Below are 112062 nucleotides of genomic sequence, written 5' to 3' on the forward strand. Positions count from 1 at the left end.
TGGTGAAATGCTGTCTCTACTAAAAACACAAAAATTAGCTGGGCATGGTGATGGGTGCCTATAATTCCAGCTACTCAGGAGGCTGAGGCAGGAGAATCACTTGTACCCGGGAGGCTGAAATTGCAGTGAGCTGAGATTGCACCACTGCACTCCATCCTGGGTGACAGAGAGAGACTCTGTCACACACAAAAAAAAAGACTGGAATTATGGTGCCACAAGCCAAAGAATGCCAAAGATTGCTGGCAAACCACCAGAAGCTGGGAGTAAGGCCTGGAACAGTCTCCTTGGTGGCTCTCAGAAGGAATCAATCCTACTAACACATGTGACGTGCAGCCTGCAGACACATATTTCTGCTGTTCTGAGCCACCCGGCTTGTGGTGCTTTGTTACAGCAGCCCCAGGAAGATAGAGTGCTTGGCTAAGGTCTCAGAGCCACGAGGTGGGGAAGCACAAAAGCAGACCCCAGCAGTGTGGCATGAGAGCCGGTGCTCTTCCCCGCACTGCACAGGCTGGAGAGAAGCAGGAGGAGGAAGGAGGTTGCAGAAGTACCTCACATCCCCTGGGAGGGTGGCCAGTACCTAGAACCAGGGGGAAGGGATTTTATACAGAATCCCCACACTGCAGAAGCAGTCACTGTGTGTGTCGCAGTCTCCCGTTTGTACTTCTTATCACCCAGGATTCTGGGTAGTCATACTGATATGATATTGAGCAACATACCATCTGCAGCGACAACGGGGCAAGGTGAATGGGTGCCCATGCCTCCTTTGACCTTTCCATGAGCCCTGTCTACCAGCTGTCACACACCCACAACAATAAACAGCGTGCTCCAAAAAGGTTAGTGAGGTTTTTTAAGGTTCATTATTTTAGTGGCATTTAATTGCTGTGTTAGTATATTTGCATTGCTCTAAAGGAATACCCGAGGCTGGGTAATTTACAAAGAAAAAAAGATTTATTCGGTTCACAGTTCTGCAGGCTATACAAGCATGGCACCAGTATCTGCTCCTGGTGAGGCCTCGGGGAGGTTCCAATCATTGCAGAAGGCAAAGGGGGAGCATGCATGTCACATGGCAAGAGGGGCAGGAGGAGAGACAGGGAGGAGGTGCCAGGCTGTTTTTAAACAACCAGATCTCATGTGAACTCATAGAGAACAGACACATCACCATGAGGATAGCACCAAGCCACTCATGAGCGATCCACCCCCATGATCCAAATGCCTCCCACCAGGCCCCACTTCCAACATCAGGGATCACATTTCAACATGAGAGGCAAAACATTCGGAGGAGGAAAGCATCCAAATTACATTCGTTGCCATAAAACAAATGGTACATAATTACAGTGCACAATTTGATAAGTTATGACATCGGTACACATCCATGAAACCATCACCACAACTAAGATACTGAATGTATCCATCATCCACAGAAGTGTCACCACACCCCTGTATATTCTGTCCCACCTCGCCATCCTACCCACCTCTCTGTCCACAGGCAATCCTTCACTTGTCTGCTCTCTTTCACTATGGATAGCTTGCATTTTATAGAATCTCATATCAAGAGCATCACATAGTATATTCTACTTTTGTCTGGCTCCTTTGATTTGGCATAAATTCATCCATGTGTTGTGTGATATCAGTAGTTCATTCCTTTTTATTTCTGAGTAGAATGCCACCATATGAGTGTATCACAATGTGTTTATCCATTCACCTGTTGATATGTACTTGGATTGTTTCCACTTCAGAGATATTACAAATAGTCTCGTCCATACAATGTGACAGAGTCTTTGTATGGACGGATGCTTTTATTTTTCTTGGGTAAATACTTAGGAGTGAAAGGCTGGGACCTATGCTAAGTGTATTTTCACTTTTTAAGCAACTGTCAAATGATTTTCTGTCGTGATCGTACTGTTGTACGTTCCAACCAAGAGTATGACAGCGTTCTGGTTGCTCCATCTCCTCTTCACCAATATTTGATATTGTCCATTTTTTTTGGATTTGTGCCACTGTAATAGAGGTGTATCTCATTGTGGTTTTAATCTCCATCACCCTAATGACTAATGGTATTCATGGAGCATCTTTCGGCTTGCCTATTTGCTATATCTTCTTCAGTATATATAACTCTGTCATCTATGAGACGTTTAATTTTGGTGACTCTCTGAACATTTCTTCTTAGTTTTTGCTCTGCCCCACCCCCAATTCTCGACTTCTATGCAGATTTAAGCTCTACTTATTACCTTGATGTTTTCCATCCTATATAATATTGAGATGAAGATGCCTCCTTGGTGGAGGTAGTGAGACCAGGAGAGACATTTGAGGTTCTTTCTTGCTTTCCCCACATTGTCCTATGACAATCCCTGCCTGGCCTAGAGTCCAGGGGTGTCTTAGTCTGTTTGGGCAGCCATAACAAAGTACTACAAACTGCTTATAAACAACAGCAATTTATTTCTCCAAGTTCTAGAGGCCAGGAAATTCAAGATCAAGGCATTGGCAGATTCAGTATGTGGTGAACACCCTCTTCCTGGTTCACAGATGGCACCTTCTTGCTATGTCTTCACATAGCAGAAGGGGGAGGGAGCTTTCTGGGGTCCCTTTTATAAGGACACTAATCTCATTCATAAGGACTTCACCCTCATATCTCATCACCCCCTCAAAAGGCCCTGTCTCCTAATGTCATCACACTGGTGACTAGGTTTAAACATGTGAATTTGGGGGTGCCACAAACAAACATTCATTCCATAGCAAAGAGTTTCCATGTGAACAGCACAAAAGTATAGCTCAGGTGAAAAGTTGATGAAAACAGTTGCAGACTGCTCCCCTGTCTAAACCACAAGGTTGCTGAGGAGTCCGGAGGAGCTTGTCTCCCTCCAAGGTACCTGCCCACTAAGGGTTAGAGATGGAGACCTGGCCTGGCCTAGAGCCACCTGGTACACAGGCAACAGTTGGGAGTGGACCACACTGTGCCCTTCTGCCTGAGCATGAGGCCTCCTGCATCTCATCTGGTCCCTTCTCCTTAAACTCACAAGGTGCCCACCCTAGGCCTGGCTTTTTACCCTTCCCCAATCCACAGCATCAAATCATGATTCAAAATTTTAGGGAGCACTCTAGAATAAAAGAAGAAAGGTATTTATAGGAAGCCAAAAAAAAATGAGTAAATAACTTTTTCAAAAGAAATTTCCATCACTGACATTAATGGGAACTGCTTCTTGGGTCCTCGAGATGTTTACTTTTGCAAGGTATCAGAACTCTTGGCCGCCCTCTAGCCCTTTCATTACCTGATTGGTCAATTTAGGAAGACTAACGAGGCATTCTCAGCTCTGCTTGGCCTTTCCTCCTCTTGGGAGTGAGCCAGCCTGAGGGTGCAGGAGCTCTCCTCAGCTTTTCTGGAGCAGGGGTCTGTCTGCCGCAGGCCAGTGTTGTTTGGGCAGAGTGAGTAAATGGGCCCAGCTGCCAGTCAGAGAGTAAGCCCCTTTCACTCTCATGCTAAGCTGCATCCTCTACCTCAGACTCCCGTTAGTAATAAAGGTGAGACTTTAGCTTCAATATTTACCTTTTTCTTTCATTTTTCAACTAGTTTAGAACTTATGCAAAAAAAAAAAAAAAAAAAGCGGGGGAGGTGGCATTCTCTCTTGAAGACCTCAGCAACTGGCAGCCAGAATACAATTTTCAGTCAGTCAGCAGAGGCTCAAAAAACCCTTTTTCTCCTGCTAACTGTTGCATAGCCTCCACTGGCTACTCAAAATCCTTTTTTTCCTGCTAACTGTTGCATAGCCTCCACTGGCTACTCAAAATCCTTTTTTTCCCTGCTAACTGTTGCACAGCCTCCACCTGCTACTCAAAGTGTGGTGCGCAGAAGAGCAGCGTGAGTATTACCTGGGTGCTTGGGAGAAATGCATAGTATCAGGCCCCACCTCACATAACAATGGAATCTGCATTCAAACTACATGCCAAGGGGATTCATATGCACAAGAGAACTAGCAGCAAACATTAACAAGAAGGTAAGTGTTGCTCTCTCAGCTCACTCTTAACAGTTATTTTATTAAACATTTATCATTTTATTTAACTTTTTATTTTTAGATAGTATTTTACAACAAATTTCTTCACAAACTTGTGCAATAGTGATAAAATGTATCAATATAAAACCAATTTTGCAAATGCATAGCACAACTTATATTTTTGAAAAGAAGGTAAAATAAATACTTTTTAAATAAAAATTGTAGTTTATATAATAGAAAAATAGATAAGGTATATTGAGCACCTTTGTGCTCATTTCTTTCTTTCTATTTTCTTTTTCTTTTTTTTTTTTTTCTGAGATAAAGTCTTGCTTTTTTTCCCAGTCTGGAGTGCAGTGGCATGATCTTGGATCAGCTCACTTCAACGTCCACTTCCCAGGCTCAAGCAATCCTCCCACCTCAGCCTCCTCAGTAGCTGGGACTACAGGCATGCACCACCATGCCCAGCTAATTTTTGTTCTGTTTTGTTTTGTTTTGTTGAGATGGGGTTTCGCTATGTTGCCCAAGCTGGTCTCAAACTCTTGACCTCAAGCAATCTATCTGCCTTGGCCTCTCAAAGTGCTGGGATTACAAGCATGAGCCACCATACCCAGCCTCATGTTAGTTTCTATAGTAGTTGAGTTCAGTATATTGGTTTCCAGTCAATACCTTCAGAGTTTATTTAAGTAGAATAAAACTTTCATATGAGCCTTTCTGACAACTTTGTTTTCATTTTTGGTCAATGATTCACTGCTTTTGACAGAAAAGGGTGAGAGGCAAAGGAAGATGTGACTCATTTATTTCTTCTTTTCAACAGAATGTCAGCCTGAGTCTTACTGCACACATTTCAAGATCATATTGTTGTGAGATAATAATACCTTAGGCTTATGTGGTATGCTGCCATTAGCAAAGCTCCTTCCCAGGTATTATCTTGTCTATCCTCCCACTAACTGGCAAGGTGGGTGACATTAAGCTTTGCCTACTGATGAAAAGAGTCAGGCATACTGAGGTTGACTTACCTGAGAATACATGGTGGGAAATGGCGAATCAAAGATAGACAAACTGTTCCGCCAACTCCAAGCCCAGGGTCAGCTCTAGACTCAGCCTAGATGGCATTAGTCTAAATGCGCTGTGTTTCATAGAACTGGAGTGTGGATATGGAAATAATAGAACCTAATATTGGCACTGCTTTAAATGCTTTACCTTTGAAAATTTACATCTCTTAACACACTTAATTCTCATAATGACCCAATAATCTAGTTACTTTTATTATTCTCCTTATATAGATCACATATAACTATATATGCCCTCAGTTTCAGCTTCTAAGAAAATTTATCAATTATCAGGTAAAAAAATGGCTTTTATTAAATTTCAAAACACAAGTCTCCTTATTGCTAGGATAAATACATGAGTCTGGGTTATAAATGACTTCAGACATCAAATGACATACATTTAGTAGCATAATGGTAAACATCTCAAAACCAGATTTCTGAGGAGAAAAGTCCCCAGTTTGTAGATTTTGCCAATTTCTGAAGTATAAATATTTATATTTTGGTTGATTCCAAGCTATCCACTTGACATCACTGCACCTGGAGATGGGAAGAGATGTGTACATTCCGCTCTCACAAGCTGGTACTGACACATCACTGGCACAGAGCCACGGACAGTCTACTTTCAGTTGGTATTCTTCAGACTCTTCAGTAAAGCCAAACAGTTTCCCCTTTGCCTTTTAAAATATTTTTGCAAGAATTTTGAACACTTTTTTGAGTTACTGGTAATTTTTCCAAATGTTTTTCTAGACTGGATTATGCTAATAGTCCCTACACAGCAGGAAGACCTGTATGTAAGCCTGCAAGCCAAGGGTTGGCAAACTCTTATAACGTGCCACACACAAATATTTCAGACTTTGCGGGCCACATGCTGTCTCTGTCACATATTCTTTGTTTTATAATCCTGTTAAAATACAAGATTTGTTCTTAAGCCAGGGGCTGTTGAAACCCAGTTGGGTTTGTCCCACAGGCTGTAGTTTGCTGATCCCTGATCTAAGCCCTGGGAACACAGATCAGGGAGACAAATGAGACTGGTCATGTGGTCAGACACTCCTGATTTTACTGTTTATGTGATATTGGCAGGTCAAATCCTTCTACCTTATAGGACTATAAGGGTTACAGTAATTAATTCCTATGAAAGTTCTTTCTAAAGTATAATGTTTCAAGGACCATGGGGTATCATTGTTAGCATTATCCTGAATTGCTCACTAACTACTGCAGTTACAATCCCAGTTTAATTAAAACCTTTACTCAGAGCAGAAAGTACCAGCTCTTTAAATATCTGGAAGCCCCAACAGCAGGGGAGAACTGCAACAAACTCAGATCATTATTATAAATCCCTCTATCTGTTCTGAGCCACTCCTGGGAAATATCCAGGCCTTCTGGCAACGGATAACAATTTCAACCTTAGCTCTATTTCACGTTGTTTAGGTCTCTGACCCTGCAAATATATTGTCTGACATAGAGTAGGTGCTCAAACTATACTGAATGAATGATTATTTTCAATTACCTAAGTGCTCACCTTCTATGAACCATAGCTCCCCGAAGCCATAGTCCCAAACCATATGCTCAGTCAGCCACCCGCCCAACCCAACACCAAGAGGACACCCTCTCCACCTATGGAGATGTTTTCCTCACTTAGGGGACAGGAAAGAAATGAAGAGAACACTATGTGGGTACCTAATCTACCCCTCCATAATTATTGAATAGATGTCTGAATTTCTTTACATCTGAAAAATCAATATATTGGGATCAGAATTACATCCTAATGAAATTTAAAAAGAAAAGGAAGAAATTCCACTTTTGAAATGACTGAGAAACCTAATTTGACAATTAAAGGAGTATTCCAAGAGCTAGGCTGATAGGAAGACACCCCAGGAAGAGGTGATCCTAAGCTTCACTTCCATCCCATTCTTATAATATGTAATGTTTAGACAAGGCCTCCTTACTTACAAATGCTTTACAATAATTTATTAATCTGGTAGACCTTATGACCTAGCATTTTAGAGTACTTTAAAAACAAAGATTAATTGCGCTAGGGCTTAGCAAAAAGGTGGAGGCACAATAAATGATTCATCAAACTTTGTGGGGTTGAGGAAGGCTCTATCCATTTCACAGAAAGAATATTTCCTATGTCTGGGCAGCACAGAGGCACCCAGGAAAGGTCACATAAGAATTCAAAAGCAGAACTGAATTAGAACAAATGCATTTTCGTTTCTTTATAAAAATATTGTAATGTGAAGTTCCCTTTTACTCTTATAGCTTTTAAACATGATTTCTATTTGAACACACTTGGTAGAATTTTGAATTCTAATGTCAAAATCAAAACCCATTTCTCTCAATTCTACTTACTCATTCATCTCTCACCTTCAATCTGCAATATGAGCTGGGACCCCCTTTTTAACTTCAAGTGGGGACAGTTCCATCTATCTGAAATGTGTTTATACTTTGTGTTTTAAGTAAATTTTCTAACTATAAGGCCAATGTGTTAAAGGATGATAAAGAAAGGTAGATTTAAGAATCTAGTTTCAGAAAGAGAATGCAAACTTTATTTTCAGATGCCAGAGAGGAAAACAGTACAACTACACCTTTTACTTCTATCAGTACATTAGGAAAAAGAACTTGGCAATGAATTACAACATTTGTTAGAATCCAAAGAGACATCATAAAGTCCCACTGAACATAGAAGTGAGAGTAATTAGGAAAGCTGGTATCGAAACAAACAGAAAGAGATCTTCATAGAGCAATTCAAATTGGTCGATATGTTTTTACAGAGTTATGAAATCATGCAGCATTTAGTTGTATTTCACTTTTATTCATCTCTAGTGAGGCCATATCCTAACCAGGACATTCACTTCCAGTAAAGGAAGGATGGAAATACTACAAATTTGTGATATTTAAACCAAATGAGTGAAAAAAGAATTTTTAAAAAATCAACTCTGGTGGATTAAAAGAATTAATCCAAAATGATTCTAACTTTACATAACGGGTCCTAAAGAACTAGCAATGAATTGCTATCACCAAATCTCACAGTATATATAAAAACTACACTGGTGCGCATCTTCACCATGCCATTGTGAAATCAAATGATAGTAACATCAACTCTTTCAATGACTTTGTTCCCTGTGAATTAGCCATTTTGTGGATTATCTGTAACAACACTTTCATCGCAGACCCATTTTCTTCCCGGCTGTGCTACATGTTATGAAGCATCTTCCCTGACATCCGTTGCTATCTTCAATAGAATAAATTTATTTAGAAAGTAATCTAAGCCTAATGTTTTCCAAACTTCATTGCACGCAATGCTAGTCCTAGGAGATGTTCTATAAAAAAGAGGGTCATCATCAAATAGATTTGAGCATAACTGCTTAGGATTCCTCTCTTGATGATTCACAATGCATTTTGGATTTGAAATTTTCTGAAAAGTCTTGCAGTAAAGAAACTCACTGGAGCTTAGCCTGGGGGCCCGCGCCTGTAGGCCCAGCTATCTGAGACTGAACTGGGAGGATTGCTCCAGCCCTGGCAGCATGGGCAGGACCCCATCTTAAAAAAAGGAAAGGAAACTTATTTGACCATAGATAATTTTATTTTTTCTTTTTTTCATCTAACACTTGTTAACATTCCACAGAATTACTGTTCCCAGGCATATTTTGGAAGACCTTCTATAATTAAACAAAGAGGAAGTGAAGCCGGCTGAAAAAAAATTAATAGCTATACCTACTTTCAAAGACTTACTATGAAAAAATAATGCAAAATATCTCATTAACATTTTTTATTTTGCTTACATATTGAAATGATAATGTTTTTTGATATATTGGATTAAATAAAATATTAAAATTTTTTAAAAAGGTTATAGCCACATTTCAAAGCCAAAACTCTGAGTACCAGAATCACCCACACAATGCTAGGCCCTGGGATTTGCACCAGCTCATTCTCTGCTTTCCCATGCCTTGTCCCCGCACCAGAATGCCTGAATCCCTCTTCATTTCCTCCCTGTGGCCTGCCCTAGTTACCCGCTAAGATCAGCATTGTTTTTTAGGATAAAACTCTTTGAAATTCTTTCAGCTTAGGTGGAAATTAGACTTCTGTCTTTAGTTGAAAGCTAGCAGTATTTGAAAAATACATGCACCTAAACAAGACAATATTAGGAGTGTGTCTAAGAAAAATAGAATAAAAACATAAAAACTAATTTTTAAAATGTCAGCTTCGGGGGATCAGGGTGCATAGTGGTTTTTAGACTAAGTAAAGGCATTGGAACTCTAACTATTTCCCCATAAAATTGCATTTGCTCAAAACACCCACAGGCAATTGCTGAGAATGACCAAGAAGTCGAGAGGAAAGTAGAAAAGAAAGCCATGAGAAATGGCCTGTTGAATTCTGTAATGTTTCTTTCTGACAACAAAATAACAAGAAAAATAATCTCACTTAAGGAAATGCTAGTTATTCTTCCTCATTTCCTCTCCATTGTTCTCACAGCATCCAGAAATTTTCAAACATAGCAAGCACAACAAGTGTACTCCCAAGGTTCTCAGCGAAATTATGTTTCATGTCTGTCTCACCCACTAGAGTGTGATGCTTATAAGGGCAAGTGCTGTGACTGCTTGTTCGCTTCTGGGTCCTGCAGACTAGCACAGTGCCAGCACTTAACAGCTGTCAATACAATATCTGTGGAGAAGGAAGGGAGGGAAGGAGGAAGGAAAGGAGAGAGGGAGGGAGGAAGGGATAGATTGGTTGTTTTTTTGAGACAGAGTCTCACTCTGTTGCTCAGGCTGGAGTGTAGTGGCATGATTATGGCTGACTGCAACCTTGACCTCATGGGCTCGAGCAATCCTCCCACCTCAGCCTCCCAAGAAGCTGGGACTACAGGTGCATGCCACCATGTCCAGCTAATTTTTTAGTTCTTTGTTATGACAGGTTATCAGTATGTTGTCCAGGCTGTCTCAAACTCCTAGGCTCAAGCAATCCTCCCGCCTCAGCCTCTCAAAGTGTTGCAATTACAGGTGGGAGCCACCGTATCTGGCTTTTTTTATTTTGTGAGGTTTGATTGCTTTCCCAGAGTAATGATGAATTTACACTCTCTTGCCTGGTCTTCCAGTAGCCCAGGTCTTAAGGGTATATCTATGGCCATCAAATAGATAACTAACCAAATAAGCCTTAAATTGTGACATTATCTTCATTTATAACCAGTCTTTACAATAAAACACTTATATTTTCAGAGAAGAAAAAAAAAACAGTAGTTTTTGTACTGTGGAATCTATTTGGGTTTTATACCTGGATAAAGTCAATATAGTCAAATGAAGTCATGTGAAGAATGCAATGGGATGAGAAAAGGTTAAGTGTGGTATTTTTATATTGTTTACATGCAGCTAAGAAATTCATATTCCATTATCAGGAGAGGAGGAACATTATGGGAATCTGGTCATTCTGCCTCACACTTTCCCTTACTTTTTCCATTAAAACCCTGACCAGATGACCTACCAGAGCTGCTGTATATTTTTCACTGTGATTTTGCTAAATCTGCAAAGTGAAATTAAGTAGAAGCCGTGACAGGATACAAGGCAGCAAGTATTTAAATACCACTAACTGACTTGCATGCTGCATGAGATGACCAATATATTCTCATGGAACAACAAGAGCAAAAAGTACACAACTAAGTATTTTCCTATTCTGATTAATTTGAAGCAAGAAAAGTCACAAATTAACACATTTTTCATTATTATGCTGAGCAGGGTGTAAAAAAATAGTGCTGCTTCGACAAAACAGAAAAGGACTCAGGTATTCTCATATTTCTTTTCTGAGCCTAGGTTTGAGCAGAGCCATTACATGTGATTGTAATTCCTGTAGGTAAGCAGATGGTCAGGCAGCACACCAAGAATTATAATAATCTATCTGGGATGTTTCTAAGACATGAGTTAATGCTTTCAAACTCATAAAGCTTGGGATTTTATGGAGATGAACCACATTATAGACCCACATGCAAGCATGTGCTCATCAAAATGATCTCAACTGAATCAACAGCTCAGCTCATTTGCACCTCCCGACCTTCTGGAACTGACCTGAAAGATGCATCCTCAAACCCATTTCTTCTTACTAAGGCTTGCAATTAGACGTAGAAAAATACATGTAACTAGCAGTGCTGGCATGTATTTGAGGGTTCAGATCCCTTGATCCAGAACAAATATGGGCAACAAGGTAAACTGTGCTGCTATAAGCAAGAATTCTTAAATTACAATCCACTGCCTCTCTAAGATTTCAAGGAACATAACAGAGGTGATTTTGAAAGCAATGGGAGGGGGCGTAAATGGAAAGATTCCCAAGAGTAAACTGATTTCCACTGATTATCCACAATTAATTGAGAGTCACTTTTGGTGCAGTGGAAAGAAGGCAAGACTCGGAATCCAAAGAGCTAGATGTGAATTGGGACTCAGACACTATTACCAATCAATGGCATCAAGTAGTTATTGAGCCTCTCTCGGCCTCAGCATTCTCATCCATAAAATGGGGATAAACAATACCTGCCTCGCAGCATGGCTGTGAAATAACCTGTGTAAAGTGCCTGCAACACAGGCCACTGCCAGTGAACAGATTTTACTTTTCTTTCTTCTTATATTTTTCTATTTTAGTAATAATACTTTCATTTTTTACAACATCTTGCTGTTTTCAAAGCTCTTCTCCATAGTTTTTCTTAACTGATCTCACTGTAACATATGATATGAATATCAATTCTGTTTCACATGTGAGAAAACCAAGGCTCATTCTAAAACCCAGGCTATTTTACTTCTAGTACTGTGCTAATTCCACTAGACTGAATATTGAAATACCTAAAACCATATGAGGAAATAGATCAAAACAGTGAGCAGATTCTAAGATAAAAATATAATAACCCAAGTTTTTAAAAAATGATATTAGGTCACATAGACAAAATGATATGGCAATCCAGGTGATATCATTTCATTTTTACTACCTGGTTGGGGCAACAAAAGACTAGAAATAAATATCTCATTAAGAATTATAGAGTGCATGATACAGGATTTAGTAGGCTTATGAAGAGCTGTGAAATGATTCATTTAAAAATTTATTCTTGGCCGGGCATGGTGGCTCAAGCCTGTAATCCCAGCACTTTGGGAGGCCAAGACTGGCGGATCACGAGGTCAGGAGATCGAGACCATCCTGGCTAACACAGTGAAACCCTGTCTCTACTAAAAAATACAAAAAACTAGCCGGGCGAGGTGGTGGGCGCCTGTAGTCCCAGCTACTTGAGAGGCTGAGGCGGAAGAATGGCGTAAACCCGGGAGGCGGAGCTTGCAGTGAGCTGAGATCCAGCCACTGCACTGCAGCCTGGGCGACAGAGCCAGACTCCGTCTCAAAAAAAAAAAAAAAAATTTATTCTTATTGCAATTATTGTTTGCAGAAATCTAATAATATACACATATATAAATATATGACCTTTATTAACAGTTCTTGCCATTGCAAAGTTACAGTTAAATAGGAAGTATGTATCGATTTTAGTAACTTAATAAAATAATGAAGCAATTCATAATATGGTTAATTGCTATTGAGGAAATATCTTTTTGGTTCTTTTCTATTTTCATTTCATTCCTGAAATGAGTGTACATGCGATCACCAGATGTCTTCATTTAAAAATGAAGCTTAGAACAATTATATGAAATAAAATCTCAGAAATAAAAAGATGATGGAACAGAGGTAAAATAAAGAGTTTTAACAAATTTTGGAAGACAAAAGGAATAAATGTTAGTATTTGGAAAGAGGGCATATGTGAAGTTCCCAGCATACTGCCTGCTAGATAGTAGACATTTTAGTCCAATTTTTCTTTTCTGCCAGGTGAAGATATTCAGAAGAATAAAAGGTAGAGATGATGAGTCAACAAAGATTAAATCTGAGAGCAGAGACAGAAGCAAAGAAGGGTCAAGATAGTGAGAAAGCCACGTGGGAGCGGGTCCCTGGAAAAACTCCAGCTGGCCTACGCACTGGGAGGAATGTGCACTGGGGTGGAGCCAATCAGGTTCCATCTGTTTGCAGCAGGGAGGATCCTGGCCCCTCCTCTTCCTGTGTGGAACCTGGGGTTCAAACAGCGGGGTGGGAAGCTCCCCAGTAGGAACTCTGGCCTTGAGGAAAGTCCCTGTTCCCTCCTTTTTTTCCTTTTTGCCCAATAAATTCCATAATTCTCACCCTTCAATCGTCTGTGAGCCTACAGACATCCTGGCGGTATGATAAGGACCCCTGTCTTTAGCTGAACTAGGGAAAAGTCCCGCAATAGTAACAGGTTCATGTTTTATAGAACTAAAAGAACCCAGCAATAATTTCTTGAAAACCCACTGTGTGAAGTCTGGCAGGATTTCTGTAGTGGGGGTTCAGCTGTACCACCAAGATCCCAACCTCAGACTGAAGTATTGGCTTCCCAGCAGCCAAAGGTGTTGGCTGCTCACAGTTGTGTCTCTCTGATGGAACTGCCCTTGGCTGAAAAAAGCTGCTTTACTCAAAGTATACTGCCCTCTTCAGAAGCAACCAGCACCCAGGGGCTAATGGCTGCAGGTTCCAAGGCCCAGTAGTCCCTTGCTATAAATGGAACAACTCTGAAGAGCCATCCCAGCTCCAGGGCCCCTTCTGGGCTTGGCCAAAGCTTCTGTTGAAACTATATCGCAGTTCTACCTCTCTAGGAATATCACTTCCCTTGCACCTTCCCCGTGTTGATCCTCGGTGCACTCAGCAATAAACTGCTGCCCATACATCTCCATGTCAGAGCTGTTTTCAGGGGACCCAACCGAAGACAGTTGGTTACAGAGCACAAAAATTCTGGAAGATAACATCGGAAAAACCCGGAAAAACCCTTCTAGACCTTGGCTTAGGCAAAGATTTCAGAAACCCAAAAGCAAATGTAACAAAAACAAAGATCAATAGATGGGGCTGAAACCAAAAAGCTGCTGCACAGCAAAAGAAATAATCATCAGAGTTAACAGACAACACACAGAGTGGGAGAAAATCTTCCCAGTCTATACATCCAACAAAGGACTAATATCCAGAATCTACAAGGAACTCAAACAAATCAGCAAGAAAAAAATAAACAGTCCCATCAAAAAGTGGACTAAGGGCATGAATAGACAATTCTCAAAAGAAAACATGCAAATGAACAAGGATGAAAAAATGCTCAACATCACTAATGATCAGGGAAATACAAATCAAAACCACTAAGTGATACCACCTCACTCCTGCAAGAATGGCCATAATCAAAAAATCAAAAAATAATAGATGTTGGCATGGATGTGGTAAAAAGGGAAGACTTTTACACTGCTGGTGGGAATGTAAACCAGTACAAACACTCTGGAAAATAGTGTGGAGATCCACAAGGAACTAAAAGTAGATCTACCATTTGATCCAGCAATCCCACTCCTGGGTATCTACCCAGAGGAAAAGAAGTCATTACACAAAAAAGATACTTACACACACGTTTATAGCAGCACAATTCGCAAGTGCAAAAATATGGAATCAGTCCAAATGCCCATCAATCAATGACTGGATAAAGAAATTATGAGATATATATATATAATTATGAGATTATATATATAATTATATATCTCATATTTATATATATATATCTCATAATTATATATATATATCTCATAATTTTATACACACACACACACACACACAAAACATGGAATACTACTCGACCATAAAAAGGAATGAAATAATGGCATTCACAGCAACGTGGATGAAATTGGAGACCATTATTCTAAGTGAAGTAACTCAGGAATGGAAAGCCAAACATCATGTGTCCTCATTCATAAGTGGGAGCTAAGCTATGAGGATGCAAAGGCATAAGAATGATACAATGGACTTTGAGGACTCCGGGGAAAGTGTAGGAGGTGGGTAAGGGATAAAAGATTATACATTGGGTACAGAGTACACTGCTCGGGTGATGGGTGCACCAAAATCTCAGAAATCACCACTAAAGAACTTAACCAAACACCACCTGTTCCCCCAAAACCAATAGATAGATAGATAGATAGATAGATAGATAGACAGACAGACAGACAGACAGACAGACAGACAGACGGTTACAGAAGTGGTCCCGGGAGGCAGACTCCATTATGAGATTTGGGAAACAGATTACCCATTTGGCCAGCTTGCGATAAGGACCCCCCCACCCGAAGCGTGGCAGGTACAGAACCGATACCTTGACACATTGTAGAGGTCAATTGCCAAACTGTTCAGCGACTGGAATGAGATAGCACTGGGAAACAATGTGCTGGCTCAGGTGTTTGAGAGGGTATGATGGGCATCAATGTTAGAAGGGCTATGGACTTTGGGAGGCCAAGGTGGGTGGATCACGAGGTCAGGAGATCGAGACCATCCTGGCTTACACAGTGAAACTCCGGCTCTACTAAAAATACAGGAAAAAAAAATTAGCTGGGCGTGGTGGCAGGCGCCTGTAGTTCCAGCTACTAGGGAGCTGAGGCAGGAGAATGGCGTGAACCCGGGAGGCGGAGCTTGCAGTCAGCCGAGATTGCGCCGCTGCACTCCAGCCTGGGCGACAGAGCGAGATTCCGTCTCGAAACAAAAAAAAAAAAAAAAAAAAAAAAAAAAAAGAAGGGCTATGGAACTAGGGAAACCTGATTGACCTAGGAGGACTGGCTTCCCTGCAGAAGTGGCTGCAGTTCAAGCTGACACTAAAGGGTGAGTTTGCATGTGAGGGGAGGGAGGGATGATGGGAAAAGAGCTTTCCAGTCAAAGGAAACAGCATATACAGAAGTTCTGATGCAGAAAAGTGCCTGGCAATTAGAGGAAGGGCAAAATGGCCAGTGAATCTCTACAGTGGAAGCATGACTGTCAGCGAAGGCTGGGGAAATAGGCAGGTGCCAACTCACAGCCATTGCAGGAATTGTCTTGTCATTTTAGAAGGAGTGATAAACCATTGAAGGACTTGAAGCAAAGAAGCTACAAAATGAGATTTGATTTTAAAGAATCTCTTTGGCTATTTGTGAACTGACTGGAGGGAGCAAAAATGAAAATGAAGAAAACGGCTGCTCAAGGCTGTTGCTGTTCCTATACTGGGATGTGATGGCTCTCACTAAAGCCTTATCTACTCATTGAGCTACTAAACCACCTTCTTGGTGATGGAAGGCCAGATCTGCCTCCTGACACCTACAGAAATGATCTGGGCAGTTTTCCTTTAGTTTAATCTCTATCAAACACTAGAATGTGGGCTCCGCAGTAATAGAGACTTTGTTTGTTGTATCATGGCTGTATCTCCAGCCCCTAAAACAGTGCGTGGGGCTTAGAGATGACACTCAACAAATGTCTGGTAAGTCACTGAATAAATACATTTTATTTCATTTTATTTATATATATATATTTAATAATATATAGAGAGAGACAGGGTCTCACCCTGTGGCCCAGGCTGGAGTGCAGTGGTAAAATCACGACTCCTTGCAGCCTCAAACTCCTGGACTCAATCAATCATTATGAGCCATAGGGTATGAGCCATAGGGTCTGGCCTGAATAAATGAATGTTAAAGGAAATACTCCTAATGGGAGTGGAGCAAGTTTCTAAGGATTATTCATGCCTTGAAATCAATAAATGTGAGCAAAGTCTCCAACAGGAGATAGCAGGCCACAATTAAGCAATCCATAGCAACTCGTCTATTTATTATATTTATATGGTGGGTAAGTAATGGAGACAAACAGGTGTTGCCTGCAGGTTGGGAGATCTTAATGAGACTGGCTGAAGATAAACTTCCCAGGTGAGCTGTAACCTTGTGTTGCAAATAACTTCATTCAAAGTAAGAGCAGCTGACATGTTTCAACACAAACTAGTCACTGACCCTTGTTCTTCAATTCCTATTTTTTTGTTTTGTTCTTTAATGGAAGAATTTTGGTGTTATTTTTGAATATCATCTAAACCAGCTGTGAAACCCAAATGATTTCCAGTCCTTGCCTGTAGGTCTCAACCTGAAGAAAAGCCTATCAGCTCTTGAGTGACAGGGAACTGTTCTGGCAGCTGTGTTCCTACTCCTGAGCGCTGTTTTAGGGCTGAGACTAAAGCTGAGAGCCGCACTTGAGACCACTCATGTCTTCAAACCTTTCTGTGTTGCTCAGAACTGGAAATCAATTTTATGTAGGAACAGTATGTGATTCCATACTGAGAAGGCCTGTACAGGTGAGTCTGTGCCCTCTGTCACGGCTGTAAACCAGGACATTGCATATTCATGCATAAAGAGACCTGACAGGACACCCAGACTGAGGAGCGTGAGAGAACAGTGACATCCAGTGGTTAGCAGGCTGCATCTCCAATGTGCTGGGCACAGAGATGGCTGAAGGTGGAGCCCACTCTGCTCCAGATCCCAACTTCTGCTTTTTGCCCTTTCAAGCTGGAGAACCCTGTGAAACTCCAGGAAAATTCCAATTGCACACCAGGTCCTACCAATAATATTTATCCTTCCATATTCTCTGCTACACTTTTTACTTTCAGGATAAGCACCTATCTCTTGCTAGAGTTACTATGTTTTAAATTGCACCATAAAATTTAATAAATATTCATGTTCAACAGTTGATAAAATGTAAAATTCCAAAATTACATTTTTTTCTAGTTTTTCAAAATAAGGTTTGTTATTCAGTCAACAAATGTTTATTGTGTACCTGCTAGGTGCCAAGCAGATAATAAAACAGAAATTCTTTTTTTAATTATCATACTTTAAGTTCTGGGGTACATGTGCAGAACGTGCAGGTTACAAAGGTATACACATGCCATAGTGGTTTGCTGCACTTATCAACCCGTCATCTACATTAGGTATTTCTCCTAATGCTATCCTTCCTCTAGTCCCCCAACCCCAACAGGCCCCAGTGTGTGATGTTCCCCTCCTTGTGTCTATGTGTTCTCATTGTTCAACTCCCACTTATGAGTGAGAACATACAGTGTTTGGTTCTCTGTTCCTTTGTTAGTTTGCTGAAAATGATGGTTTCCAGCTTCATCCATGTCCCTGCAAAGGACATTAACTCATCCTTTTTTATGGCTGCATAGTATTCCATGGCATATATGTGCCACATTTTCTTTATCCAGTCTGTCATTGATGGGCATTTGGGTTGGTTCCAAGTCTTTGCTATTGTGAACAGTGCTGCAGTAAACATACATGTGCATGTGTCTTTATAGTAGAATGATTTATAATCCTTTGGGTATATATCCAGTAATGGGATTGCTGGGTCAAATGGTATTTCTGGTTCTAGATCCTCGAGGAATCACCACACTGTCTTCCACAATGGTTGAACTAATTTACACTCCCACCAACAGCGTAAAAGTGTTCCTATTTCTCCACATCCTCTCCAGCATCTGTTGTTTCCTGACTTTTTAATGATCCCCATTCTAACTGGCATGAGATGGTATCTCATTGTGGTTTTGATTTGCATTTCTCTAATGACCGGTGATGATGAGGTTTTTTTCATATTTCTTGGCCATATAAATGTCTTCTTTTGAGAAGTGCCTGTTCATATCCTTTGCCCACTTTTTGATTGGGTTGTTTTTTTCTTGTAAATTTGTTTAAGTTCCTTGTTGATTCTGGATATCAGCCCTTTGTGAGATGGATAGAGTGCAAAAATTTTCTCCCATTCTGTATGTTGCCTGTTCACTCTGATGATAGTTTGTTTTGCTGTACAGAAGCTCTTTAGTTTAATTAGATCCCATTTGTCAATTTTGGCTTTTGTTGCCATTGCTTTTGGTGTTTTAGTCATGAAGTCTTTGCCCACGCCTATGTTCTGAATGGTATTAGCTAGGTTTTCTTCTAGGATTTTTGTGGCTTTAGGTCTTATGTTCAAGTCTTTAATCCATCTTGAGTTAATTTTTGTATAAAGTGTAAGGAAGGAGTCCAGTTTCAGTTTTCTGCATATGGCTAGCCAGTTTTCCCAACATTTATTAAATTGGGAATCCTTTCCCCATTACTCATTTTTGTCAGGTTTGTCAAAGATCAGATGGTTGTAGATATGTGGCGTTATTTCTGAGGCCTCTGTTCTGCTCCATTGGTCTATATATCTGTTTTGGTACCAGTACCATGCTGTTTTGGTACCAGTACCATGCTGTTTTGGTTACTGTAGCCTTGTAGTATAAAGTCAGGTAGTGTGATGCCTCCAGCTTTGTTCTTTTTGCTTAGGATTGTCTTGGCTATAGGGGCTCTTTTTTGGTTCCATATGAAATTTAAAGTAGTTTTTTCTAATCCTGTGAAGAAAGTCAATGGTAGCTTGATGGGGATAGCATTGAATCTATAAATTACTTTGGGCAGTATGGCCATTTTCATGATATTGATTCTTCCTATCCATGAGCATGGAATGTTTTTCCATTTGTTTGTGTTCTCTCTTATTTCCTTGAGCAGTGGTTTGTAGTTCTCCTTGAAGAGGTCTTTCACATCCCTTGTAAGTTGATTCCTAGGTATTTTATTCTTTTTGTAGCAGTTGTGAATGGGAGTTCACTCATGATTTGGCTCTCTGTTTTTTTTTATTATTGGTGTATAGGAATGCTTGTGATTTTTGCACATTGCTTTTGTATCCTGAGACTTTGCTGAAGTTGCTTATCAGCTTATGGAGATTTTGGGCTGAGATGATGGGGTTTTCTAAATATGCAATTATGTCATCTGGAAACAGAGACAGTTTGACTTCCTGTCTTCCTATTTGAATGCCTGTTATTTCTTTCTCTTGCCTGATTTCCCTGGACAGAACTTCCAATACTATGTTGAATAGGAGTGGTGAGAGAGGGCATCCTTGTCTTGTGCCAGTTTTCAAAGGGAATGCTTCCAGCTTTTGCCCATTCAGTATGATATTGGCTGTGGGTTTGTCATAAATAGCTCTTATTATTTTGAGATACATTCCATCAATACCTAGTTTATTGAGAATGTTTAGTATGAAGGGGTGTTGAATTTTATCGAAGGCCTTTTCTGAATCTATTAGATAATCATGTGGTTTTTGTTATTGGTTCTGTTTATGTGATGGACTACCTTTATTGATTTGTGTATGTTGAACCAGCCTTGCATCCCAGGGATGAAGCTGACTGGATCGTGATGGATAAGCTTTTGGATGTGCTGCTTGATTCAGTTTACTAGTATTTTATTAAGGATTTTCGCATCGATGTTCATCAGGGATATTGGCCTGACATTTTCCTTTTTTGTTGTGTCTCTGTCAGGTTTTGGTATCAGGATGATGCTGGCCTCATAAAATGAGTTAGGAAGGATCCTCTATTTTTCTATTGTTTGGAATAGTTTCAGATGGAATGGTACCAACTCCTCTTTGTACCTCTGGTAGAATTTGGCTGTGAATCCATCTGGTCCTAGGCTTTTTTTGGTTTGTAGGCTGTTAATTGCTGCCTCACTTTCAGAACTTGTTATTGATCTATTCAGGGATTCTACTTCTTCCTGGTTTAGTCTTGGGAGGCTGTATGTGTCCAGGAATTTATCCATTTCTTCTAAATTTTCTAGTTTATTTGTGTAGAGGTGTTTATAGTATTCTCTGATGGAAATTTGTATTTCTGTTGGATCAGCAGTGATATCTCCTTTATAATTTTTTATTGTGTCTATTTGTTTCTTCTCTCTTTTCTCCTTTATTAGTCTGACTAGCATTCCATCTATTTTGTTAGTCTTTTCAAAAAAGCAGCTCCTGGATTTACTGATTTTTTGAAGGGTTTTTCATGTCTCTATATCCTTCAGTTCTGTGCTAATCTTAGTTATTTCTTGTCTTCTGCTCGTGGTTGAATATGTTTGCTCTTGCTTCTCTAGTTCTTTTCATTGTGATGTTAGGGTGTCAATCTTAGATCTTTCCCGCTTTCTCCTGTGGGCATTTAGTGCTATAAATTTCCCTCTAAATACTGCTGTAGCTGTGTCCCAGAGATTCTGTAGGCTGTGTCTTTGTTCTCATTGGTTTCAAAGAACTTACTTATTTCTGTCTTAATTTTGTTATTTACTCAGTAGTCATTCAGGAGTAGGTTGTTCAGTTTCCGTGTAGTTGTGTGGTTTTGAATGAGTTTCTTAATCCTGAGTTCTAATTTGATTGCACTGTGGATGACAGATTCCATTCTTTTGCATTTGCTAATGAGTGTTTGACTTCCAATTATGTGGTTGATTTTTTTTTTTTTTTTTTTTTTTTTGAGATGGAGTCTCGCTCTGTCACCCAGGCTGGAGTGCAGTGGCTCAATTTTGGCTCACTGAAAGCTCTGCCTCCTGGGTTCAAGCCATTCTCCTTCCTCAGCCTCCCAAGTAGTTGGGACTACAGATGCCCGCCACCATGCCTGGCTAATTTTTTTGTATTTTTAGTAGAGACGGTGTTTCACCATGTTAGCCAGGATGGTCTCGATCTCCTGACCTCACGATCTGCCCACCTTGGCCTCCCAAAGTGCTGGGATTACACGCGTGAGCCACCACGCCCAGCCTATGTGGTTGATTTTAGAATAAGTGTGATGTGGTGCCGAGAAGAATGTATATTCTGTTGATTTGGAGTAGAGAGTTCTGTAGATGTCTATTAGATCTGCTTGGTCCAGAGCTCAGTTCAAGTCCTGAATATCCCTGTTAATTTTCAGTCTCATTGATCTGTCTACTATTGACAATGGGGTGTTAAAGTCTCCCACTATTATTGTGTGGGAGTCTAAGTCTCTTTGTAGGTCTCTAAGAACTTGCTTTGTGAATTTTGGTGCTATGTGTTGGGTACATATATACTTAGAATAGTTAGCTCTTCTTGTTGCATTGATCCCTTTACCATTATGTAATGCCCTTCTGTGTTTTCTTTGATCTTTGTTGGTTTAAAGTCTGTTTTATGAGAGACTAGGATTGCAACCCCTGCTCTTTCTGTTTATTTTTTATTTTTTATTTTCTTTGCTTTCCATTTGCTGGTAAATATTCCTCCATCCCTTTATTTTGAGCCTATGTGTGTCTTTGCATGTTTGATGAGTTTCCTGAATACAGCACACCGATGGGTCTTGCCTCTTCATCCAATTTGCCACTCTGTGTCTTTTAATTCTGGCATTTACATTTTTTTCTGGCCCATTTACATTTAAGGTTAATACTGTTATGTGTGAATTTGATCTTGTCATTATGATGCTAGCTGGTTATTTTGCCCATTAGCTGATGCAGTTTCTTCATAGTGTCAATGGTCTTTACAATTTGGTATGTTTTTGCAGTGGCTGGTACTGGTTTTTCCTTCCCATAGTTAGTGCTTCCTTCAGGCTCTCGTAAGGCAGACCTGGTGGTGACAAAATCTCTCAGCACTTGCTTGCCTATAAAAGATTTTATTTCTCCTTCGCTTATGTAGCTTAGTTTGGCTGGATATGAAATTCTAGATTGAAAATTATTTTCTTTAAGAATGTTAAATATTGGCCCCCACTGTCTTCTGGCTTGTGGGGTTTCTGCACAGAGATCTGCTGTTAGTCTGATGGGCTTCCCTTTGTGGTTACCTGACCTTTCTCTTTGGCTGCCCTTAACACTTTTTCCTTCATTTCAATCTTGATGAATCTGAGGATTATGTGTCTTGGGGTTGCTCTTCTTGCAGAGTATCTTTGTGATGTTCTTTGTATTTCTTGAATTTCAGTATTGGCCTATCTTGCTAGGTTGGGGAAGTTCTCCTGGATAATATCTGGAAGAGTGTTTTCCAACTTGGTTCCATTCTCCCCGTCACTTTCAGGTACACCAATCAAACATAGGTTTGGTCTTTTCACATAGTCCCATATTTCTTGGAGGCTTTGCTCCTTCCTGTTTATTCTTTTTTCTCTAATCTTGTCTTCACACTTCATTTCATTAAGTTGATCTTCAATCTCTGATATCCTTTCTTCTGCTTGATTGATTCGGCTTTTGATACTTGTGTATGCTTCACAAAGTTCTCATGCTGTGTTTTTCAGCTCCATCAGGTCATTTATATTCTTCTCTAAACTGGTTATTCTAGTTTGCAATTCCTGTAACCTTTATTCAAGGTTCTTAGCTTCCTTGCATTGTGTTAGAACATGCTCCTTTAGCTCAGAGGAGTTTGTTATTACCCACCTTCTGAATCCTACTTCTGTCAGTTCTTCAAACTCATTCTCCATCTAGCTTTGTTCCCTTGCTGGCAAGGAGTTGTGATCCTTTGGAGGAGAGGAGGCATTCTGGTTTTTGGAATTTTCAACCTTTTTGCACTGCTTTTTTCCTCATCTTTGTGGATTTATCTACCTTTGGTCTTTGATGTTGATGACTTCAGATGGGGTTTTTGTGTGAACATCCTTTTTGTTGATGTTGATGCTATTCCTTTCTGTTTGTTAGTTTTCCTTCTAACAGTTAGGCCCCTCTGCTGCAGGTCTGCTGGAGCTTGTTGGAGGTCCACTCCAGACCTGTTTGCCTGGGTATCACCAGCAGAAGCTGCAGAAGAGCAAAGATTGCTGACTGTTCCTTCCTCTGGAAGATTTGTCCCAGAGGGGCACCTGCCAGATGCCAGCCAGAGCTCTCCTGTATGAGGGGTCTGTTGACCCCTGCTGGGAGGTGTCTCCCAGTCAGGAGGCACAGGGTCAGGGACCCACTTGAGGAGGCAGTCTGTCCCTTAGCAGAGCTCAAACACCATGCTGGGAGATCCACTGCTCTCTTCAGAGCTGGCAGGCAGGAATATTTAAGTCTCCTGAAGCTGCACCCACAGCCACCCCTTCCCTCAGGTGCTCTGTCCCAGGAGATGGGAATTTTATCTATAAGCCCCTTACTGGGGCTGCTGCCTTTCTTTTAGAGATGTCCTGCCCAGAGAGAAGGAATCTAAAGAGGCAGTCTGGCTACAGAGGCTTTGCCAAGCTGAGCTCTGCCCAGTTCAAATTTCCTGGTGGCTTTGTTTACACTGTGAGGGGAAAACCGCATACTCAAGCCTCAGTAATGGTGGACACCCCTCCCCTCACCAAGCTGGAGCATCCCAGGTTGACTTCAGACTGCTTTGCTGGCAGTGAGAATTTCAAGCCAGTGGATTTTAGCTTGCTGGGCTCTGTGGGGGTGGGATCCACTGAGTCAGACCACTTGGCTCCCTGGCTTAAGCCTCTTTTCCAGGGGAGTGAACAGTTCTGTCTCACTGGAGTTCCAGGCGTCACTGGGGTATGAGAAAAAACTCCTGCAGCTAACTAGGTGTCTACCCAAACAGCTGCCCAGTTTTGTCCTTGAAACCCAGGGCCCTAGTGCTATAGGCACCCAAGGGAATCTCCTGGTCTGCAGGTTGCAAAGACCACGGGAAAAGCATAGTATCTGGGTTGGATAGCACCGTCCCTCACAACACAGTCCCTCATGGCTTCCCTTGGCTAGGAGAGGGAGTTCCCCAACTCCCTGTGCTTCCCAGGTGAGGCAACACCCCACCCTGCTTTTGCTCGCCCTCCGTGAGCCGTGCACACTGTCTAACCAGTCCCAATGAGATGAGCCAGGTACCTCAGCTGGAAATGCAGAAATCACCTGCCTTCTGCATTGATCTCACTAGGAGCTGCAGACCGGAGCTGTTCCTATTTGGCCATCTTGCCAGTTACTAAAACAGAAATTCTTACTCTCTTAGAAGTTGTATTCTTATTGGGGAAGACAGACAATAACATATGCAAATATATACACACATGCACACATGCATACACAGACATACCATAATGGCAGGTCAAGGTAAAGGCTAAGAAGAAAAATGAAACGAATTAAGGCTAGAATTTGACAGTGGGATTGGTGTTATTTTGGAGGGTGGTCATACAAAGTCTCTCTGAAAACATTTGAGCAGAAACTGGAATTAAGCAAAAGATCAGATCATAATCATATCAGGGAAGAACTTCCACACAACTAGAAAGGCAAATGATTAAGATAACTTTCATGCAGAACCAAAGTTCTAGAGAAAATTTTAAATTGAGATCATCAGTGTTAAAAGGAAAATAATTATGCCTGAAAGCAATTTTAATTCTATTTTTAGTTAAAGAAGAAAAGAAGCTCTGAGCCTAAGCTTAACTTTCATATTTTAGACAGAAGGCACAAAGGTTAATTATGGTCAATCTAGCTGGGCTCAGTGGCTCACGCCTGTAATCCCAACACTTTGGGAGGCTGAGATGGGTAGATTGTTCGAGCTCATGAGTTTGAGACCAGCCTGGGCAACACAATGAGACTTCCATCTCTACAAAAAAAATCCCCAAAAAACTAGCCAGGCATGATGACACGTATCTGTAGTCCCAGCTGCTTGGGAAGCTGAGGTGGGAGAATCAATTGCTTGAGTCTGGCAGGCAGAGGTTGCAGTGAGCCAAGATTGTGCCACTGCACTCCAGCCTAAGCGACAAAGTGAGACCCTGTCTCAAAAAAAATAAATAAATAAAGTTAATTGTGGTCAATCTTTGAATCAGAAACATAGATTCAAAATAGTGTAGTAAAATAACAAAACGCCACTATTTATAAACAATTTATTTTCATGAAAAGGCAAAGAGACCATTAGTCAGGGCCCCACTCTAAGAACATTCAACAGGAACAATGCAACTACAAGCATCCCATTGGTGGTAAGGACATTTTACACACATGCACACACACACAGACACACACACACAATTAGAAAGTTTTACATTCATTAAAGTGTTTGATAATAGAAAAGGGAAAGATATGCCTTTTTTCCTTGCATTTCCTCCTTATTGAAGTATAGCTTACATTCTTATTTCTGCTCATCAAGAAGCATCAAAAGACTAAAAGAAAAAAGAACTCTGGGGTTGCCCTGTCTTTCCTTTTCCATCTCTATTGCCATTTCTAGTACATGTGGCTGATTAACACAGGAAAGAAACAGGAGTAAGAAAGGCTATGATAACTGACATGCAATAATGTACACATCTCTTAAGAGTATGCTTGTTTTAATTTCTAACATGTATATGTTTAACCACCACCCAGATCAAGATATAGAAAATCCATCCCCAGCTTCTCAGAAGTCTCCTTCATTCCCCCATCTACCTAAATTTAACCGCTATTCTGACTTCTATCAGGATACATTTATTTAGCCTGTGTATTGGACTTCTTACAAATGAAATCACAATAGTATATGTTCTTTTTGTGTCTGAGTTATTTTGCTCAGTGGTCTGTCTGTGAAATTCATTCATCTTGCTCTATGTAGCAGTAATCATTTATTAACATAGCTGTTTAGTATTCCATTACATGAATATACTACAGTTTATACTTTTGATGAACTTTTGGGTTATTTCTTGTTTGGGGTTACTATGAATCAGTCTTGGGGTTATTAACATTTTCGTGCATGTCTTTTGGTGAAAATAAGCATTTATTTTTGTTAAGTGCATATCTACGATTAAAATTACTGATTCATAAACTGGACCAATTATCTAATTTGCAAAGCTCAGTGCAAAATGAAAATGTAAGGTCACTCATTTAAAAAGTGGGGGGGAAGTGTTATTAAAGGTATGAAAACGTAAAGCTTTTTCCTTTTTTCCACTTTCTTTCTGTCTCAACTTGTCATGATATTCTTTTATCTGCAATTTAAAGTCATTCTAAGTAGAAAAAAATTAAAATGTTTAAACATTAGCTTGAATTTTACCATTCATTTTGTATTGTACCCAGTGGCAGTTTTAAATGCAGATATGAGAGGATTTAACCTGTATGCAGAATCACTAAATTATGTAATTTGTATTTATTAGTTTGTACATGCATCGGCATTTCATTCTTAAAAATGCTACACAGAACTAAGTTAAATATCTTTCTTTCACTTCTTTAAACATGCACATTATGCTAATACTTTCTACATTCAGTTTATTAGTGAACAAGAAAAACTGAAAGAAAAAAGAACTCTAGGTTGCCCTATCTTTCCTTTTCCATCTCTATCACCATTTCTAGCCATGTGGCTAATACAGGAAGGTAACGGGAGTAACAAAGGCTGTGATAGGATTGTTTGTGTGTGTGTGTGTGTGTGTTTCTTAAAATGGCATTGCCCTCTCTCTGCATTCAAAGCAAATTCTGCTTCAAATGGAAATGAGGCCTCTTCTGGTTTTCAGAGTCCCCCACTTACCATGTACTCCTTTGAGTCTTATTGAACTCCCAGATACTTGGCTCCAGCTAAAAATCTAGGCTCATGGAGCATGGTGAATGCTAGACCTGAATGTAGCAAGGAACAGCAGCAGACACGCAAATTGACCTTACCTCCTCTGGGCATGCTCCACATTCTCATAATACTTCACTTACAAAAACAAGTTTAAAAACAAAATTATTAAGAGTTTTAAGACATGGATAGGCAAGCACTAAACCGCACACAAAGCTCTTTGGAGTTTGGGACCCTGAGCGACTGACTACACAGATTGCCTGTCCATGATGCTGGCTCCATCTGGAAAATCATTTGTTTTCTGATTTAACCAGTTTAACCAATTTAACACCAGCAATGTAAGAATGTTCTAGATGTTCCAATGTCTCACCAGCACTTGGTATTGTTTAACCATCAAAACAGGAGTGTACTAGTATCTCCCTGTGGTTTTACTTTACATTTCCCTGATGACCAGTGATGTGGAGAGGACTGTTTTCTATTTTGATATCTTCTTTTGTAAAGTATCTGTTCAAAGTTTTACCCATTTTTATACTGGGTTGGTCTATCTTTTTCCTGCTGATTTGTAAGAGGTATATTATCTGCTTTCTTTTGATATACATATGTATTTCAAGTATCTTCTGATCTCTACTTTTTCACTCTCTTAATGGTGTATTTTGGTAATCAATAGTTGTTACTTCTAATGAAATCTAATTTACTAATGTGTAGCTTTATAGTAAATTTTGATATCTTGATGTAAGTTGCCCAATCTTATTTTTCTTTCTTTTTTTTTTTTTTTTTTTTGATACGGGGTCTCGCTCTGTCACCCAGGCTGGAGTGCAGTGGCACGATCTTGGCTCACTGCAACCTCTACCTCCTGGGATCAGGTGATTCTCCCACCTCAGCCTCCTGAGTAGCTGAGATTACAGGCACACGCCAGCACGCCCAGGTAATTTTTATATTTTTAGTAGAGACAGGTTTCTGCCGTCTTGCCCAGGCTGGTCCAAACTTACTTTTCTTCATCAAGATTATCTTGGTTCTTCTAGGCCCTATTTTAAAATTAAAAGCCCCCAAATAATCCGTGTGCTAACCTAGCATTTTCAAAACTCTTCAGATATTAACTCCCTAAATTACCCAGAAAAGAGAACTATGCTACATCTGAGGTGAAACCAGACTACCTCTGGATTAGAATTAAAGCAAACTATTAATATTGTGCTTTGTTTTTCCATGCCACAAAAAAGGAATCTTTAGCTTCTTTTCACATACTCTAGCTAATTAGCATCCCTGGCAGGTACAACCATCAGCTGAATTCTTATCAACAGTTGTTGCATTGAGAATTTTTTCAGTAATCATGAATGCCAAGGTCATCCAACACTTGCAAGGATTTTCATCTTCTTTATGACCATCATTTTTTATGATACTGACTAAAGTAACTTCTGCAACTATTTATAAACCCTTCTAGAAACTATTGTTTCTGTCATCAGCAGTAATGTTTCCATAGTAGTTCTCAACCTCAAAATAGAAAAGAAATGATGAAACAACATTACAAATCCTTGAGTTAAAAAAACTTCTTTGAAATTAAGTGAAAATTACCTAATATCCAGAACATATGTATATATAAAACACAGTGTTCTGCATAATATGTTATATATGATGCATATATATTCTTCCAGTTTGCAGTTTGTCTCTTGACTCCCTTTTAGTGTCTTTTCATGGCAGAAATTCTTTATGTTAATGTAGTCAGACCATCAATCTTCTGATTTATGGCTAGTCTTTTTATGTCTAAGAAACGCTCTCTGACCCCAGGGTCATACAGATGTTCTACTATCTGGTCTTCAAAAATCTTCCTTCACATTTAGCTCTTATATTGGCTTGTTAGGGCTGCAATAACGAAGTACCACAAACTGAGTGACTTAAATAACAGAAAGTGTCTGACATTTTGAGGGACTAGAAGTCTGAAATCAAGGTGTTGGCAGGATTGGTTCCTTCTGAGGCCTATGAGGAAAAATCTGTTCCACGTCTCTCTCGCTCCTGGCTTCTGGTGGTTTACCAGGAGTCTCTGGTGTTCCTTAGCTTACAGACACATCACCCCATCTCTGCTTTTATGTTCATATGACATTGTCCCTGTGCATGTGTCTGTGTCCAAATTTCTCCTGATTATAAGGACACAGTCATTTGGATGAAGGGCCCACCCTACTCCAGTATGACCTCATCCTAACTTAACTGATTACATCTGCAATAACCTTATTTTTGAATAAGGTCATATTCTGAGGTACTGGGGGTTAGGACTTCAACATCTGAATATGCAGGGACATCATTCAACCCATAACAGCTCTTTAATTTACCTAAATTATTTTGTAGATGATGTAAAATAAAGTACATACCCAGTTTTCCCAGAGCCACTCCCTGAAAATCCCATCCTTTCCCCACTGATCTGAAATGTCCCTTTCACTTATCAAATGTCACGAAATGTGGGACTCTATATACTGTTTCACAGATCTTTGTGTCTACCACAATGTCTGAAGGTAATTTTATGAGTCTTGTTATGTGTAAGGGAAAGTCTCCCTCTCTAAACTTTTTCAAAAATGTCTTGATTATTTTTAGACCTTTGCAATTCCACTCAAATTTTATAATCACTTTGTCAAGTTTCATAAAAATCTGTTACAATGTTGTTGGAATTGTATTACATCTGTAACCCAATTTTGAGAGATAGTGAGTCCTCAGTCCATAACCACAGCCATATCCCTCCATTTAAAAAGGTCTTCTTCAAAGTCACTCAATGAAATTTCATACATTTTCCTATAAAGATCTTGTATGTCTTAGATATTTTTCATGTTATTACAAAATAGCACTTTCATTTCATTTTAAATATGTATTATTGGCGCACAATTGCTTTGAGGATATTGAATGCATGAATAGAAACCTATAAACTCTCACATTCATATTTGTAAATTACCCAGAGATACTTTTCCACTGTCTGTGCATATGATCATATTATCTATGAAAAACAACAGTTTTATCATCATTTCTAATTCTTGTAACTTTCCTTCTTTTTCTGCCCTGCCATAACAGCTAGGCCATCCAGCATAATATTGAATTCAGAAGGAATGACAGAAGACATACTTGCTTTATTCCTGATCTTAAAGGATACTTTCAGTATGTCATCATTAAGTATATGCTCATGAAGCACTAACATCTTCATTATTAGATGAAGGAAGTTGACTTCTATTCAGAAGTTGCCAGATTTTGTTTTGTTTTGTCCTATTTAAATAGACATCTGATTTTTCTCCTTTATTTGTATTTGTAGTGAATTACAACTACTGATTTTTATGATATTAAAACAACTTTACATTTTTTGAATAAGTGCTGCTTTGTTATGATGGATCCTCATGCATTTTCTCAGTGTGATTTTTTGGCAATAGCTTTATGGAACTGTAATTCACATTCCATGCAGTGTATTCATGTGAAGTGTGTAACTCAATGGTTTTTAGCATGTTTGCAAAATTCAGCTACCATCATCACAATCAATTTGGGAATATTTTCATTACCCCAGAAAAAAAAATCTGTACTGTTTAGCCATCACCCCCAAACCACTCTCAACCACCACCTGCCCCAGCACCTAAAACAACTAATCTATTTTCTGTCTCTATAAATTTGCCTATTATGGACATTCCATATGAATAGAATTTATTCCATATAAATAGAATGTGTGGCCTTTTGTGACTGGCCTCTTTCACTTGGCATATGTTTTCAAGGCTAATCCATCCATGTATCCATACTCCATTCTTTTTGACAAATAATGTTTTATTGTGTGGATATGCCTCATTTTATTTATCCACTCATCAGTTTATGGACATTTGGGTTGTTTCCAATTTGGGGCTATTATAAATAATGTTGCTATGAATATTTGTGTACAAGTGTTTGTGTGGACATATATTTTCATTTCTCTTTGTTAGATACCTAGGATTGGAAGTGCTGGGTCATATCATAGCTCTTTGTTTAACCATTTGAGTAACTGACACAGTGTTTTCCAAAGTGGCTGACTCATTTTATAGGCTCACGAGCAGTGTATGAAGGCTTTTATTTCTCTACATCCTTGACAATATTGTTGTCTTTGTTATTATAATATGGCACTTATACCCTAGTGGGTATGAAGTGTGGGTTTCACTGTGGTTTTAAACTGCATTTTCCTGAAGAGTAATGATGCCAAGGGTCTTCTCCTGTGCTTATTAGCCATTTGTAGATCCTCTTTGGAGAAATCTCTTGTCAAGCCCTATGCCCTTTTTTTACTTGAGTTGTCTTTTTATTATCAAGCTATAAGGGTTATTTATATATTTTAGAATCAAGTCTTATTAGACATACAATTTCCAAATATTTTCTGTCATTCATTTGGTGTCTTTTCACTGTTTTAGTGGTGTTCTTTGAAGTGTGAAAATTTTTAATTTTGATAAGTATAATTTACCTATCTTTTAAATTTTGATAAGTACAATTTACCTATGTTTTCTTTAGTTGCTTGTGTTTTTTTTCTGTCATGTTTAAGAAACCATTTTCTCACTCAAGGTCATGAAGTTTACCTTATATTTTCTTCTAGGGGTTTTATAACTTCAGCTCTTACACCAGATCTTTGATCTATTTTGAGTTAATTTTTGCATATAGTATGAGACAAGGTTCAAAGAATTTTATTCTTTGGCTATGGATATACAGTGTTCTGCATCATTTGTTGAAAAGACTACTCTTTTTCCATTGAATTGTGTTGGCACCCTTGTCAAAAGTCAATTGACCATATATTATTATTATTTTGAAACTCTCATTATATTTTATTGATGTATATGCCTGTCCTTATGTCACTGCAACATTAGCTTTGTAGTAAATTTTGAATCAGGAAATTTGAGTCCTCCAACTTTGCTTTTTAAGATTATTTTGACTATTCTGGCTCCCTTAAATTTCTATATGAACTTTAAGATTAACTTGTCAATATCTGCAAAGAAACCAGCTGGTATTTTATTAATGATTGCATTGAATCTGTAGATCAGTTTGGGGAGTATTACCATATTATCAATATTAAATCTTCCAACTTATAAGCATTGAATTATTTCCATTTATTTAGATCTTTAATTTCCTTCAGCAATGTTTTTTAGTTTTTGTAGTATAAGTTTGTACTTCTTTTACTAAATTTATTCCTCAGCATTTTATAGTTTTTTATACTATATTTTAAGTGGAATTGCATTCATTTTCTGATTGTTTGTTGCAACCAAGTAAAATAACACAATTGATTTTTGTATAATGATCTTGTATCTTTCAACTTTGCTGAACTCATTCATTAGTTCTAATAGTTTTTTAATGGGTCCCTCCGGATTTTCCATATATGCTGATCTATATCTAAGGGTACGTCATCTGTAAATAGAGATAGTTTTACTTCTTCTTTTCCATGTCTTTTATTTCTTTCTTGCTGAATTGCCCTGTCTGAAACTTCCAGTTCAATACTAAACAGAAGAGGTGAGTGTGGACATCTCATCTTGATCCTCATTTTATAGGGAAAACATTCAGTCTTTCACCATTAATTGTGATCTTAGCTGTTTATTCATACATGCCATTTATCAGGTTGAAGAATCCATTTTATTTTTAGTTCTTGAGTATTATGAAGGGGTGCTAGACTTTTTCAGATGCTTTTACTGACTCTATGGAGACAATCATGTCAGTGGTTTTTGTCCTTTGTTCTGTTGATATGGTATATTACATTAATTGATTTTTGGATATTAAACTAACTTTGCATTCCTCAGCTAAATCCCACTTAGTCAGGATATATAATCTTTTCTATATGTTGGTGGATTCAGTTTGCTAGTATTTTGTTGAGGATGTTTGTGTCTATATTCATAAGGAATACTGACGTGTAGTTTCATTTTATTATTATATCTGTGTCTGATTTTGGTATTAGAGTAACACTGGCCACTTAGAGTAAGTTAAGAAGTGTTCTCTTCATTTTTGGAAGTGTCTATGAGAGACCGATAGTCATTCCTCTTTAAATGTTTGGCAGAATTCACCAGTGAAGCCATCTGGGCCCAAGACATTTTTAAGATGCCTTTCCACATACATTTTATGAATAAATTCATCTATATCTAAAAGATAATCTTGCTAGGATTTTGATAGGAATGGAATTAAACCTATTCTTTCTTTGGAAAGAATTGACAGCCTCACAAAACTTTTTTTAAAAATTAAAAAGAGGCCAGGCGCGGTGGCTCAAGCCTGTAATCCCAGTACTTTGGGAGGCCGAGACGGGCGGATCACGAGGTCAGGAGATCAAGACCATCCTGGCTAACACGGTGAAACCCCGTCTCTACTAAAAATACAAAAAACTAGCCGGGCGAGGTGGCGGGCGCCTGTAGTCCCAGCTACTCTGGAGGCTGAGGCAGGAGAATGGCGTAAACCCGGGAGGCGGAGCTTGCAGTGAGCTGAGATCCGGCCACTGCACTCCAGCCTGGGTGACAGAGCAAGACTCCGTCTCAAAAAAAAAAAAAAAAAAAAAATTAAAAAGAAAACAAAGAATTTACAGCCTTGATTTTTAAATGTATTAGTTCATTGAGTACTTACATTACTGTGCAGTGGTATACATGATTGATATATTTGAATACATATAAGATTGATATATTTGAATATTTGAATAACCATGTCTTGGTATACTAAGTAAATAAAGAAGTACTTAACTGAATTATCAAAACTAACACCAAAACTTTACATTCCACTTTAAATGTATAAATCCTTTCTGTGCAAATCTCTCTTAGGTTTACCTCATATTAATTCAATACACAGAATAAGAAAACAACTGATGAAAGAAGAAAAAATGTCAGAATATATGGATGATAAACAAGATATGATTCTGACTTTCAAATAATAGCTAATTTGTCCAAATTACTTCATATCCTGTACAGAATAGTTGAACACTGAAATGGAGATGTGAGGATTTCAGAAAGGGAGTGTGTCTGCACATAGACATGTGTGTATTTTCTGTGTGGGTGCATATACATGCTGGTTAAGAAATAGACCCTTTGGATTTGCAGCTTAAAATACTTAGAGAAAAACTTCAGAGAAGTTTTATTTGTTTTAACAGAATTCATTAGGAATGTACTACATTCCCAGCATTATACTAGACACTAGAAATATAAAAGAGAACAAGACTGGGTGCCATGGCTCATGCCTGTAATCCCAGCACTTTGGGAGGCTGAGAAGGACAGATCACCTAAGATCAGGAGTTCAAGACCAGCCTGGCCAACATGGTGAAACCCTGTTTCTACTAAAAATACAAAACAATTGGCCAGGTGTAGGCGCGGGCACCTGTAATCCCAGTTACTCTGGAGGCTGAGTCAGGAGAATCACTTGAACCCGGGAGGTGAAGGTTGCAGTGAGCCAATATCATGCCATCGCACTCCAGCCTGGGCAACAACAGCAAGACTCCATCTCAAATAAAAATAAAAATAAAAAAGAAGAAAGAACAAGGTACAGTTCTTGCCCTCAAGAAGTTCACAGTCTAATAGCCATATATGTAACCACTTCAATGTACTGTTATAAATACATATATAATTGATACGTATTTTTGACATTATCAGAACTGTGTGATATATATGGAATACATATAACAGTGGCACAAAGGAGCCATAAGAAACACTGGAAATAATGCAAGAAATATACTGAAGATGAAGATGGAAGGATATCATGATTGAATAGAGCCACAGAAGTCTAAGAGAACTCTCAGACTTCTCACTTGGGTAACAGAAAATACAGACACTGTACAGATGAGTTCAGCTTGGGACAAGTTGAAATTGAGATACATGGGACTTAAAGTAGAGATGGGGAATTAAGAGAGGGATTTCTAGAGCTCAGCAAAGAGGTCTAGATTGGAGATTGAAAATTGAAATTGGTCTGCTGCAGTGCCTCACACCTGTAATCCCAACACTTCGGGAACCGAGGCAGGAGGACCACTTGAGGCCAGGAGTTCAAGACCAGCCTGGGCAACATGGCAAAACTCATCTCTACAAACATAAAAATAAAATTTAAAAGTTAACCAGGCATGGTGGCACGGATCTGTAGTCCTGGCTACTTGGGAGGTTGAGGTGGGAGGACTGCACGAGCCCAGGAATTCAACACTGCAGTGAGATATAATTGTGCCACTGCACTCCAGCCTATGCCACAGACATTGTCCTCCCCGCCAAAAAAAAAGGAAATCGCCCATGGAAATATTGTAGAGTGAGAAGAAAAGTGAATAAAAAGACAAAACTGAAGAACTCTAGTGTGTAGGGGATTGTTAAAGAAAGAGGAACATAGGGAGAAAATCCAGATGCCACTGATTGTATATTATAAAGGTAGCCTGTGGTTGCCTGGGAACATGGCTGGGGGTAGGGGTGGATGTCAGTGAAATTCACAGAGGCCATCACAGGTGTATTCCCCAGGAAGCAGACTCCAAGGTAGACTTTAGTATGTACGGTGTTACTGGGGAGGGCCCTTGTGATAAACACCTGCTGGAGGGAGGAAAAGGATGCAAGAGTGGACACAGGTGAGCTGTGAGGAAGGTTCAGCAAGAGCCTTGGCCAAAGGAGCTCTGAACTTAGAATGGACATAATCACCCCAAGTTGGACCAAGATGACTAGGTACTAGGTCTTCATTGCCCCACATCTGATTAGTGATTGGAACTGAGCCTTGGAAAGGGACCTGACCTTGGGTGAGTCAGTTCTTAGCCACTGAGGGAGTCCTTGAAAAGGCTGACAGCTGGAGGCTTCTAATATTAGCACTCCAGGAGCATGGACAACAAATCCTTCTTTGAAGTGGAGTCTGGGTGGTGCATCATAGTGTCTAACACAGAGACCAAGGCCACACTGTTTGGATAGAGTGGAATTGAGAATTAATCCATATATGACACCAGAGCCGTGCAGTTTCCTCAATATTAGGCCATCAGTTGGCCCATAACCCATCCTCCATTTGTTCATTAAAGGATGGAGATATGAAGAGTCATGTCACTCTTTGAACTCTCACTTGGGGGCCAGATAAATGCTTATTTGGAATTTCGGTAAACTGAAGGGGCCATTTCTGTAGTTATTCGACTCTTCCTCTATTCTGTAGGCATCAAGAAATGAGTAAGTTTATTTGCTTTCAGCCATATATATATATCTGTCTATATAAAAATGACCCATCTTTTAAGAAATTGTTTCTCCTTGGTTTCCTCCAGATTAAAGTGCACACAAACTTTCTCTCTTTCCTTCTCTCTCTCTCTCTCTCTCTCTCTCTCTCTCTCTCACACACACACACACACACACACACAGAGTACCTTTATATTCTGCAATTTCCAAACAATGGAATATCATTCTCCAATAAAATAAACCAGGGTTCCATGGAAAAATAGCTGGTTTTAGGGCTAGCAGAGATAAATCCAAGACAAGGCTGGAGTCTCTTACATTACCAGAAAGTAAGGAAGTGCTCAGGACAAATCAAAACAGTATGGGGGTATATCAAGACGACACAGGAGTCAACTGCAAGAGCTCACAATGGCAAAAGCTGGAACAATTTGAGCAAGAAAATAAAGAGGCCGGGCGCGGTGGCTCAAGCCTGTAATCCTAGCACTTTGGGAGGCCGAGACGGGCGGATCACGAGGTCAGGAGATCGAGACCATCCTGACTAACACGGTGAAACCCCGTCTCTACTAAAAACTACAAAAAACTAGCCGGGCGAGGTGGCGGCGCCTGTAGTCCCAGCTACTCGGGAGGCTGAGGCAGGAGAATGGCGTGAACCCGGGAGGCGGAGCTTGCAGTGAGCTGAGATCCGGCCACAGCACTCCAGCCTGGGTGACAGCGCGAGACTCCGTCTCAAAAAAAAAAAAAAAAAAGAAAATAAAGAATGTAGCATTGGACTATAACCCAAAGTATAAAATAAATACATCTGAATCCATATTAATTTAAATAAGTGATTTAAATAAATCAATAAGTAAATAGGGAGAAGGGACAGATCTTCCTTGCAGAAGATTTCCAAATAACATACAAAGATACTTCCTCCCGTCAGAAGTGGGAGCTTAATTTTGGCCACCACCACTGTCCCTCCCCAAGGGTAGGTTAGACTTAATGACTGTCTTCTAAAATATAGAGTAGGAAAACATAAAACAGTACCTTTACAGTAGAGAAACCTGGCAAACACTTCTTTAAGCAAGTGATGAAGGTTAACATCATTATCAATGTCATGTAATGTCGTATACTCTTGATATGATATGATAAAAAGAGCTCTTCACCTCTGTGGTACTTTTTCAAGAAACCATTAACTCCAGTCTAATCATGAAATAAATAAATAAATAAATAAACCCAGACTGGGACACATTCTATAGGATACCTGGCCAATATTCCTTAAGACGGTCAAAAAAAAAAAAAAAAGGAAAAACTGAGAAACTATCAGACTAAAGTCTGAGGAGACATGCGGACTAAATGTAGCATGATACCCTGGATTGGATCCTGGAACAGAAATAGAAAAGCTAGAGAAATCCTGGCCATGTGTGGTGGTTCACACCTGTAATCCCAGAACTTTGGGAGGCCGGGGCAGGTGGATCACTTGAGGTCAGGAGTTCAAGACCAGCCTGGCCAACATGGTGAAACCCCATCTCTACTAAAATACAAAAATTAGCTGGGCATGGTAGTGGGTGCCTGTAATCCCAGCTACTCGGAAGGCTGAGGCAAGAGAATCACTTGAACTCTGGAGACAGAGGTTGCAGTGAGCAAGAGATCATGTCACTACGCTCTAGCCTGGGTGACAGAGTGAGACAAAAAGACAAAAAAAAAAGGAAAGAAAGAAAGAGAGAGAGAGAGAGAGAAAGAAAGAAAGAAAGAAAGACAGACAGACTAGAGAAATCCAAATAAAATCTAAGTTTGCTTAATAGTAATGTGCCAATGGAAATGGAAGTTTCTTAGTTTTAGAAATGAACCATGGTGATGCAACTGTGTGAGGAGTGTACAGAAACTCTGCACTACTGCCTTTGAAACTTTTCAGTATACAAGTACAAAAATAAAAACTAAAAAGTTCCTTTTGTTAAAACATGGTATTGGTGCAAAATGGACAAAGAGACCAAAGAGTAGACATCTAAAAATGACCCAATACATATATCTTCAATTGACTTTCAACAATAATGGCTAAAGCAATTTAATGTGGAATGAAAGTCTTTTTAACAAATAGTACAAAAACAGTAAGACATCTATTTGGAAAAAAAAATCTCTAATCTTTTCTCACACTATATACAAAAATTAGCTCAATGTATTGGAGACCTAATTATAAAAGCTAAAACTACAGCATTTCTAGGAAAAACCATCTTTCAACCTTCGGATACACAAAGACTTCTTACGTGAGACCCCACAATCATAAAGAAAAAAACGAAAAACTTGACTATATCAATATTAAAAACTTTTGCTCTTACAGACATCATTGTAAAAATGAAAAGGCAAGTGATGAAGTGGGCAAAAATATTCGCAACACACATATCTGACAAAGAACTTGTACCCAGAATATGTAAAGGACATCTACAACTCAATAATGAAACAACCCAAATGTCTATCAGCTGGAGAATGGGCAATTAAATGGAGTATATTCCAATAATGAGACGGCAGGGAAACATGGATATGTTCACGTTTCTGGATGGTTTATGCCATAGACTGTCTCCTCTTCCACAGGGTCATTTGCTCCTCACGTTGCAAGGGTGTTAGACCTGGAGCCATCTGGTCTCATTGAAAGAGTCTCTAAGGGGCCCTCTGACCCAGATTCCTCCTCTGTTTCTAAGTCTTTCAGGGAGGAGAAAGTAGCATATTTAGGCAACTCAGAAAATCCTGCCCCATCCTCTATCTCCTTATTCCCTCTTTACCAAAAAAGATCTTTTTTTAATACTGAAGACCCCCTTTTTTAAAAAAAAAAAAAAGAAAAGAAAAGAAAAGAAAAAGAAAACAATAGTTGCTCTAATTGGAGTATCATTTCCCTTTATTGGAGCATTTGAAAACAGGCATTTAAGGGCAAAAGAGATGGAACACATCTGAGGTAAATTGTGTATCTCTCTACAGGCTGTGCCCAACCTTTAGAACCACCTAGAAAGGTACAAAGCTGCGAGCCTCTCTCGGATTTTTCATATAGTACTTCAAGACTTACCTCTTAATTGCACTCTTCCCCGCTCCCATTATGAAGAGCATGGAACCTAGAACACACTGCCTTGTGTGGAAGTCCACACACCACTGGTCACAGGCCACTCACAGGTTTGGGGGACTTCACGCTGATTCCTAGACTTTCTGAGTTTCCCTTGCCTCATCTGAAAACTGGGCCAGGACCTAATTGCAGGTTGTGAGAGTTGAATGAAATCAAATTTGGTCAATGACAGACTGCATATACAAAGGTGGTCCCATAAGATTATAATGGAGCCGAAACATTCCTATTGTCTCTAAAGACCTTCCAGGAAGACAGGATGTGGAGGTGGCATCAGTGGCACTGACAGTCCTGACCCTGTGCTAGGCTAATGTGTGTGGTTGTGCCTTAGTTTATAACAAAAAATAAAAGAAAAAGAAAAATAGAAAAAGCTTATAGAAAGAACACAAAGAAAAAATATTTTCATACTGCTGCACAATGTGTTTGTGTTTTAAGTTAAACGTTATTACAAGTCAAAAAGTTTAGGTCGGGTGTGGTGGTTCACGCCTGTAATGCCAGCACTTTGGGAGGCCAAGTTGGGTAGATCACCTGAGGTCAGGAGCTCGAGACCAGCCTGGCCAACATGGCAAAACTCAGTCTCTACTAAAAATACAAACAAACAAACAAACAAATAGCCGGGCGTGGAGGCACCCACATGTAATCCCAGCTACTCTGGAGGCTGAGGCAGGAGAATCATCAGAATCGGAAGGTAGAGATTGCAGTGAGCCAAGATTGCGGCACTGCACTCCAGCCTGGGCTACAGAGCAAGGCTCCGTCTCAAAAATAAATAAATAAAGTTTAAAAGATTTAAAAGTAGAAAGTAAAAAATCATAGTAAGCGAAGGTTAATTTATTATTATTGAAGAAATAATTTTTAATAAATTTAGCATAGCCTAAGTGTAATACAGTGTTTATACAGCCTATAGTAGTACACAGCGATGTCCTAGGCATTCACATTCACTCACCACTCACCAACTTAGCCAGAACGACTTCCAGTCCTGCAAGCTCCATTCATGGAAAGTGCCCTATACTGTACTTTCGCTGTACCTTTTCTACGTTCAGACATGTTTAGATACACAAATATTTACCATTGTGTTACAACTGCCTGCAGTATTCAGCATGGTCACTTGCTGTACAGGTTTGTAGCCTAGGTGCAACAACAGCCTATACTATAGAGCCTAGGCGTGTAAGAGGCTATACCATATAGGTGTGTGTAAGTACACTCTAAGATGTTCACACAAGAAACTCGCCTAAGACGCATTTCTCAGGAGGTAATCCTGTCATCTTAAATGATGCATGACTGTAAGATCTGCGGCTGAGTGCCTAACTGTATATTGAGAAATAACTCTCCATTTCATCCGTCTTCCGGTATTGAACTTTAAGTGACCATCAGACCGGCCTAAATACCAGAATCTCTTTGCAATGCGCTCACCTCGCTCATTACCAGAAGGTTTTACCTGCCTAGTGACTCGGTTGGTCTGGGCATGAGCCCGGAGAGGTGGAAACTTTCAGCGTCTCAGGATTGACAGTCGAGTGGCTGGGAACTATAAATCCGCGAGAACTGCCCTCGCGCTGCCATCCAGCTGGGTAGTCGGGGGCGCGCGCGTGGGGGCTGCGCGAGTCGCTCGCACCTAGTTCCTGGGGAAGCCAGGGAGACGCGGCCGCGGCGCCTCGGTCCTGGGCCTCGGGTCGCCTGAAGCGCCGCGCGCAGAGCGTCGGGAGAGAAGGAGGCGCCGCGCCGACGCGCTTGGCTCCAGCGGGCACGGGACGGAGCAGTCTGCTGCCCCCCGACATGTGACCCAGCCCCGACGCCCATGCGGGCTCCCAGCAGCCCGGCCCTGCGGCCGCTGCTGCTGCTGCTTCTGGCGGCGTCGTGGGGACGGGCAGGTAGGTGGGTCGCGCCGCCAGTGCGGGTCGGGGATGTCTCCGGGCCGGGGCCCCGCCGGGCAGAGCGCGCGGCCGAGTTCTCCCTTTCCGCTCGCCGGCCGGGTTTCGCTTTTGTGCAGGCGGAGTACGAGGTGCGCGGGGGCCGGCGCTTCCAGCCCAGGTAGCCGGCGCGTCCCAGGCTCCCGCCACCGCCGCCGCGGCCGCGCCGAGGCGCCCCTGTAGATTCCGCGTCTGGGCCGCCGGGCCCCGCAGTCCTGCAAGCCGCGCGTCGCGAGATCCGCGCTTTAAAAACCAAACTCCCTGAGAGGGTCAGCCCCGAAGGAACGGGATCCAGAAAGACGCAGCTTCTTCAAGTAAGCTCCCCCTGCCCTGGGTACGCCGTTGTTTCCTTTGCAGTTATGACCATGTCCAGACAGTGCTCTTTGATTTTTCAGAAATAACAAAAGATTTAACTCGTTTACGACGTAAGGTAACTGAAGAGCTCTTTCGTTTTGTTTGGTTTTTAAGTTTAAACTCTCTACCAGTTGGAATCCAGTAAACCAGAATGATTCACCTGATTGCTTTTTTTCCTGTGTTTCTCGTATATGAGAAAAAAGATTTTTTTAAAAAAACAGAAAAACAAAAAACAAGATATCCGGGATCCTTTTTTTAAAAAAATATTTTAAAAAACAACAACAAAGCTTCTCCAAATACTGTGCTTTGTAGACACTTGGTTCAGGCCCCCGCTGTCTTTTAACCCAGAACTGAACAGTAAGAGTGAATGCAGGAAGAAAGTTGACGGTGAATCTGGAGTCCTTGGTAGTTAAAGAAGAAGTTAAGTTCAATATAGTTACAATGGTAAGAAAAGTATGCACACAGATCTTGGAGAGATTTTCAGTGATAGCTATTATACATAAAATATTTTATCTTCTAAATTTATCAGAAGTTATAGTTATTTTGCCTTTTAATATTCGCTGATAAGCTGAATGGGAAGAAACGACTGACCGGCAAATATTGAGCCTTGAACTAACAGACAGAAATTTGTTTTTATTTTTAATCGAAGAGAGAAGGCTGGGCGCCGTGGCTCACACCTGTAATCCTAATACTTTGGGAGACAGAGGCATAGGTGGGAGGATTGCTTGAGGCCAGGAGTTTCAGACCAGCCTGGGCAACATAGGGAGACCCCTGTCTATACTAAAAATTAAAAAAATAAAAACAAAAAACTAGCCAGACATGGTGGCAAACACCTGTAGTCCTAGCTACTCCATGTGCCCAGGAGTTCCAAACTGAAGTGAGTTATGATCACACCGCTACACTCCAGTCTGGGCAAGGGTAAGACCCTGTCTTTGTTGAGGGGAGGGGGAACAAAGAAAGAGAGAAAGAGAAATAAAATTGTTGGGTGCTGACATTACCAGGTAGTAATATTCTTGACTTCAAAACAAAATTCGCAAAAGAAACAATAAGAATGCTTTTCTGACCCAAGAGACCTGGATACTTTCTTAGCTCTTCTTAGAGTGTTCCTGTCCTCTCCTGGGTCTTTGGGCTAAGGTCTAAGGACTGCTGGGAAGACCTCCTTAGGAGCTGTATGTAGTTACCTGGATACTACCTGCTCTTAATTGAAGGTTTATCTACAATGTCTTCTGTACAATATGGGCTTACTAAGAGTTCTATGACTTTGCCACTCTCAGGTAGATTAATGCTTTAATGCTCTCATTTTTTGAACTTTTAAAAAATTTCATCTCGCAGCTCAGTGCCAGATCAGGCTGTAAAATACCAAAACATCCAAAGAGGAAAAAAAAAAAAAAATTTGGCATGTCATGAACCTTGTAGGGAAATCGTGGTATTTCATTTCAAATAAAGTTGTAATGGAATTCAGAATGTCTATGCGGCTCCCTCAAGGCAGGTGCAAGACGCTGTCATTCACTCTTGGACCCCTCCAGGGACAGAATTTCACAGGGAAGTTTATCCTTATGGCTTATCAAACTCTACCCTGTTGGCCTATCCCATATCCTGTCCTCAGGAAAGATAAAGAACCATGGTTAGCATAATATAAACAGGCATTTAAAGTCACTAAGATAGAGTGGGAGACGGCGACTTCTCAGGTCATGTGTCTCCTCTGCTCAAAGCCCTTCAGAGGCTTCTACTGTTCCTGGAATCATTCTCAATTCTTCTACAAGATCCTGTGTGGCCAGTTCCTGTCTGTCTCTCCAGCATTATCTCACACCACCTAGTTCCTGCTATCCTGGCCTTTTTCTACTTTCAGAGCAAGCCAAAGTGTTTCCCGTCTCACTCATACTGGCAGTTCCTCTGGAAGTTCCTACTGGAGATTCATACTGGCAGCCCCTCTGCTAGAATGCCACTGTCCCACTCTATCTGCAGCTAACTCCTGCTCAGACTTTGGCCTTTCACTGCCAATGTGCTTCCCTCAGGAAGGTCTTCCCTAGGGAGTTGAACAGTGAAAACACATGGACACAGGGAAGGGAACATCACCCACCGGGGCCTGTCAGGGGTGGGGGTAGGGGAGGGATCGCATTAGGAGAAATACCCAATGTAGATAACAGATTGATGGGTGCAACAAACCACCATGGCACATGTATACCTATGTAAGAAACCTGCATGTTCTGCACATGTATTCCAGAACTTAAAGTATATATATATCAAACAAACAACCAAAAACAACAGGGTCTTCCCTAAATCCCCAAAGAGGAAAAAAGTACATCTTATGATGTCTATTGACAAATAAACCTAACTTTAGTTTTGGAGCTTTAGATTGCAATCTAAATATTAAAACAACTATGCTTATTAATGGAGTGAGAGTATTTGTCAGAATGTCTCTTCTTTGATACAAACATGGCAACATTCAGTATTTTATTTCACTGAGAAGTTATTCCTGGAAATACTTCACTCACACACATACACAGAAACATAAATGATTCCAGTGAACTAATTAAACTTGCAGAATTATTTTCTTTTTTTAACTTTTAATTTTGAACTAATTTGGGACTTGCAGAAAAGTTTCAGAAACAGCACAAAGAATTCCCATATCCCCCTCACCTAGTTTCCCCCAATTAGAACATCTTATGTAACCATTGTACAATGTTCAGAACCAGGAAATTAACACTGGTATAACACTACTTACTAAACTATAGACCTTGTTGGAGTTTCACCCGTTTTTCCAATAATGCCCTTTTTCTGTTTCAGGATCCAATCCAGGATCTCCCTTTACGTTTAGTGATCATGTCCCCTTAGTCTCCTCCAATTGGGGACAGTTCCTCAGCCGTTCTTTGCTTTCATGATCTTGATCCTTTTGAAAAGTCCCGGTTACCTCTTCCTTAGAATATCCCTCAGTTTGGGTTCATGTAAAGTTTCCTCAAGCTTAGAATGAGGTTATTCCATTTTGGCAAAAATGCCACATAAATTGTCACTTCAAAGGATTTGTAATATCAACATGTCTTCTTAATGGTGATGTTAACCTTGATCGCTTGGTTAAGGTGGTCTCTTCAGAGTTTCTTACTATAAAGTTACCATTTTTCACTGTGACTAATAAATATTTTGCAGAGAGATACTTTGAGATTATGCAAAAATCCTGCTTCTCGCCAAACTCACACCCAACTAGTTTTAGTATCTATCAGTGGATTTTGACTGCAACAACTACTATGTCTAGTAGTGCTTTTTATTTCACTCTTTTCTTCCACATGTATTCATTGGAATTCTGTTGCAAGGAAGGGCCATCTTTTTTGCCTTTTTAGTTATGTATTCAGTTGGTTAAGTATATCAGTGTGGACTTGTGGGTGTGTCTTACTCTTTCATTTATAATCCAATACTATCATTATCAGTTTTATTGCTCATGCTGTTCCAGCTTTGGCCACTAAGAGTTCCTTCAGTTTGGCTTCTGTGTCCCTCGGAGGAAACCCATCTTTTTTGAGCACTTCATTAACTTTCTAGCACCAACAGCATTCCAGACTCATCTGTGTTTTCCCTGCCCCAGGCCTGGAATTAATGACTTCCTTAGGAAGCTCTGGTTCCTTCTATTGGAGAAAGGTGTTTAGAAACTAAGATTTGGGTGTGAGGCATGCTTATTGCTACTGGAATGTTGTTTCTAGGTGCTTTCTCAGAGCTGAGAAATATGTGTGTGTAGACTAACCTAGTTATACACACACATCTAGATTTCTGTATCTGTCTCTGGGTGTGTATATATATTTAAGACCGTGAGTTTATAATGGTGCCACCAATTTCAACCTAACAGTCAAGGTTCATTCTAGCCCTCCTGTTTCATTTATAGCTTCTTTGTCTAACGGTGAGAAACCCAGATGTCATTATCTACAATAGACGTATTTGCCTAATTCTAATATAGTTTCAGGATTGCTAACTCATGCTGCTATGTGAAAAACATGTACTTACTAAATTATAGCCTTTATGTACAGTTTTCTTGTCTTAAGCTTTATAATATCCAGTGAAGATACTATTGACCAAAGTTACCTGGGTTAGTCCTTTTTTTTTCTTTACTCCTTTTGGTGTGGTTATTCTATCCATTTGGGAGAAGTTCAGTTCATTTGTTAAACTGCTTGTATTACAATTTGGGATCCCCCCATGCTAGTTGTTTTGTTTGTGGCGTTTGGGGTATTAGGCAGCTAGGTGAAATAATTACTGTGCTTATAAAAGTCAGAACTATATAAAACGGTTTTCTCAGAGAACTGTGGCTCCCTCCTGAGCCTTACTACTCCCTTTCTATTCCTCACCATACCACCACCTCTTTCCCATTACACTATAAATGTGATTATGATGTTGTACTTACACTGTCATTGTGATATTCTGACAGCATTTCTATTTTGTTCTTGGTCCACATTCCATGCCATCTCCTTCATTTCTTGTTTATTTTTTCTGAATTTCTTTTGCACCAATGAGCAAATATGTGTATGTTTTAAGATCCAGGTCTAAATCTCATATCTGTACTGCAGCTGATGGAGGATTTGTTCGCTCAAGTGTTCTTTTTATCAAAAAAGCATGTCTTCTTTTTCAACCTCTCTCCTATTGCCTTTCAAGCAGATTTGGGGTAACTTCTTATCTATAGATTTGCAGGCCTCGCCATCTATCAGCTCGAGGCCCAGCCCTAGCCTCCCCAAACAGTATCAAGTACCCAACATCCAAGCGTATGGCTATAGGTATATCCAGCCTCACTTCTCACAATGTGTACTCCTCCTGCCTGGAACTACTCAGCTTCCTATAGAATGAATTGTGGAAAGGCAGTATTCGCAACCTGGAGAGCAGTTAAGGAGATTGGTTTCCCATGGGAAGTGGCGTGGAATAGGAACGAGGTAGTAGGCCTGAGGAGGAAGCACCGCTTCCCTGATTATACCTTTTCGTTTAGCTCTGACTCTTAGAACCATGAGGTAAGATGTATATATTTAATTTACTTATAAACTGTGGGTAAAGACAATAGGCAAGTGGGATTACTGCTGTAAAATTAAGATTTCAGTATAAACATTTCAACATAAAACATTTGCTGTTTTTATTTTTTAATACTGCGTGTCTCTATGTTGCCTTTTTTAGTGCTTGGCATAGTATTTTTCACAAAATGGTTATTCAGTAAAGTTGTATGGTTTGCTTAAAAGCAACTTTCATTATATGCGTGACATTTTAAAAATGACTTTCTATTGCACCATTTTCTTCAAAGTACAATTTTACCAGGTGTCATTGACATGTTGACTTCCATACTGATTTAAAAAAAAATGATCATCTGAGGCTTAAGGCAGCATATATTTTATGGAGTAAAACCATGTTATCCATCTTAATTATAACATTATACTTTTGCTATCATCGTGATGTTCTGACAGCATTTTTACATGTTCTTAGTCTACAGTTTATGACTACATGACACAAAATTTGTTATCAGAAGCATGAATTAAATCACTTTAATCAATTCCAAGATCTATCAATTACATATAAAACTGGAGAACAAGGCTGAGGGTAATGGCTCATGCCTGTAATCCCAGACCTTTGGGAGGTTGAGGCAGGAGGGTCACTTGAGGCCAGGAATTTGAGAGCAGCCTGGGAGAGAACCCATCTCTACAAAAAAAAAAAAATTTTTTTTAAATAGCCAGCTTTGGTAATGCCTAGCTACTTGGGAAGCTGAGGCAGGAGGATCACTTGAGCCTAGGAATTTGAGGCTACAGTGAGATATGATCTCACCACTGCAACTCCAGCCTGGGCAACAGAGCAAGATTCTGTCTCAAAAAAAAAAAAAAGGAGAATGAAAGAACTATAGAAAGAAAGCATGCTGGTCAGAGACATTAAAATTAAATACTTCTTCTGCTTTATCTTTCAGAATTCCTTTTGATGTAGAAACCCAGAGTTGACAGGACCTTAAAGGTCACCTCACCCAGCTGCCACTCTCTTGATTGTCCTCTGCAGCATCACTTCCAAGTAATGACCTGTCTGCTATGTGAGCACCTCTCATAGCAGGATACTCACTACCCTGCACCCAGGCAGGCAGGATGTCCTGTCACTGCAGATTTCAACTATTAAAAAGTTCTTTCATAAAATGAGCTGAGACTTGATCCTTCAATTTTCACTTATTGTTAGTCTTCATTCTAAGCTGATGAAGTCATACTGGACAAGTTGTTCAGATCACTGAATGCAACCATCACATTTCCTCTGTGTCTTCTTTCCTCTCCAGAAAACCACTTCCCCAGAAAACTGCCAGGCGCCTTCTCTCTCCCAGTATTTCCAGTGTATGTTCCAGTTTGTTTGCAACCTCTCGGGCTGACTTCCTATAGATCATGATGAGGCTGCTGGTCTACAACATTCTAAACACTGAACCTTGGAAGGTTCATTTACCCTCCAGTGATTCAGCATCGGATTCTTGATGAACGCAGGCCTCTGATGTCTAAAAGGCACCCTCCTTCCTTATCTTTGTTGTCATCTGTGAGACACAGACCCTCATTCAAATGCAGAATTTCATATTGCTCTGGAGGTGATTTTGTTTCTGTTTGCTTCTTACAGTATAGAGAATGAAAGTATGGCATAGTGTTTTATCTAGAACTTATGATGATGGTGTTAACTGCACCTAAGGCTACTCTTTTCTGAAAGGACAATTTTTATTGACTATAAATATCTCTACGAAATTGGGTCTGTTTTTTGAGGGTAGTGATCCCTGCATGACACTTTGCACCACCAAAATGGATACCTCAATTACTATCCACTGTTCAAGCAAATGCCAACTCTACCCACAACACAGAGAAAAGGCATACTTTGTCCTGTACAGACTTGTGGGGAAGCTTTGTTTGTACTTCTTGATTTCAACATATATATCATGTCTACTTTTCACCCAGCTTCCTCTCAGCTGGATAATCCAAAGTTCCATTCCATACAGCTACATTTGCATTTTAATGACGTGGGATATTTTGGCAGCTATATGCTCCTAGTTAAACCATTTGTTTACATTATCAACCCTATGTAAATGTCCTCCTTACCAACTTTGCAGGATTGTCTTTTGTTTTTGTTTTTTTGCTCAATATCAATCCCCTCATCTTCACTTTCAGGAGACTCCAGCAGCTCTTAGAGCATTCATTTTTCTTTTCAATAAACATTGTGCTCATTGTTGAGGAAAGATACAAGCAAGCAACAGACACCTAGTCTATTGGCTTCTCAAGGCTGCCATGGCAAAATGCCACAAACTGGGTGACTTAAAATAACGCAACTTTATTGCCTCACAGTCCTGGAGCCTGGAAGTCTGAAACCAAGGTGTCAGCAGGGTGGATTCTTTCTGAAGGCTGTGAGGGAGAATCCATTCTGTGCCTCTTCGAGCTTCTGGTGGTGCTGGCAATCTTAGGCACCCCTTGACTTGTAGACACAACACCCTGATATCTCCCCGATCTTCACATGGCATTCTTCCTGTTTGCCTTCACATAGTCTTCCAGAAGACTCTGTGCATGTCCGTCTGTGTTCAGATTTACCTTTTTATGAGGACACCAGTCATACTGCATTTCGGCCCACCCTAGTGACCTCATTGTAACTTGCTCATCTCTCTAAAGACCTTATTTCTGAGTGAGATCCCTTTCTAAAGTACTGAAGTTAGGATGTCAACGTATTTCTTTTGGGCAACATAGTCCAACTCATCACATCTACCATACCCTCAAAGACTTACAGAGTAGCAAGCAGGATCTGTGGGCTTGGCATCTATGGTGGAAAAGAATCTGTTTTCTCAGCCACATGCAGTGGTTCCTCCTCTCCAGCATGTTTCGGAGTCTGTGTCCAGTGAAGGAAAACTTTTGCAGAAGGGTCAGAGCTGAAAGCCTCTACTGATAATGTTGAGGGCCCGGTCGAGGTCTCTTCTCTTGTGCTTTCCGTAACTTGACCATAAGGCAGAACTGTCAGTGGTTACTTAATAAAGACTAAAGACCTTTAAATTTATTCAGCAGAGAAGCTCACTCTTCTGAGACCTCTGCCTCCCATCTTGCCTGCTTTAGGGAGCACTTGCCCTGAGAAATCCTCTGCCTTGTTCCAACAAAGACCGTTTTCATATGTAAGGTATAACTACCCATAGTCTTCCAGCCCAGCATCCCTCTCCATTTCCAACGAACCTATCTATGTTGCAGAATGTCTATGGATTATCTACTAAATGCTCAACTTGTTATTTTTTTAAATTAGCTTATCAATTTTAAGTGCAAAGTAGATTATCACATGCAGCCCATAATTTAGGGGAATGAGGTATTTGAATTGATCAGATTTAACAAAATAGGATTACCTTAATACCCCATGCCTCCATTTTGAGTTTTCAAAAAGTTTGACTATATCCCGACTCAATATGATTTCTAAATAATCCTTCGAGTGCTTTTTGTTCACTCATTCATTCAGTGTCATCCTTTTATATATATGAGGAGCTGCTCTAGGCTTCAGGGTAAACAAGAAAACAAGGTCCCTTTCTTCATTTAGTCTTCAGAGAAATATAGACAAGTAAGTGATTGCATTAAAATATAAATGCCAGAATTGAGGACAACAGTTTCTTTAGAGGCATAGGATAACACAGCTGATCTAATAATGGTGTCAGGCAGGTCTTCCTACAGGAAGGTCCTTTCAACCGAGACTTATAAGAGTTGTTGGTTAATTAATATACATGTATGTATATGTATATATCACATCACATTCTTCTTACTCAAGGATAAAAGGTGAATCAGAAAAGAAACTTGATATCCAAGTAAATGCCTTTCTATGAATAAATGCCTTAAATACTGTTAGGAAAAACCATAGTAATGCAATCAGTAGTCATAAATAGGTTGCCATCTGTATTATATAAAATATTTATAATTCAATATAAATTTAGGTCTTTTTAAAAATGTGGTACATATACACCATGGAATACTATGCAGCCATAAAAACGAATGGGATCATGTCCTTTTGCAGGGACATGGATGAAGCTGGAATTCATTATCCTAAGCAAACTAACACAGGAACAGAAAACCAAACGCCACATACTCTCACTCTTTTTTTTTCTTTTTTTGAGACGGAGTCTCGCTCTGTCGCCCAGGCTGGAGTGCAGTGGTGCGATCTCGGCTCACTGCAACCTCCACCTCCCAGGTTCTCGCCATTCTCCTGCCTCAGCCTCCCGAGTAGCTGGGACTACAGGCGCCCCCCACCACGCCCAGCTAATTTTTTTTGTATTTTTAAAATATAAAACAAGTCCCTTGTATTAGTTTCCTATATTTTTAAAATATAACACGGGGTTTCACCATGTTAACCAGGATGATCTCGATCTCCTGACCTTGTGATCCGCCCGCCTCCACCTCCCAAAGTGCTGGGATTACAGGCGTGAGCCACCACGCCCGACCCACATGTTCTTACTCTTAAGTGGGAGCTGAACAATGAGAACACATGGACACAGGGAGGGAAACAATACACACCAGGGCCTGTGAGGGGTGCTGGGGGAGGGAGAGCATCAGGATAAATACCTAATGCATGCGGGGCTTATTACCTAGGTGATGGGTTGATAGGTGCAGCAAACCACCGTGGCACATGTTTACCTAGGTAACAAACCTGCACATTCTGCACATGTATCCTGAAACTTAAAATTAAATATAAAAAATAAAATAAATCCAGGTCTTTTAAATTTAAATATTAGCAAACAAATAAAGCTAAGCCCTGCTATCAGCATATTCCATGTATAAATTACCAAGTAGTTAATATTCCTTTTCACATCCTTTCTTATAACACTAAAAATGAACAAACAAAGAAAAAGCCAGTAATAGCAAAATCCCACGGAAAGGATGATTTTTCTGAGTGGTAGTCATCTAGTGGGTAGGAGTCAGGAGCTTTGTAACTGTAGGACACTGACCTCAAGATCATTGGCAGCCTCAGCAAGCCACTGTGGTCTGCGGCTCTTCGCAGTATTCACTCAAACCACAGTAATCAAAAGGCACACATTATGCTGTGGCTTCTGACATAGGTACTATTTACCACTTCCTGAGTCAACTCAGTCCTTTAAGGACTCTCTTAACTTTCATGAACAAGATCAAAGGGACTGTCTCGCCAGGTCCAGTATCCAAGTTGTTTTGAGAGGTGTTCCAGTGAAACAGTGAATTGAATAGTGTCCTCTCAAAAGTAATTTCCACCCACAACCTCAGAATGTGACCTTATTTGGGAGTAGAATTTTTTCAGATGTAATTAATTCAGAATTTTGTATTGGTCCATTCTCGCCTTGCTACAAAGAAATACCTGTGACTGGGAAATTTATAAAGAAAAGAAGTTTAATTGGCACTTGGTTCTGCAGGCTACACTGGAAGCATGGTGCTGGCATCTGCTTGGCTTTTAGGGAGGCCTTAGGAAACACAATCATGGCAGAAGGCAGAAGGGGAGCAAGCATGTCACATGGCCTGAGCAGAAACAGGAGAGAGCAATGGTACGGAAGTGCTACACACTTGAAACAACCAGATCTTGTGAGAACTTACTCACTCTCAGGAGAACAGCACCAAGTGGGTGGTGCTAAACCACTAATGCCCACTTTGTGGGCATTCCATTCATGAGAAATCCACCCCCATGGTCAAATCACCTCCCACCAGGCCCTACCTCTAACATTGGGAATTTGTAGCACTTCAACATGAGATTTGGGCGAGGACACATGACCAAACTGTATTAGATTTCATGATGAAATCATCCCAGAATTAGGGTGGACTGGTGTCCTTGTAAGAAGAGGATGGGACTCAGAAAAGCCACATGAAGGCTGAGGTGGGCAGAGACTTGAGTGATGTTGCCATGAACACCTGGGGCCACCAGGAGCTGAAAGAGGCAAGGAAGGATTGTTCCCTAGAACCATCTGAGGGAGTGTGGCCTTGCTGACATGTTGATATCAGACATCCAGCTTCCAGAGCTGTGAGATAATGAATGTCCATTGTTTTAAGCCACCTAGTTTGTGGTACTGTTTTGGCAGCCCTAGGAAACTAATACAAAGGACTTGGATTCTTCTTTGTGGACATCTCTTCATTATTGCCCTGCTTTTATCCTGACTACTCTTCTTTTATATCTTGTGGCAAAATAATGCAGGTACCTCAAAGAGTCAATCTACTGCAAGGTCTGTTCAGCGTGTGAAAACTGTTCATTTTACTGCATTTAGTTACATAACTTTATCAAGGCATAATTCAGCCTTGAAGAGGTCTGATCCTAGTCTGGGTCACCCTCAGAACAACTCACCATTCTGATAGTGTTTTTGATGGCTACTGAACACTTCCATCTTCCTGGTGTGTGATTGGAAAGTCTGAGATTCCAGTTGAGATCACACCATCAGTCTCATTTGCCTCCAAATTCCAAGCAACAATCAGCAGAAGTAAATACTATTCATTATTTTCTTGAAAGTTAAAAGAAATGCAGCATTGAAATTACCGTACACAAATGCTTCCACCAAAACAGAAAGTGAGAACTTGCAGCCAGGATCTCGGGGCCACGTGGAAAGAATAGCAATCGGAAAATCAGAGGATGGAAGTTCAGCCCCTCCTCATCCACTGCCCTCTGTGGGCAAGTCACTTACCTTGAATGGGCTTTGGTTTTCTCATCTATGAAAGAGTAGGTTCCATGATTTCTGAGGCCCAGAGATGACCACTGCCTGGGCAGTACCAGGCCATCACTTCACCTGCCTTGTGCCCTCCACCTGCCTGAGGGAACCTGCCCTGTCACTCTGTCCTTGGGGCTGGCCTCTGTACCCTGGTTCCCACTAGCTCTCTCCTGCCACTGAGACTAGCCCCTGCCTAACACTCCACATTTCTTACATTTCCCCCAGGAGGCTCCCCACATTACCACCTATGCAACAACACAACAATCTTTTTTCGGCCGGGCGCGGTGGCTCAAGCCTGTAATCCCAGCACTTTGGGAGGCCGAGACGGGCGGATCAAGAGGTCAGGAGATCGAGACTATCCTGGCTAACACGGTGAAACCCCGTCTCTACTAAAAAATACAAAAAACTAGCCGGGCGAGGTGGCGGGCGCCTGTAGTCCCAGCTACTTGGGAGGCTGAGGCAGGAGAAGGGCGTAAACCCGGGAGGCAGAGCATGCAGTGAGCTGAGATCTGGCCACTGCACTCCAGCCTGGGTGACAGAGCAAGACTCCGTCTCAAAAAAAAAAAAAAAAAAATCTTTTTTCTCTCCACAGAGCTTATTCTAATTCATTCCAAGTGGATACCATACTGGATTTCTTTCCTATTTTTGAGACAGAATCTTGCTCTGTTGCCCAGGCTGGAGTTCAGTGGCACGATCTTGGCTCACTGCAACCTCTGCCTTCCAGGTTCAAGTGATTCTCATGACTCAGCCTCCCAAGTAGCTGGGATTACAGGTGCATGCGCTGCCACGCCCGGATAATTTTTGTATTTTCAGTAGAGGTGGGGTTTTGCCATGTTGGCCAGGCTGGTCTAGAACTCTTGGCCTTAAGTGATCTTCCCACCTCTGCCTCCCAAAATGTTGTGACTACAGGCATGAGCCAACACACCCACCCTCATACTGAATAACCATCCTCTTTCATTTTCTTGATCACAACCTGATACAGGATTATACGAAGGACATAGTTCTAGACAGTGAAGCATCACTTGATGATGGGGATACCTTCTCAGAAGTGTATCCTTATGTGATTTCATCCTTGTGCAAACATCATAGAATGTACTTACCCAAACCTAAATGAAATAGCCTACCACTACACACCTAGGATATATGGCATAGCCAATTGCTCCTAGGTTACCAAGCTGTACTGCATGCTACTGTACTGAATACTGTGGGCATTTGTAACACAATGGTAAGTATTTGTGTATCTAAAAATACATACACATCTTATATATACATCATCTTATGGGACCAGCATCACCGAACGTCGTTATGCAGCACATGACGTATTTCTGAAGTGTGCACCAGTGGTTTAAGTTGATCTTTGAGCTAGCAGTGCAGTTAACCAGCTACACCCAGCTGTACGTTGTATCATCCAGAGCCCCAGCAACAGCACTGTTTGTTAATTTATTGTGGCTGTTATGGGATGAAAGGTAACTTGTGCAGGAAGGGTATCCAGCATAGGCGAGTGAATTGGATGCGCCTGCAGGAAATAGGCTGTTTTAAGTCTTTTGATGTCCACTGCCATTGGCCTGCCATTTGCCTGCTTTCCACAGATAAGTAATTCGTGGCAATGTTTATTACTGATAATAATGGCAGTTATTCATATAATAACAATAGTTATTGTTAATGGTAAAGAACAGTAAATATTTACAATGAATAGTAACTGTTGAGATGCATGGCTGGGAGGAAATAAGTATAAAAGGTGAGAATGGGTACATAATAGTGGAGGAGGTGAAGGGGAGATGATGCTGAAAGCATACTCCAGAGATGTCCAAGGAGTGTTTGAATCATCCCTGTACTCATCCACTGGGCAAACTGAAAAGTTACTACATCTGAGTATTGGGAAACCTTTTTTTTTTTTTTTTTTTTTTTCCCTTTCAAAAAGAAAAAGAACCAACTCTTGGGGTTAATCAATAAACTAACATTATTTTCACCGCCTTTCTCAAATGATTGGTTAAGACTAAATCATTTGAGAAAGGCAACAAAAATAATGTTAGTTGTTGTCTTGTCCCACTGTTCATTTTTCTTTACTCTTTCTGTCCTTCCTAAGGACAATGTCACATGTGAAAGTATAAATTAAATACATAAATATAAAACTTTGGGAAAGCTGATGATAGGGACATTTGGTCTTTATGAGTAAAGGAGGCACCCAGAAGTGTATGTCATGAGGGAAAAGAGTTACACTGTATTTCATCCCATTAATCTTATTTATTCTTTGCCAAATAGCCTTGCTGTTGCTTTTCAGCTTACTGAAGTACTTACTGATACATGCATTGAAAACTGGTGGCTGAGCATGGTGGCTCACGTCTGTCATCCCAACACTTTGGGTGGCTGAGGTAGGAGGATCGCTTGAACCCAAAAGTTTGAGACTAGCTTGGGCAACATTAGTGAGACCCCATCTCTACAAAACAGTGTTTTAAAACTTAGCCAGGCATGGTGGCATGCAGCTGTAGTCCCAGCTACTCAGGAGACTGAGGAGGGAGGATCACTTGAGCCCAGGATTTTGAGGCGGCAGTGAGCTATGATCATGCCACTGCACTCCGGCCTGGGTGATAGAGTCAGACCCTGTCTCAAAAAAAAAAAAAAAAATCACAAACTGCTGACATTTTACACCATAATTCTTTAATGAAAACGAAAGAATCTCTATTTTCCTCCCTTTCTCTAATGTTCTTTTGTCCATCATTTACCATTTAATTATTTCTGCCTCTTTTTTTTACCTTATTTTTTTCTTACACTTTTGTTGACTTTCCTCCTGAAAATTTCAAGTCATGAAGATATTAATGGAAGACTTGCATTGCATCTAAGAGGATAAAAAGAAGTACTAGTGTTGAAAATGAGTTGAGGAATAAAGTGTCGATATTTAAGAAATAGTTATTGATTGAACTTGGAGTTTCCAACAGCTATTCTTTTCAGTACGTTAGTGGTCCTGAACAGTTTGTCTTTGACCTTGTTCTTTCTTTTATATTTTCCCTTCTGAGGCATATTACCAAGTAGTAAAGATTTCAACCCACATTTGAATCTACTTTTCCAGTTACTATGATGATCATTACTACCAATTGAGACGCTTTGGAGATTATAACATGTGAAGAACATTAGGTACTCACTCTCAAAAAGTTTATTTTATTTATTTTATTTATTTTATTTTATTTTATTTTATTTTATTTTGAGACAGATTCTCGCTCTGTTGCCCAGGCAGGAGTGCAGTGGAGTAAACTCAGCTCTCTACAACCTTCGCCTCCCAGGTTCAGGCAATTCTCCTGTCTCAGCCTCTTGAGTAGCTGAGACTACAGTTGCACACCACCATGCCCGGCTAATTTTGTATTATTAGTAGAGACGGAGTTTCACCATATTGGTCAGGCTGATCTCGAACTCCTGACCTCAGATGATCCACCCACCTTGGCCTCCCAAAGTGCTGGGATTACAGGTGCAAGCCACCATGCCTGGCCCAAAAAGTTTATTTTCTAAAAGGTAAGGGAAGAGCTTTATAAAATCTAAGAGATGACATAAAGTAGTGGGACTGGTTTTCTAACAATGGGGCTGGCTTATACAAATTAATAATAGTCATTATGGGAGGCTACACACAAAAATCTCACAACAATGAATTTCATAAGCTCCCTTTTCTCAGTTGCAGGTACAGCCTGGCACATACTGATCAGAATATTCCATTGAGTGGCAAACTTTCAACTTGGGGGAATGAATCTTATTTTTGAAAGCATTCAAAGCCACTTTCCACAAGTTTGGGTGATCAAGCTGGGTAATGCTATATTGAGCAAAAGCAAGATGTAACTATTAAAAAAAAGAGATTGAATTTTTTTGCGTGTTTCTAAGCTACCTCTAAAGATAATTGTAGCTGAAAGGAAGCATCCCTCAAATGCCATGACCTAAGAAGTATCATGAGAATAATCATAAACCCTCCCAAGTAAATGACTTTGAAGGTACACACTCTCTTTAATGGGTAAATTTCAATAGATTTATTTTTTTAAATAGTCTCTATGTTAAAGTCTTACTTGCTGTGAAGCACCAACAGCAAAATACTAAAAAAACATGTTTAAGCACATAGATTTACTTATGGAGGTGTGGCCGTAAAGAAATGACACCAATTTTTCTGTATGACTTATGTATTGCTCATCCATATAAATGTGCAGGTACCTGGCAGAGAAAGTATATATTGATGGTTGTGCCCCAGACTCAGAAAATATCTCCTCCATGAGAGCAAGGCCTTCTGTCAATTTCTTTTTTCTTTTTTTCTTTGAGATGGAGTCTCACTGTCACCCAGGCCAGAATGCAGTGGCGCCATCTCAGCCCACTGCAACCTATGTCTCCCGGGTTCAAGCAATTCGCCTGCCTCAGCCTCCCAAGTAGCTGGGACTACAGGGGCATGCCACCATGCCCAGCTAATTTTTGTAATTTTAATAGGGACGGGGTTTCACCATGTTGGCCAGACTGGTCTTGAACTCCTGACCTCAGGTCATCCAACCACCTCGGCCTCCCAGAGTGCTAGGATTACAGGCGTGAGCCACTGCACCCAGCCCTTCTCTCTATTTCTGTCCTCAACTGTACCCCCGTGCCTATCATAGATTCTACTTCTAGCCCGTAGTAGGTGCCAGTAACTATTTGTCACATGAATATAACTGAACAGTTCCACCAGGAAAAACTTAAAAGAATAATACTTGAGTTTACCTCATTGACTTTCTTATATCTTTCCTTAGAAGCTACAGTCTAATATGCAGAATTGATCATGGTCATATAATCTTTTCTTCCCACAACACTGTACTTGGGAGCATTTCCCACTTACCTGGGATAAAGGTAAGTATTCCAGGGGAGAGCCCTGTCTTGGCCAGCACACTTGGGCCTGAGCATCCACCAAATGGCTGAAAAACCATGGGCAGTCATTCAACCTCCCTGGGCCTCTCTCCATTGAGCTGTAAAATGAGGATAGTAACTTTGGAGGACAATACTGAGCGAGTAATTATTGAGCTCTTTCTTTGTGACAGGCACTGTTCCAGGAACTCTATGTGAGGAATCTTAATCATTGCAACAAGCCTAACAGGCAGATAGTACTGTTCCATTTTCCAAATGGAGAAATAGAGGCACAGAGGTTAAGTAACTGGCTTGAGAGCACGTAGCTGGTAAGATGTAGAGCATGGAGTAGGCTCCAGTGTGACTCTAGAACTTTTGTTCTGGAATCTGTCCCTGAGCTACTCACATAAACAATTACTAGAAACCACTGGGTTAGGGCAGTTGGCAGTACCCTGTAAGAATGGACAGTATTATTACAGAGAAAACTGAGGCAGCGCACTGTTCCAGCAATTAGTCAAAGAAATAATAGTGAGGTGATGGTTAGGGGAAGAAAATCAAGTGCAAAGGAACTAATCGTGCTCTGTCCTGTATAGAAGACAGTTGTGCAGCTTTTTTCTCAGGTAGGTACTCATTGAATCATATTTTAAGTGCTGTTTAGGAGACTTACTTTTCAGCTGGGCACGATGGCTCATGCCTGTAATCCCAGCACTTTGGGAGGCCAAGGCGGGTGGACCACCTGAGATCAGGAGTTTGAGGCCAGCCTGGCCAACATGGTGAAACCTTGTCTATACTAAAAATACAAAAATTAACTGGGCATGGTGGCAGGCGCTTGTAATCCCAGCTACTTAGGAGGCTGAGGCAGGAGAATCACTTGAACCCAGGAGGCGGAGGTTGCAGTGAGCCAAAATCACGCCACTGCACTCCAGCCTGGGCAACAAGAATGACACTCCATCTCAGAAAAAAAAGAAGGCTTACTTTTTGTGGAACTTGATATATAATTAGGAAAAAGAAGGGAGATAATAATATTTCAAGAGAAAGGGTTTGTAACTTGGGACAGAAGAAAACATGCCTTTCCTTTCAGCATGATGAAATTAAAACAATGCTTAAGGTAATCTATGTGAAGGCAGTCATACCTGTTTTGCTCTTTGGTGGTTAGAATGTCATTGTTTACAACATCCACTTCCTGAAATTAGTCAATCATCCTCTGGTGTTTTTGTACTGCCTTTTAACCTTGTTCCCACAGTAGAAAACTCACTTTGGGTGGAAATTTTTTTTTCCCTACAAGCCTATGAAACTATTTTCCTATTTAAAAATACACATAAAATATGTAGCAACCACTTGCCATGCCATGGATTCCTGTGCCTTCATTAAAACGCAGCTGTTAGGTATCTTCTGACTGTGCAGTCCTGTGTGTAATGTAAGCTTACCAAGGTGATTTCAAGCTACACAGATTTGGTGGTTCAAGCTGTTCCACTTCAATTCAATGCTCATGTGAATCTAGGATCTGCCATGATTTGCGTCAGCCCCAAGGGTTCCTGGTCAGTTCATTTCCAAAACATTTATTTGCCAGACACCGAGAATACCAAGACCTTATAAGACCTGGTGTCCAGTGTCCAACAGATCAGAGCCTCTGATTCCTTCACAGCTTCTTCAGCTTTAAAAGGGTAAAGAGGGTAGGACATCTGGGGACCTTCTCTGAGCAAGGTTGAGCAGGGCTTCTGCAATGCTAAGGCTGCCCCAGTTGGTCATAAGCTTCAGAAACTTGAATGGTCACCAAGGGGAGTCTCCAGAAGTGATCACATTTGGCTGTCTGGTCTCTTGCGATTTGTTTGCTTTCTGTACTGGTTAATGAAGGTGATGGCCATAATGGGAAAGTCTAAATGCCTCAGCCACAAAAGAGGGAGGCTGGGTTAACCACAGAGGCTGATTACCCTGGCTCTTTGTGAGTTCGCCCTGAGAGCCTTACCACTTCTAACTGGTGTTCATCAGGCACTCATCTATGCGTAGGCTTTTCCTTGAGTACAACAAAAAAGAAATAACTTTTACTGTGAGACATATAATTAAAACTGTAACATACTTAGATGACAACCCTGGTATTCACTTTGAGGCCATTAGGAAAAGGTCACAAACCATTTTGCTATATTTACAGACCTGTATTCAAGGTAACTCTTAGAACCAATGTAGCAGCCGCATTTTATAAAACTCCACTAATGATAAATTTACCCATTTAGATCTATCTTGTTACTCCATTATCTTCCTACTGGAAGGACCTAAGAGCAAACAGAGGACTTTTTCCCTTGGTGCTAGAGCATAAATGAAGCTGGGCTAGAAGAATTTCCCAAAGGCCAAATGCATTAGTTCATTCCAGATGCTAGAACAGAATGTGATAGATTGAGTGACTTATAAACAACAGTTTATTTCTCACACTTCTGAGGCTGGGAAGTCCAAGATCAAGGCAGATTTGATGGACGCGGAGGGCCCACTTCCTGGTTTATAGATGGTCGTCTTCTCACTATGTCCTCACATGTTGGAAGGGGAGAGGGACCTCTCTGGGGTCTCTTTTATAAGGGCACTAATCCCACTCATGAGGGCTCTGCCCTTATGACCTAATCACCTCCCGAAGGCCCCACCTCCAAACACCATACATGGGGTGTTAGGATTTAACCTGTGAATTTTTTGGTGGGGAGGAGGAACACACACATTCCATTTATGGTGCCAAGGCATAATATAATAAAAGGGAAATAAACACTGAGAGGGGACACAAATCTCGACGTGGCTTACAAGCTACAGGAAATCAATCATTACCTCAAAGTTCGTTAAGTGGATAGTTCCTTGCCGACTCCTCACAGCTTTGTGAAGGCAGAGGCCATCTTTACACCCACAACTCAAAGGGGCATCCTCACATATCCTTCCATCGTTCAAAGCTCAAAGGGAGTCCAGAGTTGATGCCCCTTCCCTCAGTCTTCTGAGTTCTGCTTCCCCTGGAAAGATCAGTCTCCTGCCCAGATGTCTGTAGTCAGGACTGCTCACTTTAGCGGAGACCACACATACCCTACACGTCACAGCACAATCATGTCATTAAAATAGCACAAGCCGATATTTATTCAATGGTGCACACATAGAAGACCAAGGGGTCTCTTATTTCCAGAAGAATACTGGAGGCAGAAGGGACCTAAACTGTAAAGGTGTGAATAAACAGGGTAGGTTCGGGTATTGAAGGTATTTTCATGTGGCTGGTGAACACGGTGCATTTGGCAGAATTGCAAAAAGAGACATTGGACCTGCCCATCTGAAGAATCTGTGTACCAAACCAAAGTCATGACGGTCTGGCACTCCCCAAACATAAAACTATGTGCACCCATCCAGTGGCTTTTTAATTTGGGATGTGAAATCTCAAATATCTCAGAGAATGAGAGCCGTGCTTCCAGACCATAAATCTATTTGTTAAAGTGCATTTGTTACCCATAAATTGGCACACATTTCCTGATAGCGATGTGGGTGTGACATGTTTTCACTTTGGTGTTGATTCAGTGATCTTATCAGTACTAGCAGGTTAGAAAATTGATTTATCTCTATTGAAATGTTTATTCAGGAATGTCTTTCGTCATGCTTTTCAAACTTGAAAAAAACACAGTGCCTAAAAACTTTGCAAATTTTTTTAAACAAAAGAGAATACTAGTTATCAAATTTATTTCTTTTTTAAATGTACTATTTTTTACCTTTAAAAAAAAAAGTGCTAACTCGTTTTGTTTTGTTTTTAGATAGAGTCTCACTCTGTCACCCAAGCTGGAATGCAGTGATGCGATCTTAGCTTACTGCAACCTCCACTTCCTGTGTTCAAGCAGTTCTCCTGCCTCAGCCTCCCAAGTAGCTGGGATTACAGGTGCCTGCCACTGTATCTGGCTCATTTTTGTATTTTTAGTAGAGACAGTGTTTCACCATGTTGGCCAGGCTGGTCTCGAACTCATGGAGTTATAAACATCCATTTCTGAAAATAAGATGTCGACAAGCAGGGAGACAAGATGCGCTTTGCCTGATCTAAGGAAAGGTGACTAACATGGCTTAATTTGGTCTGATTTAAGGGGAAAAAAAGGTTTCAAAACCAGCAGACCATGTCATAACAAGGAATATTTTGTGTCCTGGAGAGATTTAGAGATGGGCTGATATCAAGACATGACCTACTTTTCTCATGATAGGTCTGCCCCTGAATAATAGTTTGATTTATTGGCAAGAGGATGATCCAAAACTGATAACATTTTCTGCCTCTGCCATCAGAAAGATAATGTCAATCCAAAGGAAGAACCTGTAGGACTCAAAGCTGTAGTATTTTTCTCCAGATATAATGTATAAAATATAACATTCATTTTTAAGTGGATTTCTGTTAAAGGTGTTTGTTACTCTGAAACCTTGTCAGTGTATTTGCAATGAGCTTAATTAAGCATTTGGGTTTTTTTAAAAATTTCAAAAAGTTTTTATTGTCATCTTCACTTGCTATTAAAAAGATAGCAAGTTTCTGGTCTTCTCCTTGGGTAGTTTTTAATTTTCTTCATAACATAAAATCAAACTATTAGAAAGAACATTTCTCAAAATTGTTAAGGCAAGAGTCATTTATTAAATTATTGGGAATGGATTGGGGGTTTTTAGTGATTTGTCTGTCTTAGATGCTTTCGCTTTTAGAATCATTGTTGTATTCATTCTCTACTGTTAGGTAACAAATTACCTTACACTTAATAGCTTTAAACAACAAATATTATCTCACATATTTTTTGAGGGTCAGGATTGCAGTAATGGCTTAGCCAAGTGGTTCTGGCTGAAGGTCTTTCACAAGAGTGTAGTCAAGAGGCAAGCTGGGGCTGCAGGCATCTGAAGGCTGGACTGGGGTCAGAGGATCCACTGCTAAGATCACTAAGGTTCCTCTTGGCAGGAGGCTTCACTCAGTTCTTCAGCAGCTTTGGGAAGCCTTAGTTACTTTGCCACATGGGCCTCCACGGGGCCACTCACAACAAGGCAGCTGGTGTTGCCCATGCAAACGATCCAAGGCAAAGGAAACAAGATAGAAGCTACAGTGTCTTTTATCACCTAATCTCAGAAGTGTCTTTTGTCCTGGCTTTTGTCATATTTTATTGGACATACAGACCAACCCAGGCACAATGTGAGAGAGAACAATACAGCCTGTGAATGCTAGGAGGAAGGGATTATTGGAGGCCAGCTACCACAGTCATGGTGATAGATGTGATTTACCCATAATGTAGACGTGCAGAGGAGGCGTACATAGTTCACAGCATTTATAATGAAATATATTCTCAAAGAATAGAATGGCATAAGAACATTTTTTTTAATGTTATTATTGTCACATTATTGATTCTGTTGGTTTAATATCATTACCAGAGTTTGCTAACATTTCAGCAATTGGCATAGCATTTGTGAAGGACCTTTTAGACAATTACAAAGCATTAATCAAAATGTCTACTGAATCAATGAACATTAATTATTGACAGCACATTCCAGAGTATAGTTTATTTCAGAAGAGAAAAATTGCTTTGTTTCCTTATGACAGCAACCAAAAAAACTAAATTAAAATAAAATTGCCTATTCCTTTTACTCCAAGTTATTTCTCAAAACTTTTTTGGGTATGTTTTAGGCATCTTGAGAGTTCTATCATTTGTTCACTCACATTAAAAAACAAATAGGGCGGGGTGCGGTGGCTCGCATCTGTAATCCCAGCACTTTGGGAGGCCGTGATGGCAGGATCACCTGAGGTCAGGAGTTGGAGACCAGCCTGGCCAACATGGCAAAACCCCGACTCTACTATAAATACAAGAAAAAATTAGCCAGGCATGGTGATGGGTGCCTGTAATCCCAACTACTTGGGAGGCTGAGGCAAGAGAATAATTTGAACCTGGGAAGTGGAGGTTGCAGTGAGCTGAGATCATGCCACTGCACTCCAGCATGGGCGACAGAGTGAGACTGTCTCAAAAAAAAAAAAAAGACAAATAGAATACAGTGTTGTAGAAGACAAAGATGTGTATAGATTGAAACTTGAGACGATATGCCTCGACTATACTATCTAAGACAACTTCCGTGTTCTATCTCCAAACTCATGTTGCCACAAACCAAAATATTCTATTTCCTTGTCAGCTCTATAAAGCCATGTTTTGACAATGTCTTTCACCACTGATATGTTAATGCACAGTCTGTTTTATTTATTTATCTTTATCATATCACCACTGATATGATAATGCACAGTCTGTTCCGCATTTTTGAAGAGCTGAGAAGTATTATACTCAGTGTGCTGCCTCCCCATGTTCTGTTTTGTCTTCAAAAATCTGATTAAAATTGAGAACCTGGTAAACCTAGTAGTACCATAAAGCAGTATTAAATCATTGATAAATATTCACTGTATGTAATCTCCAGAAAATACCAACACCACTTGCTACGCAATGGTTCCAAAGAATTACAAGAAGATGTTAGGCTATGTCCTTTTGAGATTCCCCTACCCCTACCACACACACACACACACACACACACACACACACACACACACGGCAGTGGTCAATTGATTGTGCTTCTCTGTGAGTAACTTTTTTCTTAAAAATAAAACTAAAAATTTTTTTTATGAGCAAGGTTAAAAGTAGGAGTCATTACAATTATAGCACAAGCATACCTACACTCAGCCATCTTTACACTAAAGAGCTAATTTTGCTTAGAATCAGGGTGATACTACAAAGTTTAATTCTAAAGTAAATAATTTTTCTTTTCATTTGGCTTGCAAAATAACAGTACACTGTGTAGAACTAATCTTAACCAAGGATTACCTCACACGTAATTCCTTTCTCTGACGTTAGTCCCAGCTACTTTACTCAAGAATTATGATACTTAGCCAAGATTGGACCTGCCATCAGTGACTGAACTAAATTTTATTTCCTAAGTTTGATTTGCAGTGTTAATATTTTGTATTTTTCAAGTTCATTGATTGACTAGAATATGCATATTTGTGACAGGATTAGTTCTTCATAAAACCTGATTGGTTATCACTCTGTGCTTTGTGATCTTTCCAATATTTTGAATTAATATTTTGAATCCTACATATTACCACTGAATTTTTTCATTTACTTTAATTCAAGGATTATCTTTGCTTTATTTTACAAGAAAGTAGCCTCTCCTTTCCTTTTCCAAGTTTTTAGTAATTTCTCAATTCTTTACCATTTCTCCACAAGGATTTCTATAAATTAATCCTTTAGGATACAGTTTTTCTTAGAGTGCACCTATGTGAACATATCAGTGTTTATTTAAATAAACTGTCTTATTTCATTGGTTCTTTTTCTAATTATTGCTTTACTATATTCTTTAGTAAAGGCAGTCCCAATTATAACCTTTGAAACTCTGGCCTCTGAGGGTCACCTACTCTAAATTTTATTTTAACATTTAATTGGCTGGGCGCGGTGGCTCAAGCCTGTAATCCCAGCACTTTGGGAGGCCGAGACGGGCGGATCACGAGGTCAGGAGATCGAGACCATCCTGGCTAACACGGTGAAACCCCGTCTCTACTAAAAAAAAATACAAAAAACTAGCCGGGCAAGGTGACGGGCGCCTGTAGTCCCAGCTACTCGGGAGGCTGAGGCAGGAGAATGTCGTAAACCCGGGAGGTGGAGCTTGCAGTGAGCTGAGATCTGGCCACTGCAACTGCACTCCAGCCTGGGCAACAGAGCTAGACTCCGTCTCAAAAAAAAAAAAAAAAAAATTTAATAAAGAGATTGTTTTAGTTCTCTGCAGTGCATAACAAACTATCCCCAAAACTTAGTGGTTTAAAACAATCATTTTATTATTTCTCAAAATTCTGGGGATTAACTGGGGCTCTGCCAGATGATTCTTCTGCTGGTCTCATGCGAGGTCTCTCATGCAGCTTCAATCTGTGACAGAAGGGGCTAGAATGACCACAGTGACTTCGTTGTGGCCTCTTAATTGGAAGGCTGGGCTCAGCTGGGACACCAGAACAACTGAGCCTGTCTTCGTGCAATCTGTCAGCAAGTTAGCTGTTATTTTACATAGCAACTCGGGAATTTTTTTGAAAAGCAAAAGTCCTGGCTTAGTCCCAGAGCCATCTCTGTCACATTCTCTTTTGCATTTGAGAGATGTTGCACAGGGCATGCATACTGGAAGGCCATATTGGGGGCCATCTCTGGAGACTAGCTACTACAGGAATCATGTTTTCCTTTTCCGCCACTAAGACTTCAATTCCTTTCTGCTCCTTTTTCAGTTCCCTGTGTCTCTGGTGGTTTGCCTAAACCTGCAAACATTACCTTCTTATCCATCAACATGAAGAATGTCCTACAATGGAATCCACCAGAGTGTCTTCAAGGAGTTAAAGTTACTTACACTGTGCAGTATTTCATGTAAGTTTCTTCTTTTCCTTTTGGCTAGCTTACAAACACAAGACTCCGACTCCTGTGAATTGTGCAAAGATAAACTCTCTGCGGTATTAAATGTGTTTGAAAAAGAGAAAAGTTTTAGATATTTCAGGTTAAGTTTTCTTGATGTTTTGTAAGATTAAATTAGAAAACAGTTTCTTCGTGGAGACAGAGGCATTGGGAGGCTCAGGCAAGGCGAGGTTATTTAGACAGAAAAGAAGTTGGTCAAAACATTATTAGGTGGCTGAGCAAACAAGGCAATCCATCATCTCTGAATTTTCTAAGCTGTTTGGAATTACAGGCATCCTTAGACTCCTTGAAACTACATGCACATTTTGTGCGATCAGCTGTTGCACTTAAAGATAGCAGTGAATAGGCATTTCATCTGGCCCTTAAAACTCATTGCAAGCAGGAAAGAATGCAAAACAGGTAGTCAATGTCCATCTTCAGAGAAACAAAGGAAATGGCCACAACCCTAACCACAAACTAAGAACCAAGCCAAATCCTGTGGAATCCGAAGAAAAACAGCTACGGAAACTGAAAGCAAACCTGTACCTTCCCATCTCCAATCACAGGAAATGATTTCACAAAATAAGTGTCACAGTACTAAGAGGCCCACCTAACAATCTGAGAGCATGGAAATCTAAGGATCGCCACCACCAGAAATTAAGGAAATGTCCCCGTGGAGCCCCAGTTGGGTGCCACAGAATGTCACAGGTGTAGGAGCTAAAATAGAAATCAGGCACATAGGACATGTCCATTGTGGAGGCCCTGTCACAGCCCAGGGACAAGCTGGGAGTGAGCCGGAGGCAGGAGGAAAGGGAGGTAGCACTGGCTGGGAGGCAGCCCAGGAAGGCTACAACGTCAGCCTCCTGCAGCCCAAAACCTGACGGCAGGCAGATTTCCCAGGGAGCAAAGAGAATAATAGATTCGGTGAGAGGGTGTTTGATGGAAACAGAAGTTTAAAATTATGGAGAGCAATTGGCTGGATGCAGTGGTTCTCACCTGTAACCCCAGCACCTTAGGAGGCCGAAAAGGGTGGATCCCATGAGCTCACAAGTTCGAAACCAACCTGGGAAACATGACAAAACCCTGTCTCTACAAAAAATACAAAAACCAGCCGGTCGTGATGGTGCGTGCTTGTAGTCCCATCTACTTGGGAGGCTGGGGTGGCAGGATAGCTTGAGCTGGGAGATGGAGGTTCCAGTGAGCTGAGATCATGCCACTGCTCTCCAGCCTGGGCAATAAAGCCAGGTCTTGTCTCAAACAAACAAACAAAAATTATGGAGAGCAAAAGCTCATTATCTGAGCCCTATTCTTATGTCCATTTGCCTGTTCAACAAACAGCTGGCCCCATTCAAACAGTAATAGTCCCAAAGGAACTAGCATAGCACCTATTCATAATTACTGGAAGAGGGAAAGAGGAAAAAAGAATACAAGTTTCCAGAAAGCTTTGCTATGGAAGTAAGGAAGAATTAAAACACGTAACAGTCCATAATTTTGTTAGAGTGCATAAACAACAGGATCTGTAAAGGTAAAACTCAAAGAAGAGAAAACAGTGAAAGAAGAAATTCGAAGACAACAAGAAGAACATGTCTTTTTAGGAAGTGTGCAGAGCTTAGGAAAATGCTGGAATATAAAAATGCTGTATCAAGATGAAAAACCTGTTAGAGCTAAGTGATAGTAATGGTTGAACAGGTAATAAAGACTGTTTGGAACTGTGTATCATAAATGTGTGGTATGTCTAGAAAAAAATTGGTGAAAACAATAGCAAGACACATCCTGGTGAAGTTATTGGACTTTAAGATAATTAAATGATTCATGGCCATTTTAGCAAAAGCGGAACTCAAGTTGGGAGAAAGGGAGAATTTCAATCTGGCAACACTCAATAGAATACATTTTCTGAGGAAAAGACAAGTGTGACCTAAGACTCTTACTAAGTTCAGTAGACTGGTGTTTGGAAGCAGGTGGGAACCCAGGAGATCACTTTTCTGAGACCTTCCTGGGGGATGAGGTGGAGCACTAACTAAAGATGACCTTCAGCTAACAGAGAGATAAAGACAAACCCAAAAGAAGAACTTAGTGATGACAAAAAAAGACTGGTAGCATGCATTGAATTTATCTAAATATAGAACTAAGACTAAATAGTGATGGAAATGTAATTATAGAAGTTTCTTAGAAATAATCTGAATTTAAACAATAATATAAGATGGAAAGGTGGGGGGATTATAAGTGTACTGATTTTCATAGCCAGAAGCCATTAAATGTGATCTAAAATGACAATATTTTATTATTTTAATAATTAACCTCTCAATATTTTTCACAAACCATTTTCTTAATTTAAAAGCTCTTTTAGGAACAAATATCTCTTGTGGTGACAAACATTTGCACTTCTACAGTTGCTTTAATTTCACGTCAATTTCTTTTTTCTATCAAAGTTCAAGGCACATTGAATTGACTACTTTTATTAAAACCATATGTATGGGCCGGGCGCGGTGGCTCAAGCCTGTAATCCCAGCACTTTGGGAGGCCGAGACGGGTGGATCACGAGATCAGGAGATCGAGACCATCCTGGCTAATACGGTGAAACCCCGTCTCTACTAAAAAATACAAAAAACTAGCCGGGCGAGGTGGCGGGCGCCTGTAGTCCCAGCTACTCGGGAGGCTGAGGCAGGAGAATGGCGTGAACCCGGGGGGCGGAGCTTGCAGTGAGCTGAGATCTGGCCACTGCACTCCAGCCCGGGTGACAGAATGAGACTCCGTCTCAAAAAAAAAAAAAAACCATATGTATGGTATAATCTAATTTTTGTCCATCTATTCTGCTATCATATCGTCTTTCTGTTTATACAGAAGCAAAATGAGATATCCAGAATCACGCACACCAAATGTTCCAGAGTAATGGGTTTTAGGATGATTTGTTTCTCTTATGATTATACTTTCTGAATTGTTTGATTGTTTGAATTTAAAAACATTACCATATTTTCGAAAAAGAATAAAGTCAGTTTTGTCTTTGAAAATAAAATTCATATCACTAAAACCAGTGAAAAGACTTCAGCAGCGACTCACAGTGACCTCAAATCTAGAACCTCATTCTCATTTCCAAGGAGTTTCTCAGGAGCCAGTGTTAGAGGAAAGAAACTGCTTTGCAAAGGGAAAAGACTCACGAACATGTCCTTGCCTCCTTATCCATTAGGTGGAGCAAAGAGCTTACTCTGTCCTTTATGTTTTATGTGATTCAGAAAGGGATTTTTAAAAAAATAGTCATCACTGCTCTGTGTGAGCAGATCACTTAGATTGTGCAACTTTTAAAAATATGTGTTTAAAAAGAAGCTTGCCATGTTGGAGTTCTTACATGCCTGTGCATGTGAAAGAGGGACAGGAATATAGGGCAGCATATTTCGCTGCCAGAGGGCTCCAAGCTCAGCTCTGGAGTCAGACGGTCCCCAGTTCATAGCCAAGCTATGAACCTAGCTGGGAAGGTTACAGATTATACATTTATACTTTTGAGTGAAGTTTGTTTCCAAGATGAAAATTTAACAAAAGTTTAAGTTTTATCCACCAAAACAATTAATGCAAAAAATAGAATGTAGCACTAAAAACAGAAGTTTTGGCATCAGGGACGAATGGTTCAAATCCCAGGTATGCCTTTTACTAGTCATATGAATTTGAGTGGATCCCTTAATCTTCCTGAGCCTCAGCTTCCTCATCTGTAAAACGGGATGAAAATAAGAGTACCTACCCCCTAGGGTTGTTATGATAATTAGATTAGATAAAGCTTGTAAATCAGAGACCACTGAGGGCCCCACATGGCTGTTTGCCATGTGTGAGTGTCATTACTGGAATATTTGCTGAGTAATTCTGGTCATCATTCATTTATTTTGCTGAAAATCTTGTAAAGAGCCTTTTCTCCTGCATCAGTATTGTCATGGGAAGCTGCCTTGCCTTTGGCAGAGTGAGGAAGTTTGAGGAGGGAGGAGGGAGGGGTCACATAGGCAATGGCAATAGTCTTCAAACCACAACTCAAGACTCTTTGATGATTCATGAAATGAATGTTGAGGGACATTATTTTTGATGGAAAGGAATGGAATGGTGTGGAATGGAGTGGAATGAAAAAATAACTGAATGCAAGGCCTGTGGTAAAGTTTAAATCTTTTCTTGCACAATTTTTGTTTTAATATGTTAGTTTTATATTTTGTGAGCTGAATCAAAATGTAAAATTTATTTTTCCCCCGTGGATCATGGTCAAAAAAACATTGAAAGCCCCTAAGTAACAGTGATCACTTGGATGGAGAAGTTGATCAGTAAGATTTGACTATATTTCTGATGTCTTTTGGTAGGTATGGTACTTAGGAAATGGGAAACATCTACTTTCAGAAATCTGTTGCCATATTCTGAAAAGAGAAAATATCCTTAAGCTTTGGCAATACATGGACATATCCTCTTTCTCAAGACACTCTTCCCTTGACCTTTATGATACGTCTTTTTCTCATCCCTCTTTAGTTGCCATTTCCAGGCCTTCTTTCTATCCAGCCTTTAAATCTTGACACTCCTGAAATTTTATCCTAGACTTTGTTTTATCTCCATGGATCATTCATTCATCCTTGTGCCTTCAATGAGCAGTATGATGATATTGACTCCAAAATCCCTACCTCCCACTCACATGTCTCTCCTGAGACCCATTGCCCACTGGGCATCTGCACTGGGATATCTGTTACATACTCAGGCTCAAGGCATCAAAAGTGAACGTGTTTTCTTTCCCTTCTGCTCTGCCTCACCATCCATTTCCCAAATCTGCTCTGTCTCAGTGCTCTTTATCGTAGTAAAGATCACCACCATTCCACCCATCTGCCCTAGACAGAAAGAGACGGCGTCCTTAATACCTTCATTTCCCTAATCTGCCACATGTTTTCTATCACCAAGTCCTGTCTCCTAATATTTCTTGCTTTTGTACTGTCCTTATTCATCCTACTGCCCCCATCCTTGTCCAAGTGACCTACATCTTCCCCTGGACCACTGCAGTGTCCTCTCAGCTGCTCTCTAGGCTGCCACGTGTAACCCATCACCTTTCCCACGCCTCCCCTGTCCCTTTCACTGGCTTATCATATGTTACCTGAACTCTACACTTCAGTCTCTCCCACCTGAAAAGGGCTAAAAATATTGCCACCTCCCTATTGGCTATGGCGGTTGTGTTTTTAATAAAGAAAAGAAAAACCAATATGACCAACCTAGTCAATATTATCGTCCTCACTGTAATTATCAAAAATGCAGATTTCTGTATGCACTCCAGCCTCGTGTATTTTCCCTAGAATCATTGATGCTTAGATTTTTATATGCGCTGAGAACGTCAAAGTAATTTTTCTTACAAGAAAAAAAATGACGAACTGTTCTTCAAACAATCCATCAAACTGACCTTGTGTACACAGTAGACTAAAAACCTACATAAATAATTACTAGAAGAATTGATCACACAATATATAAAAATTTCACTGTAGCCAAAGAATAACAATAAAATATATGCATTCAAAATATACTATCCACATTATAATTCACAGAAAGAAAGGTGATTACAGAAACTCTGACTCATGTTCCTGACAGCTAATGAAAAAAATTGCCCACAGCAAAAGTGGATTCTTTTTTATCTCGATGACAGGCACCTTTGTTTTTCTGAAGAGAAGGTTGTCACTTCCATTCAGTTTTATAAAATGACTACATTTTTTATTGTAAAGCATAGAGGGCACTTCATTATTAATTCAGCTTCTTTCTTAGCAGATATGGGCAAAAGAAATGGCTGAATAAATCAGAATGCAGAAATATCAATAGAACCTACTGTGATCTTTCTGCTGAAACTTCTGACTACGAACACCAGTATTATGCCAAAGTTAAGGCCATTTGGGGAACAAACTGTTCCAAATGGGCTGAAAGTGGACGGTTCTATCCTTTTTTAGAAAGTAAGTAATGCCATTATTGCAATGGTCAGTTAAACATGTATTAATATCAGGTTTAACAGTCTCAGCCTCACAGACAGCCTTGCCCAGAGGAAGGTGCTCTGCTTGACGCTATTCTGGACCAGTGGGTTGAGTGAGCAGTACAAAGTCCTTAACCTTGCTGGCTCTGAGTCTCACCTTTATTGGTTGGTTGGTTGATTGATTGATTGATTGATTGACTGACTGTAGAGACAGGGCCTCATTATGTTGCCAGGCTGGTCTCAAACTCCTGGGCTCATGCTATCTTCCCACCTCAGCTTCTCACTAACCATGTTAGGGTTATAGGCATGGGCCACTGCAGCCAGCCTGAGTCTCATCTTTAGAGTGAAAGGTTTAGCCAAGTGGTCTCTAAGATCTCTCCCAGATCCAAAATTGATACTAAATGACAATGATATTAAATTTTGACTTTGTCTTACTACTTAGTGGAAGTTTGTTTGAGGAACAAAACGACTTTATTTAATGTGGGTTTATGGACTATTAATGTCTCCACAAGATTGATTAAAGATTGTCCTGATTATCCAACTATGCTTCTTCTTGTATGAACTTGGTAGTGTGATGATATAATTTCCAAGTGTAACTCAGAATTAAGGCAACTTCTTCCTGGTATTTACTTTTATAATGTTGCCACCCCCTGACCTATGGCTGACTCAGTCATAAAGGACCCTCAGGGCTGCCATAATGAGCTCTGCAAGCGCTCTGTTAGCGCGGGAGCCCTTCCAGATCAGAGGCCAGAAAACTACCCTTGGGACAAATCCAGCAACCCCCTTTCTGTTTTTCTACAGGCGAAGAGTTAAGAATGGTATTTACATTTTTAAATAGTTTCTAAAAATCCAAGGAATATTTTGTGACATTGGAAAAGTAAAGGAAATTGAAATATTGATGTCTATTCATAAAGTTGTATTGGGACACAACCCACACTCATTTGTTTACATAGTTACCTTAGACTGCTTTTGCATTACAAGAATGGAGTAGTGCAGCAGAGATCATATGGCCTGCAATGCCTGAAATATTTATTGTCCAGACCTTTAGGATAAAAGTCTCCTGGTCTCTGTTCTAGATCATTCTAATCACATCTCTGATTTTCCACTTATCAAATCATGTTGTCATTTATCACCAACTTTTCAAGTCACATAAATGTTACAAAGAGTTTTGATTGTATTAACCATCTACTATTTATGCATGTGATTAAGGAAATAGAACACTTTAATTTGCTGTTCTAACATTGGATCAGGCTTTTGAAATGGTTTCAAGATTTGGCATAACTCAGGCCAACCTTTGTACGTTTTGAGGCATCTCCTGTAAGAAGGTGTCTTTTAAGGCTGAGCATGGTGGCTCACACCTGTAATCCCAACACTTCGGGAGGCCAAGGTGGACAGATCACAAGATCAGGAGTTCGAGACCAGCCTGGCCAACATGATGAAACCCCGTCTCTACTAAAAATATAAAAATTAGCTGGGCCTGGTGGTGGGCACCTGTAATCCCAGCTACTTGGGAGACTGAGGCAGAAGCATCACTTGAACGCAGGAGGCGGAGGTTGCAGTGAGCCAAGATCACACCATTGCACTGCAGCCTGAGTGATAGGGAAAGGACTCCATCTCAAAAAAAAAAAAAGTCTTTTAGGGCCTTGATCCAAGTAGGATTATATCGTAGCTTTATCTAAGGTAATTTTTCATCTGAACATAATACCCTCTTTCTTCCCACTTTAAGCACAAATTGGCCCACCAGAGGTGGCACTGACTACAGATGAGAAGTCCATTTCTGTTGTTCTAACACCTCCAGAGAAGTGGAAGAGAAATCTAGAAGACCTTCCTGTTTCCATGCAACAAATATACTCCAATCTGAAGTATAATGTGTCTGTGTCGAATACTAAATCAAATAGAACGGTAAGCCTGAAATGGAATGGGGCATATGTTCATGAACCACTCTGTAGCTAATGTGGGAACAAACAACCCTGATGCCGTGGTTCTCTGTGTGTGAATCTGGGAAGTCATGATATTCAAAAGATAGGCTGCACAAAATACAGTTGAAACCTTTATACAGAAATTTTACAGAACCAACTTCAGATCTTCTTTACAGAAATTCTGTTGACAGGATATGGTGTTGTTATTGGAGTGTAGAGAGAATGTACACTTGACTTTGATGGAGAGCTTTCACTTGCACAGTCTTTCTCCAAGAAGAAAAAATAATGTGAGCAGGATCCAGGACAAGGAATAAGAACGCTATCCGTGTGTTGTTTAGAATCCTTCCCAGCATTGGTCCAGTTCCTGACCATGCTCTGCTGCGCTAAAGGAAAAGAGTATATTGAAACTGTTGCTGAAAAAAAAAAAAAAACAGCTTATACTGATAGTAAAGGATTAAATGGTGGCATTTTCCTTCTAGAGTTATTTGTCTGGGGTGGTCCCAGAAATGTCTGGCTCTAACCAGTGTTTGCAATTCCCTATCCTAGTGGTCCCAGTGTGTGACCAACCACACGCTAGTGCTCACCTGGCTGGAGCCAAACACTCTTTACTGTGTCCACGTTGAGTCCTTCGTCCCAGGGCCCCCTCGCCGTGCTCAGCCTTCTGAGAAGCAATGTGCCAGGACTTTGAAAGGTAAGCTTTTAAAAATCTTTGCTGGTCTAGGAAGGAGATCTGCTAAAACTAGAAGTCGGTATGATGGTTTAGACAAAGTTTTGAAATATCCGCGTCTAACAGAAACAGGTTGAGGCAAAGGCAGAAGCAACTACCACCAGAAATGCGTGGAGCAGCCTGAGGCTCTGCCACTGAGCTTGGCCAATGTTCAGAAGTGTTCTCACCCCCTCGGAGAACTCAAACGGGTCCCGTGTCCACAGCCAGCAACCTTCCCATGGTCCCTCGCCCACCTGCCTTGTGAAATAACAATGAGGAACTTTTACACATGCCTTGTTTCTTCTTTAAAATCATAATCAGGCTGGGCATGGTGGCCCACACCTGAAATCTCAGCACTTTAGGAGGCCAAGGAGGAAGGATGGCTTGAGCCCAGGAGTTTAAGACCAGCCTGGGCAACATAGTGAGATCTCATCTCTACAAAAAATAAAGTCAACCAGGCATGGTAGTGCATGCCTGTAGTCCTAGCTACTCGGGAGGCTGAGGTGGGAGGATCAGCTGAGCCCAGGAGAGGCTGCAGTGAGCCATGGGTGCACCACTGCACTCCAGCTTGGGCAACAGAGTGAGATCTTGTCTCAAAAAATAAAAAATAAAATCATAACCACTCTGATCAATAGAAGTTCTGTGGTCTTCAAGAACATCAGACAATTTTATTGCTAGAAACAAAGTGTTATTCTGAAACCACTGTAAAGGAGAATGTATTTTTTACTTTCCCTGGGGAATACTAATTATAGGTGCTTCCAGTTGTGTTCAAGTGCCACTAATTGTCTGAGTGAGGGTCTGGGATCTGCAAATCAGTGATCACTTCCTTATCCTTACAGTTGCTTCTCTCTGTTTCCTTTTATTTATCTCCTCCTCACATTTTCTACACTGGGCTGCCAGGAAACCGTGATTAGAGATACCCATTCCTATGCGGAGACATAGAGTTGTGAGCTTGGCATTCGTTTAATTTTTCTGCCTTCAGAGTGAGAGGAACTTGAACTCAAAACTTGAACATTCAAAGAAAATAAATCCTAAAGTTTGCCTGCATCGAAGGACTCGTCATCCATTATTCCTCCACTTCTTTTCCAAACAGCTGGGCTAGAGACAAAAGCCCGCGACCTCCACTCCACACCTTGGCTGTATCACCAGCCATGAATAGGAATCCATAACCCCTGCTTTCCTCTTCCCTCACTCCTCCCACCTTTCAAGATGAAACTGTCCCAAAGTAAAGAAAGGGAACTTTGTGAGTACATATGAAAAGTGCAAGGCTTTACCCTTGACTCTCTGTCTTTATCATAGCTTATCATAGCTTTTCTTTTACAATGGAGTCTCTGCCATATATGAAACTAAAATGCCAAGCAAAACAAAGCATATTGAAGAAATCATATTTGTATTTGGGAGAAGTGCTCTCTTTACTAACACCTTGATCAGTGCCAGCTGCTGGGAATGAATTTCCAGTGGAAATCATTAACACAATTGGAGCAAAAGCAACGAAATGCAGGTTGAATTCAAAACTTCTTGGTAAGCAGATGAAGCTCACTTTCTCACTAATATGAAAAAAGTGGCCACGTGCAGTGGTTCACGCCTATAATACCAGCACTTTGGGAGGCCAAGGCAGGAGGATTACTTGAGCCCAGGAGTTCGAGACTAGTCTGGGCAACATGGTGAAACCCCCATCTCTACTAAAAATACAAAAATTAGCCAGGCATGGTGGCACACACCTTTAGTCCAAGCTACTTGGGAAGCTGAGATGGGAGGATCACTTGGGGAAGTAGAGGCTACAGTGAGCCGTGATTGTGCCACTGCACTCCAACCTGGGCAACAGAGTGAAACCCTGTCTCAAAAAAAAAAAAAAAGAAAGAAAAATTAACAGAGTAACTAGGCTCTATTTCTGGTTCTGAACCCCTGCTATCCCAGCTGTTAGATCACCAGAGATATCTTTCGAACACACTGGTGTGAGGACCTGCTTTCTGAATAATCAGTATTACCTCTATTGGAACTATTTTTTAAAACATATTTCTGCTCTCTAGTCCCCCATCCCTAAAATACAGATACAGTTTATTAGGTTTGTTGTAGTAAACATGGATTAGTGTATACTAAATGCTGTCAGTCATTGTTATGACTCTTTTCAATTAGGACAGACTCAATCCAGGGACCAGGGATTGTATTAAGAGGGTTGGACTGAGTTATAGGCTACAAGCAGGGCAGGTGGAGTTCTGACACCCGCAGCATCCGCACTGCAGCACTGGCACGTCTCTGTGCGGAAGCTGGTGGTGAATGTGCTCCTTGGGAATTATGCAGAGTAACAGGCCCACATGTGGGACTTCTCCCACCGGCTCTTGTTGACCACCCTCATCAGCCATGACACATCTGTTTCCAGGCTTTCAACTGGATAGTTAACCAGATAGTGACTTTGCTGCTTTCTCTTGGGCCCAAGCATCAAGAGCATCCAACATTCTCCTGGATTAGAATGCTCCGGTCACACTCCTGCTGGTTTTGTTAGTGTGTAAGGAGCACACTCGGACTTTTGTCATTTGTGCTGAAGCTGCTCTTTTTCCTACAGCTGTATCAGTCAGGATTCTCCAGAGAAACAGAACCAATCGAATACATATAGATGCATATATCGATATATTTATTTGTTTAGAAATATTGATTTATTTTAAGGCGTTGACTCATAGGATTGTGGAGTCTGGCAAGTCCGAATTTGTAGCATAGGCAGGCTGGAGACCCATGGAAGAGTTGATGTTTGCAGTTTGCACCCAAAGGTAGTCTGCTGGCAGAATTCCCTGTTCCTTAGGGTCGTCAAGATATTTTTTATTAAAGTCTTCAGTTGATTGGATGAGGCCCACCCACATTATAGATGGTAATCTGCTTTACTCAAAAACCTACTGATTGAAATGTTAGTCTCCCAAAAATAAAAAAAAAAGTAAAAATATAAACCTTCACAGAAAGCTCTAGAATAATGTTTAGCCAAATATCTGAGTACTGTGGCCTAGCCAACTAGACATGTAAAATATACCATCACAACTTCCAAGTATACCACAGTGGCTTAACAAGTATAAGTTAGTCACAATGAGCTCTAGTCATCAGCTATATGGTCTGATCAATGGTGTGGGCCAGCACTTTTATTAAAACTTTTATTAAAACAATGTCCCAGGTATTTTCATTCCTCTGCAGACTTTTACTCATCATGAGCCTACAGCACAGCAGGCCCAGGAAGGGAGTTAACTGCCATTCGCACTGTACCCTGTCCAGCCACCTCCCTACTACACACATCCCCAGGCTCCAGCCCTACCCAGAAAGTCCAGTCAAGCAGTGCAAGAACGGTTCTGCTACTCACATAAAAGGTGATGCCATGCATTCATGTCCTTCAGTGAACATGCAGAAAGATTGAGTCAAACATGTGGCGTGGAAAAGTGGAGCAATTCAGTGGGATCTTCACTCGAGGGTTTTGTTGTTTGTTTGAAGTTCTGTGAGTTACTTGAATCTCAAATACACTTACTTTCAAATATAGAAACCCGCATGAATCTCATAGCCAGATATATGATGGTGGAATATGTGCTGACTTGGATGATTGATGTATTCTTAAACATTTGAGGTGTGTTCAGATGATTCCTTCAGACTGTCTCTTGTCAGCGAGAGTAAGAATTCTGAGACCGCTTATAACATTTAGCTTAAGCTTCTCAACGTAGAGATGAGAAAACTGAGTTCCCAAATGCAAGTGATCTGCCCAGAAGCCGCTTAATGATGTCAGTTTTTCCCATCACATCAAATCACAACTATCTAATCCCTTCCCCCAACTTCCCACCTTTTTTTTTCTTTTTTTTTAACAGATCAATCATCAGAGTTCAAAGCTAAAATCATCTTCTGGTATGTTCTGCCCGTATCCGTTACTGTGTTTCTTTTTTCTGTGATGGGCTATTCCATCTACCGATATATCCACGTTGGCAAAGAGAAACACCCAGCAAATTTGGTGAGTGCTTAGTGTGGCAGGGATCTTTATTATAATAGTACACCTCCAGGAGGACAGAAGAGGAGGTTCTAGAGCAGATTCAGTTCCCTTTAAGGGCAGAGTGAAATTAAAGTTAAATAGCTGGTGGATTAAAAAACACTTTCTGGGCTGGGCATGGTGGCTCATGCCTGTAATCCCAGCACTGTGGGAAGCTGAGGCAGTTGGATCACTTGAGGTCAGGAGTTCAAGACCAGCCTGGTCAACAGCATGAAACCCCATCTCTACTAAAAATGCAAAAATTAGCTAGGTGTGGTGATGCATGACTATATTCCCAGCTACTCAGGAGGCTGAGACAGGCGAGTCACTTGAACCTGGGAGGCCAAGATTGCGGTGAGGCAAGAGTGCGCCACTACACTCCAGCCTGAGTGACAGACTGTCTCAAAAAAAAAAAAAAAAAAACTGCTTTCTGGATTAGCTCACTGACAGAATCTTTTTCCTTAGCTTTGAAAAGATTTTCTATTTAATGACCAGATTTTACAAGGTCCCACAGATAAGTTCAGTCATGATCCCTGCCCTGCCCTTCTAGAAGTTCAAGCCTAGTTGGGGACTAGAATTTCAAAATAATACGTGAAGGCTAAGATGATAGCAGGCACTGGGAACTCGAGGGGTACAAGGAGAGCCCTGAAACCCTACACAGGAGCTCAGCTCTCATGCCAGGGCTTGGCTATGAGAGGTGAGTAGGAGTTAGGATCCATAGTGCAGGCAGGAGAAACAGCAAGGTGGATGTGTGGAAACTGCATGACATTCGTAAACCAGGAGGCTCCAGATGAGGAGCTAGAGAAGAAGAGGAGACTGGGGAGTGGGTGGTGGGTCCAAGTAAGAGGAGAACTGAGGCGCTGTTCTAAGGAGCTCAGCCTCATTCTACCGGCAAAGAGAAATCTCCATAGGGTTTTAGGTTAGGAGCATCATAGTCAGTATCAAGGTTTAGATCCAACCAGATATTAGTTCCAGGACAACTTGGAGCCGAGTAAGACTAGAAACAAGAAAAGCACCTAGGAAACTGTAGCTTTGTCCAGGGGAGAGAAGATTCAAGTCTAACAGGCCAGAGTGGGATATCAGGTTAGAGAGAAAGACATGGAATGGAAACACACTTAGGAGGAACATGGCCAGGACTTAATCCTTCACAGTAAAAGAAGCAAGAAAGAAGAAAGAATTAAACCCACGGAGGTGGGACCATGTACTGAAGGGTTCTGAAGGGCTGAGCATATTTTTAACAATCAAAACCATTTTCTTGGGAACTATTAAAAGATGTGTTCCTGTGTACATGATAACATACCTTGGTTCCTGTTAGTTCCATTTATAAGTTTTTCTATGATTCTGCCTGCATTCAGGTTTCAGAGTTGGCTTCCTAATGGCATTGGGAGACCTTTTCTGGAAGGAACATTAACAGGAGAATTGACCACCTGTGATTTTTTAGAAACTTAAAATGTTGTAAAAGAATGAGGCTGGAGGTTCTGTTTTAAAGTTAAATGAAATCACATGGTAGAGTGACAATGAGGATTGTAACTCATGCTCTCTTAGAAAACAGGTGTCTTTCACGGTACCCACAGCAATAATTTAATCTCGTCTGAGCTTCCCTGACATGATTTAGAGTTTCTCTGTCTACCATAAACTGGCAGAAGAGTTTCCTTTTTTGGCCCTATTATAGCATGATAAGAACGGCATAAGGGGTAAAAACCATCCCTGCTCATATATTTCCCTCCCTTTCTACATCCAGTTCTCATGCCTGTCCGCATTTCAAATATATCCAAAAACAGGGCAGGTAGTCCAGGTAACCACAGCTTATTAACAAGTACTTAGCAAACTATGCATAAAACAACGTCACAAACTCTGCCACATTCAGTCTTTGCTACTCTTCATGTGGCTAAGATTCTGACTTTACAGAATGTAAAAAAGGTCAAGAAATGAAGAACTCCCCTGCCGGTTACAAGAGGGGGCACCAACGCCCCAGCCCCAGCCCTGGACTGGAGAAATACCCACCCAGTGAACCACTTCTCACTTCCATGTATCTTCTGTGTGTCTTGGGTCTCTTGCCTCCCAGTGAGTGAGGTTTTCTGTATATTGCAAGCATAACTTTCATTTACATGAGTTGGTAAGAGTAGGTCTTTAAAACTATCTGGTGACAAGATATTCTACCTAACAGCTGTTTCTAATGTCTCTCTAAAGTGAAAAGGTGAAAACCATTCTCTTTTCTCTTTATAGATTTTGATTTATGGAAATGAATTTGACAAAAGATTCTTTGTGCCTGCTGAAAAAATCGTGATTAACTTTATCACCCTCAATATCTCGGATGATTCTAAAATTTCTCATCAGGATATGAGTTTACTGGGAAAAAGCAGTGATGTATCCAGCCTTAATGATCCTCAGCCCAACGGGAACCTGAAGCCCCCTCAGGAGGAAGAGGAGGTGAAACATTTAGGGTATGCTTCGCATTTGATGGAAATTTTTTGTGATTCTGAAGAAGACGCAGAAGGTACTTCCTTCACCCAGCAAGAGTCCCTTAGCAGAACAATACCCCCAGATAAAACAGTCATTGAATATGAATATGATGTCAGAACCACTGACATTTGTGCAGGGCCTGAAGAGCAGGAGCTCAGGTTGCAGGAGGAGGTGTCCACACAAGGAACATTATTGGAGTCACAGGCAGCGTTGGCAATCTTGGGCCGGCAGACATTACAGTACTCATACACCCCTCAGCTCCGAGACTTAGACCCCCTGACGCGGGAGCACACAGACTCAGAGGGGGGCCCAGAGGAAGAGCCATCGACGACCCTGGTCGACTGGGACCCCCAAACTGGCAGGCTGTGTATTCCTTCGCTGTCCAGCTTCGACCAGGACTCAGAGGGCTGCGAGCCTTCTGAGGGGGATGGACTCGGGGAGGAGGGTCTTCTGTCTAGGCTCTATGAGGAGCCGGCTCCAGACAAGCCACCAGGAGAAAATGAAACCTATCTCATGCAATTCATGGAGGAATGGGGGTTATATGTGCAGATGGAAAACTGATGCCAACACTTCCTTTTGCCAGACCCCTACTGTGCAGACAAGTGATTCACCCCTTTGATCCCAGCCATAAAGTACCTGGGATAAAAGAAGTTTTTTCCAGTTTGTCAGTGTCTGTGAGAATTGCTTATTTCTTTTCTCTATTCTCATAGCACGTGTCTGATTGGTTCATGCACACAGGTCTCTTAACGATGGTGGTGGGTGCCTAGAGTGCAGGGGCTGGCCGGTTGTTCTATGCAGAGAAAGCAGTCAATAAATGTTTGCCAGACTGGGTGCAGAATGTATTCAGGTGGGTATACTCTGGCCTCTTTGTTCATTATTTTCGAACAAGCACACTTGTACAGTTATTTTCTGGGTACTTCCCATGTGTACATAGCACTGTAAAAAATATTTCCCAAAGATCATTCATTTTATAAATACCACTTTATCAGATTGGGTTTATTGCAAGCAGGAGGAGATACTTAAAACATGCACATATACCAGGTTGGTGGTAAGTTGGTCACATCTGCAAACCTCAACTATTTAATCATCATGATTCATATTTTGAGTGAATACATCAGGCACAGACCTTCATGATATCACACACTCTTGGCTACTTTAAGAGGCCATCTTTAATACTTTATGAGTAGTTCTGGAGTATAAACATAAATGAGTATTCTTTGTAGTCAGAAAAGTGTCCTCTCAATAATTTAGTAGGGGCTTATTGTAAAGCACTGTGTTACTATTGTAATATTAAACATTAGAATAGGCAGTGGTTCAAAGACTCTTTGGAATATCTATGAATGAATATCCTCTATTCTTATAATATTAAAACCCATAAGTAAATATAGGACATGCGAGAGAAATAAGTTAAATGACTATGTAAGGGAGAGTTTATTAAAATTTGAGAAAATTTACTGTGGGAACTAAACTATGCCATAAAACAATAGTTTTCTAGCTCAATTCCAGTAACTGTTCCCATCTCCTTTACCACTTGTTAAGAAAATTAAATTCTTCAGTCACACTGCTTTGAAATGGGACAAAATCTATTAAGTTGACCCATATATAATTGTTGATATTTGGCTACTTTTAATCTGACAACCAGTAACTTCATATGGTTTGCCTTGATATATATTTGTTTTAATCATGAACTCCTAATCCACTGATGCTCTTTCAAGAAAACAGATATCACCCATATTTCCTTATTGATATTTTGGTACAGGCAGACAACCCTGGTAGGAGAGATGGATTCTGGGGTCATGACCTTTTGTGATTGCCCACAAATGCAAACAGTTTCAGATCTAATGGTTTAATTTAGAGAGTAATTATATTAATCAGAGTGTTCTGTTATTCTCAATCTTTATAGAAACGATTCTGCTGGTTTTGAAGAACAGATGTATTACACTAACTGTAAAAGTAGTTCAAGAGTGAGAAAGAATGAATTGTTATTAAGAGCAAAAGAAAAATAAAGTGATTGATGATAGTTCTGCTTATTAATTCCATTCACAAAATATTTTCTAAGCACCTAATATGTCCTTCGGTGTCCTCATCTGTGCAATAGAAATAAGAGCTGCCTTAGGGTTGTTTTGAGGATGAAGAGAGTTGGACTATAGAAGGTATTTAGACCTGTGCTGGGCACATAGTGAGTGCTCCCTAAGTGTTTGCCATCATCATCAACTGCCAGGTCCCATTACTAACTGCCAGAAAGAAACGCCATTTAGACATACAACTATAGTGATTCAAAGGCAGACCTTGTCTCACTCTGTTTTTCTTACCGGAGAGTAAATAGTAATTTGTTTCCTACTTTGTGCCCTCAGATTGAAAGCCTTCAGTAGTTCAGCCACATTATCTGGCTTTGTAAAAGGGGAATGTAATTCTGAGTTGCTTTTACATCTCTTGTTATTCCAAGCATGTCAGAAATATTGAGCATTCTCTAAATTTGCTGCTTCAGTTCTTTGTAAAATATGTATATATTGAATCTATATAGATATACACACACATTCAAACATGAGCATACAGTAGATATTTCTCGTGGGGGTGGTGACATCTTCTTAGATGCGGTATATCTGTGTGGGAGGCAGCTGTCATGCATCCTGTTCCTTCTGTGGCCAGGCCTCACCATCTCCGAGAAGCCACCCTCTGGTCTGCTTCAGATTCCATCTCTATGCCTGAGGTTCAGGCGGAGCTGAGAAGTTGAAGTTTCAGAGTCCGACAAGTACAGTTGGCCCTCTGTATCTATGGGTTCAGCATCCATGGATTCAACCAATAGCAAATCAAATATTCGTTAAAAAAGAAATCCACAAAGTTCCAAAAAGTGAACATTGAATTTGCATCACACTGAGTGCTACGTTGAATGCACTTAAATGAAGTGATGTCTAGGCCTGTTGGGCATTACAAGCAATCTAGAGATGATGGAAAGTATACGGGAGAATCTGTGTGGGTTATCTACACCATTTTATACCATGGAGTTGAGCATCTGTGGATTTTTGGTATCCTCAGGGTTCCTGGAACCAATCCCCAACGAATACCAAGGGAAAACTATACTGTTCATCCTATCCCTGGTTATTCCCATGATTTTATATGCCACTTGCACATTAGTTAAGTTTTCCTTATCTAATAGAAATAAAAAAACATCTATTAGCAGCTCCATTTCCACACCCCATCAATCCTAAACAACTGATGAACGAAAATACCACCGCTACAAAGTGAGTGAAACGTAGCGCCACGTCTTCCTCTCAAGAAGGAAGTGAGGGAAGTGAACTTGTCACTGGAGCCCATAATGTGGGAAAGATCTGGTGCCCTCTGCCCCTATGCTGAGCCCAACTGGAAGGAAGTCAGTGCAGAGAAAAACTGTACAGCCCAGAACACAAGACTGCCAGCTTGGTAAATCTAATGAGAACATTAAGCAGAGGATTGGTTGTCATGGATGGGTACCCCTGGGTCATTAATCAAGTTATTTCTGGCCCACACATTACTACCCCCACATCTTGCAGATTAATTTTTGCTAAATTATCTTAGAAGAACGTTATTTCCTTTTTAATTCCCTACATTATATCTTCCATAAACCTTCTATCTACAGCTGTTTTTCAAAGATTTTGCTCAAAAGCATGTACCCATAATTTTTAAAATAAATAGTGCTGTGGTTATGGGTATTTTAATAATAGCTTTTATTTTTATTATAGAAGACATATATTAAGATATATGTACACATATTCATTGTAGAATAACTGGAAATAAATGGGGGAAGAAAGAAAAATTACCCGTAATACTCTCACCCAGATTTAACCACCATAAACATATTTGAATAGAGAAATGATTCTCAACTGGAGGAAGTTTTGTCCCCAAACTTTGGGGCAATGCCAGGAATAAATACTGCTAAATATCCTGCCATAACAAAGAGTTTTCCAGCCCAAAATGCCAGGAGTGCCTCAGTTCATAAACCTTGGTGCAGGACTTCTGGACATTTTCATGGCATGTATGCAAATATTTTTGCCAAAAGTGGGGATTAGATTGGATTCATTTATAACTTGTTCCTTTCACTTAAAGATATGTAACTATCTGATTTTAACTACAGATTAAGTTTATAATGCGCCAGCCTTATTCAAGCTAAAACATTTGAAACAACAGATTGAGAATTATTTTTTCCAAACATAATGCTTTAAAACAGTTTTAGACCAGGCATGGTGGCTTCCGCCTGTAATCCCGGCACTTTGGGAGGCTGAGGTGGGCGGATCACTTGAGGTCAGGAGTTTGAGATCAGCCTGGCCAACATGGTGAAACCCCGTCTGTACTAAAAATACAAAAATTAGCCAGGTGTGGTGGCACGTACCTAGAATCCCAGCTACTCAGGAGGCTGAGGCGGGAGAATCACTTGAACCTGGGAGGCGGAGGTTTCAGTGAGCCAAGATGGCACCACTGCACTCCAGCTGGGGCAACAGAGCAAGACTCCATCTCAAAATAAAATTAAAATGAAAATAAAATAGATTTAGCCAAGCAGCAACCGGAAATACTGTAAGTCCTTTAAGCATAGCTGAACCTCTCAAAAACACTATTTCCTGAAAATTACTGCCTCTCCAAACTGGATGGATGACTATTCTGGTCATGTATCGTCCCTTATTGGAGTTAGACTCTCTGTGCTTAGTTCCTATTACCACTTCTCCCAAGCCTTGGGTCCTCAGTGACATGTACTTGAAGGCACCCTTGGCCATGTAGGCCATTACTTTGACCATCTCAGCAGGACTGATGTTCCTCCAGCCTCCTTGGCCTGTTTGGTGGCTGCAAAATTTCAGTCCTACTAGTTTTAATCTTTAATAAATTTTCCCCTTGGTTTTCACTTCTGGTTTTCATGCCAGTGAGTTTAGGTTCTTTCAGCATCGCTACATGCAAGACTCCCTTGAGGGAGGGGGTGAGGGCTGCTGTGTGAGGCTGTTTGGCGGTACTTTCTGTTGTGCTTGTGTTGATGGGTGGAGGCTCCTTCTGTCCCAAGGAACTGAAGCTCGGGCTGTTTGCTACCACTGGGAGCAGATGAGGCATTTTCTCCCTTACTCTCCCCAACAAATCTCTTTAGATTTCTCAATCTGTCATTTTCTGGATTCGGTGGTATTCGGAGGCTTTCTACCAACTCAGAAGATGGACATATGGCTCATGTTTATGTTTTCATGCACAGGCCACTGAGACAGATGAGCACTGATGGGGATAAACACCATTGGTCATTTGCCTGTCCCTGGAACTCACTTTTGAGGGGCATATGAATTAGATACTGCTCTTAAAGGTCTCATACAGTTAAAATTATTTACATATTATTCTTTCTTCTCAGGCAAGTGCATTCTTTCCCATTCTGAAATTGATTTGAAATGCAAAAACATCAGGATATTTGATATGAGAGGAAAATTTTAAAATGATAGAGATTTTAACCCCAAGCCCCCAAAAAGGAGATGTGGCGTATTGGATCTCTATTAAATTTGTTGACTTGTTGCTTTAAAAAGAATTTGCCAGCATTTGATTAACAAAAGGATATATGGACAAATGGAAACACACCTTAGAACTTTTCAAATTGACTGATTGAGGGATTGATAAGCCAAAGAAGAATCAGTATGGTGTATTGATTGCAAGGATAGACTCTTGAAGCCGAGATGCTTGGTCTCTGTAGCTTTCTAGGTTTGTCACCTCAGGCAACTTAACCTCTTTGGTCTAAATTCCCTTATCAGTGAAATGAGGATGATAAATTTACATACCTCAGAGGGCTGCAGGAGATTTAAATGAATCAATATATTTGAAGCGCTTAAAAACAGTGCCTGACACAAAATAAGTGCTCAGTAAATAAAACAATAAAAACAGCACATATAAGAATGTTCATAGAAGCATCATTCATTTATTTGATATGCAAAAGAACACAAAGGCTTAGTATAAGGAAGCTTTGCAAATGAACTACAATTTCACATGGTAACATGAATGAATCTCACAAACATAATATTGAGCAAAACGATTGATTTCTAAAAGAACACAGAGAGCATAATTCCACTTGTATAAAATACACAAACATAGAAAACTAAACACTATATTGTTTAGGGATACATATATATGTGGTAAGACAAGGAAATGATTAAAAGTTTGAGATTGTGATTCCCCCTTGGGAACCAAGGACAGAGGTCACATTGGAATTGGTAATGGTCTCCTTAAATGGTGGTGAAAACAAGAGTTTTCCTTTGGTTATTCCTCTTTAGACTGAGCATGTATAGTATACATGCCCTAATGTATGTATATTTAATTAAGCAAAACAACAATGGAATCCCAAAGCCCCTGAATTTTAATGTCATACTCATGGGTTCCATAATCAGTATTAGCTTTGTGACATTGGTCAAGGCATTTGAAATTATGAGAGCTGTCATACATTTTCCCTTGCAATTCAGAAACAAGTATATCAGTGGTCATATTCTGTTTATAAAAACTCTTAGTTTGCAAACTTTTTACTAAGCCTAAAATTCTGAACAGGAAAGAGCTGTTGACAGATTAGGTTCTATGCAGAAGCGCATGAGCTTAAAACCTTAGCTTTACTGAGATCTGTCATTATTCAAAATAAACAAATACCTGAACCCTGGTAGGAAATGAGGAGGACACATGATTCACACAAACTTCTGAAATGCAAGCACCTTTTTCTTACTCACAGGTAATAATGCATTAATAAGTAATAAGATCTCAGGCAGGCAAACAGGCTGTCCCACTGATAAAAATTAAGTAGTGTAAACAAATCCCTTTTTTAAGAAGCAGCTAATAGTTTTTCTCTGTTTGCTGATTTTAGCATGCAGGGAAGAAGGGCTAGGATTTCTCAAATGCTCTGCCTTTACACTTCAGCTGATTATTCCTTTCTGTAATAGTTTGCCTTGGTTACAATCGCTTAGTGACCATTAGCAAATAGAATGTGTTTGCTTTTCCTAAGGTCCATGTTTCCTGCCAGCTTGTAGCCACCAGCTTCCAAAATAAAATATTGTGAAATTACAGATTGAAACAACACCTTCACGTAGAAACATCTGTAGTCCAGGCATAATGAGGAACTTTAAATATTTAACCTCTGGGAGAAAAAAGAGTATAAACATATAAACAGAAGTATAGGTAAGACATTCATATAAACAGAATTACAGTTAAGTATAATTAAGGTGTTTCTTGGGTAGGCACAGCCTGTAATTCTAGCCTGTAATTCTAGCACTTTGGGAGGCCTGAGGCGGGAGGATCACTTGAGCCCAGGAGTTCGAGACCAGCCTGGGCAACTAACAAGACCCTGTCTCTACTTAAAATTCAAAAACATTAACCTGGTGTGGTGACAAGTGTCTGCGGTCCCAGCTACTCAAGAGGTCAAGGCAGCAGGATGGCTTGAGCCCAGTGGTCAAGGCTGTAGTGAGCCATGATGGTGCCATTGCATTCCAACCTGGGCAGCAAAGCAAGACCCTGTCTCAAAAAAAAAAAAAAAAAGTCTCCTGTTAGCAACCCACATCAACTAAACCCTAGGCTCAAATACCAGGAGTGTTGTGTTCATTTTCAGCAACACCTTTAACAAGGGCTTTAGCCAACCAGGAAACAACTTTAAAAAGTCTCGAAGCCAAAACTTAAGGGGCAGTGCAGAGAGAAAGAATCCAAGACTTAGTGAACCCCTGATAACCATATGCAAAGGACTTTCTTGCAAATGAGGACATTAGATATATATGTCTGTTGCTTCAGAGAATAAAATTAGGACACATATTTGGGAGTCTGTGGAAGGCAGAGTTCAGTTCTGAGTAAGGAAGGGTCTTCTGTAATTAAGTGGCAGTTCTGAGGTACTGAGTTTCCTGTCACTGGAAAGGTTCAAGTACAGGCTGGTTACTGCTACAGCTTTTGTAGACGGATTCCTCCACAGGGTTGGGAATTGGGATAAATGGTCTCTAAAGTCCCTTTCACTTCTCAATGCCTAATATGAAGTATGAAAAAACAATATTTGAATTTTTTTTTTTTTTTTTTTTGAGATAGAGTCTCACTCTGTCACCCAGGCTGGAGTGCAATGGCGCAATCTTGGCTCACTGCAACCTCCACCTCCCCGATTCGAGCGATTTTCCTGCCTCAGCCTCCCAAGTGGCTGGGACTATAGGTGCATACCACCACCCCCCGGAAATTTTTTGTATTTTTAGTAGAGACAGGGTTTCACCGTGTTAGCCAGGATAGTCTCAATCTCCTGACCTCATCATCTGCCCACCTCGGCCTCCCAAAGTGCTGGGATTACAGGTGTGAGCCACTGCACCTGCCCTGAAATCACTTTTCTTTCCTTTTTCTTCCACGCGATTGACTAGCTTGCAACTCATTCTCTATTTTCATATACTGCCATAAACTTGCCCTTTGTGTACAGTGAAGAGGAGCCAAGTAATACTCATCTGATATGGTTTGGCTGTGTCCCCATTCAAATCTCAACTTCAGTTGTATCTCCCAAAATTCCCATGTGTTGTGGGAGGGACCTGGGGGAGGTAATTGAATTATAGGGGCTGGTCTTTTCCATGCTATTCTCGTGATAGTGAATAAGTCTCTTGAGATCTGATGGGTTTATCAGGGGTTTCCACTTTCACTTCCTCCTCATTTTTCTCTTGCCACCACCATGTAAGAAGTGTCTTTCGGCTCCTGCCATGATTCTGAGGCCTCCCCAGCCATGTGGAACTGTAAGTCCAATTAAACCTCTTTTTGTTCCAAGTTTTGGGTATGTCTTTATCAGCAGCATAAAAACAGACAAATATACCATCCTTGAATGGGACACACAGGAGCCCAGAAGATCCCCCCTGAGGACTCAGCACCAGACTGACACCTCTGAGTTCTCATCCTTACAAAAAATGAGTTCCAGTCTAGAAATGTCATCTTCCCCTCCCGCTTCTTCATGGCCATGATGCTTAAGCAAGTCCTTTTTACTTCCTTCTTTTCTCCTTAATGAAGTTTTTGGGTTGCCAGAAAAGGAAACACTGTACAAATGAGACTCAAAAGCTAACTTATTTCCGTAAATCTCCTTCTGACTCCTAGACCAGGACTGAACATTACTAGAAAAACTATGCATCAGAGAGGTATAAATAAATGTTAGGTTTACACTTTTAAAACATTGCCTATTATCACCTTTCAATCCAAATAAATATTATCTGGCCTTATCCCAGTTGCTCAGAAAACCCCAGAGGCAATTATCATTAGCGTGGAGGTTTCTTTGCTGGAAGTATCAAAATATGTTCTCAAATATAACTTAGCCAATATCTCATTTCTTACTGCACTTAATTTCTCACTTAAAATCTACAAATTATATTATTGCACTTTTTTGATAAATAGAAAAAGTGAAAGTAAAATGAAAAGAGATAGGAGGGAAAGGAAATGTCTTCATATCCCCATTGCACAGTGTGCAGCACCCAGTGCAAAATTGTGATGAGCCAACAAGTGCATGGAAAGCGTGAGCAAAGACACTGAGGCATAGGAGTGTATGCTGTACTTAGCTGGGAAAGACATGTGAATAACTCTAAAAATATTTGCATAGTAATACATCGCTTGACTTGTAGAATGTAAACTCCACGAAGGCAGAAATTGTGTTTTTCACTGATATGTTCCCAGTACCTAAAGTAGTACTGATCATATAGTAGTTGCTGAATGAAATATTTGCTGATAGAATGTTTGAATAAAGGAATCTTTAAATTTATATTAATTAGTCCTCAAAAATAGACCCACACAATAGTTAACTGATCCTTGACAAAGGCCCAAAGGCAATTCAATGGAGAAAGGATTGAGCATTCAACAAATGGTGCTAGAACAATTGGATAGATAATGCAAAAAAAAAAAGAAGAAGAAGAAGAATCTAGACAAAGACCTATCTTTCACAAAAATTAACTCAAAATAGATCATAGACTAAATGTGAAATTCAAAACTATAAAACTTCCAAAAGAAAAACATATGGCAGAAAATTGAAATGCTCTTGGGTTGGCAATGAGTTGTTAGTTACAACACCAAATACATAATCCAAAAACTGGTTCTGGCCAAAGGAAGAGCAAGTGCTCAGTCTCTGAGATGCACATCCACTTGTACTTTGAACAGAAGGTCAGAAAGCAGGCAGCTGATCATAGAAAGGCAGGAGGAGCCTGGGAGAAGATCTGGGCAGGAGACAGACAGAGGCCAGATCACAGAAGCCTGATGGTTCCTGTAAGGAGTTTGAGTCACACTTTAATGGCAATGGGAAGCCACTAGAGAGTTTTAAGCAGGAAACTAATATGATTTGATACAATCAATAAATGTCTATTCAATCTGAATCTGAATGACCCTTTGATGGTGGATCAGTGGGCACCTTCAACTTTAAAAGAGAGAATATGGAAGAAGAAAATGAGTTATTTTGTTTGGGAGATGGGGTTGGTTTTGTTTTTTATTTTCACTTGTTTTTGTTTTGCTGGGAGTTTGGAATAAAGCATTGAGTCTGGGGAATACTAACTCAAAGATATTTGCACTATCATGGGACGATGCCAAGGAATATATGGGAATGCAAATCAAAAAATTGGGGAAAAAGAGCTTAAGGATGAATCATTCTCATAAATAGAATCAGAGGACAAACTAGCTAAGGGAGAGCATAGACTACAAAGAAGGGAAGTCAAGAATAGAATTATGCGTAGATTTGTGGGCATTTAAAGAGAAGGCAGAGGAAGGATGTTGAAAGATAAGGAGAAATGGGGAAATTATAAAGGCCACTTTGGCCAAGCTCCATATAGTCTCTAGTAAAGGAATAGAAAACCCAAAATGAGAAATTTTCAGAGAGACTGTAACTAGAATGAAGGGTCAAGTCAGAGGAACTAATATGAAGAACCCAGTAGAGGCAATACTATCTTCTGTATCAGCAAAATCAGCTCCCATTGAAGGTGGCAGGTTGAAGCCATGAGTAAAATCTCTGGTCAAAATGAAATTGGGTCCCAGAAAATTTATCTTATAAAAATAATTGGGCAAATGCACAAGAATATAAGATGTGCATTGCTGTATTTTCAATAGCAAATATTTTTCAGTAATTTGCATCTTCAACAATAATTAATTGAATTGATTTTATTACATCTGTATAGACAAATTAAGTAGCCATTAGAATAAGGGAAAGTGTTCATGCTTTATTTAGCAGAAAAATGTTTTTAAAATGGAAGGTATCACATTTTTATAAATATGCATGCATTTTACATATTCATATTTATAAATATGTACATATAAGTGCATAGTTTTTATTTCTGCTTACCTGTTTTCAGTTTTCATCATGAATATATATTACTTGTGACATTTTAAAAGTATTTTTAAAGGAAAAATGTGGAAATTCTATTATGAGCACATTTACTCTGCTAATGGCACCACCCTCAGGATCAGAGAGGCCTCTAGGCTATTGTAAAGACCAAAGCCTCAAAGAAAAAGTAATTAGGATGGAATGGTGAGAATTCAATGAACAGTATCTTTCCAACTGTGTTATTAAGGACAGGCACAGCATATAAGCTCAGATGGGAACATTCAAAATGCATTTGAAATGAAGAAGTAAAACCAGATGAGTACAGCTGAAGATGAATAATTCTATGAGATGTCTATCTAGCTGAAATTAAGGACCAATAAGACTAGTGTCGATAAGGAAAGCTCTTCAACCCAGTCACAGAAAAGGGAGCTCATACAACCTGTGAACCATTATGATTTAATTTTAATTGTTTAAAAGAACCAAAGGAAACTCGGTAGTTGCAAGTGGTGTGTGAATTTTAATAACATTTTAATACTGTTAGATAGGAAACAGATGCTCACTTATGGAAGCCGTTTTTGTTTGTATAGAACCCGAAATACAAATGTGCAATAGTATAAGCAAATGTCTCAACCTTCATGTTTGTCTTTTAAATACTCTTTGAGGCCCATGGTATGTAGAATAAAAAGTATCAAAGTTTCAAAGTTTACAAGGATTTTATAAAGACCCTACATATCTGATGGGAGAGGGAGCTAGTAAACAAATATTTCTCTGTCGTATCTCTATTTTCAGGGGAAGAACGGAAGGCAACGCCTCCGAATTAAATTTTGGGACCCCCAGTAAAATTTCAGAAAAGCCCAGAATTGATCTCAGAATGCACAAACTCGACATGTCTTTGGCAGAGAAGGCTCCGAGATTTCAGTGCATTCATTGCACTCCACTAAGGAGCTGCTCAGGCCCTCCTTGCATCCACAGCAAAGGGGCTACCCTCTGCTCTGCTCTGCTCTGCTCTCGGGTTCGGAATCCGGAGCGAGTTTCCAGTGAGCAGCGCCCGCTGAGAGCGTGGGAAAGCATCGCGCGTGCCCTTCCCCGCGCGCGTCTGCGGATCAGCGCAGGCGAGGTGGGTGGGTAAGTGCAGGGGAGCGGGGTGGAGGGCGGCAAAGCACAGCAGTCAAGTCTTCCTTGAAATGCTGCAGGCAAAGCCAGACATTTACATCTAAAAATGGCTCCATCTGATCCCCACAGTCTTGCCAGAAAGTCGGTCATTTCTTCTTGACCCTCGGCTGAGGGCCAGGACCTGTTCTTAACAGGGAGCTTTACATTGGCAGCGCCCCCGCGTAAGTTCAAAAATGGAGTAGGATTACTCGCTGTGCCTGGTGCAGCTCCCTACACGTCCTCGGCCTGCCAGGCTGCAGGCCACATCTTTCCCAGGGTGGCTCTGGACTAACTGCGTCCCTTCATAGTCACCATGGCCCCTGATTGGAGGCAGCAAGGCCAGGGAGAGGTGGTGAGAACCCCATCCCTCCAGAAGGGCTCCTTCTGCATCTGCCTCCCCCTTACCAGGAGTCTTGGCCCCCATACCAGATAAATGCTTCCAAAGTGATCTCCCCATAAAGAGGTGGCTGAAATGGAAACAGCTCACCTGGGGTTCACGTTTGCAGAAAATCACAGCTGCTTCAGGAAAATTCAAAAGAATTTTCACACACACAACCATGCCTCCTCCAGCCAAGGGATATAAATCTCCACCCAGAAGGCCCACTGTCCAGTTTAGTTTTAGTTCTAGCACCCATCCCCTGCAGCACCACGTTCATCTTAGTCAGAGCTTTTGTAATGAGGACATCTGCTATTCAAGATCACAAACGTGGCAATCTGATGTAATAACATATCTTTCATATGCAAGAAGGAACATTGTTGGGAGTGTTTTTGGAAGTTGGTTTTCCTGGTGCACTTTCATTATTTTGTTTTTGTCCCCCACTTCACAGCCAACTGAGATTTTAAAACTGAGAAAAACTCAAGACATATAAACCATGACTCACAGCTATTTGTAAAAGATGAAATGCTTCTATTTCTCAGGCTTTAGCTTTGAAAATTAAATATTCAAATAAAAAATAATATTACTCCAATAGATGTCAGTGATAAAAATCATGAAAACAGTTTCTGAAAAGCTTCATAACACATCCAGACGGTTCTTTCCCCCTGTCCAATTCTGACCTAATTCTGAGCTTTTCTTTTTAAGTGCATCATGACTTAATTGTTTACAAGTTGCCGCTCAAGCTTTTTTTCCAGAAGCCCCGGAGGAACCTTCTAGGGGTCTAAAAGGTTTCAGGGAACATTTTATTCCCCCAAGGTCAGCCGAATGAGGCCTCCTTTTCTTTAGGGTATGACAGTCTTTTTCCGGACCTGTCAGCATGCAGAGTGCCTGTGGGGACAGAGGGCTGCTCTGGTGCCCTGAGGTGCCACTGCTTGCCTCTCTCAACACCCCAGAGCCAGTCAGGAAGCTAATTGGTGTCTGCTACTCTCAAAGCAGCTGAAAACCTTAAGAGATGGAAAGGTTGCTTGTCAGGGTCTTAAGATCTGATTCAATAAGACAACAACATAGACTTTTCAATTCTCCTAAGAAAAATTTTTTTTGAAAGAGAAATATGTCTAGAGCCAACCGTTATCTGCTCAAGGACCAAAGATATCTGTAAATTTCCTCAGTTTTATCTTACACCCTAAAGGGAGATGACTAGAAAAGGTCAAGATGATCTAAATTGGTTTCTATGAATCCAATAAAGATGTTGTCACTAAGCATCTACTGTATTGGGGCACTGGGGACATAAGGATAAATGTTGGGTGCCCTGCCCTCAAGGAACTTACAAAACCTCCTCTGTATAACAGTCATTTAAGACGAGGTGTTTTCTTCGCCAGCAGAGAAAGTCGCTACTAAATGGATTTCATACTTCTCTGACCTTTTGTCAGTGATTCCCAAGTCTTCATTTAAAATGTCAGCTGTAATGAGGTGATGCCCTCTGCAGAGACTGGAGCCTCTAACTCTTTCTTCATAAAAGCCAAAAATCTAAGTGACATTCTGGACTCTTTCTTCTCCCTTGCCCTTCACCTCAATCCATCATCCTGCAGTGCAAATTCTACCTCCATCATCATTCAATCTTACACATTTCTGCATCCCCACTACCCCGATCTTAATTTGGGGTTTCAGATGTCTTACCTGAAGTGCTTGAAATGCATTTTAGCTTATCTTCTGATTTAAGCCTGAATCAGGCACTTAATCATTCGCCACATTATATTGTAATTGCCTTTTTATTTGTTCACCTTTCTGCTAGACACTTAGAGCAGACACTGAGTCCTTAATCTCCATATCCTGTGCACCTAGCACAGTCATAGGCTAATAGTTGGCATTCAGCCCACGCTAATTAAATGTATGTAAGAAAGGTACATGGATGCACATATGCATTGAATATCTCCAAACTGGTTTGACAGTTACTCCTTTCTTGTTTCCTCCCTGATGTTGATAATCATTCTCTATATTTTAGCAGCACCCTGCTACCCTAGTAAATTGTTGGTTTTAATCTGCTGTGGGTGGCAAACTGGATAATCAAAGTTATTTAGACAGTGAATAGTAAGGGTGAATAGGTTCTGACTGAGTCCCTCTTCTACAACTAAAACAAATGAGCTTCAGTGAACTGATTTTGTGAAAACTATTTCAGTGCCTCAGGGAATTTAGTTCCGTTGCTGTATTCCAGATTGCAGGAGTTGCCCTTAAGTCCTACTTCTAGGTAACTGAGGTGTAACTATATAAAATATTTTACTATTCAATGATTTTAATTTCTACTTTTATTTCAACAGGAATTTTTCAAATTTGCTTCCAAAAATGTACAAGGGTCTTGCTTTCACTGCTTTTTAATGATAAATATGATTTCTTACCAAAAACATGTTCTTAAAATTTGTCTTTGTAGAAAATATTAATATTTCTATTTTTATTTATATTTTTGCTGCTTAACTTTTTTGGGGGACATAATCTTGCCGGAGTGCAGTGGTGCGATCTTGGCTCCCTACAACCTCTGCCTCTCAGGTTCAAGCGATTCTCATGCCTCAGCCTCCATAATAGCTGGGATTGCAGATGCATGCTACCACACCCGGCACTAATTCTTTTGCATTTTTAGAAGAGATGGGGTTTCACCATGTTGGCCAGGCTGGTCTCAAACTCCCGACCTCAGGTGATCTGCCCACTTCGAGCTCCCAAAATGCTGCTGTTTAACTTTTTTGAAGCATGGTTTAATGTTAAGTGAGACAGGATGTCAAAAACCCATGCTAAAATGAGTTTAGAGTGCCCTTAACTAAAAACCTATGAGCATTTGCATTATGCTGTTGAAAATCTCCCCTAGTCCTGTTGTTAATGGATTCTTTGTCAATGGAAAGCTGAGCAAGACAGCCCCGAGAACTTCTGAGGCCAGGGCATTGGTTTCTGCTTTTTAAGCTGTGATTGGTTATATTTCTCTTTTGGAGTGAAGCTGCTAAACACCTTGTAAAAGGAAGTGGAGCATCGAAGCCAGACAATCCTCTGTGAAAGCATCGTAAGTGCCTCAGTTGGAAGTACAAGTCCAGTCCACGCCATCTCCTCTGAAACTGCCTTCCACCTGAGCCCCAGCAAGTGTGGGCCTGGACAGCCAGGTGTCCTCAGCCCATTGGAACAGGACACCTGACCCTGGACTAGCAAATGCATGGGCTGGGCTAAGCCAATTAGATGCTTTTTCTCAGAAATGGAGACAGAATTAGTGGGTGGATGTTGTGTACTTGAGTCAGGGTGGAAGCAGCCGATCTAGAGAGACAGGAAGCAGACAGAAGCAGGGAGACCACCGCTCTGAGGCCCTAGGGGAGGCACAGAGTGTGACCTCAATTCTGAGTACAGTCGCCTCTGTAATTTGTAATTTGCCTGGTGCAAAATGAAAATGTTGAGCCCCTTGTTTAAAAGTAAGAGGAAAATGTCAGTAAAGGCACTAAAATATAAAGATTTTTTTTCCTTAAAAATATTTTCTGGGCCTGGCGCTGTGGCTCACGCCTGTAATCCCAGCACTTTGGGAGGCTAAGGTGGGTGGATCATGAGGTCAGGAGTTCGAGACCAGCCTGACCAAAATGGTGAAACCCCATGTCTACTAAAAATACAAAAATTAGCTGGGCGTGTGATGCGTGCCTGTAATCCCAGCTACTCAGGAGGCTGAGGCAGGATAATCACTTGAACCTGGGAGGCGGAGGTTGCAGTGAGCAGAGATCATGCCATTGTACTCCAGCCTGGCAACAAGAGTGAAACTCCATCTCAAAAAAAAAAAAAAAAAAAATTCTTATTTATAAAATGTAATGGGTAAAATGTAATGGGGCATACATATTAGTTAGCTTGCATTGTCATAAAATACCACAGATGGTAGCTTAAACAACAGACATTTATTTTCTCACAGTTCTGGAGGCTCGAAGTCCAAGAGGAAGGTGCCAGGAGAGTTGGTTTCTGCTGAGGGCTCTCTTCCTGGCTTGTAGACAACCACCTTCTCACCATGTCTTCACATGGTCTTTCCTGGTGTGCTGGCTGAGTGAGTGCTCTCTCTGGTGTCTCTTTTTCTTCTTATTAGGACACCAGTGCTATTGAATTAGGACCCACCATTAAGGCCTCATTTAACCTTAATGACCTCCTTAAAGGCCCTGTCTCCAAATACAGTCACATTAAGGGTTAAGGATTCAACATATGAATCTTGGGTGACCACAGTTCAGTCCATAACAAAGGGTAATCGTGATGCATAGGTAACAAAGTAGAATTACGAATTGAAGAAAATATTTTTGGTGTCCTAATCTTATATAATAATGTATTTATTATTTATCTTCTGTCTATGAGTGTCTTCTCTCATTTTTGTAACAATACCCCTGCTACCACCACCGCCGATACAGTCATCCCTTGGTATCCAAGGGGAATCAGTTCCAGGAACCCCCTTGGATAACAAAACTCTCAGATGCTTAAGTCTGTTATATAAAATGGCATTGTATTTGCATATAACCTACATATGTCCTCCTGCATACTTTACTCTCTAGACTACCTATAATACCTAATACAACATAAATGCTATGGAAATAGTTGTCATATTGTATTTTTTAGTGTGTATTGTTTGTTATTGTGGGTTTTTTTAATTGGTTTTTCTCTCCTGAATATTTTCCATCCTCGCTTGGTTGAATCCATTGATGCAGAGCCTGAGGATGTCTGTACTTTATTAGTGTATCTTGATTGATCATGAGGTTCTTCTGGCTCACTTCTGCAAATTTGTTTACTAGGTCATCAAAATTTATACTTTTGGCAACTTCATTTTTAATTGATATAATTGAAAGCCACATGAGTTGCTCTTGGTATATGCAAGATGGCAAATAAATTTCGTAATTTTAATTTTAAGGAGGATCTTTCTGATGATGTGAATGTTACTGGAGCTGTAAGGAGTATTTTATAGGCGTGATGACATTGGGATAAATGTCTGATAAATTATATATATTAATACATCGAGAGCTAACAATTCTTTTAGAATAATTTTTCTAAAAAGACTTACCTCTTCATACAAACTAGTTTCATGTAAGTCTGAATTTTATTTTAAATGCAAATTGTACAATGGTCTTTCATTTCCTCTTACATTTTCTGTAACTTGTTGAGGTTTTACGAGAAACTGGCTTTATGATTTGTTGAAAATGCAAACACCTGTTTATGCATTCTATCACTGTATCTTCAATTACAAGAGAAAATTTAATTTTAAATGTATTCTTCATCAATAATTGATTCATCCATTGCTTTATAGGAAAATACCATGTTTTTTTCACCAAATGAGATTGTCTTTAAATTTAATTTCTGTTTCTAACCTTGTGAATATTTGTTTTGCAATGTTGTGGTAGTTTCTAAAACCAGGGATTCTAAATTCTGGAGAATCTTAATAACTCCCCGACGTTTCATTGCAATGTCTACATGTACATTTTTATTTTTGTAATAGTTTACTGATAAGGTTTGACTGCCTGACAACCAGCAGTTTCTAGCCAAGAAGTTATGGTTTGTGCAGATGTCACAGAAATGGGCTCCAGGGATAGACCAGCAAACTGACCTCCCAACACGAATCCTAGCATTGCCTTCATGTGGAGCTTCTCCTGTCTCCAGGGCTATGGGTGCTGTCTCCACCGTTGCTGCTTCTGCTGCTGCTATCACCACCATCGCTACCACCAATCTGGGCCCAGGTCCCATCCTGGCCTGTGCAACTAACTGCTTGGCATGCACATTGCTCATTGTATGCTGTACCATGAGCCTGAGCCAACAAGGGCGTGTGCTGCCACTTCACATATGCTCCATTGTCCCATCAGACTTAATAACACAAGTCCAAAGACAGAATGTGAGTGCTCAGTGACCAAACACAGCATGAAACCAAACATAGGGCCCTTCGACATGCAGGGCCCTGTGCAACTGTACAGGTCACTGCCCATAAACTAACCCTACCTCAATTCCTCATTGGCCAGTTCTGGCACCATCCCTCAGATATCTAAGCTGTCTGTACTTAAATCTCGTCTTAGGAAGCTCCTAAAGCCTACTATTATATTTTTACCAAAAAAAAAAAAAAAAAAAAATCCCCTATTGGGTAGACACCATCATATTCCCAGTCATTGCCCATTCTCTCATCTCCACTAAAAAAAAAAAAAAGCAAAGAATGAAAAGTTATTCTTTTCAAGGGAACCATATGCCACCTTCCCAGAATTCCTTACGTCTAAAGGTAATTATGTGATTCAGTTATGGCCAATAGGAAAGAAACCAGAAGTCTGCTAGAGATTTCTGGAAAATATTTGCTTTCCTATTAGACATACAGCCTTTTCTGTTCTGTTCCTCTTCTTCCTGCCAGGAATGCAGATGTGAGGCTGGAGGCAGTAGAGCCATCTCGCAATCATGCAGCAACAAGCAAGGCGGAGCTGGCATGTTGTTGACTGATAACATCGAGAAGCTGCTACATTAATTATTAATCCTGCACTGCCAGTCTCTGAACTTCTTGGTATATTGGGAACATAAACTTTTTTGGTTAGGCACTGGGTCAGATTTCTATTACATGCAGCCAAATGCAATCTTAATTGAGATACCCCTTTACCTAAGTTAGCTTTAGCTGTTCTTGCAACTGTTTGTGTTCCACCTACGGCACATGGGATCCCTTTTGCCCACAGCACCCTCCCTCGGTGTGATGTCCCCCAACCAGTATTTGCAGCTTTTTTGTTTTGTTTTGTTTTGTTTTGTTTTTTAATCACAAAAACTGCTCTCAGGCTGCCAAATCTGTTGGCCCTAGAGCCAGAAGTGCTATCTCCTGGGAATTTTTTTTTTTTTTTTTTTAGACAGGATCTTGCTGTCGTCCAGGCTGAAGAGCAGTGGCACAAACTCCTGGGCTCAAGCGATCTTCCTGCTTCAGCCTTCCTAGTAGTTGGGACTATAGGTGAGTGCCACCACTCCCAGCTAATTGTTTTTATTTTTTGTAGAGATGGGGGTGGGCAGGGATCTCACTTTTTGCCCAGGCTGGTCTTGAACTCCTGGACTCAAGCCATCCTCCTGCCTTGATCTCCCAAAGTGCTGGGATTACAGCCATGAGCCACCACGCCCAGCCTGGGATCTATTCTTAACCCTTGCCCTAGTCAGAGTGGTCTTCCTGCAGGATTAAGAGTTAGATTCTGTGGGACTCTGATATCACACCCTGGCTTGGCCTTCCCTTCCCTGTCCTACCTCCCCACCCCACTACCAGTTTCTTCGGAGATATTACCTGATAGACTACAGTAGTCCTCCCTTATCTGAGGTTTAACTTTCTGCAGTTTCAGTTATTGGCAGTCAACTTAGGTCTGAAAATATTAAATAAAATATCCAGAAATAAAAAATTTATAAGTTTTAAATTGCATGCCGTTCTGAGTGGCATGATGAAATCTCAAGCCGTCCTGCTCTATCCCACCTGGGACATGAAACCTCCCTTTATCCGGTGTATCCATATTGTAGATGCAACTATCCATTAGCCACTTAGATGTCGACTCAGTTATCAGATCAACTCTCCGTATCGCGAGGCTTGTGTTCAAGTCATCCTTATTTTTACTTAATAATGGCCCCAAGGTGTAAAGGTAGTAACGTTAGTGGGTTGTTATTTTATTATTAGTTATTGTTGTTGATCTCTTGACTGTGCCTAATTTATAAATTAAACTTTATCATAGGTACATATGCATAGCGAAAAGCATACTATATATAGGGTTCTATCTGCAGTTTTGGGCATCCTCTGGCAGGCTTAGCTACCCAAGGAAGGTAACCCCCATGGATGAGGCAGGACTACTGTACTTTCACATGAATTTTCATCTCAGGGGCCACCTCTGGAAATTCAACCTAAGACACAAAGTTTCCTGACTAGAATAGGTATTAACAGGAATTTAAAAATTATTCAAAACCCAATCCATTTTGATGTTTCTTGTACATTTGAGGCTTCAGTGGAAGAAAATGTTATGAAATCCTTGTCACTCTTCGTATGTCCCAACTGATAGCCCAGGAATTTTTTGACAGTTCAATTATAATATGATAGTTCAAATAAATATACATTCATTTGTTTAAATATACCACAGATCAGGCTGGGTTCAGTGACTCAGGCCTCTCATCTTACCACTTTGGGAGGCTGAGGCGGGACAATTGCTTGAGACCAGGAATTCAGGACCAACCTGGGCAACACAGTGAGACCCCTCTCTACAAAAAAAAGGAAACTGTTTTAATTAGCCAGATAAGGTGCCACACACTTGTATTCCTACCTACTCGGAAGGCTGAGACAGGAAGATCCCTTGAGCTCAGGAGTTCAAGGCTGCAGTTAGCTGTGATCACAACACTGCACTCCAGCCTAGGCAACAGAGTCAAAGACGCTGTCTCTTTAAAATACAGCTAGCTAGCTAGATAGATAGATAGATAACTCAAATATGATTGCCATAAGAAGAGAAAAGTCACGATCTTTATACCAACAAGATGAATAAAATACACAAAAAATATAAAATATGTATCTGTCCAACTTTTGTAGGGCTCTCGTTCACACCTGAGAGCAGCTTTAGTGGAAAAAACACCCCGGCATGGGGCTGGCTCCATGGGGACCATAGTTTGTCACTCTGAGCCTCCTCATTACCTCCTAAGACTATAGTTTCCTAATCCTAAAATCCTGGTAATCTTGCTGATCTTTTCTGTTAGTGATTTGAGAAATGCTTTTCAGAGTTTTCTTTTGCATGTAAAAGAAAGCTTTTTTTTTTTTTTTTAACATGGGTCTTGCTCTGTCACCCAGGCTGGAGTGCAATGGCAGGATTGCAGCTCACTGGAGCCTCCAAATCCTGGGCTCAAGTGATCCTCCTGCCTCAGCCTCCTGAGTATCTGGGACTACAGGTCTGCACCACCACACCAGGCTATGTATTATTATTATTATTATTATAAAGATAGGGTCTCACCATCTTGCTCAGGCTGGTCTTAAACTCCTGGGCTCAAGCGATGCTCCCCCTGTGGCCTCCCAAAGTGCAAAGAAAACTTAACACCTTTATCCACAGTGTGATTTTCTTTTCTCTTGATGCTGTGATTTATCCCCTTGATGTCAGTGAAGCTGGGGTTGTTTTGAAAGACTTAAATCAATACTTTCATTGAGAAAATTGGACCTTGCTGGCTAAAGATGAAAAGCTGGAACTCTTTCCAACAGCTCACTTCTGTGGGCTGAGATCAGGGGCAGATGGCTCAGTGTCCCTTGAGGTGATTTGATTACCCATCACTGCCGGACGCCTGGTCTGGGTACGTGAAGAGAAGCACAGACAGACAGCTGTAGTTACACTGTTTAAAAAAACAGAGGTACTTTTTCAATTCAATGACAGGAAAGCAAAATGCCCCTTCAGGTTTGAAGGAAAAGTAATTTTTTTCAAAATGGAAAATTTATTCCTGTCTTAAAGGGTCTGTTTCAATAACACATTCCCTTCGGGCTGAATCTTTGTCCTTCTAGAGTTCCATCAAGCTTGGTTAAGAAAATGTCCCAATAAAAAGCTCCATTAATTCCAAATGGAGCACTGAGGGAGAAACTTCAGGATCATACAATGCTAGTTCAACTCTTTTGTTTTTCAGTAGGAAGCCAGTGACCTCCTGGCATTTTGGTAGCACATAACCACATACTGTACCCAGTGGGGTGGATAGGAAGGTGCATGAGTGTCCCATGAAGGCTTTTTGGTTGAATAATCAGAAACCTACTCCAACTACTTTAAATAAGGAAGAAAAATCGAAAGGAAGTCATGTGATGGAAAGAACCCTGGGGGCTCTCACAGAATCCAAGGACAAAGGGTGCATCTGAAAATCACTGGAAACTTGAGAAACTCCAAAGCCTTCAGGAACCCTCTGAGCATCTTCCACCTCTGAGAAACCACAGGGCTTCTTGCATACCTGCTCTTTCATCTTGCACCCGCCCACCCAACCTGCAACCCCATCTTTCTGGCTTCAACTCTCAGCTCCAGCACTCACCACGGACTGACTCAATGTCCCACGTTCTCAAGAGGAAACCCATTTGGTTCTCTTTCACTGTCATGCCAGCCTGGCCACTGGTGAGTCTACTGAGGGAACCCTCAGGTCAAGTGTCCAATTGTAGTGCCCTCACCAGAGGCTTGGAGCTGGGGAGGCAAGGCCACTTATTCAGCTGTGGAAGTGACCCAGAGGCAGTAAACGATTGGCATCTTTGATAACTTGAGATGGTTTGTTCTCCAGTCATTTTCAAATGACTGTCAAATAGGAACAAAATTATAGCATGTCAAAGTAGTTTATGGAATACAAGAGTAGTCTGACACATTGTTTTATTGTTATTGCTGCAATATCCCACATCTTTAAATTTAAAAATAAGCAAACATATCAATAGGTACAAATAAGACATTTGGTAAAATTCAATAACCATTCATCATTTTTAAATGGAAAAAAATAGTTAAAACACCATTCAAAAAGCAAATAGCAAGCTAATTAAAATATGTACTAGATGAGAGGTTAATATCTTTAGTATAGAAATATTTCTTTCCAGATTGTTTTTTAAAATTAGGTTCTTAATTAAAAAAAATGGACAAAGCAAGTGGACAAAAGGCAATTTGTACATCCAAAAATACTCAGCTTTATGAGAGACTAAAATACAAAAACAATACTAAAGTATTATTGGTACTTCAAATAGGCAAAGATTGAGATAGTAATATACTTAAGGCTATTTAGGGTATGGTAAAATACACATGCAATGTTTTTGGAAGCACATATTGGTAAAACTTTCTGGCTGTGTGCGGTGACCCATGCCTGTAATCCCAGCACTTTGGGAGGCCGAGGCCGGCAGATCACTTGAGGTCAGGAGTTGGAGACCAGCCTGGCCAACATAGTGAAACCCCAACTCTACTAGAAATACAAAAATTAGCCAGGTGTGGTGGTGGGCACCTGCAGTCCCAGCTGCTTCGGAGGCTGAGGCAGGAGAATCGCTTGAACCTGGGAGGTGGAGGTTGCACTGGGCAGAGATTGTGCCGCGGCACTCCAGCCTGGGCAACAGAGTGAGATACTGTCTCAAAAAAGAAAAAAAAAACCTTTCTGGATAGCCTTTTGCTATTATTCAGCAAAAGTCTTAAAATTGATTATGTGATTTTACTAGGAATGTATCAGATGTATTCTGATACTTATGTAAGTAGACTGTACTATAGTATCCCTTAAAATAAAGGAAAATTATAAACAAAAATGCATAACAATTAGGAATTTCAATAATTTATGGTATCATAACAATAAAGACAGGAGAAGCTGGACAGAAATATACATAAAATAGTTTACAGGTTTATTTTTAGGTAAAAATTTTCATATTACCTATGATTTTCATTTTCTTCTTTGTGCTTTTTTATATTTTCCAAAATTTTTCTAAAGCATAGTAATCTGTCATCAAGAAAGAAAAAAAATGCAAGCATTTACAAAGATGCAAAAGGAAAATAAAATTTTAAAATAGGGACAAATGGGGAAACATTGGAGCCAACCTCTTTGAAATCAGTACCAAGAAAAATGTGAAATGTAGCAATTATTATTTAATATTTTTATTTCCTGTCACTGTGAGAAATAAAAAGGAACAAAACAGAGATTAGTCCATGGAAAACAGTTTAGAAAAGCTAGCCAGATGCAGTAAAATAGACTCCTTGAATATATCAATCACAGGCCAGAAAATGTAAAATAGTAATGAGGAAAATACGCAAATCTGTGATTCATAAAAGATAATCATATCTCACTTACATTCCTAAAGTTGTTGTGAGGAGTAAAAAAAAATAATAGATTTGAAAGCTTTTTCGCATTTTGTAAAAAGTGGTATAATGGTAGGAATAATAATTGTATGACTGTTATTTTTAAAAAATTATAAAAATTTTTTAAACAATAGTCACTATTGTCCCTCTTGCCAAAAATCACACTTTATGATATTAATATGTTCTCATTATTGACGTCCAGCAGAACAGAGCTGTAAAAAAAAAGGCTTATGGCAGCAAAATGGTCACTATCCCTCTGCCCCCACAACCCTACACCTTTCTGGGTTTGGCACATATAGAAGCCCAGATATGAAGAGAAATCACAGTAGCACAGTTCTAGAGAGAGTAAAGGACTTGGAGCATAAGAACCCACGGGAGATCCATTAGGGGTGTATGTGCTCTGATTGTCTTGCAGATACCACACATGCAATATCCAGGGTCATTTCCACCAACCTCAGTTCAGAAAGGGTGAGGGAGCGGAATTCTTCTCTATAGGCAGCAGAGGTCACAGGGGCTAGGAGAAATAACAGGGAGGAGGCAGAAGGTTCAAGAAGAAATCAGAATGTCTAAATAGAAAGGGGTGTGCAAGAATGGGGCCCTGGCTCTAAGGGCCAAGCCTGAAGGACCAACCCTCTCTTAGGAGCTGGGAGACAAGGTGAACAGTGTATAGGGGCCACCTCTAACCAGTAGCCCCCGTCTCCACTCAGCTTCCTCCTTGGGCTCTGAAATGATTGAAAGACAAAGCTCAAACCTGCAGTTGAGAACTGTTTTGTGCCTGATTAACTCACATCCTGAATCAAGAACAGTATCTCAAATAGAGAATAATTAATAAATTGATTTTTTAAAAAAAGTTTCTGAGGACCCATTTCTAAATGTGTTTTACTTATCTGATACTCCCTCCTGCTTCTCCGTCAGTATCAGGATCAAAATTAATGTCCCTCATCCCTCTGTAGATGTATGTCTATGCCATACCAAAAACCCAACTACTGGATTCAAATCCCAGCTTCACCACTTTTAGATGCATGATTTTCTTTAGACTGTTTAACTTTCTGGTGACTCATTTTCTTCACCTGAATAATAGGGAGTATAACACTTATTTTATGGGGTGCCAGAAAAGTGAGTAAGATCAGGCAAGGAAATCACTTGAGAGTGCTATATACTGGAAATTGCACCATAAGTACTGGTCTTTAAAAGAATCAATTAACATTATTTTGTTTTTAACATGATACTTGCAAGTTTCATAACACCACTGTTAAAAATGTAATGACCTGTAATCCCAGCACTTTGAGAGGCCAAGGCGAGCAGATCATTTGAGGCCAGGAATTCGACCAGCCTGCGAAACACTCTCTCTATTAAAAAAAAAAAAAAAAAAGTACAAAAAATTAGCCGGATGTGGTGGCGTGCACCTTAATCCCAGCCACTCCGGAGGCTGAGGCAGGAGAAACCCTTGAACCTGGGAGGTGGAGGTTGCAGTGAGCCGAGATCATACCACTGCACTCCAGCCTGGGCAACAGAGACCCTGTCTAAAAAAAAAAAAAAAAAAAAAAAAAAAAAAAAAAGGCCAGGCGCGGTGGCTCAAGCCTGTAATCCCAGCACTTTGGGAGGCCGAGACGGGCGGATCACGAGGTCAGGAAATCGAGACCATCCTGGCTAACACGTTGAAACCCCGTCTCTACTAAAAATACAAAAAAACTAGCCGGGCGAGGTGGCGGGCGCCTGTAGTCCCAGCTACTCCAGAGGCTGAGGCAGGAGAATGGCGTGAACCCGGGAGGCGGAGCTTGCAGTGAGCTGAGATCCGGCCACTGCACTCTAGCCCGGGCGACAGAGCAAGACTCCGTCTCAAAAAAAAAGAGAGATGTAATGAAACAGAGAAACTTTTGTTAAATGAGATTCCTCTGAGGAAGTGCTTTATTTTTATTGGGTAGAAATATTTTGATAAGCTGATTAGCATTGAGGGTAAGACCTCAAGGTCATACTTCAGGTGAGAAAAATGCTAAATTGAGATTCAAGAGGCAAGATGCGGAATTTGTTCTACATCTGAGAAAGAAGGAAGACAGAAGAAAAGCAAAATGGGGTGGGGGTTGGGGCAGGGGAGAGAGAGGAGAGAGAGAGAGAAAAATTCTTTAGAATTTTATGCCCAGGTTACCTAACCAGGCAGTCACAGGGAGAGAGGATATCCATGGCTAGGATGAAACTATTTCCTCTTGGGATTTAAGAGGAGATTATCATACAGTTTTGTGCGGTTCTTTCATTTTCCAGGGCATTTGTCCCTGGAGAAACAGTTAGTTCTCATCTAGACCCTGGCTAGGGCCAGATGAGTTCTCATCTAGTTAGTTCTCATCTAGACCCTGGCTAACAAACTAGATTATGTTTCCAAAACTACTAACAGGGCAACGTGAATTACGTGAGTGTAGGATGAGAAAGGATACTAGTTTGAAATATCCACTTTCATATAGATATGGTCAATAGATTTTTCACTCAGTGCTGCCCTTTTTTATTTTCAGTCTCCCAAAGACCTATCACTTTAGGAAATTTAAGGCATTTCACACGTCTACACACCCAGTTGGTCTAGGGTTCGCTGAGCCTGCGCCTGTGTCTTCTTGTGTCGGTTTCTCCACCCCAGCATATTTACTTGATTTCAGCAAAGGCTAAACTTTTGGCAGTTTCACTTCTCTTGCCATACAAACCAGTAGGCCCATTAAGAAAAATGAGCTTCTGTTTATCAATTTACATTTAAATGTGTATGTCTTTCTATTTCTGTTATAACTAGTATTATAGCATTCAATTTCTTCATATCATTATATATGTTTTACCCATAAGATTTTAATAAATTGCATAATATTTAATCATATGTATTTATAGTAATTTATGTAACTAATCCATAATGGGTAATGATCATCCTTCTGTACAACTTTTGTTCCCATCTCACTTAAAAGACTTCCCTGTGATAGATTCCTGGTCATGTACCCAGAGGACACGTACACTATTAATGTTCTTAATATATATTTTCTAAGTGTTTTCTAGGGGGGAAATGATACCAATTTATAATCTTACCAGATGCTGCTATCAGCCCTGAATATTATCAAGTGTTTTAAAGTTTTAAGTTTGCCAGGCCTGGCACGGTGGCTCATGCCTGTAATCCCAGCACTTTGGGAGGCCAAGGCAGGCAGATCACTTGAGGTCAGGAGTTCAAGATCAGCCTGGCCAACATGATGAAACCCTGTCTCTACTAAAAATACAAAAGTTAGCCAGGCATGGTGGCACATATCTGTAATCTCAGCTACTTGAGAGGCTGAGGCACAAGAATCACTTGAACCTGGGAGGCAGAGGTTACAGTGAGCCAAGATTGCACCACTGCACTCTAGCCTGGGTGACAGAGTGGAAAAAAAAAAAAAAGTTTGCCAATTTCATGTGCAAAAATATCTTGTTTTCATATTTTTGTGTTCACTTTATTTTCATTATTCATTTATTCAGTTAATATTTATTGTGCCACCATATGCCAGGCACAGCTACAGGCCTTGAACATACAGTAGTGAGTACAGTGCCTCCCTTGTGGGGTCTGGGTGTGAGTGAGGGTGCCATTTTACATTAAGGAGTCAGGGAAAGTCTCTCTGATATGGTCACATACGAGCAGGAACCTCAGTGAGTCCCCTCCTATCATCTTGGAGCCTGTGGAGGCCTGATGGGAACAGGCCTTCTTAAAAGGAAACATGTCTGGAAGGCTGTGGCCCAAGGCCTTTTTTGCTGGCTATAAGCGGGGCCTCCAGAACCAAAGGGAGCATACAGCTCTTCTCAAAATTGAAGGTGTTTATGCCCAAGATGAAACTGAATTCTATTTGGGCAAGAGATGTGCTTGTGTATACAAAGCAAAGAGCAACACGATGATTCCTGGCAACAAACCAAAAAAAGCAGAGTAATCTGGGGAAAGGTAACCCTGGCCCACAGGAACAGTGGCATGGTTGCTGCCAAATTCCATAGCAATCTTCCTGCTGAGGCCGGCCCAGCGAAGTGGCTCACGCCTGTAATCCCAGCACTTTGGGAGGCCAAGGTGGGTGGATCACTTAAGGTCAGGAGATCGAGACCAGCCTGGCCAACACGGTGAAGCCCTGCCTCTGTTAAAAGATAAAAATAAAAAAATTAGCCAGATGTGGTGGCATGCACCTGTGCTCCCAGCTACTCAGGAGGCTGAGACAGGATAATCGCTTGAACCTGGGAGAAGAAGCTTGCAATGGGCCAAGATCACATCACTACACTCCGGCCTGAGTGACAGAGTGAGACTGTATCTTAAAAAATAAAAATAGAAGAAAAGAAACAGACACAGAGCACCAGTTGAAGACAGAGACACACAGGGAGAAGATAGTCACATGAAGATGGAAGCACAGATTGGAGTTATTTGCCACAAACCAAAGAATGCTTGGGCCACCAGAAGCTAGAAGAGGCAAGGAAGGAGTTTTTCCTGTAAACTGCAGAGAGAACATAGTCCTGCCTGCACCTTCATTTCAGATTTCCAGCCTCCAGAGCTGTGAGAGAATACATTTCTGTTGTTTGAAGTCACACAGTTTATGGTACTTTATTATAACAGCCCTGGGAAACTAATATACCCTCTTTATTATATATTAAATTATCTCATTGAGTGGGATCTGTCTCTTGAGTCCCTTCATTTATCATATCAATAAAACACTATTTCATTAAAGTGTTTTGATTTAATACTTCATACTTTTCCCTCATTACTTACCTTTTCTAAATTTTCTTAGCTAATCTCACACATTATTCTTCACAATAAACTTTATTTTTAGAATAGATGTGTCAGGCTTAATGCTGTGTCTTGCACCTGTAATCCCAGCTACACAGAAGGATCCCTTAAGGTTAGGAGTTCGAGATCAGCCTGGGCAACACAGCAAGACCCCATCTACAACATAATAATAACAGTCAGCCGGCTGTGATGACAGGCTCTGTAATCTCAGCTACTCAGGAGGCTGAGGCAGGAGGATTGCTTGAACCCAGGAGTTCAAGGCGGCAGTGAGCTGCGATCATGCCACTGCACTTCAGCCCAGATGATAGAGTGAGACCCCATCTCTAAGAGAAATTTTAAAATAAAGAACAAATGTGTCAAGTCCTGTTTCCTCCAAAACATAAACCTAATAATTTCCATATACAAAGTGGTTCAATATTTAACAAGAATAAAAATTTACAATATGATTAAATTGAATAAGAAAATTTTCTGTTTATTTTAAATTATTTCCGTTTTTACAATTGATTTACATTTAATAATTATATTTACTCCAGATAATTGGATCAATATGTGTTTTTAAAACACTTATGTGCTGAGTTTTGGGCACAAAAATAAAAAAAAATTATAGGTCTTAAAAATAATAAAAAACGCATACTGCCTATAGTTGAAGATAACTATTTATAAATAATAATTAGATTTATAGTTGTTATCGATAATGATGCATGTCTGATTTCCACATTATTTAAAATTTTTTAAATTCTTTCCCATCACTTATTTCAAGTAAACAGTAAAACAGACATTCTGCCTCAAGGAACATTTCCACATTCACCACCCATGCAGTCCAGTGCCCCAATTCCAATCACGATGAATGTTTATCCAAAACGTTCTGCTTTCCCAAAATCTTCCTCTTCCCTATATCATGAATGCTTGGATCCCACCAATCCTTCAAGAACCCCTCAAGAGCTGCTTATACCATGCTAAACGCCCTGAAGCCATCTGAGTTAGAAGTAATTCTTCCCTCCGCTCAAGTTTTTACTTTTGTCTACAGCTCATTTGGCACTTATCATTTATTGTATAATAATGTTAGTTATCTTGTATTTATGTTTATGGTTTGGACAACGATTTATTAAGTCATATTAGTTTGAGCAGTATCTTTTGTTCTATTGTGTCCTAAAACTTTTTAAAAATCAGATTGGCTGATGCCACTTACTCCCCCTAAATTTGTACTTCCAAATAACCTGTTCTTATATGGAGAAGATGATGAGAATGGGCCTCACCTAAGACATTTTTGTGATAGGGAATTCCCAGCATTTAAAATCCATTTTTTTGTAGGTCAGGGTTGGTCCCTGTGGCTATTTCTCTGCATG

The 112062-nt window shown here is 40.5% G+C and overlaps 1 protein-coding gene and 1 long non-coding RNA gene across 9 annotated transcripts; both read left to right on the plus strand.

Moving 5' to 3' along the window:
• Nucleotides 1-40691: 40691 nt before the first annotated feature.
• Nucleotides 40692-83418, plus strand: IL20RA (interleukin 20 receptor subunit alpha). 8 transcript variants are annotated; one of them, XM_033235341.1, is made up of 8 exons: nucleotides 40954-41094; nucleotides 41214-41447; nucleotides 66207-66342; nucleotides 72124-72305; nucleotides 74049-74224; nucleotides 74788-74932; nucleotides 78781-78920; nucleotides 81162-83418. In XM_033235341.1, the coding sequence occupies exons 3-8, from the start codon at nucleotides 66266-66268 to the stop codon at nucleotides 81957-81959; spliced, it is 1518 nt and encodes a 505-aa protein (XP_033091232.1). In that variant the 5' UTR covers nucleotides 40954-41094; nucleotides 41214-41447; nucleotides 66207-66265; the 3' UTR covers nucleotides 81960-83418. The 8 variants fall into 8 exon arrangements, with proteins under 8 accessions (XP_033091230.1, XP_033091232.1, XP_033091236.1 ...); XM_033235339.1 differs by lacking the exon at nucleotides 41214-41447 and having other exon boundaries at nucleotides 40692-41094; nucleotides 72127-72305; XM_033235338.1 differs by lacking the exon at nucleotides 41214-41447 and having other exon boundaries at nucleotides 40968-41094.
• Nucleotides 83419-90048: 6630 nt separating this feature from the next.
• Nucleotides 90049-101565, plus strand: LOC117098072. Its single transcript, XR_004443162.1, has 3 exons — nucleotides 90049-90109; nucleotides 93448-93783; nucleotides 100557-101565. It is a non-coding gene; the product is annotated as an uncharacterized LOC117098072 (long non-coding RNA).
• The last annotated feature ends 10497 nt before the right edge of the window (nucleotides 101566-112062 follow it).

The sequence above is a fragment of the Trachypithecus francoisi genome, unplaced genomic scaffold, assembly GCF_009764315.1.
Source record: "Trachypithecus francoisi isolate TF-2019V2 unplaced genomic scaffold, Tfra_2.0 Lachesis_group15, whole genome shotgun sequence".
Taxonomy (NCBI): Eukaryota; Metazoa; Chordata; class Mammalia; order Primates; family Cercopithecidae; genus Trachypithecus; species Trachypithecus francoisi.

Excerpts from the sequence above, each read along its gene's own strand:
- IL20RA (XM_033235338.1), top strand. The coding sequence starts at position 41,022 with ATGCGGGCTCCCAGCAGCCCGGCCCTGCGGCCGCTGCTGCTGCTGCTT. Across the intron at positions 66,343-72,123 it reads TACACTGTGCAGTATTTCAT|CAGATATGGGCAAAAGAAAT; the intron begins GTAAGTTTCTTC and ends CTTCTTTCTTAG. Across the intron at positions 78,921-81,161 it reads AGAAACACCCAGCAAATTTG|ATTTTGATTTATGGAAATGA; the intron begins GTGAGTGCTTAG and ends TTCTCTTTATAG.